Source organism: Macrotis lagotis, chromosome 4 (assembly GCF_037893015.1).
Source record: "Macrotis lagotis isolate mMagLag1 chromosome 4, bilby.v1.9.chrom.fasta, whole genome shotgun sequence".
Classification (NCBI taxonomy): Eukaryota; Metazoa; Chordata; class Mammalia; order Peramelemorphia; family Peramelidae; genus Macrotis; species Macrotis lagotis.
This window is the reverse complement of record NC_133661.1, coordinates 41,655,384-41,799,562: the sequence shown is the minus strand read 5'-3', so window position 1 is coordinate 41,799,562 and position 144,179 is coordinate 41,655,384. Positions and strand designations below refer to the sequence as shown.

The following is a 144,179-nucleotide window of genomic DNA, read 5'->3' as shown; positions in this document are numbered from 1 at the left end:
AATATGCATAGAATAAATGAATATGCACTCTGACACAATCATTTCTTTTTGACCCTCAAAATGCTATTTCCTTTTGAGGTCCCAGGATTATAATTTCCCTCTGACCCCAACTCTGCAAGTATGTATGTAATCATAATAACTGATATATATATAAAATGTTTGATGATTACAAACTCATTATAATCATTTCATTTGATTCTTTTGAAGTAGGTAGAACCTATACGATCTTTCTCATCTTTAAGATGAGGAATATGAAATTCAGAGAGATTAAGGAACTTTACCAAGGTCACAAAATTAGAGAGAACTGGAGTAAGGATTTGAAGCCATATCTTCCAAACCCAAGTCTGGTGCTCTTTCTAAGAAAGATTCACTGAATTTTAGAGCTGTAAGGAGTTCTGGAATTTTCTTTGTCTCCTTTTGAATTCTGAAGTTTTCTTCCTCTTCCTCCTCTCCCTTTGTGTCAGCTTTCTTCCTCCATATCTGGAATACTCTCTCTTCTCAATCTGTCAGATGAATCTGAATACCATTCAAAGCTTTGTTCCCTCAGTTGTACCTTAGCTCCCTTCCCATTCTAAATTATTTCATATTTATGATCTGTATATACTATATTTAAGCCAACATGAAGTAATGGTTAGAGAACTGACTTCAGAGTTAGAAAAATCTGGGTTGAAATTCCATCTTTTATACATATTGGCTGTGTGATCTTGGGCAAAATATTTAATCTTTCAATGCCCCCATCAACTCTCTAAGACTAAGTTGTAAAGAATGTATCTGTCTACATTGATTAAAGTCCATTACAGGAATTTTCTGAAACAAATGGTTTCCAAATTTTTCTGATTAAGGATCAGTAAAACAATTCTGAACATGTACCCTCAGTGTATGCAGATTCACTTATTTATAAATAATGCACATGTTGACAATTATGTACAATTGTAAAATATACATAAAATAGAAATTTAAAAAGATGAGATAAAGAGTAACATTTGACCTTAGTGTCAAAGGGAAACCATTAGAGTGTATTGAATAGGAGAATAATATAGTCAGATCTATACTTTAAGACAATCACTCTGGCACCTGAGTGGAGAATGGACAGGATAGTGGAGAGACTTGAGGTCAGGGAGCTAATTAGGAGGTGCTAGCAATAGTCCAAGCAAGAGGTAATGAAAACCTCAACTAGATTAGTGATAGTGAAATTAGTAAGAAGGGCAAGAATTTGAAAGATGTTATGGAGGCAGAAATGACAAGATTGGACAATTAATTAACATTTGCGGCATGACAAAGTGGAAAGTTAAAGATGCTGCTAAAATTGTGACTGAGTAACTAGAAGACAGGGGACAAGGAGGGAATAAGCATTTAGGTAATGCTAACCACTTTTTATGAATTTTATCTTAATTGATTCTCACAGCAATCTTGCCAAGTAGGTGTGATTATTATCCTCAGTGGACAGATAAGGGAAACTGAGGCAAATGGAGGCTAAGTGAGCTTAGATTGAGCTCAAATCTTTCTGATTCCAGGCCCAGGACTCGATCCACAAGAATGGTGGTACTTTCAGCAGAAAGGAACATTTAAAGGAAGATATTTTTTTCCCCTTGAGGGTGGGGAAGATAATGTAAGAGATTTGAGATCTAGGACACAACCTATCCATGCCTACATATCCTGTCCCATGCAAACTCAAAGAGGGTGCAGTAGGACTCTTAGTCACTGATCACTAAGCACAGAGTCATTCCTCCAAGTTGATATGATGGATGGGGGTTATGTGCTGGGCCACTATGGAAATTCTCAATGGTGTCTGCACAGTTGTTTCTGTGGGTACCAAATAGTAGTTGGGTTAAAATTATATTGATAGATTCACACTAGCTAAAAAAGGGAAAGAATGGGAGCTTCTATGGAAGGAGAGACAGAATAGAGAATGTTGGGAAATACTGGAAGTAGTGATTATATTGAAGAAAAGCCCTGTAGTTGGCAAATAAGTAACTGACCAAGGGGCAAGTAGGTGACAGAGTGGAAAGAGCATCAAGTCTGGAGTCAGGACGACTTATCTTCTTAAATTCAAATCTGATCTCAGACACTTGAGTGACCATAAGTCATTTATCCATTTTTGCCTCAATTTCTCATCTTTAAAGTAAACTGGAGGAAGAAATAGCAAACTATTTCATTATCTTTGCCCCCCCCAACCCAAAAGTGTTCATCAAGAATCAAACAAGACTGAAAAACAACTAAAAACAATAGCAAAATCTAACCAAAGAATCTCTATCTCCCATTTTGAAGCACACTGACACATGTTGGTGAAATCACAAATCTTATAAAAAATATCTCATATGTTAACTTAAATGTGTATTCTCCCAAGCAGATTATACTCTCTTTGATCAATGTCATAATTTTTATATTTCCAGAACCTACCAAAATCCCCGGCATGCTCTATGCATTTAAGAAACACCAGTTAGGGGCAGCTAGGTGGCACAGTAGATAGAGGTCCAGTCCTAGATCAGGAGGACCTGAGTTCAAATCCTGCCTCAGACACTTTTTAATTGCCTAGCTGTGTGACCTTGGGCAAATCACTCTTAATCCCATTGCCTTAAATAAATAAGATTTAAAAAAACAAACAAACACCAGTTATATTAAATTGATTTGATACCCAAAGCATGAATTACCTCCATGATATCCTCATATTAGTTAGTGGATCAATGTTATGATCCCACAAACATACCTGCAAAGCTTTCCCTAGAATATCTCCAGTAACAGAGAACTCACTATTCCTTGAAGTAACCTCTTCTGTTTTTGGACAACTGGGGAAGTTTTCCTTTTTAGAGCCCAAATCTGCCATTCAGACAGTCCACTGGTCCAAGTTCCTCTTGGGTCAGGCAGATTTTGTCTTGTTTTAGAACCCTGGCTCAGTCTCTAACCAGCTAAGTGACTTGAAGTTACTGGACCTGACTTCTTTTACCTATTAAAAGGAGCAGGGTGTATGAGTTGACCTCTGGGGTCTTTTCTAGGTCTATATCTATGAACCCAAGGTCTGCAAAATGTTTTTCATAAGGATACACTGTCCCAAATTATTATTTTCCTCTCGGTTTTATAAATGAAGGAACTATGGCTCAAAGAGTTTCAATAAATTGTCCAAGATCCCATAACAAGAAAATAAGCAAACCAGGATTTGAGCCCACGTCTCCTGAGTCTTCCCTTTACTGTTGCCTCTCTAATTTTTATTCACCAACAAATTCCCAGAGGTATTACTTTTTTTAGTCACTGATGAGTGTTTGAAGAAAATCAGATGTGTATTTCAAATAACCCAGGCAGGTTGGACAGCAGCAATTCCTCCCAGGAAAAGTGACTTTCATGGGAAGAGTGGTAGAGGAAGTCAGCCTGAGGCAAAGTTCAGGCAATTAGAAATCTCACTTCATTTATTTTCTATAGAGTTTCAAAATGGAGCTGCCTGCCTTCTTCCATGACATCCTCTGGCAACCAGCTTCTATTTTTGCATTTCATTCACAAAATAGATGAGATGTTCAACATAATTTGCAGTTAATGGGGGCCTCAGGAAGCTATGATCAATGGGCACTGTTTCCCCAGAGAGGGACTGGTGATTTGATCCTTCTTTGACTCAGCAACTTGCTTTTAATTCTCCCTTGCTGCCTGTTATAAACACCCTGTGTGCCAATCATTTCCAAACACTGCAATGTTCAACAATGGACCACAACATGGGTGACTCACATCCCTTAGGCATAGGGTGAGGGGGTGGATGTGCTGAAGTTGAAAGCAAATTGATTTCAAGAAAAAGAGGGAGGGTCAGGGGGTTCAGAGGAAAATACGGAGTTTGGGGCAGTTGTCAGTGTGTATGTGTGTTTGGAGGGGGCCTTTGTTTTACATCCAGAACCATCTCCCCTCATCCTGATCCATATCTGACCACTGGATCCAGATGACTGGGGAGAAAGTGAGGGTGATGACGTAGCACAGCACCCCCTCACTCAAATCCAATTCACGTGCTTGTCATGGCATCACCTCCCTGATGTTCTGGTCTTCTTCAAGAATGACAAACAGCAACAGCAACATAGAGAATTGCCAGAGGGCAAAATACATTTTCTTGTAACTGCAAAAGAGAAATCTTGCAAGAAATCTTGCAAGAAATCTACATAATTGGAGATTGTTATAATGCCCTTTCACACATACATTTAAAATATTCTAATCTATGAGACTGACTCTGTGATAAATAATGAGGACCTACTCTATGATAAATGTAATTCTGTGGTAGCAATGAATCTTTGCCTCATTTTAAAGTCTCAATTAGTCTTACAGACTTTGAGTGGTCAGAACCTTGGACAGGGACTAGTTGACAATCTATCTAGCAACATCCCCCCCCCCCCATGTTAAATTGCTTCCCTCCTCCTTGAGGTCAGGATCTTTGTTCCCTGGGGCTAATACATAAAGGAACTTAATAAATATTGCTGGACTTGACCATTTAAACCCTTTCTTCCTCTTATGCTCATTCCCAGGTTCTATGTCAATCAAGACTGAGCAAGAATCATTATCTTACTAAGTAGCTTAATTAAGTTAAATAAATGAGCAATAGAAACATGTCTTTGATGATCCTAATGATGATGATAGTTAGGATTTAATGTAGTGCATTAAGATTTACAAATCACTTCAAAGTATTTTCTCATTTTATTTTCACTAAAACTCTGAAAGTTAGGTGCATTTATTATTCCCCTTTTATAGATGAGGAAACTAAGGCAGATTGCATTTAAGTGATTCATCAAGGATCACAAAATTAGTAATTACCTGAATCCAGGTTGAATTTAGGTCTGCCTGTCCCTAGGTTTTGAACTCTAGGTACGACTTAGGAGGATTCCCCAATCAGTCTCTTAATAAATATTTCTTAAGAACCTACTGTGACCTTTTTCTTATGACATAGTCACAGTAATTGCCCTCCCCTTTCCCCCCCTCCCCATCATGATAAGAAGTTTCTTGGAAGGCAAAGTGATTTGTGATTTTCCAGTTTTCTCATATTTATGGTATTTATAATAGTAAATCTACCACCTGGAAAATTTTAAATTTAAAATGCCTATAGTTTTTTACCCTTTTAAACAATGAAATCTTAGCAATTTGGGCTGGCAATTCTCTCTCTGGTTATTGGATTAAAAAAGTACACTCAATGATTCTCTCCCAACAAAACTTTGACTAGAAATTTTCTCTCTCTGTGTGTGTGTGTGTGTGTGTGTGTGTGTGTGTGTGTGTGTGTGTTAAAAATATTAACTCCTATTTCATTTCCTGGTCAGGGGAAAGAGTTGATGGAGAAAGAGATGTGGATACAAGGACAGAACTTAAAGTTTCATAGTATTCTTAAAGTTTCTAATAGCATTTTCTCTGTTCCTCTATTTAGTCAGGCTTTTTTTTTAATTTTTCTTTTATTTTGTTTTAAAAGATAAATATTTTAATGATTCTTCTTTTAAAAAAATCACTATCATTTCCTAATGGCTCCACTGTACCATAGAATATGTTCCATGTAATAAAATACAATTGAATAAATAAAAAAAAGAACCTACTGTGAGCCAGGAACTGTGCTAAGCAGTGGAAAGGCAAAAAAGGGCCAGAGACCCTTGCTCTCAAGAAGCTCAGAATCTCTTGTTTCCTCATAAGGTGGAACATCACTCCTGTTGGCAGAAAGAAAGAAATTGAAAATTCTAGTGCTTGATATGAACCTCTTGGCTCCCAATGGATGAAGTGAGGAGTAGTTAGTCATTCACAAAAGTCAACTTTAGTTAAGAGATAAAAGTCTTCTCCCTGGCTCTTTGTTCATTCTCTGGGCTATAAACCATTGACTCAAATGGATAGAAATCTGTCCAATGTATAGGAACCATTGCTGCTCATATCAATTAGGATCTGCCTTCACCCTGCACTGTTGATTTAGGAAGGGCCATTTGTAGTTCATTCCAGGTTCCGGGGGAAAATTCATGACTTCTCTCTCCTCCATCATTCTCAGTCTCTGACTTTCATTTTCAAAGTCTCCTAGAGATCCCCTTACCCCATGTACATTCCGGGGAGATCACTTTCAAAATTCACAAGTTCTTTGCCTTAATGCCTTCTGGGAAAATAGGGTCCCTGGAGGAAATCATGCAAGTCCCCAGACATTATTACTTTGCATATGCAAACTGTGGTTGAAGGCTGACAGCTTCTTGAATCTTAATTTTTCGTAACCTGACACTCCCTTGCTAATCTGCACCAATAGTCTCTAACTTTTACATATAGCTAGTTCTGTACGCATTCATATGTCCCTGGTTTTATTTGTCTGCTCACTTTTGATTGGTAAACCCTTCAAGTCTGTTATCTCCTTCTTCCCTACAGTATTTAGACACATAGTCTGCACATAACAATAATATCAACAAATATTCATAAGACACAGGATTCTGTTTTATTTGCTCCTAGAAACTTGTATGCTTCATATTTCTGGCCAGTCACTTAGCTTCTCCATCTGCAAAATGCAGGTACTACCATCTATCTCCCAGCATGAGAAATGCTGGCTCAGTTGTATTTGACTCGAGGGTCCTTGTGTGCTTCAGAAAGATAAAACCAAGGTCGGATTTTGAGTCCTGGGATTTGGAATTCACTTACAATAATCCAGAAGTAGAATCCCATTGTTGGAAGAAGTTACAATTCTTGCTTAGGTTGAAGTTCTGAGTATAGAGAAGAAATCTTGTAATGATAGATTTAGAGTTGGAGGAAAATGAGAGTATCGGAGATTTAGAGCTGAAAGTGATAATAGAGGCCATCTGGTACAATGCCCCTATTTTACAGATAAGAAAATTGAGATCTAACAGGGTTAAAAGACTTCTCCCAAATCACCAATGTAGTAAATAACGGAACTGGGATTTGAACACAGGACTTCTGCCTTCAAATCCAATGTTCTTTCCATTAGCTGCCACTCACTTTTTCCTTTCACCTTCATAGATAAGGAAAAGAAAGTGCAAAGACAACAGCTCTTGACCCAAATGAATACAACTGGGTCATGGAAATGCAGTTGCTGCCAGAGAGGAGAAAAACTCAGAAAGCCATCTGTACAGTCCGAGGCAAGCTATCTGGACTAGACAAGTATTGTGTATAGGTCTCAGAGAGCTGAGGGAGCAAATCTTTGAGGGAAAGAAAAGAGGGAACAGGCTGCTGTCTGAGAAACTTCAAGAGGACAGTGGTCAAGTCCCAAGGAGCAGAATTCAGGAGGATTATAGCAAATGTTGAGATGTTGAATGACTGAGGAGTGGGGCTGAGAATGGGCTTTTTTCCCCTAAAGACAGATGAGGAGCTTTATCTAATATTATACTTCTAGAAGGTCTTGTGAGGAAGGAAGAAGCAATAGGACAAAAGACCCCATCGTTTGAACTCAAGGGTTGCAAGTCAGCCTGCTCTTATGTCAGTTCAATGAGATAAGTTTAGTCATATCCTTTATAAAATATTTATTGGTAGTTTTCCATCTGTAAAGGACTTTTTTTAAACATTGTAGGTGATATTAAGATGAATTAGGCATGGCTGCTGCCTTCAAGGAAGTTTTTGGTTCCAATTCATCTGCTTAGATATGCCTTAAAATTCATCACACTCTCCATCCTTTAGTGACCCTGAAAACTCACTGTCCATAGTGAAATGACCTATTTTATTCCCCATTCGAACCCTATCAGGTAACCTGATGTCTAAGAATTCTCTATGAAAAAGTCAGTCTGGACTTGGGGAGGGGAAGCTTATAGAATTCTAGACTTGCAACCATAGCAATCCTCATATTGAGCCAAAGAGACCAGAGGGAGTTGTGGTACTTTACCTTTCACTTGAGGTTTTCTTCTGCCAGCTGTCATTTGGGAACCAAATGGAAATCCGCAGGTTCTCTGTGGTAAGTGGCACTAAACCACAAGGACAATGAAGTCTCATAAAGCTGGATGCAAAGGTGGATTAGATCCAAGCCATTTGTCACCCCCCCAAAGACTTGGGGGTAGGGAGAAGCAAGAGTCAGTGACACATGGAAAGCCAGAAATATTAACAGACATAGATGGACTAAAAGACAGAAACCGAATGCCACAGAGATAGAAACAGAGTGCCAAAACAGCTTCAGTCAGGGAGCACCATTGAGGTTTGGCTCAGTTTGCCACTGGTGTTGAGATGATAGATAGACAGTAGAGAGCTTTCTCTCAAATTAACTTTCATTTTTTGCTATTTTGTTTTTCTGTGGGTGCAGACTTCTTTCCAACTTTCCCAGGGAATTCAGAATTCTTCCTCCTCTTGGAAGGAGGGCTGGAGAAAAGCATCATTAAAGGATGTTTTCAGCTACTTTGAAGTTAGGACCTGAGACCACACCACAGGCAGCATCAGCCTAGTAAGGGGGCACTTCCTTCACTGATGAACCAGGCGGGGAAATAACAAAAGGCCACTCTACGAAAAAGATGCTCGTGGATAAAGGCTTCAAATGCTCAAGCATTGCACTGGGGAGCTGGCCTGTAGCCAGAGGCTGAGAGCTGATATTTAAAGGGACAGGCCCTCCGTTTCTGTGAAGCTCTCTAATTCTTCACGCAGCGCTGGGAGCCATCACCTAGGTAACCAGTCTCAGCCTGCCCGCACTTCTTCACACAGACACAGCATCTCCAGCCAGCATCTTTTCGAGAGCTGCCTTGGCGAGAGTGTAAGTGATTTCCACATTTCTCCTTCACAGGAATGTGGGATAGGGAATGTGGAAGGTGTGGAGAGGGGGCTGGCGAGTTGGGGGAGGTATGAGGTTCTTCTCTCCATTATTCTATTTTGAAAAATGAAAAATGAATGAAAAGATGGGGTTGGTTGCAGCCTAGCGTTTGGAGATCTTGGGTTCTCATCTGGTTTCACTGCGAATTCAGTGTGCTATTTGCTCACCATTGAAATTTGGTGAGGGACATGGGGAAGGTTAGGGAGGGCTTGGGCTTTGGAATTTCTTTGGTGTGGACTTCCTTGCCAATTGGCTCAAACTGTACCCTTGCAAGTTGGGTCGCACCAGCCAGTCACAGCTCCAGCGCATTGTTAAGAAAAGGCAACGCTCTTTCAAATTCTCCAGGGTTCTCCTTAGTGAGCCAACAAAGAGGCAAAGGCTTAGGCAAAGAGTTTCAAGTAATCCTAGGAGAAGATAATGTGCTTGCTGTCCAACGGTTGTTCTTCATAGCAACTTTTAGATATATGGACTTAAGAAGACAAGTATCTAACTTCGCTTCAGCAAGTCTGTCTGTGTGTGTGTGTGTGTGTGTGTGTGTGTGTGTGTGTGTGTGTGTGTCTCAGCCTCCACCCATGCAGATCTCAGAGACAAAGAGTAGGGAAAATTCCAAGCTAGAAAAATGTTTCTGAATCATGTTTCTTCAAAGTAGTATTTGTTGAAATGTTAGATATATTACTATTCCGGTTGGTGAAAATTCATTTGGTTCCTTGATCCTATGTGAGATTTTATTTTTCTATTGTAACTGTCGACTGGAATACTCTCTTACCCCTTGACCTCTTCATTTAGGAATTCATAATCTATAAAGATCATGAGAAATGAAGTGAGGTGTTGATTGTTCTTTCAGCACATCTAGACGGATGGCTGATTTGATTATTCATGTCTTGTCATTTTAATGCATTTGTGAGCAAGAACTTTTTTTAAAAAATGATTGTTTGGCAGAAAATAAGACCCATGTTATGATTATAAAGATTGTAGGCATTTTTCAGGGATTAAATGTTCTTCCTCTCTTCTCAACACCTGCCCCACTAACCCCTATATAGTGTTATAGATGTGAGAAAGGGCTCTTCCAAACCAAAAAATCTCACTCCATGACTTGAGGAGGAGTAGCAGTGGGGAAGGTGGGGAAGAGAGAGGAAGGAAATGAGCTCCTCCATAGGCACCTACCTTGGGCACTGCTCATGTTGAAAGTTTGCTTAGGTCTCTGCTTCTTTGAATATACCGAAGAAAATACTCCCTTAAATCTTTAGTTGTTCTTTTTCCATCAAAGAAGAGAAAATAAGGGTAATGGCAAGCTCCATTAGAGTTCCTTCTGCAGGCACTCATCCAGTCAAATGCAGAGCAGTGATTTTGGAATATAATTTCTGTCCAGTAAATTTGTCAACTCCCAGTGGATTTATTTTAAAAAATGCAAGATGCTTTCTGTCAGCGATTCTCCCTATTTGATAATTTTGTCAATGTGTTCAGAGAAAGAAAGAGGTTTATTTTGTCCTGTTTGCTATAGAAGTCAGAACACACAGAGACACCAAAAGCATTTTTCTGAGGACAATTTTAATTAAACAGGATCTAAAATGCTTAGTGATGTACTCAATCTGTTCCCCCCCCCCATGACTCCATTATATCTTCTGTCCTTGGAATCGCAATGTGATCATCTCTTACTTGGACTCACTTCCCCCTAAATTTGATCACAGCTGACTTATGTTTTTATCTTTACTTTTCATTACTGATTCCTACATCCAAGCCCAAGGTGCTCTCATTTTAGAGAGTTTCCATTTCTATGTTATCTGCTGGGTCAGTTTTTAAAAAGGTACCAAAAAGAATCATTGAAAGAGACCTGCCCAAGTCATTTTTAATCCTATTTTTTTTCCTAGATTGAGGAAGCTAAGATTCTTTATTTTTGAGCAAAGAGAATGAAGTGAGCGAGCTACCACAGATTGAGACCAGTGAGTAGGCAGACACCTTACATCCCATATCTATTCTCAGTCATTCTCCATGCTTTGCAAACCATCCTAATTCAGTTCCCCCCATTTCACACAGCATTAGAAAAAGCCCCTAAGGGGGGGAGGAGTTCATGACAGAGCTCTGTTCAAGCACTGGAAGAAAATACTAGTCTTTGAATGGCTTCAGTTTTAAAGCAGCTGACCTCTCCAGACATTTTCTATGAGACAAGGGAAAACTGCAATCCCAGGTTGAGAGGCTATGAATAAAGATGTCTTTACAGAGCTGAAGTCATCAGACCACAACCTAATCCAGAACACACTATCAGTGCCCATAAAGTTGCCATCATTCTCTATGAGGGCTACTTGAGGTATGCTTTGAGTGAACAGAAAGTGGATTTTCCAATCCAGGGGCAGCTAGCTCATTTCTGACCCTATTGTAGCACAATAACTGATTTTTAAAAATGAATGATAACCCCCAGGTTGACTGGCATAGACTTTTAATGATCCTTGATCTCCAGTGAAAATTCATTACCTCTTGAATCCTTAGTCCCAATTCCTTCCTTAAAACCCAGCAAGGATGAGGCCTGTCCTCATCAGAGCTTCTACTAGATTTCAGAAAATGATCTTTCATGGATTGATGAAGGGGGAAGAAATTATGAAGATTTCCCTAACTCTCATCAAGAGACAAAAAGGGAGTTTCAGTATATGTGTCTTATTATGGAAACCTCACTTTACTAAAAGGTATTAAAATTGAATGAAAATATATCTATGAGCCTTTTCTGAAGCAAATACCTGTTTCTGAAGCCCAAGAGATGACCTTTTCTCCTCAAGAAGTCGGACCTTATGTTTGTCTTCAAGGATGTTGATTCAGCTTTCAGTTCTTTGTCTTTGCTTTTCTATCTTGTAAAAAAGAGAGATCATCTTAGTTATACAATGCAATTATAAGACTTGAGTAATGAGATATGTTCTGAGATCTTGGGATCAAATTTACAGAGATTTACAGAGAGCTGTACACTTTGTCAATCTTAAGGCTCTGTCAAATATTTTCCTTATAACAACCTTGTGAGATTTACAGATAGGTAAACTGGGGCATGAATTTAGGGTGATTATTGTACATATTGTTTATTGTAATTTTATAGTTGAGAATGTTGAGGCTCAGAAGGTTGGAATGGTTTGCACATGGATATGCAAACAGTCACAAAACAGGATTTGAACCAAGAAATACTAACTTAAATTCCATTGGCTTTTTTATTATTCTTAAAAAGTCCAAGTTTTTATTTTTTATTATTATAAATAGTCCAAGTTTGCAAAATGGTTGGGGAGGTATGCATAACAGAAAATATATGTTGATAAATGTATATATATATAAGAGTGTGTGTGTGTGTGTGTGTGTGTGTGTGTGTGTGTGTGTGTGTGTGTGTGTGTGAAGGACAGGATGACCTATGTTACACTTACCTTGCATAGAGCAAGTAATTTTACTGGGTTTTTAAGCTCTCATTAAATCTTTTGATATGATACTGAAAAGCATTCTCTGATGTAATACATTCAAATTGGAGTCTCTTTCAGATTAGGTCCCTGAATTCTAGGAGGCAAAGTGATTTTAAGAAACTTAAATAGAATCATAGGCTCACAGGTCAGAACTGGAAGGGACCTTAAGAGTTCATTTGGTTCAGTTAGAGATGAGGAAACTGAGACCCAGAGAAGTTAATTATGTATCATACAGATATAGTATGTGACAGAACCAGGATCTGAACCTAGCTCCAATCATGAATCCAAATTCATTGCCCTTTGTAATATAATATTGTATCTAATTCTTTCTATAGCGCTTTAAAATTACAAAGGGTTATTTTCTCACAACGTCGTGAAGTTGACAGAACAAGAATTATGATCCCCATTTTATAGATAATACTTGAATGGGCATGAGTGCTGCCCCAGTCAAATGGATCCCCCTTCTCTTTCCTTGGGATACCTAACAGAGCTGAGGTAGTGGCCCCTGGAGATGCTGATCCAATTTTCTTAGCATATTATTGTTTAAAAGAAGTCTTACCTTTGATCCTAGTTTCACATCAGGAAAAACTACTCCTGAAGCCTGCCTCTTGTTCTTGATAAAACAGTTTTTAAAAATCTCTGCCTGATCTTGCCCTTCACTGTAATGACAGAAGAGGGATGGGAATTGTTTTACTTGGGCTCCATTAGAACTAGAACCAGTGGGTAAAGGTAAGAGAGGGACAGACTTAGCTTTGTAATAACAAGAAAATTCTTAGACATTTCTGATGTCCAAGAGTGGAATGAATTTTCTTGGGAAGTCTAATACCCCCCTTGGAGAACATCTTCTGGCAGAAACAGGATAACCAATGAGATAGATATTTTAAAGGATATTATAGAGAGGCTATTGTTCAGGTTTACATTGAACTCAATGGTTTCTTCTACCCCTTCCAACACTAAGTGTCTATGATTCTGTGTTTTGCTCAGGATCCCACTGTCCAGTGAATGCTAGAGTCAGGATTATAGCTCAAGTCTTCTGACCCAGCGAACAGTGATCTTTCTACTCTACCTTACTGTCTGGCTTTCATTGAATGTTACAACTTGAAGGAACCTTGGAAAATGCTTAACCCAATTCTAGCACTTTATAAAAATGAGACCAAAATAAATTATGACTAACCTGAAGTCACACAGCTATTTAGTGGCAGAAGACAGACTTGGAACTTAGATCAAAGTTTGAAGTCTAGTATTCATTCTTAGTCATTGTGATGCCCATAGAGGACGTGTTAGATGAAACAGATATGTTTTAAAGGGACAGGAAATGAAAAGGGATCAAAGACTATAGATCAAGGATTTAATTTTCTAAAATAGGGTACCTTAGAAAAAACAGAGTAGTATCAGGGTACTGGACAATGGGTTATGGGAATATCAAAGACCAAGGAAGATAGAGAGCTTCCCTATGTAACATTATTGCCTGTGTAATGGGTTGGAATCATGGAATCAGTGGATAGGGAAATTGCTTTCGGTTTAAATTGAGTCTTTGATTTGTACTTCCTGAATGACTGCGGTCGAGACCTTTAACCTCTTCCTTGTCGCTAGGCAATTCTCTCTAAAATTACAAATAACAGAAAAGTGTTAACGAGTCCTAGTATGCATTTGACACTAACAAATATTTATAGAATGATATGTTGGTAGAGGAAATTTCCAAACTGGAAGCTCCCTAAGATGAAGAAATCCCAAGTCCATGTTTTTATAAGTACCCTGTTGTTTGCTGTTTTTAAAGAGGACCAATGACATCGGGGGTGATATTTTGACTCCTGCATGAATTGAACTTAAGTGAGTCAGAGTTCCATAAAGTCATCCCCTTCACTTTCTTCCACAGTTATCAAGGTCTAGTGATAAGACAAAAGGAAAATTGAAGAAAACATCAGGGGAGATTCCTGGGTGGTCTTTGTGGATCTTCCATCTTAGGGACTCTGGGCAAGTCATTTTTCTCTGGAGTCTCATTTTCCTATTCTATAAGATGAGAGGATTATACTAGATGGGCTTTAAAATCCCCTTCAATCCTAATATTCTTTAATTTTTAGTCTTATTACCATTCTCCATATTATCATTATCAATACCTGTTCTTTTCCTGAATACATATAGGAGATGCAATTTGATGTCATGGATAGAATATTAAAGCTGTGAGTGAGAAAACCTGGGCTCAAGCTCCTTCTGAGACATTAACTGTGTGAGTTGGACAAGTCATTTAATGTCCCTCAGACTCAGTTTCTTCAGCTTTAAAGTAAGGATTTCACTATCTTTAGAACTTGCTCACAAATTGGTTGTGATAAATGAAATAATCAATTGAAAACTCTGCCAAGTTTGAAGGGCTATGTAAATATTGGTTGCTGTTGTCACTACTACTACTATGATTGCCAAACCCTCAGTTGTTCTGTTCTGTTCTAGTCAGTGATCCCATTACCCTTCATGCTATTCTAAGTGGACTGACCTCCTCGGAGAAACTCTCAAATAAATGATATGCTTTATGACCTTGAACAGAATCAACTAATCATATGTCTCCATCTGGAAGTGTGAAATCAGTCTGACACCACTCATGGAGCCGACTCTAGCTTCCACAGTGTCCCCAATAGCTCCCCTTTCCCTAATGATATAAAGAAGCAGATGGAGAGTGGGAAAACAATCCTCACCGAATGAATGAAATATGTCAGTCAGTCAGTGAACATGTACCAAGTACTGGGGGATACAAAGTAAGGCAAAAGACAACTCCTGCTCTTAAGAAACTCACAGTTTAATGAAGGAGACACATACAAACTGTGGTGTACAAACAAGCTAAAGACATGATCGGTGAGTATTCAACCGAGGGAAGGCTAGATAGCCTGATCCTCAGAATTCCTGCAGAAGATGAGTGTTACATCATTAAATATATCATTTCCTATCCTTTAATGGTCACTGTAGGAAACAAATTCCTTTATATTTATAAAAACAGTTCTTACCCTCACAGGGCTTATATTCTACTAAGGAGATCTTCATATAAAAAAGATATTAGTAAATATAAGGAGGAGAAAGCAATGACAAGTAAGGGGTTCAGATAGAGGTATCCAGAGATAGCAAATGATTTGCCCAAGATGGAAAGATAAACAATGAATACGCAATCATATAAGAGACTGTTTTCTAGATACTAGATACTGGATACAACACAGTTCCATCTAAGACCCTAGGTTTGCCCCAGGAGCATCTCCTTACATTGGGAAGAAAAGGTTGATGCTCATTAAACCAGTGGAGATGAAGAGAAGCAAGCATAAAATTTAACCTTATTAGGGAGTATATTTTAAGATGGAGATAGTATAATTTAGAGAATGGAGAATTAATATTGAACCTTCAAAGAAACTACTCCCTTCAATCCAAAGCATATGTGTGTGTGTGTGCCCAAAGAACACTGACCCTAGATTTAGAGGTCCTGGGTTCAAATTCCCCTTCAGATGCCACCTATGGAGATTGGGCATCTCTTCCCTTCTCTGGGATTCACTTTCCTCATCTATGAAATAAAGAAGTTAAACTAAATGACTTCTGAGGTCTTTTCTAGCCCTAGACCCTGTGAAAATCATTAAACTTCTGTTTGCCTCAGTTTCCAAAATGAGAGTACCCACCTTCTAGGATTATTATGAGAACAAAATTATATATTTGTAAAGTGATTTGCAAATCTTAACATATTGTATAAGTATTTGCTGCTGCTGCTGCTGCTACTACTACTACTACTACTACTACTACTACTACTACTACTACTACTACTACTACTACTACTACTGCTCCTCTCTATCATTCAGTAAAAAAAAGGGCTCCCTGTGAGGAGGGGCAAGAATATAGTCTTCACTATAAGAATGGAATATGTCACTTAGTCAATAAACATTTATTAGGTACCTACCACTGCCAAGCTAACTTCTGGAGGTACAAAAACAAAGAAACAACAGCAACACCAAAAACAAAGACAGTCCTTGCCTCAAGGAACTCACAGTCTAATGAAGGAGACAATTTGGAAATAACTATGTATGAACAAGCCACATACAGGATAAATTGGAACTAATTTATAAAGAGAACTAGAATTAAAAGATTCTAGAAAAGACTTTCTGTAACTGCTGAGACTGCACTATACCATATGACTTGACTTATTACAAAAGAAATACTTCCGGTTCATGGATAGTGGAGTTTTCTGATCTGAAAAATAGATGTGCTTTTTAAAATCCTCTCAAAATGTTTCTTTCATATGTCTCACTCTGGGCTATACCCCAGGGATTACTTACCATGACTAGTCTTAGTGCCATTCTGCCTTAAATCTTTGCCAGTACTATAACTGTGGGACATCAGAACCATTTTAGTAAGATATTGCATCCTCACCATCATTTATATTGTGTTTAAAGTGGTTTGCAAAGCACTTTACATATGTTAACTCAATTATTCCTCATGATAATGAAGTAGATACTGTTTTATAGATGAGAAAACTGAGGCACAAAGAGAGGTTAAGTGGTTAGCCAGGTCACAGACCTAGTAAAGGAATAAGATTCAGAATCAGGGTTTCCTAACTCCATGTATGCACTCTTTCCACTGAGCTATCTGTGATGATCCTGGAGTGAGAAGGGTCTTCCTGGGACCATCAGCTTGATAAGGTATTTTAAGGTTTACAAAACATTATCTATCCCCACAACAATCCTGTAACATGAATAGTACATGTGTTATTGCTCCTGTTTTATAGCTCAAGAAACTGAGGTCTGGAGAGAGAAGTGACCTTACCTAACATCACACAATTAATAATTGTTGGAGCCCAGTTTCAGATCCACATTTTCTGGATTTTAAGTCCAATACCCTTTCTAATATACCAGATGGCACCTCCTGCTGACATTAATAGGTTGCCTTCTAATTTAGCATGATTCTGAATGAGTTTTGAGGTCTGGATGGGTAAAAAAGCTACCTTACCAAATTAAGGAACTTCATAGTGAGATGGAGATAGAGTTAGAGGCAGGTTTCTGGCTCAAATTATGCTCTTCCTGGGTCTGTCTCCCAAACTCCCATGAAACTGTCATAGTCCATAACTTTTTGGCGCCTGGACTTCTTAAACAAGTTAACCATAGAGTACCAGACTGAAGTTCAAGGTCTTTTTCTTCTATAATATAGACTCTATGAAGGTCATAGATGGGAAACTCTTAGGAGCTGTCTCAAGCTTTTCTGTATATACCCCATCCTAAAGACAAATGACAACGGCTGTTACTGCAGAGAAGAGAATTCTGGTCCAAAGTTCCAGGCCATTGACATTTATTGTTCCTGGAAGTCTGAGGACTCATCCTATATTTTCAATCTCTCGGAAGAGAAAAAGTTCTTTGCCCTAAGCCTTTTCCCTTTTCCCAAACCTCAAGAAGAAACAATTCCCAATTTTTTTCACTGTCTAGTAATAAAGTATTGAATCCTATCCTGACCAGCCGAGAAAGAGATCGTTTGCCTTTCAATTACAGAAAATTAAACATAAGACTAATTAGGTTGTCCACAGCCTTCAGTATCATGGGGATAGATAAAGTATGCCTTGTTATTCTGAGAAAGGTAGAAGTCTGTTTCAGAATCTGGACTGGCACAAAAACCCCATTCTATCAAACAACAGAAGATAAATCACTTTCTTGCTTTGATGATGGCCTTGACAACAAGTTCAGGACAGAGACACCCTGACAATAATGCTGTTGTTTTCGATTTTCTATCAGTTCTAGCATATTATTTCTGTCACTCTGGTGTGGCTGGTGGGTTATTTATGCTTCTCTTGTCTGAAACAACTAGGTCAGAGTCTTATCTATCAGAAATCTCGACTCTAAATGTTTTATTTCCTGATGTATCAGACTCTTCCAGGAGAACATTTACCTTGGAGCTAGGAGAAAGACAGAGCAGAATTCTTCTCCGTATAGACCCACCCAATTTCAAATCCTAGGTTTTGCCTTTGCAGCATGACTGCATATCTAGCTCCCCATGTTTAAGCTATAAGTTTATTTTTGTTTGTGATTCTGAGGTGGTTTAAGATTTCTGGATGCCTTTTTTCTCTATATCACTCTCACTTCCCATTAACTCACCCACTAGAGCCCTCGTTTACAACAAACCTGGCCGAGTAAAATAAATTAACTCATTGGTCATGTCTAAAAATGTAAGCTCCCTTCTTCACCTATTGTCCATCACCCTCTTTGCTAATAGGGAGGATTCATCTGTTACCAGCAAATCTTCAGAAGTCCCAATATGCTTTGATTATCCAGAAACCTTTAGGATTGTGCTTTAAAGAAATAGAAGGCTGAAAGATTAGTGGGTGAAAAATGCACTGACTAACTCACTAACTGCCATCTTTCTCAGATGACTGAGGAAAATGGCAGAGAAAGATTTCATTTTTCCACTCTCAGGTGCAGTAGCAAATCTGAGTAAAAAAAAAAAAACATAAACCTTCTAACCAATAAACCTTATTGGTCTGGCATTGCCAAGAAATCCAATAAATCTTAGGAATGTTTGAACAAATATAGTACACAAATGATGTTATAAATATACAAATGGTCCTTGACAGAAGAAAAGTTCCCTACCCTTGTTTTAGAGGGTCTCTGAAAGTGGGAGGCTGGGTGAGACAAACTTAGAGAGAACAAAAGTAGGACTTTCAGTGTAATTAAGTGATCATAAGATAATAGAGATAGAGCTGGAAACTCAGAAGTCATCTAGCCCAACACCCTTCATTTTATGGATGAGGAAACTAAAGTCAAGATAGGTGAAGTTACTTATACAAAATCACACAGGTAACAAAAAGAGGTGAGATCTGAACATAAGACCTCTGACTTCAGTTAGTGCTCTTTCTATAGACATTGTACAATTCTGACTGTTCTTTTTGTTTATGTCAAACTGAAGGCAGGGGATTTATGATGTGGTAGAAAGAACAATAGATCTTAGATTAGAAGACCTGGTTTCAATTTGTGTCTCTGCTTATATAACCTTTGAGCATTTCCTTGCCCTGTCTGGGACTTGGTTTCTTTAACCTTGAGAGAGCAGGTGAACTAGATCTCCCTTTGATATACTTTGGTTCTAAAGACTACAAATTGTAAACAGGATTTTTTATTTCCAACAGCACCTAGGACAGCACCTTTCACACAATAGATGCTCAATGAATAGTGAGTAAATGAAGACTGAAAATCTTTCCATTATGTGTGGTCTTCCTGATTATTCAGTGCACAAGATGTCAGCCCTGATATATTTCATGTACAGGGAAGTATTTGTGTTTGTTTCCTGGAGATAGGTGAGAAAAGGGATCTTTGGTTAATTTGTTCAACTGAACAAAGAGAAAAAAGGGCAAGTTTGAGGGTGAGATAGTGGTCATGCTGCTTTTTATGGAGATTGAGATAAGTGGAGAAATAGAATGGATCCTGGGGGGAATTCAAACTGAGAGCCATAAAGAAAAGATTTTTGGTTGAAAAAGGAGTTGGCCTTGGTTGAGGAGATCCAGGGCTCCAGAAAGTCTCTAAATACATTTTTCTCCTAACCTAAATGAGGTTGGTAATGCTCCAATAGGGCAATTCACACACCTGTAGGAAATTTGTGTGGGCAGCTAGATGACATAGTGGAAAGACTGGCAGGCTTGGAGTCCGAAGACTCTTCTTCCTGAGTCAAATCCAGTATCAGACACTAAGTAGCTGCACGATCTTGGGCAAGTTCCTTAATCCTGCTTACCTCAGTTTCCTCAGATGTAAAATGAGATGGAGAAGGAAGTAACAAACCACTTTCATATCTTTAATAAGAAAACCCCAAATTGGTGTGTCATTGGAATTTTTATGGAAAAATCTTCCGAAGAATCTTTTTTTAAAAAAAAAAATCTTTCTTAGTAATTGTAGTTTGATTTACCAAATTTAATTAGAATCTTGAACTAAGTTATCTTTCACAGGTATTTTTGTGGCTTCCCAGTCTATAACTCTCTTCCCATAAAAGTGTTGTTGTCTCCTTTAGAATGGAAGCTCCAGAGACTGTCACACTTTTGTATTTGTAACTCCATCATTTAGCAAAGCACTTAGGATATAGTGAGTGCTAACTAAAGACTTTTTTTATGTTCATTAGTTTATTCATTCATTCATTGAAAAGTCTTGCACTGTTAGCTTTTAGATGTAATAATTCATTGAAAAGCCTGGCTGTACTGCTGCTACTAGTCTCTGCTGAGGGAATTAGGGGAAAGGGCTGATTACTGTTCTGAGGTTGTGGATCTCAATGGTAGCAGGAGACATGATGGTGAAAGCCCTTCATAGGGCACTCTTACAAGGTAAAATCTTATGCCACTTGTAAAAGGTCATGGGTAAGCTCTAACCAATTCTGATTCTAGAATAGAATATGAGAGAAGTCAAGTTTGTATAGAGTTTGAAAGAAGTCCCAAAAGTCTTGGTACAGTTTTAAATTATTCTAGCTTAACACTCTGTTGTTTGACATTCATCTCCTAATGTCTTCTAACAAAATAATTATATTTTGCCCTAGAAGTAATTGGGACTCACATTCATTCATTATGTTCTGTATGTATATTTTATTTGCATATCTCTCTATCTTTCTGTCTCTTTCTCACCTATGTCAGCCTCAGTTTTCTCAGGTATAAAATGAGCTGGAGAAGAAAATGATATACCATTTCCATATATTTACTAAGAAATCCCCCAAAGGGGGCACAGAGTAGGACACACCTAAGAAATTCTAGGCTATAATCGTAGCATCTGTTTTGCTTGCTCACTACTAGCTCCATATTGTGTGGACTTAAATCAATGACCTCTCTGGGTTTCAACTCCCTGGGCTTCTGATGCCCCCATTCCTGAATCAGATTGGAGAGTGAGTTAGATAGATAGCCAACATTTGTTGTTGTAGTTGTTGCTGCTGCTGCTGCTGCTGGGGTAACTAGATGGTGCAGTAGTTTCATCACCATCTCTGAAATCAGGAGAATCTGAGTTCAAATCTGACCTCAGACACTTACTAGTTGAGTGACCTTGGACAATTCATTTAACCTTGGTTGCCTCACATTCAGTGTCACATCCATCTCCAATTGTCCTGATCCATATCTGACCGTTAGACCTAGATGGCTCCTGAAGGGAAAGAGAGGCTTGTGACTTAGCATAGCACCCTCTCACTCAAATCCAATTCATGTGCATATCATGGCATCATCTCCCTAAAGTGAAGGTCTTTATCAAGAAAAAAGGACAAACAGCATTCTTTTATTTAACTTACCCTCAGGAAAGCCTTTGATGAAAATGATCTATAGCCTAAATATTGACTAAACTTGAACCTGTCTGGTCTAGTCTGGTCTCCCCTGGGTCTAACAAGAACCCTCTGTTGTATTGCTGTTGATTAGCAATGAGGTTGTGTACTATCTGATGGGTTTAAGGGAAAATAGAAGTTGGGACTTATTTATAATGAAGAAGTAGGAATTAGGTTACTCCAAGGAATCCCAGAGGGCCAGATGTAAAATGAACAGAGCCAGAGAACATTCTATGCAGCTATAGCAATATTGTTTTAAGAGCAATTTTGAGTGCATAAGTCATTTTGACTATTATAAATATCCAAATTAGTTATAAAGGGCATCTGTATCCGGAGATAGAACTGATAAATAGAAATAAGTATGAGAGAGTCAGTCAGAGAGAGAGAGAGAGAGAGAGAGAGAGCCAGAGAAATGGAGATAGAGAATGGGAGACAGAGAAATACAGGGAGAGATATGCAAATAAAATATACACATGTAACATAATGAATAAATGTGATTCCCAATTACTTCTAAGGCAAAATATAATTATTTTGTTAGAAGAGTTTAGAAGATAGATATCAAAATATTATTGCTTTCTGCTTAGAATTAGGATTATTTTTTTTTTGCAAACCTTAAGAAAAATCCCAGCACAAAAAGGATGAATGGTTATTGGAAAAGGGAAAGATTATTTACTCAAAAAACATACCAACCAATGGGTGGGATTCAATTAACTCCCCTTTTAGCATTGCCTTGGACCTATTTAATCCTTGTTTATTTAGGCATTTTGTGTTGTAAATAATAGCCTGAACCTTTCACTGCCAAGGGCGATATGTTATTGAGTTATCTCTCTGGGTGCTTGCCAGCATCCCAGTTCATGGCATCTAACTTTGTTAGAAGTTTAACTTTTGTAAGAACTAGGGTGGCAACCTTAGACTGCAACCATGAACCTGAATCTCTCTGGGGGGTTTGTTTCTATTGACTTCCCAGTGTGTCCCAAGCTGCTTTATCTCAGAAAATAGAGAGAAAAAAAAGAAATAATGCCCAAATTCCAACCAGAAGATGGCTTCAGAACCAATTCATTGATGTGTATCTTGAGATAGTGGAAGTTTCTTTTTAAATTTCTCTAATCCAAGGGTTCTTAATATTTTTTTAAAAAATCATGAACCCTTTTAGCAATCTGGTGAAGCCTTTGGACTCTTCAGAAATAATGTTTTAAATGCATAAAATGAAATACACAAGATGACAAAGAAAAATCAATTATATTGAATTTGTTTAGCTATCTGTCATCTCACTACCTATCTGTCGAAATACGTTGATAGACTAAGATTTTATATCCCTGTTCTAATCTAATTCAATTTAACTCAGTCCAAAGAGCATTTAGTTTAAGGTTTAAGGCTTTATGCTAAAAAAAAAAATCCCTGCCTTCAATGAAGTTACATTATCTTGGAGGACACAATACATAAAGAGAAAAATATATACAGAATCACTTTGAGGAAAGAAAGAATCTAACAATGGAAGGGATCAGGAATGGTTTCCCACCAAGAGGCACAGAGGAACCTGGACTCCTAGATGCCCAATATTCTCCAGGCATCTTTTTTGTACTCTAAAGCAAGAGTTTTACAAAGTTATAGTACCATTTTTACACAACCAACGACTGAAGTAACTACTCAAAATCATTTAAAAGAATTAGGTAGCAGCTAGGTAGCACAGTGGATAGAGCTCTGGCCCTAGAGTAGGAGCACCTGAGTTTGAATTCTACCTCAGACACACCTAGCTGAGCAAGTACTTAACTCCATAGCCTTGCCAAAAAAAAAATAACCTCACATAAAAGAATTAGATAGATCAGGGATTAGTGTAGATGAGGCAGACAGATTTCATCAAAGATTTTGTTTCCTGCTATCCTTCCATAGGTCTTCAAGCAAACACTAGATGATCTCTTAGTAGACATCTTTGAGAGGGCATTCAGGTATGGGGGCTGCTGAGATACCTTCCATGGCTCAAGTTTTGTAATTCTGTGATTCTGCATAAATTAGAACAATGTGTCCTTGATTATGAGTTTGAAATTAATGAATGACATTCATTAATTGGTTGGTGATGTTTAGAGGGAGGGCTTTATTGGAATGTGCCAAAAATATCTTTGATTCCATAACTAATATTTCTATTACTTTTGTCACTGACTTGAATAAATGCATAAGTGGCATGTTGATGCCACAAAAACTGGAAGAGATGGACAATTCTTTGTGACTTTGTAATAGGTTTGGAAAACTCTACCACCTCATGGGGTCTCCTAGAACCCCCTCATGTCTTTTAATGATCAGCTCAATCATTATCTCCTAGGAAATTCTGCCTAATTTCTCCCACTAGAATTATTTTATATTTCCTTGGTATTTTTGTATTGATTAATTCTTGAGAATATTGTTCTTCCTCTCCCCACCAGTAGAGTGCAGAAATTATTTGATTTATTTATTTTTGTAATTGCATCCTCTGCACTGAGAACATTACATTACATGAAGCATATGTTTTTATACATACTTATTAAATGAATGAATGATAAAACCAAGTTCCAATAAAAAAAAGATCTTAAAAAGTCTAGAAAATGGTCCAAATAATTGATAGAATTGAAGATAAATTTACAGTTCTTGGATTTAAAGAAAGAACAACTTCAGAAGTACAAGATGGAGGAAGTATGACTAGACTACAGTTTCTCTGAAAATGATCTGGGGACCTTTGTCCTCTGTAAGTTCAATGTGAATGTAGTTGCTTGACCCGGTAAGCAGAAAGTTTAATTCAATCTTGGGTTTGAATTCATAGGTGCACAGAGGTTGCTGTTTTTCCTTCATTCTAATATCATGTTCCTCTTGGAAAATGGACAAACAACAGCAGCAGCAGCAGCACAGTATACAGAATGAGGAAAGTAATAATCCCTTTATTCCATGATCTAGTAATATCTGAGATGGGGTGCTATGTGGCACCATAGTGTACAGAGTGCCAGGCCAAAAGTTAGGAGAATTCATCTTCCTGAGTTCAAATCTAACCTCAGACATTTATTTTTTTTCACATTACAATAATAGTCTTATTGAAAAGGTAAACATAACCCCCCCCAGTCCCCACAAAGATAGAGAAACCTCAAGAAAAATAGTAAGAGAAGAAAAAAAGGTGTTTCAGTCTGTATTCAGCTATCATCTTATAGCTGTGGGATCTTGGGCAAGTCACTTAACCCTGTTTGATGCAGTTTCCTCATCTGCAAAATGAACTGAATAAGGAAATGGTAAACCCCTCCAGCTTCTTTGGCAACAAAACACCAAATGGGGTCACAGAGAATCAGACATGATCAAAATGATTAAACAGCAACATCATCAAGACCTCAGTGTCTTAGAAAGCTGCTTTATAAATCTGGGAGTATAAGGCAAATCACAGGATGACAAGGGAACTGTAAGAATCAGTTGTGGGGGAAATGGAGATGTTTTTGGAGAAGAGCAGACTTTGGGTGAATATGACATCTATTTCTGGAATTTTGAAAAACAATTTATATTTTTTAAAATTTTACTCTCAGAAAACAAACCTTGGAGTGGTGGGGAGAAGCTGTAAAGGATGATTGAATCTAACAAAAAAGACAAATTTTCTAACAATTAAATATCTCTCAGATTGGCAAGAAGTAGAGAATACTCAGTATTGGTATCTTCAAGTTGATGCTAGATAGGAATATTGTAGAAAGATTTCCTGATCAGGTATGGATTGGATTGATGGCCTCTGGAGGCTCATCCACCTTTGAGATTCTGGGGGGATTGTACACCCAAGGAAGGAGATTCCTGAGTCCTTGAGGCACCTATACTATCTCTGCTCTGGGAACGACAATTCCCAAGATGAAATGTTGATCCTCAGCCAAGGACACAGTGCACTTCCTGAGACTCCCCGTCCAGCCAAGTATTATTGATTTGGCCATTTTGGTGATGAATGGGGGAAAAGCAGGGGAAAAACTCATAAGGTCAAACACCATCACAGGCAGCATCATCAACACACTAAGTGCTTGTGCTGTGGTGCCTCTAATCTGGTCTGATGGAAGTTTTATAGGTCTAGACTCCAGAGAATGGAAAAAGACAGCCAGACTGGACAGAAGATTCCAGAGACAATGATACATTCACCTCAGAACTATCTGAATAAGGCTAGTCTATGTCTAAAGGCTCAGCTAGGGCCAGGAGGAGGAGTGGTTTACGTGTCTATGTGATATGCTTCCCTTTAGAGAAATTTGGGGATAATTAATAATAAAAAGTAATCTGGGGATAATGAGGATGGCTGAAGCTTCAATAGTGATTCATGGTGTGCAAAAGTGTTTTACTTACATTATCTCATCTGATGAGTATATCAACCCTATGAGATGGATATTATTTTACAGATGAAGAAACTGAGGCTTAAAGAGTTAAGTGACTCCTCTGGGGTCACACAACTAATAGTTGTCATAGGTGGGCTTCGGAGCCCTGCATTTCTGACTCCAAGTCTATCATTCTATCTGTTCTGACAGATACCCTGACTCTCATAAGGAAGATAATCAGTGCAAATGAGAGAACTTGTGCTACTCCTCTATTCAAATATCTTTAGTGACTTTTTTGTTTTGTTTTGTTTTTTGGGAGGGTTTGCCCTCAACAGTTTGGTCGCATTCTATCTTTATTCCCTTCCTCACACTCCATGTTCTTGCCAAAGTCTTCCTCTGTGACCCTTGATTCACAACACTCTCCTGTGTTCTTGCCTTTATCCATGAAGCTTTTTTCTCTTTCTTCACCTACTGAATTTTAATCTGCTCTTTAAAACTCAACTGAAATAGCTCTCTTCCAGGAACTCTTCCCTGATACCTCTCAAGGATAATAATCTTTCCCCCTCAAGTACCATCTAGTCTTTTGTTTTTGTACTTTGTAGGTATGGGCTATTGAGGTCCCTCTTATTCTGAAATTCTGAGATCTGGATAAAGATGGGGGAATCTGAGTTTGTCACAAGTTACTGAGATGAATGTGAATTTTTGAATGATTGGACCCAAAACATAGTCATTTATTACTTATATTGTAAAAACCTGTGTGATAGCTTTTTGTGTCCAGGTCTCATTCCTCTACAATGCTGCAAACCCCTTTAAGGAAGGAATAATATGGGATATGGACTTTGTTCTTCTCCAAGAATTCATACAGTTCTCTGTACATAGTAGGCACCTATTAAGAGTTAGCTGATTGATGATTCAAAGAGTCACAGAGGAGGAAAGAAATCATTATCTTGTGATATATGGGTGGGAGGATGGAGATAGAATTCTATGTAGAAAAAAAATGATAGGCACAAAGTTAGAAAAGCAGTAATGAAGGATCATAGCTGGAAAGAACCTTAAAGGTCATTGGATCCATCCATCTCACATTATAGATGGGGAAACTGAGACTCAGGTTGATTTATTCACTTTGGATAAGTGACAGAGACAAGATTTGAACCAAAATCCTTTGACAATAATGACAGAACTCCTTCCAATTTCTTGGGAAACAGAGAGGCTGCCATTTTGTCAGAAAGAGAGAGTGGTAAACTAAATGAAGGAGGGTGCAGGTGTGTACATGGTAAGGAAGCAATGGGAAACAGGGCTGGAAAGGAAGATAGGGGTTGTTGCTGAGACCCCACTTCTTCCTAACCTGAGGAAGACAGTTAAAAAAAAGTACCATTTTCCCTGATCAATGACCTCCCTAGCTGGAGGAATTGGGGATGTTATTTCTCCCTTTTTAAGTTGCTGGTCTGCTTTGGCAAGCAAATAGAAATTGGTCGGCTAGGATCACTGTCTAGGTAAGAACTATGAATCACCCCATGTCTACTGTCGGAAAAGAGACCTCCTCAAAAATGAATTACTTTACATAGAAGATAGCAATCTTGCTCTGCCCCACCCCCCTCCTCCTATCACCCTTCTGGGAAGGTAGGGCCAACCTCCCTAGCTTTAGCCTGCTCCTGTCTTTTCTCTTGGATTATTGGAATAAGAGATCATTGGACTGATGACATGACTTTCTTCCTAAGAGAAGCCAGGGACAGGGGCGGGGGTGGGCTAGGGGAGGTAGGATTTTTGGCTGAGAGCCTCCAGTTAGTGATCTTGAGAGAAAGCTTTGTATTATCTTGATAGCAATAGAGTCTCAAGTTCAAATCCTGGGAGTCTCCTGTTTTTCCAAGATAAATAGGTGATCTGGCTCAACTGACACTCCAGATAAAAGGTCTCATTTGTTATTTCTGAAATTCAGTCTGTTTGTTCTTTTTCTTGATGGTTTATTCATTCCCTTTGCCTGAAATGCTTCCTCCAACCTTTAGATCCATCAAATTCCACTCATCCTTCAAGCTGCAGATTTTTTTTCTCCTCTATAATAAAATAATAATAGTAAAAACCTTCCTTTACAGAGTTGTTGTAAGCAAATGAAGTAATATTTGTCAAAGTACTTAGCCCTTTGTAGCGCCCTATATAAATGTTCGCTACTATTAACAGTGGAATCGTGCTCCAAATCCTCTATGAAACTCGTCCTTATGATCTCAGCCAGAAGTAGGAAGAGCCTTTGATTTGGAGTCAGAGCACCTGCATTTAAATTCTCATTTTATGACATGCCAACTTGGACTAGCCACTTTTCCTCTCTAGAGCTTAGTTTCCTGGTGTTTACTTGGGGTTTTTTTTTTTTTGAAGCAATAGGAATTAAGTGACTTGCCCAGAGTAACATAGTTAGTAAATGTTTGAGGATTTGAACTCAGGTCCTCTTGATTCCTAGATCAATGGGACACTTGATTCCCAGTGTCTAGACACTGTACCTAGTTGCCCTTAATTAAAAAAAAAATTAAAGCAGTTGGATTATAACTCCAAGGTCACTTCTAGTTTAGAATTCTTTTTTGTTTTTGGTTTTTGCAAGGCTATGGGGTTGTGACTTGCCCTAGGTCACACAACTAGGTAATTATTTAGCATCCAAGGCCAGATTTGGACTCAGGTCTTCCTGACTCCAGGTGCTCTATCCACCATGCCACCTAGTTGCCCCCTAGTTTAAAATTCTAAGAACCTATGATCCTTTGATGAATGTCCTGTTATGGGGTATAATGCATAGATTGCATTAGATTCTGTCAGGTTCAAATCTCCCTTTGGACACTAGTTATATGACTTGCTCATATGTAAAATGGGCCAATCGGATTCAATGTCCTCTAGGGTTCATTCCAGTTCTGAATCAATGAACTTGTCGGTAGCACAGGTATTCTTAGTAATTCATTTTTTTTTTAAATTAGATCTATGATTTTGTTAGTTTAAGAGGCAGGGACTTTATCTACCAATCAAGAAGGATTCCTCCTCTGTCATATATGGTCTTAGAGAGACCGGGGTCTTCTGACCCCCGAATGACTAATGACTTACTTGGGATTACATAGCCAGTATGTACCAGAGTTAGGATTTAAACCCAAACCTTCCTAATTCTGTGACCAGTTTTCTTTTCTTTTGGCAGGTTAGTGGAAAGAGCACTAGTCTTGGAGTTGGAGGATCTGAGTTCAAATCTGTCCTCAGACATTTGACTCTTACTAGCTGTGTAATCTTGGGCAAGTCATTTAAAACTGACTGCCTCACATCCAGGGCCATCTCTAGTCAGCCTGATTCATTCATATCTGGCCACTGGGATTGCTTCTGAGAGTAAAGACTGGTGACTTAGCATAGCACCACCTCACTCAAATCAAATTCACATGCACATCATGGCATCACCCTCCGATGTCATGGTCTTTAAGAACAAAGGACAAGTAGCAGCTAGGTGGTGCAGTGGATAGAGCACTGGCCCTGGAATCAAGAGGACCTGAGTTCAAATCCCGCCTCAGACACTAAATAATTACCTAGCTGTGTGACCTCGGGCAAGTCACTTAACCCCATTGCCTTGCAAAAACCAACACCCCCCCCCCAAAAAAAAGCAAGGACAAAAGATATCATCACCTTTGGTACTATGCCTATCTTTACATATACATCTCTTTAAGACAATTTTTAAAATATGTGTGAACAAAAGAAAGAAAATAAATATTAAACTCTGAATATTTTCCAAACACCACTAAATACTAGAGATACAAATTAAAAAAAAAAACTAGCTCTTGCCCTCAAGGGGCTTACAATCTGATGGGTGAGACAGCAGCATAGCTATAGGCAATTAGTGGCCACAGAAAGAACTTTGATTTGGAAAACAACTTTCTGATTACAATGGCAATACTGACTTGATTATAGTGAAAATGGCGGGGGGAGGGAAGAAGAGGATGAAATATAATTGGAACTGGCCAGACATAACTATTTAATCTAATCATCTACTATGTTCTAACACTGTCTTAAGCACTGAACAGTCCCTTTACACAAGGAGCTTACAATATTATGGGGGAGAGACAATGCACAAAAAGGTTGGGGGTAAACTTGAGGGTACCAGTCAGAGGGACATCTTGTGCTATAGAGTTGAAAAACCAGGTAGGGCAGCAGATACTTAGTGGAGAGAATCAAGTCAGTTGTGTTTACTCACCAATCAAGATAGTGTAGAACCCATTGGAGTTTCAAAGTTTATTGGGTTATTTCCCAGAGACATCTCTAGTGGTTCTGTGGCCTGGAACATTCTAGGGAAGAGTAAATATTCAGAAAAAATACTGGGATCAACTTTATTTTGTTCATCTGTGGAGTTTTTTCTGATTTCATTGGAGCAGGATATGTGGAAGGAGTCAATAGCTCCACTCTCAATCATCAGAGGAGTCTATGATATAAAGATAAGCACCCAATCCAGAACAAACATGGTGGACGTCGTTCGGTTCTTGCTCCTTAGATGATACATCGGAATAAGAGAAAATAGAACATGATACCAATAAAAGTCTGATCCATGAGTTAGGGATTCTGTCATTGTTCTAGCTATAAATATATGTTCCATATAAGTCAACCCTATGTTATGGGAAGAAGGAACCAAGGAGTCAGTTAATATTAGATGTTTTTCTCCTTGGGCAAAACCAATTGGGAAAGGTAGAGTGAAGAAGACAGTCTGACCACAGATCAATAGTGATAGGAGAATGGAAGGCATGGACCTCATTCAATTCCATTTATAGGAAAATGCTCTGTGAACTCATCATACTCATCACAGAGGATAAAACTAATTCTAAGAGAGATTAAGTGACTCAGCCCCCAAGGTGGAAGTCAGTGGTAGTGCTGGGACAAGACCTGAGTCTCCCAGAGTGGTGTCCTAACCTCCAGGGCATGCTTAGGGGTCTTTGCTGCCTGGGTTGGCAAGACACCTTCCCTACCACAGAAGAACATCCAGAAAGGAAGGTCACAAGGACAAGATTGCAAGTAGTTTTGAAACAAATAATTGAGCTGGGCTACATTCAATTTAATCATTTGGTTATTTTGTTCAATCATATCTGATGCTTCCTGAACATCTTTGGGGTTTTCTGGAGTAGTTTGTCATTTCCTTCTCCATTTTAAAGATAAGGAAACTGAGGCAGGATCAAATGATCAGCTAGTAAAGTGGCTAAGGCTGAATTTGAACACAGAAGATGATTCTTCCTGACTCCAGGTCCACCCCTTTCAACACCTAACTGCCTCATCTGGTTATTTAAGTCATCTTAATGATAGCTCTTTCCAGAATGGATGACTCCCACAAATTAATTCCACTGATCACTTGCTGTATGTTAAGTTATATGTATATACATATATATATATATGTATATATAAAGTTAATTTATATTTCTGGGCCCTCATTTCCTTCTTTCAAAAGGATATATTAATTTTTCCCCCTACCTATTTCACAGGACTGATGTGAGGAAAGTGCTTTAAAGAACCCAAATCAGTATCCTTTTTCTTTCTCAGTTAATTCTTTCCAAATCTCTTTGTGTTAAAGGCAGTCAGTCATCAACCCCTGAATTTTATAGACCCGCATACCTTTGGCCCACTCATCCAACCTTTCTGGGCCTCAGAGTCATCACCTGTGAAATGAGGTTGGCCCAGAGAGCCTCCTGGGTGACTTCCAGCCTCTAAATCAGCGACCCTGTGATCCCCAAGTAATTTCCCAATCTGTATCTTTATGTCCAGGCTCCTATTTGAAGGATTTTTCCTCTAGGAGAACTCTGGTTAACACAGGCACTCAAATAGCCCCTAGAAGCCAGCTTATGGGTGGGAAAGCTTGGGACCACTGCCCCCGAGGCCGCTTTAAGAAGCATCTTGGCATGGTTAGCTCCAGTTAATTGAAAGTCATTTTCACCGAGGGCTTTCTACCTCCTTCAGCTGTTTCCCACTAGTCAATTTTCTAACTAGTTGGTGTATTTAGAACAGACCTGGCTCCTTCTGCCTTTTGATGGGAAGGAGCCCCCAGGAGGTCAGGGGAGAGAGCCAATGTGCAGACTATTACTCTAGCCAAGATCTTGATTAGGCTCCAGGCTGTTCCTACCTGGGGAAGTGCATGGAAGAAAAACCTGCCAGCCCTCGTTCCCCTTTATTGCTTTACTTCTTGTAATTCGATTTCACCCTTAAACCAATTCCCTTCCCTTATCAGCTACCTCCTCCTGAGGCTAGGAATAAGCAAACCCTCCATCCATGGCTGCTGCCTGGCCACCCCTCTGTGTGACCCTCTCCGACAGAGCTAAGTTTAACTTACAGTGATTCAGCTGAATTCAATTTATAACAGGACCCAGAGGGAGGCATAACAGGCAAGATGGGAGCAGCTAAATAGCAGGCTTGGTTAGGCTAGACCTGTGTGAAAGGCTGCAGAAGGCAGATCCCTAGCCATGGGGGGTTTGAAAAGGTGGACTCATTCAAATAAACAGATATTTATTAAGAGCCTTCAAAGTCTTCTACCAAAGCTTCTGGAAAAAGAAACCCCAGAAAGCTATCAGGGCTTTGAGAATGGTCTCTATGTTTGGTGCCTGTGGACCAGCTAACCTCAAGTCAATTCAATTTAACATGCATTTAATGAGTATTTACTGTGTGAAATGTGAAAGGTATTGTGCTGAACTCTGGACTTCCAAACCAGAAAGGAAATAATTCAGGTTCCTTAACAATCCTGCTCTCTACATGGGCAGGGGTCTTAACTCAGGATCTGGAAATTATATATGTATATATATTATATATATATATATATAGTGTATTTTTATATACATGTATGTGTATTTATAAACACATATTTACACATAGGTGTATTTCAGAATCATTGGTTTCCTTTGTGATCATATATATTTTATTTTACGCATTTAAAAATGATTCCAAGAAAGGATCCCATAGGCTCTGCCTTCTGCCCAGGAGATTCAAGAAACCAAAAAGGGAAAGAACTACTGACCTAGGGGAAACTGTGTATACTCAGATAAGTCAATGCAAATCATACCTGAATATGTGGCGCAGGGGAGAGAGAAAGAAGACCCCAGTTCAAATGTGACCCCTGAATCTTATTAGCTCTGTGATTCTGGGCAAGTCACTTCACTCTGTTTGCCTCAGTTTCCTCATTGGTAAAATGGACTGGAGAAGGAAATGACAAACCACTCACTCTGGTATTTTTGTCAAGAAAACCTTGCATGGTGTTACAGGGAGTTGGACAAGACTGAATTATAGTCTCCTACTTATTAAAATGAGGGTTGAATTAAATAGTCCCTAAGGTATTTAATGGCTCTGAATCTACAGTCTTATGACCCTCAGGCCAGCCATTCTACCCACTATACTAACCTATCTCCATAAATAAAATACAAATTAATACAATCAGGATAGTAAAATGTTGGGTCACAGTTAATTCTCAGAGAATTCTGTGGTGATGTAGTCATACCTATCGCAATGAGATTCTTGAAGCTTTGAAAAAACTATTAGATGTTTGGTAACAAAGCAAAAATGAAATTCAGCACCCATCAACAAACATCACTTTTTAAAATTTTAATTAATTTAGTTATATATTTCTGACTACATGTAAAGATAGTTTTCAATATTTCTTTTTTTTTTTTTTAGGTTTTTGCAAGGCAAATGGGGTTAAGTAGCTTGCCCAAGGCCACACAGCTAGGTAATTATTAAGTGTCTGAGACTGGATTTGAACCCAGGTACTCCTGACTCCAGGGCTGGTGCTTTATCCACTGCGCCACCTAGCTGCCCCTCAATATTTCTTTGTAAAGTTTTGAGTTCCACATTTTTCTCTCTTTTACAGGAAGTAACGTTATAATATATAACTTTGTTAAACATATATCCATATTAATCATGTTGGGAAAGAAGAATCAGATAAAAGGAGGGAGGAAAGCATGAGAGGGGATAACAATAGAAAATATAAAACAAATTTTTAAAAAATTGAAAATAGTATGCTTTGATCTTTACTCAGACTCCATAATTTCTTTTCTGGATGTGAACAGTATTTTCTTTTTCCTTTTCTTTTTTCATGTATTTTTCTCACAATTTTTATCAACATTACTTATGCCAACAGCTTTCACAACGGTAATATACATTTTAACCATAAATTGCTGAAATTCTAAAGTGATTGTTATTTAAGACATTTTATTTTTTGAAAGATTTTATTTATTTTGTTTTACAATTTTTCCCCCATTCTTGCTTCCCTCCCCCCACAGAAAGCATTCTGTTAGTCTTTACATTGGTTGCATGTTATACATTGATCTCAATTGAATGTGATGAGAGAGAAATCATATCCTTAAGGAAGAAAAATAAAGTATGAGACAGCAAAATTACATAATAAGATAACAGGTTTTTTTTTCTAATTTGAAGGTAATAGTCTTGGGTCTTTGTTCAGAGTCCACAATTCTTTCTCTGGATACAGATGGTATTCTCCATTGCAGATAGCCCAAAATTGTCCCTGATTGTTGCACTGAAGGGATGACCAAGTCCATCAAGGTTGATCATTACCACCATGTTGCTGTTAGGGCATACAGTGTTTTTCTGGTTCTGCTCATCCCTCTCAGCATCATGAACCGTATTTTCTATCACAAGTCCTTTAGAATTGTCTTGGGTCATTGCAGTGAGGAGAAGAGCAAGTTCTTCCTAGTTAATCATCACACAAGGTTGCTATTAATGTGTACAATATTCTCCTGGTTCTGCTCACTTCACTCCGCATCAGTTCATGCAAGTTTTTTCAAGCTTTTCTGAAATCTGGCCACTCGTTATTTCTTATAGAACAATAGTATTCCATGCCATTCATATACTCCAACTTGTTAAGCCATTCCCCAATGGATGGGCATCCCCTCAATGTCCATCCCACTAGAAAAACAGCTACTTCAAATTCAATGAACATTTTTTTTTAGGTTTTTTGCAAGGCAATGGGGTTAAGTGGTTTGCCCAGGGCCACACAGCTAGGTAATTATTAAGTGTCTGAGACTGGATTTGAACCCAGGTACTCCTGACTCCCAGGCCTGTGCTCTATCCGCTGCGTCACCTAGCTGCCCCCAATGAGCATCTCTTAAAGGGCACACTGAAAGTCAGAGACTTCATATTAGATTCTGTAAGAGACAACAAGACTAGCAGTTAGGCAACAAGCATTTATTAAATATAGGTCACCTTCTAAGCTTTAAGGATGCTTAGTTGTCTACCTCTCAAAATGCACATAAGAAACATATAAATGTATAAATTTAACTATAAACTACTTTTTATACAAAGAGATAGTGAGTAGGAAATTGAGAGGAAAAGTACATAAAATAAAAATAAAACTATCTTAATTAATTTACTTATTCAAGGCCACAGTAATCAAAGTATCAAAGAATTAGTTTATAGAATGAGAAAAACTAATTCTAAAAATTCATCTGAAGGAAAAAAAGGCAAAGAACCTCAAGAGAAATAATGAAAAGAAAAGGGAACAAAGGAAGCATTATACTGGCAGATCTAAACTAGGAAATATGAATTCTCAAAACATTAGGTTTTAATGCTTTGTCATATTGCAATTAGATTGTAATTTACTTGAGGACAGGGATTATTTTTTCTTATTTGTATTTGTAGCACCTTCCACAATGCCAGGGGCAAATAGGCATTCAATAAATATTTATTATTTAAACATTTTGATATTATTAAAAATAAAGATTGTTCAGTAGCTGTACAATATATAGAAGCAAATATATCTAACAGAATCCTAGTATTCAGTAAGACGAAAGACCCCCAACTATTGGGGAAAGAATTTGCTATCTGACCAAAACTACTAAGAAAACTGAACACTGCTATAGAAAAAATTAAATTAAGATAACGCCTCATACAGAGATAAGCTACCAAAGTATACATGACCTAAATGCAAATAAATATTTAATATATATATATGCATAAATAAATTAGACAAACAGAAAAAAATTCATAACACATCTATGGATAGAAGAAAAGTTTATAACAAAAGGATAATGAAGAGAACCACAAAACTGATCACTTTGATTACATAAAATTAAAAATGTTTTGCATCAACAAATTCAATAAAGCTAAGATCAAAAGGGAAACTAACTAGGAAAAAGTCTTCATGGCAGGTTTTTTTTTCTGATAAAGATTTCATTGATCAGATATATAAGGAAATGGTTTAAATTTGTATGAATAAGAGTCACCCTTAACTGATAAATGACCTAAAGGAATGAACAGACAGTTCTCAAAGGAAGAAACTCAGGCTATCTATAGTCATGTGAAGAAATGCTCCAGATCACTACTAATTAGAGAAATGCAAATTTAAGCAATTCTGAGATTCTGCTTCTCACCCATCAGGGTGACAAAGAAGACAAAAAAAGAAAATGATCAATGTCGGAAGGGCTATGGGAAAATGGCTCATTGACTCACTGGTGGTGGACCTATGAATGGATTCAACTCTACTGAAAAGCAATTTGGTAATTAAAAAGAAACACAAGCATTTATTGTTTACTATGTTTCTGAACTTGTGAAAATTATATCCAAATTTTAAACAAAAATTTACCAAAGAATGCAAACCTTTTGATCCAAAGACACCGCTCACTGTGAGACCTTTACACAAAAGTGATCAAAAAGAAAAAGATCCTTTTTGTACAAAAATATTTATAGCAGTTGTTTCTTTGTGGTGAAAAAAAAATGGAAACTAAAGAAAGAGCTGTCCATCATGTGAGGATGGTTGAATAAGTTGTGATGTAGGAATATGATGGAGTACTCCAGCCGTTGAACAGAGGAAAAGGAGTCTTTCGAAGGAGCAGGAAAAGACTCATGAACATATGCAGAGTAAATTCAGTCACTAATCATTTGATAACTAAGCAGAAAGAACATCTCGACATCTAGTTAGATATACCAGATTTACTAGACATCAATATCATAAAAATGAATATCTTTGAGGACTTTTACAAACTGATAATGAATGAAATTAAAGAATCCAGAGAACAATTCATACTAAAAAAAAAAAGATAACTCTAAAAACTATAGGAACTAAGGTCAAGAAACATTCCTGGGGCGGCTAGGTGGCATAGTGGATAGAGCACCGGCCTTGGAGTCAGGAGTCCCTGAGTTCAAATCCAGCCTCAGACATTTAATAATTACCTAGCTGTGTGGCCTTGGGCAAGCCACTTAACCCCATTGCCTTGCAAAAAACCTTAAAAAAAAAAAATATCAAGACCATTCCTGATTGCAAGACTGAGGATGTCTAGAAGACCAATGATGAAATATGTCCTATATGACAGAGAGGTGATCACTATTATGCTGTTGTTCAGTTGTTTCAGACTCTGCAGGGACTTCATTTGGGCTTTTCTTGGAAAAGATGCTGGAGTGGTTTGTCATTTCTTTCTCCAGCTCATTTTACAGATGAGGAAACTGAGGGAAATAGGGTTAGGTGATTTTCCTAGGATCACACAGCTAGTATCCAGGTCCTCACTCTAAAACTGACCATGAACCACCTAGCTGCCCCTAGTTAAGCTGCAACAGTGGCATCATTTAATGGGGTGCACTGAACTTGGGGTCCAAGAAATTGGGAGCATATCCTAACTCTGCTACTTACTCTTATGTTTCCTTGAACAAATCCCTTAATCTCTTCGGGCTTCCCTATCCTCATCTGTTAAAATGCAGGTGTTGAGGGCAGCTAGATGGTGCAGTGGATAGAGCACCGGCCCTGGAGTCAAGGGGAATCTGAGCTCCAATCGGACAGACCTCAGACACTTAATAACTACCTAGCTGTGTGACCTTGGGCAAGTCACTTAACCCCGTTGCCTTGAATAAACTAAAATGCAGGTGTTGAACTGGATGATGCTATTCTGAATCAATATGAACTACGATCGTGTGTGTGTGTGTGTGTGTGTGTGTGTGTGTGTGTGTGTGTGTGTGTGTTTTCGAGAGCGAGTGATGGAAGGGGGTCGTTGGGGAAAATGGGAAGCGACTGGAGAGAGTTGAGCCATCAGAGCTGGAAGTGGGAGACTTAGTGAAAGTCAAAGTGACTCAGGTCAGATCCTACAAGGTCAGTCGATAACCACAAAGAGTTTGTTTGCTCCGGGCTTCAAGGGACAAGTTTTGAAACCCTGTATCGTGTGTGGTGTTGGAGAGAAACTGAGGCACAGGCAAGCCAACCCTATAGGACAGAGGAAGAGGCAGGGACACAACTGTGAATGGAATCCTCAGCCTCAGTTTTAGAGTCGCAGAATTTCAGAGCCGGAGGAAATCTCAGAGCCTGTCTTTTACCACCCATGTTCTCTCCATCCCTTGCCTCCCTCCTCCCCTCCTCCCCCCAAAGAAGCCTCACTACAGAATGCTAGATAAATGGTCATCCTAGACCTTCCCTCGTGGCCAGGAGAACTGCCCATCTCCAAAGGCTGTTTGTTCTGCTTTGGCACTGCTCTAACCTTTAGGCTACTCGGCCTCACACAAAGGTCCAACTTGAGTCTCTTTGGAACTTGCACCTCTCCCCCTCCTGGTCTGCCCTCAGGGGCAATACTAACCCCTCTCCAATACTTCCTCTCAGCATTCTGGAGCTTAGGGAAAGTTCCACCCCCACCGGCTTTGTTTCTGGTGCAGATGGGAGATCTTTGGGGTTCCCAGGCTGGAGAAATTGGATTGTTCCACCGGGAGGGTCCCCAGCTGTGCCTAAGCCTTTTTGTATTGCAATTCTCCAGTTAGATCAATGTTCTGCCACATGGACAGACCCATCCTTCCTAGCAAAGAAAACGGCATCGGAGCACGGGGCTAGATGGCCTGCCAGATGCCTAGAAAGGGACCAAAGGCCTGCACAGGACGCCAAGTTCCAGTGCGCTACGTGGGCCGTGGAGAACTGGCATGGAAAGGGACTGAAGGAGTTCCTTTCTCTCTCTAGCCCAAGGGTCTCAGACCTGCAAGGTCAAGGCAATATGTTTGCTGGGACTCGCCTGCGTTCTCGTGTGCTGTGTTTGATGAGGCTCTGGTCTTCATTTCCACAAAATACAAAGGGCTCAAATCGTATTGAAGTAGTGGACTAATGAAATCAATATCTCTCCCCCTCCTCACAATCCAGTGCTGCTGTTTAGGAGAAGGTTTCACTTAGGGAACATCTGGAATCTGCGTTGGATTGGAGGAGACAGGAACAGGGTGTGCCAGTGGGCACCCAGAATTTCTCCAGTGAGACATTTTTATCCATTGAATTTATAGGAATGTTCTGATTTATTTTAAACTTGTCTTTCCCCATAGACTGACATACTGTAAATAGGGGAGGGGTGTGTGCATTTGCTTGTAAATAAACTTGGTCTCCACTATATCAAATATCTTGTAGGGAATTACTAATGCTGGGAGCCATTAAAGTACAGCCCTTGTTTCTGCAATCTATGCTTAATTATTTAAAATTCAGCTCCTTTCACTGAATGCCAGAGTGTTATATTTTCAAATGGTTCCCATTTTATAATGCCTCTCAGTTATTCTTCTGTAGATTGGCCCATTTATCCTCATTTCCTAGTGGCTTGTCAAATCCTTCTGAAGGAGGAAGTGAGCAGCTAATAGACCAGCTGCGGTGGCCCAGGGGCTCTGGAGAGCCATGGGGAGGGGTCAGGATCACAGGATTGTCCCTAGGGGGTCTAGCGTCTGGGGTGGAAGAAGCCAGGAGATGCTCAAGTTTCACTGAAGCAGAAAGCAAAGCACAAATCCATGGACTTCCGGACAAAGCCACCAAACTCCAAGCACACCTTGTTTTATTCGCACTTCCCTTTATCGTACTTTGCAGATGGGGATTTTTACAAATTGAAGGTTTGTGGCAACACTGAATGGATCAAGTCTTATCAGCACCATTTTCCCAACAGCATGAGCTCACAGAGTTTCTCTTCTCACATTTTCATAATTCTGACAATACTTCAAACATCACCATTGTATTCATAGTCATTATTATTATTATCATTATTATATCTGTTATGGTGATCTAACAGCTCAGATAATGTTGTAGATAAAATGCTGGGCCTCAATTCAAAGCAGGCTTCAGGGATTTACCAGCTGTGAGACCCTGGGAAAGTCACATACCTTGTTTGACTCAGTTTCCTCAGCTATAAAATGAGCTGAAGAAAGAAATGACAAACTACTTCAGTATCTTTACCGAGAAAAACCTCAAGTGACAGAGAATCAGACATGACTGAATGATCAGTGAGCTTTGATATTACTATTGTAATGGCTTTGGTACACCACTAAGTGCACCAGCACCCATATAAGATAGCAAATTTAATCAATGAATGTTATGTTCTGACTATTCCACCAACCAGTATTTCCTGTTCCTCTCCCTGTCCTTGGGCCCCCTATTCTATGAGATAAAAACAATATTGAAATTAGGCCAATTAAAAAAAATCCTAAGTGTTCAAAGTGAAAGGAAGACTCAATCAATGTGGCAAATTTCAATGTGGCCTTATTTTAAGAACTTGCCAAAGCCACCTCAACCTTTAACTAACAACTATCACCTGATCAGTCAGCAACCATGAACTTCAAGGCAAGACCCAATATCCACAAAAAGATAAGGACTTGCAGAAGGTTCAGAAAATTTGGAACTCTTTTCTCTTCCCTCTCCTGTACCTAAAATAGTGAGCAATTTAATATATGTTATATATGTGCTATCATGTAAAACAAGTCCATATAAACCATGTTATGAAAAAGCAACAGAACAAAAGGAAGGAAAAAACACATACAAAAATAAGATGAAATAATATGATTCTATCTGTGATCAGACTCCATCAATTCTTTCTCTGGTTGTAGATAACATTTTTCATTGTGAGTCTTTTGGATTATCTTGGATCATTGTATTGCTGAGAAGACCTAAGTCCATTATAGTTGATCATCCTACAATGTTGCTGTTACTGTATACAATATTTTCCCAGTTCTGCCCACTTCACTTTGCATCAGTTCATGCAAGTCTTTCTAGGTTTTTTTTTCTGAAATTATCCTGTTCATTATTTCTTGTTTGGGTTTTTTTTTTTTTTAGTTTTTTTGAAAGGCAATTGGGTTAAGTGGCTTGCCCAAGGCCACACAGCTAGGTAATGATTATGTGTCTGAAGCTGGATTTGAACTCAGTTCCTCCTGACTCCAGGGCCGGTCGGTGCTCTAGCCACTGCATCACCTAACCACCCCCTTGTTCATTATTTCTTATAGCACAAAAAGTATTCCAAATCAATCCATATACAATTATACAATCCCATACAACCAAATACAATCACAAACTTGTTTGACTAGTCCCCAACTGATTGGCATTTCTTCAGTTTCCAATTCTTTTTGACCACAAGAAGAGCTGTTACAAGGATTTTTATACATGTAGGTCCTTTTCCCTTTTTATGCTCTTTTTGGGGATTCAGACCTAGTAGTGGTTTTTGTTGAATCAATGTAAATTCATAGTTTGATTGCTCTTGGAGCACAGTTCTAAATTGCTCTCCAGAATGGTTGGATCAATTCACAACTCCACAATAGCGCATTAGTGCCCCATTTTTCTCCATATCTCCAAAAACTATCATTTTTCTTTTCTGTCATATTAGCCAATCTGATAAATATGAGGTGTTACCTCAAAGCTGTTTTAATTTACATTTCTCAAATCATTAGTGAGTTTGACATGACTATAGATAGTTTTGATTTCTTTATCTGAAAACTGTTCACATCCTTTGACTATCAATCGGAGAATGACTTATAAAATTTGATTCTCCTCTCTATATATTTGAGAAATGAGACTTTTATTAGACAATTGCTGTCAAATTTTCTGTTTTCCTTCTCATCTTTTTTGCATTTGTTTAGTTTGGGCAAAACCTTTTAAATTTAAAATAATTAAAACTATCTATTTCACATCTTGTAATGCTCTCTGTTCTCGTTTGGTCATAAATTCTTCCTTTTCCCATACACCTGACAGATAATCTATCCCCGACTCTCTTCATTTGCTCATGGTATCACCTTTATGTCTTAGTATATGATGTAAGATGTTGGTCTATACCTAGTTTATGCTATCCTGTTTTCCAGTTTTCCCAGAAGTTTTTGTCAGATAGTGACTTCTTATTCTAGAAAAAGAACTTTGCATTTATCTTTGCCTTTATGAAACACTAGGCTACTATGGTCATTTACTACTGTTTCTTGTGTATCTATTCTATTCCACTGATCTACCACACTATTCCTTAACCATTATCAGATAGTTTTGATGAATGACACTTAATAATCCAATATTTTAATTAAGATACTTTAGAAATAATCGCACACTAAATAGTATATAATATAGTGCAAACATAACTGCTGTGACTTACTTTATGGAGATAGCCATTTTATTGTGGTGGTCTAAAACTATCTATAATAAAGAACAAACAATAGGACATCAGCAATTTTGAGTCCCCTAACTCCTATATGTCTGGGGAATAGCTGTACTACAGTGCAACGACAATAAGTCTTTAAAAGTACTGGCGAGGTGATGATTTATATCTCTCATGGACAGCTACCATTCTGAAGGTCTCTTACCCAATAAGTTGACTATACCTATCCATTCCTCAGAATGGGAAAAATAGGGGCTTATTAGTTACTTAAAAGAAAAAGAAATATAGCAGGAAGTCTTGTATAGAGTGGCTGATGCTCATCAAGGGAAAGGAATCCTCAACCCACCCAAGGTATTATCTGGGTTTATCAGCAGCAAAAATACTCTGATTTAATCTGCCTTTATTTGCTGCTGATTTGAGTCCTTTTCGGAGACTTTTTCCTTGTCCATTCACATCTTTTTTGGATACTCTCTCTAAAATATCTTCTCCAAGTATTTCATTCACTCCCTCCATCACATCTCCCCAGTCCTGAAGGAGTTCTGGGGGAGGGGAGTAGTCCCTGTAGTTTTCCATCTGACTTCCCCTGCTCAGAGAGGTAAGAAAAGTTTCTTGCAATGAAACCCTGAGATGAAAATAGGTGCCTCTTCTTGGGTATTTTGTGTCCTGTTGAGGAAACCTTCCTTGACACAAGAAGGGACCAGATCCTGCTTTTGATTACTCAGGAGTCTCATTGAAGTCAACTGTTCTAACAACTTCACGTTCCCAAACTACAAGTGTGAAGCTCTGCCTGTCTGAGTAGAGATGCCATTACATTTGTTGAAAGTGATGTATGAGTTGGATAAAGTGTGCCCCTCTTTATACAAGTCTCTTTATCTCCCCCTATAGCCACACCATGAGATCACAAATTTAGAGCTGTATAAGACTTTTAAGAGCTGCACAAATTTGCCCTCACACTATAACTGTATCCTTACATTGCCCCAGTTAAGGTCTTGTGATCAAAGAACCCTCAATTTAGGGATGGATAGCACCTAAGGGATCCTTAGCTCAATCAATTCCTATACTCTATAAATGGGAAAACTGAGGCCTGGGGAAAATTAAGTGACCTGCTTAGTATTATTCTACAGGAAGCATTAGAGCCAAAATCAGAGCTCAGTTCTCCTAGATTTATAGCCAGGACTCTTTCCATTATAGATCTAGTATCCCCCCCCCGCCCCACTTTAGACCAAGAGAAGAATTTGTACCCAACTACCTGCCCTTTTCTGTCCTCCACTAGCATTCTACCATCCTTCCAGGCAAACATTTACTTTCTGCCCCTCTTCCCCTTTTTCAGCTCTTCCTCAATCTCAAGGCCTAAAGAAGTTTTGCCACTGCTCAGGTATGAAATAGCTTCTTTTCCAAACTAATCCTGTCTATGCTCCTTCAGGACCCACCTACAAAAATCGCTCTTTTAAGAGTCTACTGGAATTGTGCATAATGTCTCACCACCACCTCCACCTCCACCTCCCCATATCCATGTACATAGATTCTTTGGGGATTTTGCTTATTTTGTCATTTTCATTATCAGTTGTCTAAGTAGGAGGTCTGAATTTCTTCCTGTTATATTTCTACCTAATGTCAAATTCAAGATTTAGCACTTATTGGAGATCAGTGCATAATAATTCCAAATAGTAAAGGTACTTTCTTCTCTTTACAAATTGTATCTTCTCCATTTTTCCTTCTTCTGGACTCCTTCCCTCTCTCTTCAGTCCATAAGTGGTCTCAGCACCTACTAGGCAAATGGATTATGGGGAATACTCACTTCAATGGATTGGCAATCTCAACCCATCCATGTCTGCCCATCCTATGTCTCTTGTCCTCTCATAACTTTGCCATGGGGAAATTCCATTCAAGATGCTAGGGGTCTTCCTCAATTTCTCCTAATTTCTTTTAACATGAATATACCACTGGAGCACTTGAAATGCCCACTGATTATTCCCCATCTTCACTATGTGACCAGTTCACCTTCTTTTTTCCATCATATTTTTTCCCATTTTTTTAAATGGCATTTTCTGCTGGGGTTCCATTTTGTAGTTCCTTATTTTTTTTTAAGTGTTGCATCTCCTTCATTCACCACACATTTTTTATTGATAAATGTCAATGAAAATATAAATATAAATGAGAGCAAGTCTCATTTTTACCTCTTCAGATTCTATATTAAGCACCTACTGTGTGTGTGTGTGTGTATGTGTGTGTGTGTGTGTGTCATTCTATTGACCAGTAAAAACCAAAAAACCAATTAAATAATCTCTGCTAAACCACCTCTGGAGGGAGTGAGCTCCTTATCTCTGGAAGATTAGGTGTTTGCCAAGTTAATGATACAGGGGAATTCCTGGCTCTATCATGGGATGTATTCTGGGTATGTCCTGAGGTCATCCAAGATGATCTTTTAGAATCTCAAGAGTTTTAAGGGACCTATGATTTCTTAGATCTTGTCGGCCTCTGTTTAGTAATGGCTATTGCCAAGGGCAGCAGTAGAGGTGGTGGCAGTTGAAGTTGACCATATGGGGATAGTCTAGAAGGAACTGAAGGGCAGACCACTGTATCCCTGGGCAATGAGCCCATCATGTAACATATCACCACAGAAAAGATGAGTGCAGTTAATTGAGGAAAGTTTTGGTTGAACTTAATAATTCTGATTGCCTAGATATTACATCCCTAGACCCCTCTGACTTCTAGTCTTCATTCTAGGCCTGACCCCATTTTTTCCAGGGTCATTGCTTCTGACTTCTTAACTCAACACTCAAAATCTCAGTTATTGATTATGATCCTACCTTCTTTACAGAGTGATAATCTTGGCTCTCTGTGGAGAGATTTCCCTATGACCATGGGATCTCTTCAGGCTGCCCCCATGAAAGGTCCTGTTTCCTCCCAAGTGAATCCTGCTTTTCTGGAAAAAAAATTGAGAAAATAGGACAAGAAAGAAACTCTGAATGTATTTAGGGGCTGAGAATACTCAAAGTTGGGTGATAGGAAGACTTGCCACAAAGAGGGAGCCCCTCTCTCATTTGATTCCCTCCCTCATCTGGGGGACCATCCTAGACTTCATCTAACATGGCTGGGTGCCAGATAGACTCAGTCCCCCTAGTGATTTCTCACCTTCCCTTCCTTTTCCCCCTTCACCTGGGTCACTACTGCTCACATGATTTGGATAAGATGGGAATCAAGCCCTCTATTTCTTCATCTCACATGGAGATCATCTGCCCTCCTTACTATTTGTCCTCTCTTATTTATGTAATCTAACAAGGTCAGGATCTTGTCATCCACCCTCCTACTGAACCTTGAATAATTCTAGATCTTTCCATCTGACCTATAGTCAAACCTTTACAAATGTATTTTCTTTCCCAGGTAGTATGAGCTCCCTGAAAGTGAGGACCATCTCCCTTTTTCTATGTGGATTGCCAGTGCTTAGTGCATTGTTTTACACACAATAAGGGCCTAAAAAATTAGTTCATGCTTACTTTCTGAACATTTTCTTATATCTCTAAGTGGGAAGGAAGCATGAAGTTGTGGTGAAGCTAGGATTTGAACCCAGTGCACTTAACCCCAAACCCTAGGCTCTTCCCCCTAAGGACCTGAGATGATATTGCAACTGTTGAGGTCTCATTTTCCTTCAGGACACTGGCCTAGATGGTTTCTAATTTTTCTTCCAGCTCTAAATCTGGAAATTTCTGAATTCCAGTTGATTCCCAGGAAAGCCCTCAGCATTCTGCACTGTCTTCTTCCTGTCAGTAAATGGGACTAGGGATGCCTCCTCTCAAAAAAGCACCTGAGTGACGGCTAATCACCAGTGGGGATGGTGATTTATGCAGTCCTGCTGATGCTACAGTGTTCTAGCTGGGAAGGAACAGGCGGGAGAAGTCCCTTCCCCCAGAGAGCTTCACTGCACAGAGCTCATCACTGTCAGCTCTCGGCTCTTAAAATAAGACAATGCCAACAGGCGGGGAAGATTAAAATAAAGGGAGGGTGACTGAGAGGTGTGATTAAGTTGGCATGCAAATGATTTCATTTTAAGGTGGAAAATCTTTCATTTCTCTCTCTCTCTCTCTCTCTCTCTCTCTCTCTCTCACTCTCTCTCTCTCTCTCTTCCCCCCCCCCCCCATCTTTAGTACAGTGAAGAAGAAGAAAAAGAATATTGTTTTAAAAATCTCTCAGCTAGCCCCAGCATTATTGTGGCTCTGGCTGTTGCCAAGACCAGATCCTCCCCCCCCCCATCCCTGGGCACACACACACACACACACACACACACACACATATTCACACACACACAAACACACACATATACATATTCACACATACACACATGCACACACACACACACTTTTGCCGGGCTGTTTTCTTAATCTCCCCTCTCACTTGATGAGGTTCACTGTTGATTGCTTTGTCCAGACTTGGCATGCCATCCTATTTCTGCCAACAGCATAAAGGAGGCTGTTTGATCTCAATACACAAAACGTTATAAGCTAGAAGACGTGGATTTAATATCAAATGGTCGACAATTGGAGACGTCATTAAATTTGGCATGGGCAGCTAGGTGGCACAGTAAATAGAGCGCCAGTCCTGAAGTCAGAATGACTCATCCTCCTGAATTCAAATCTGGCCTCAGACACAAACTATGTGAGCCTAGGAAAGTCATTTCACCCTTTTTGCCTCAGTTTCTTTACCTGTAAAGTGAACTGGAGAAGGAATAGGTAAACCACTTCAATATCTTTGCTAAAAAAAACCTGAAATGGGGTCATGAAGTCAGACACAACTGAAACAACTCAACAACAAAATCTGCCATCTCAGATTGACCATTGACTAATTGTAGGATGTTTGAATGAGCCGTTTTCTCCCTGTGCCTCAGTCTCCCTGCCTGGAATGATGGTAGCCCATATCTCCTGATCTCATGTCTTTGTTCTAATGGTTGATTTAGTGATGTGTTGGATATTTCGGTGAGGAAGCTCTAGTCATAAGTGGGTTTACTATGACCCCTGGTATGGACAGAAATGTCCTAAGCATTGAAGGCAAAGCAGAGGAAGCCTAAGCCATCCCGAAGTCCTCCTGATGATCCTCAGTGAGGCTACTTTTTTATTTGGAGAAATGCCCTCGTCATTTTTTAATTATTATGCCAGATCCTATGCTAGATGCTAGGGATACAGTGACAGAAATAAGATAGTGCTTCCTTTCAAGGAATTAAAAAAAAAACAGAGCTATTAGAGGGCTAGTCCCAGAGTCAAGAGGACCACACTCCTCCCTTAGGCACCCTGACCCTTTGGTTTGGGGGCCAGCTAGGTGACACAATAGATAAAGTGCTTGATCTGAAATAAGGGAGACCCGACTGTCCTCAGGCACTTATGTGACCCTGAGTAAGTCATTTTACCTCTGTGTGCCTCAATTTCCTCCATTATAAAATGGGAACAATAATAGCAACCACCTCACAGATTGTTGTAAGGAGTGAATGAGATAATACTTATAATGTTAGCACAGTTTCTGTGACACAATAGATGCTCTATAAATGCTTATTCCCTTTCCTTGGGAGGGGATGTAAAATTTTGGTATGGAGAAATGAGGGATGGGATGTAAAGAAGTGAATAGAGTACTAGACTTAGAATTAGGAAGACCTGAGTTCAAATCCTAGCTCAGAAACTTATTACTTGTATGACCCTGGGTAAGTCACTTAACTTCTCTCTGTCTCAGTTTCCTCATTTGTAAAATAAAGATAAAAATAGAAACTCCAATATAAGGTTGTTGTGGGAATCAAATGAGGCAGCTTCTAAAGTACTTTGCAAAAAATGCTAGAGAAATGTTCACTATTAGTGTAAAATATCTTTATGTTTTGGCTATTTTTAATTCATCAAACCTTTGTTTGATGTCTCCATTGTTGGAACCTGGATATGCTACAAGGAATGGGGATCCTAAAGCATATTATTAACCCCAAAGAATGTTTTGAATGAAGCAAATTCAGATTTCACAAGCATTCATTAATCATCTGCTGTGTACAGGGCTCTGTGGTAGGTGCTGGTCATATAAATACATAAATGAAACAATCCCTGTCCTCAAGGGAGGAAGCCAGGTATGCAGTGGTGGTGGGGAGAGGGGGATATGAGAGTGAAGGGAGGAAGCCAGGTATGTGGATTGTTATATTTTTAAAAAGGAGTGATAGGGCCAAAAAGAAATCCAAACAACATTCTCTGAGAATATATGCATACTGAGATGATCAGAGTAGGATTCACAGAGGAGCTGGCACCTAAACCAAGCTTTGAAAAGAGTAAAGGATTAAAAGTCAGCATATCCACTCATAACTAACAGCCAAATAGATGGAAGCAGGAAATGATCAGGAAAAGCTAGAAGTACAGATAGACTGAACAGTAGGGAGCGTGAAAAGTAGTAATGGGGAACAAAGCTGTGAAAGTAATTGGGCCAGGAGGACTGTTGAGAAGGACTTTAAATACAGAGGAGTGTACATTTGATTCCAAAGGAAAAAGGGAGCCACTGAAGTTTATTGAGCAGGAGAGTGATAGGATAAAATCATTGCTTTTGAAATATTACTCTGAGGGGGGGCTAGGTGGCGCAGTGGATAACGCACCAGCCCTGGAGTCAGGAGTACCTGAGTTCAAATCCAATCTCAGACACTTAATAATTACCTAGCTGTGTGGCCTTGGGCAAGCCACTTAACCCCATTTGCCTTACAAAAAAAAAAACCCTTAGAAATATTACTCTGGCAGCTGTGTGGAGGATGGATTGGGGAGGGGAGATGGATGAGGCAGGAGAATGATTGGGAGGCTATTGAAATAGCAGAGGGAAGAGATAGTAAAAGTATGAATGAAGATGGTGGTTGTGTGAGGGGGGAAGGGAAGAAAAGGAGAGAGAGAGAGAGAGAGAGAGAGAGAGAGAGAGAGAGAGAGAGAGAGAGAGAGAGAAACATAGACAGACAGACACAAAGACAGACAGAAACTGAGAGATAGTGACAGAGACAGAGACCGACATTATTTTGGAGGAGCCACATATTTTAGAGATCTTTTGGTTTAAACATTCGAGTGACTGGAGACTATGCTAGCACCTCGGATGACAGATAGTTTTAGGATGAAAGATGATTTCTGCTTTAGACATTTTGAGTTTGATGGGGTGGTGTGATCATTACCCCATCATTACATGGAAATGTCCATCAAACAGTTGGCCATGTGGGACTAGTGTTCAGAAAAGAGAATAGGTCTAGACATAGTGTCATCTGTCGAAGGAGCTAAATAGTAATCGAACTCATGGGAGCCCATGAGATCATCAGGGGAAAGAGCATGGAGAAATAAGATAAGGAGGACCAAGACACAGACTTAGAGGCTTCTTACAGACTGTAAAATGATGATAATTCATCAATGGCAATAGAGAACACTGTTCAGATGAGCAGGAAGGAAAAAACCTCAGAGGTGGAGAACATTAGGGAGCTACCACCCTCCTCTGAAAACCCTTTTCTGATCTTCCCAATTGAATGAATATATTCTCAGATTTCTCTTTCACTCTATCGCTTTTTTTGAATGATAACAGTCTGTGCACCTGGCTTACTCACTCCCCTTATACACACCCACTAGAAGCTAAGGGTAGAGGGGCTATCTATATGAGTGGAGGAGGCAGTGAAGGAAGAGGAGAACTAAGAAAAGACCATGAGAGTTAGTAATTTAGGAAACTTGCAGGTTGTTCATGAAAAACCTAGGGTGCAGCATTTTTTTTTTGTGGTATGAAAATAATGTTAAATTTGGAATCCATGGAGCTAGGTTCAAATCCTGCTTCTGATATCCTTCTACTCTTGTAACCTTGGGATATCATTGAACATTTCTGAATTCTAATTTTCCTCAAAGATAAAATCAAGGGGTTCATTTAGATAACCTCTAATATTATTTTCATTCTAAATCCTTGATCCTTGGGGGGGGGGGGCAGTTGGTGACTTCCAAGATACTTTCCAATCTAAAACAAACAGACCCAGACTGGCTTAAAAAAAAAAAAGACCCAGACTGAGTTTCCAACCTACAATCCACTTGGTCTCTTTAGGGCTAGGTTCTAGTATCTGAGTCCTATCAGGATGACACCGACCTGGAGGAGTGAACAATTTACAAAGGCTTCCATGGGGCTGTTTCAAGTATGCCAATTGGATATCTTGGCAGCACCCCACTTCAGGCAGAAGCTGCCCCATACCCCAATGACTTAACATTTTTGTTTTGCTTGTCATTATTTTCTGGGCCTCTTTATTACAAAATTCCAGCAGAAGGTCTTTTTCTAAATACACAATTATTCATTTATAACTGAAACTCAATCCCCCTTCCTCCCCCACCCCCCAGGATAAATGGAGTGAGGGAATCTTTCTCTATCTTTAATTACATGCTGCAAATTATTCTTTGAATAAGGCTTCAATAAAAGATTTAACAATGGAGAAGTTGGCCAGATTGATTATTAATTCAGATCCTTAAAAATTCTATTCACTGCAGTAATTAAGGTCTTCGTTTTCTCCCCAGCCCCCACTTCTTTTCAGGATTCCAATTCTTAATGACAGGCCAAGCCCCTTGAGGATACTTGACTTTCCCACTATTTCCTCCCTCCCACCCTATGGCTGACCAAGGCATGCATGCAACTAAGATGAAATGATTTAAATTCTTAAAATGTCAGCAATGGAAAGTTGAAGTTTGATCAAATTCAATGTTCTCATTGTATAGAGAAGAAAATCGAGTCTCAAAGTGATTTTAATTTAATCAAGGTCACCAAACTGGCTAAAGGCAAAACTAGGACTAAACCCCAAGTCTCTGGACTTAGAAATGATTATCACAGCATGTAACTGGAAGGGACAGAGAAACTCTACAAGGGCATTCATGAAACCTTTTTTTTTTAACATTTTCCTTTTTCAACATAACTGATTCCTTTTGTACCCCTGTATTTGCTTTTATGTCTTTAAAAACATTATTCTGAATTCTAAGATTTCATCAGATTGCCCAAGGGGTCCATAACACAGAAAAGGTTAAGAATCCTAGATTAGGGTGGCCCCTCATATTTATAGAGGAATTAGTTACAATTGGGTTTCAGAAGGGGTGAGGAGGGCAGCTAGGTGGATAGAGCACTGACCCTGGAGTCAGGAGGACCTGAGTTCAAATGTAACCTCAGACACTTAATAATGACCTAGCTGTGTGACCTTGGGCAAATCACTTAACACTATTGCCTTGCAAAACAAAAACAAAAAAATGAATGAACAGCAATACAAATTTCATCAGCTTATGGCAATATTGGTCCCTCCAGTTCCATGTCCAGATGTGGCCATAATTGCTGAATGATTCTTTATCTCAGTTACTGCTGGGCTGGGGTCCTGAAGGTCACTCCCAAAGGTCACTCCTTTCTCCTTAGGACATGGATGTTGGGCAGACTACAAAAACCCACATGTGGATCTACCATTCTCCTGGGCTTTGGAAATCACAGAGTTGAAATCTCTAACCCTTCCACTGAAACCAGAAAGGAATAAATGCTAAGGCAAGCAAAGAACACAGACATCTGTTCTCAGTCCAACCATTGGCCTTGATAGAGAGAAACCAAAACCTCTCCCCTCACAGCATCATCTGTCACTGGATGCCTTTACAGAGAATCATACTAAGAGAGAAAGTAGCAAAAGAAAGTGATTGAGGCTATACTTGGTCATCCTTTTGGAAAACCTCCATAGCAAAACACTCTCTTATTTGCCATATGATTTGCTGACTAGAGACAATTGCAGAATGTCTGTCTTATTTTCTCATATCTTCTCCAAGGTACTTCCATTATAGACCATCACAACTATACCAGACAGAAGTGACTCCAGATGACCCTACGTGGGTAGACATCATCAGAGATGTCAGAGATGTTAATGTGCATATGCTAGAGGTGTGTGTGTGTGTGTGTGTGTGTGTGTGTGTGTGTGTGTGTGTGTGATTAGATTGTGAGCTTCTTGAGGGTAAGATTGTCATTTAGCTTTCTTTTTATCCTCAGTGGTTGGCAAAGTGCCCAGGTATGTGAGAGATGCTTTTAAAATGCTTATTGACATGTGATGTATATGTGTATACGTGTGCATGTATGAGATAAAAAAGAATCTGTGTTGACAGAGAATTAGGCTTGGAATGAGGATGCCCTCCATAACTCATCAGTGGCAGATTTGTAATTAGAACCCAAGTCTCCTGACTCTCAGCCACACCAAACTTTTTACACACTTACCTCTCTTACTTCAGCATTTCCAGAGTCTTTCTATCATCAGACATCCATAAACCTTTAAGACTTGACAGATGATCTTAAAGAACTGTTATTTTTTGAAAAGAAAAATCATTATCTTGCTACCTATCTGGCTTAACTTATTTAACTAGGCTTGTTCTAGAATGCATTTCATCACTGGATTTGAACAGAAGCCTCTTTATTTCTTGATAGGATTTCCAAAAAATGTTCCAAAGATCTGAGAGCCTGGGTTCAACTTCAGGCCATGATGAGGGAATGAATGAGGACAATGACCAAAGGCCTTGGTCTTAGCTCTGGGAATTTACAAAGCAACACCAAGCTTTTCACAGTTTGTTTACAGAGAACCTGCCATAGAACCACTGAAAACCACTTGTATCTCAGTCAAACTGAGATATAACAGCATAATGTCTGGCACAAATTCAGAACTTAATAAATGTGTGTTGACTGACTGACCCTATCTCATGAGCCCATCCTAGAAGACTGTTTACCATATTAAGTGGCAGCATTAATCCATCAGAAATATTATTCTCTTGTCTTCAGTCTTGAGCTCAATTTACCTCCTATAAGCCAAATGAAATTGGTTATTGATCATAATACTGTGAAGTGTCATATCTCATAGCAATAAAGCTTTACCAAACTTAGGTGGCAACAGCTGAGGAGTCTGACACCTACAGCCTTAATTTCAGCCTTTTACTAGATCTTATAATCAATACTCTGAAGTTAGCTCCTGAAAAAGACCTTTCTATATTCATAGAATATGAGAGGTGGCAGAGATCCTTCATTTCTTTGATTTCTTTTTAAATTGTTGACTTGTTTTTATCATGTCTATTTCCAAATATTCCCCATCTCACCCACCATCCAATGAGTTTTCCCTTGGCCCAGTTCAGCAAAACCACCCCACATATTAACTACAACTGAAAACATAGGGAACCTTCAATGTTGATTGTCTCCCATCTCTCCAGGGAACCTTCAGTGTTTTGATTGTCTCCCATCTCTCCAGTGAAAGTTTATTTGCTCATCTCTTCTTTGGTCCTTTCAAATTTCAAATAAAACAACTTGAAACACAGAGAAAGAAAATGATGAGTCCAAAAGCACATGCATCAAAAATGATTATAGATTTTTGTTGTGTTCAATTGTATCTAGTTTTGATTCCACATGGAGTTTTCTTGGGGCTGATATCAGACTGGTTTTCCATTTCCTTCTCTAGGAGATTAAGGCAAACAGAAATTAAGTTCAGGGTCACATAGCTAGCGTCTGAGGTCCAGGTCCAGGGTTCTATCCAATGAGCTATCTAGTTGCTTCCAGTAAACTCATATTACAAAAACAGGAAGTGATTGATTACTTGGCATACTTGGTATTAGTGTTTCCCTAATTACAAATCTGTGTCCCTTGTGTCCCTTCTTTTTTCTGTGTGGGTTTTTGTTTTGTAAACATATTCTATAACAATTGGACAATTTTAATATGTATATATGCACACACACATATATATTTTTTAAAATGTGTTTAACAAATTGATCGATAATTTAGATCAAGGCAAGGAGGTCATGCTGTAGATTATAGAAAGAAAGGAGAAATAGCTAGCATGTTGAATGACAGTAACAAAAGGAAGAAAGTACCAGACTAGATCATCCCTAGGGTACTTTCTAAATCTCAAATTCTATAAGAAGACCTTGAGGGCATAAGAAAGTAGGCCAGACCCTTATGGGGAAGCTCTTATTGGGAATCAAACAAAGACTACAGTTTCATCAGGGTGGGGAACTCCCCCTACTAACACAAATGACTTTAGAAGGTAAGTTCCACATATATATATATATATATATATATATATATATATATATATATATATATATATATATATATATATATATTATCTTGAGACTAAGTGACATGATTCCCATCACACAGTAAATAAAGGACTTTCTGGTTGTAAGTCCAGTATGCCATCCTGCTTCCCAGGAGGAGGCTCTGTGATCCTGAGTAAGCCACTTAACCTCTTTATATCTCTGTTTCCATATCTGTTAAATGAAGCATTGACCTTGGTAATCTTCCAGCTCCAAACTTTCGATCCTCTGAAGTATCAGAATAACTAGGTGGCATAGGGGAGAGAATACCAGGCTGGACTGAAGAAGATCTGAGTTCAAATCTGGATTCAGATGTGTGACCCTGGGCAAGTCACTTCACTCTGTTTGCTTCTGTTTCCTCTTCTGTAAAATGACCTGGAAAAGGTAAAGGCAAACAGTTCCAATATCTCTGCAAAGAAAACCACAAATGGGGTTATGGAGAGCCAAACAGAACTAAACAACGACATTAGCTGCCACAATCTCGGGAGGAGGAGGAAGATGATATGTGGCTTTAAAGGTTACAAAGACATCTTTGATGGCTCACAACAACTCTGTGAAGTAGGTATTACAGATATTATCCTCATTTTATCAACTGTTTGTGGGATGGTTTCCCTGATTAAAATGACCTGGGTAGCACCTGTTAACATTCACATGTGTATGTATGCATGTGAGACTTAAGGGGAGCACCAGACATGGTGGGGTGGTTGAGAGTTTGAATTCCCTCCCATAAGAGTTGTCTTCTTTTCCTTGAATCAAATGAATAGAAGAGACGTGACTGTCAAAAATCATTATAACGCAATCCCAAATCTCCTCCTTACCCATTTGACTAACATCATTTCTGAAATGTGTAATTGAAATGAAATCTGGGAGCAGATCGGTACCAAAATTACTGTTTTAGTTCATGCAAGTGTATTTCCATATTCCTTTTTCTGTTGTCATGGAGACACAGGGGATGTGTTAGAGGCAAAGTCAACAGCGGCATTCAGGGATTGGCAACTGATTTGAAAGTTTAAACCTTGGAAAAGCATTAAACTGAAATTAGGGAATCCAAGTTGGTTCTTTAAGGAGAGAGATGTCCATCAAGAATAAAGATATCAATCATGGAATGGCAAAGGAAGAATTGGTTCACAGCCAAATTAGTTGGTGGATGAAGCTGGGGTTTAGCTTTTCTGATTTTGGCCATTTCCTTATAGGTAATGATGATGATGGTGAATCTCTAGGCTGGAGGCTTTGTAGCCCACAGGAAAGTGAGGGCAGAAAGTGAGGAGGAAAAACACATCCTTTCATCAGGAGCTCTCTCTGTAAAATGAGGGAATTGGGTTAGATGTTCTCTAAGGTCCCTTTTGAACCCCCTGCTGTGATCTTTGTAATTAATAGTAACAATAACAGTAATAACGATGCTGATGCCGCTGCCGCCACCAATGATAATGCAGCCAATGATAATGATGATGAGTCTAAGTGATTCTGACATTCTATGCACTCTACCACTTTACCGTCCCTGAACCAAGGAGATCTGAATTCAAATCCTGCCTCTGATAAATTTGACTCTCAACAAGTCATTTAACCCCTTAGTGCTCTAGGGGACTCTCTAAGAAACAACTTGCAGTGAAAATCCTGACCTGTCTCAGGAAATGGGATTTGCTTCTGTGGGAGTTCCCTATTCTAGGGGAATCACGGGTCTAGTCCTAACCCCTATCCCTACTATGTCCAAAATTCAGTGTTGGGTTACAAGGATGAAAGATAACTATAGGCACTGCCCTAAACAGTATAGACCATGGGAACACTGGATTAAGTCCTGGATCCAAAAAAGGAGGATCCAAGGGATTATAGAATGGAAGCACATGTGGAACCCTAGACAGAGATTTAAGAGAAATGTGAGAAAGGAGAGATCCCCTTATGCTATAGGAATTCAAGAAATCATCTTGAAGAAGCTCGGTCTTGAAGGGAGGGAGAAAGGGATTTCAACAATATCTTAAGGTTAGAATGCAGTGGCACTGCATGGAGGTAGGATTATCTCTGAACCAGATTTTAGGAGTGCATGGTGCTAGATCTGGGCCAAATTGGAAAGGGGGACACTTTAAATGGGAATAGAGGGTATTTTTAAAGAACTGAATAAGTTATAAAGCATTTAATAGTTAATACTGTACTAATCTCTGGAGACAGAAATATAAGAAAGCATGATAGTCCTTGACCTCAAGGGTCTTACATTCGAATCAGGAATACAATACCAAAAAATGAGCCAAGAAGGCAACAGATATTCATTAGAGGAAGCACAGTTTGGAAATGGTGGTCTTGTCACCTAGAGGCCTGGTTCTGGGCAAGATGTATGACCTAGTAAAAAGAGAGTTGGACCTGGAGTCAGGAGGCCTGAATTCAGTCCTTTTTATGATGCTAACCAGCTGAGTGACTAAGGACATGCCAAAGCTTCTTTGAGGATTAGTTCCTTATTTGTAAAATAGAGCGATAATTGTACTTCCTTTTTCATAGAATAATTGTGCAGGACTAACAGTGTGATTGTCACAGCATGTTTCTTATCTTCAAGGTAATCTGTAAAATGAAAGGTGGAGGACACTATAGATAGTCTCTAAATTCTATGATCTCATCCAATTTTTCCAGCTTCATCTCTCACTAACTGTTTCACATACTATATACCCCAGAAAAACTGTAGTACTATTGTTCTCTGAATCCATCTTGCCCTCACTGGGTTTTTAATTTACTTTTTTGCCATTACCTAAAATAACTTACTCTCTCTGCCTATCAAAATCCTTTTCATCCTTCAGAAGGCCAGATCAGGGACCACCTTCTCCATCAGGTCTTATCATTTCTCTCAACAATTCCTACCCAATCCCCCCACCATAGAAGTAATCTAACTTCAGATATCTCAGGGATGACCATCCAGACCCTTTCCCTAAACTTATTATATTCTAAATAGTTCTAGAGTTATTTGCATACATGCTTTATCTTTCCCACTAGATTTGTTTTGCTCCATGATGGCAGATACCGTTTTCTCATTCATCCTTTTAATTGCCACAGGACTAGTACAGAAGTTTGCACAAAGAAAATTCACTTAAAATATGTTGAGTTTGTTGGACCAGTAAATTTCCCTAAATTTCATCCTTCTAGGATGGGATTTTATTTACCATGAGGGAGTAAGGGGCAGGATGTTGGGAAAGTAAAAAAATGCATACTATGTGTCATGCACTAGTCAAGTGCTCGATTTTCTCAGACAGGGAGGTAGGGAGGTAGGAAAACAGGAGCTCAATCCAGAAGACATATGCTGGATCCGTCTCCAAGGCATTGATTTCTGCTCCATGTCACACTTGATGTAGGCATCAGCCTAAGCGAATAAGAGGTTTATTTGACATTATAATGAAATAATTTCTTTGGACATTTGACTTAATTATACCCTCAACCAAAGGTCACAGGATTGAAATGATGGAGGTTCAGGGACACTCTGTCTTAGCAGTTTAATTGTACTCAGGACTGGAGTAATTAATATCTATTTTAAGACATGACTTGGTAGCAACCATGAAAGGACCAGGTTACTTAGACCAGAGGCTGCTGAGCTGTAAGAAGCCAGAGGCAGCTTAATTTTTACGTGCTTCTTGCCTTCTCTTTTTATGATGTAGAGTCAGAGAACTAGAAGGAACTTTATGGATCATCAAGTCCAATCCTTCATTTTACAGATAGGGAAACTGAGTGTCTGAGAAGACGAATAGTTTTCCCCAAGTTACATGCATAGTAAGTAGCAAGGAGTTGAACCAGGTCCCCAGACACCAAACCGAGAACTTTTCTCTTTCAAGGACTTAACTCTGGATGAAAAGCTTTGCTATGGGAAGTTCCCATATATTAGATGCTTTTCTCAGTTTCCCCTTCTCTGATATTTACTCTCAGGGTATTTACTTCTCCTTTACTGGCTTTCACTTGATCCAATCAAATAGACACTTCAGAGCTTCACTTTCTGACATGAACTTAATCAGACCAGTCCCAGACTCCAGCTACCCTCACTGGCCTGGACAGTTTTAACCAGTTCCCTGGACAAGGAAAGAAACACTTTATAGAAGGTCCCACCAATGGTCCCTGCTCTTCTGGTAATATGGATTAATGCCTGAGACTCTGACCCAAGGGCAGATACCCAACCTCTGCCAGGAGAAACAAATGGCAGAGCAACTGAGTTTACAGAGCGGAGGTCAACAAGATGCCAGCAGAGCATCATGGCGCCTTTCTCACTCATTTCCTCAGTGTATTTCGACTTCACTGAAGGTTGTGAAAGGGAGGGTTAAATCACCAGTGTCATCAGATTTCCCTCATGCTGGTGGTCAGGACCTCCAGTTGACTGTTTCCGAATATGACCAGGGACTAAGCAATTTCCTGGGATGCCTCAGTTGTGAAAGTCTGATCTGAGGGTAGTTATTTGTTTGGTGGGTCTGGCTAAAGCCAAATTCTGCTCTGACTGGTCCCTTCCCTCCCAGAGCATCCCTACGTTGATCCAGTAGGACTGATCTTTCAGTTCCTAAAGTATGATTTCATTATTTCCTGGACAAACTCCCAGGTGCTGATGGCCCTTGAGGTCCATTCTCAGTGTTCCAGAGATCAGAATTTCCTCCATCAAAGTAACATCACTTATCTTCTGCTATATTTTCTCTACTTTTTTTGCTCCAGATTTATGATAGCAGTAAATGATTTACGATCAACTCCAGTTTACCCCTGCCTATAAAGGCTTTCTCTTTCATTGGAGTATAGAAAAATTGCAAGAGCACAGTAAATACAGAATTGTAAAGTAATTTCGAGTTCCCTTTCCTACTTCCCTCCTACTTCTGTCATCTAGAGTCTAGACCTGAGATCCCTTGGATCTGGATCTCAGACTCCTTGGTGTGGTCACTGGACTAAGAGATGCCATTTAAGTCTGGGTCCTAAGTCTGCCCTTAGTCCCAAACTAAAACTGCTTCTCTTGAGGATGCACAGCCCCTCCCTCTATGGTTGACTTCTACTTACAAAATTTTCTTGAATGGAATTTTCCCTTTGTGAGTAACAGAGCTTCCAAGTCAGCTCAGCTACAATGCCCCAGCCCTAAAACTTTGTCAGCTATTATCTCTCTGGCTAGTAGAAATCATTTTTTAGACTACTTGCACTCCATTTTTGAAAAATTCCATGATTCTCATGTTTCTCTGGGTGCATTTAGTACAGAGTTCAAATCACCATTTCTACTTTTCATTGTCATCTCAGTCAAACAGTAACACATCTAGATTCCAATGATAACATTCTGTTACTCTGGTCCCAACTGCTTAGAGGCTTTTCAATCAATGTAATGATTTTTGATGGGAACAGGGGTCATTTCTCCTGAGATATGCTGGTAAAACTTTAAAATCTGCTCTCCAAAAGTAGCATATGTTTAAGTTTAATCTGAATTTTTAGCATTTTTCTTCATTTTCCTAGACAATCAGCAAAACAATACATCAAACTGGTTTGTAGAATTTTCCTGTGTCTGCAGTTCAGAATTCTAAGTTTTAAACTTAGACTGTTAAAAACCTGCTCTGCTGAGCAGGATCAAGTTGACTCCAGAACACCATGATGTGTCACCGTTTTTCCTTTCTTACTACCTTGACTTCTACTGTTCACTTTCCATCCTTTTCCTTTTTCTTTTTCAATTTCTCTTTTCCTCATTGCTGCTTCTATTTTCTTCTATTTTCTCCTCTCCATATTTCTATGAGTTGAGTTCCCATCATCCTTCCTCCTTGACTCCATCCCATCTGACCAGACATAGACATATTAATCATAAGTTATAGTAGATAACATTGTAAGGTTTGCAAAATACTTTTATGCATGCTCTTCACAGCAAATCTATGGGGTAGATGCTATTATTTCCATTTTACAAATGAGGAAATTGAGTTTCAGAGAGGTTAGGCAACTTGCCCAGTCACCTACTAAGGCAGGATTTGAACTCAGATTTTCCTGATCCCTTATAAATTATCACATTCCATGCACTCAATGATCCAGTAATATTAGTCTTACTTTTCCTCTCCCATGATCCTGCCTTCTCCCTTCTCTGTACCCATGTAAAATGTCTCTCTCTCTCTCTCTCTCTCTCTCTCTCTCTCTCTCTCTCTCTCTGATTCAGCTCAAACATACTTTCTGCATGGATCTGCTTTAGATTTTTCCAACTACTGGGGTACATGTTGTTTTCTTCAATAGAATTGTAAACTCCTTGAGGGCACAGACTGTTTTGTCTTGAATCTTCAGCACCTAGTATGTGCTTTTCACTTAGTAGGTACTTAATGTTTGTTGATTGATTAATTATGGAATACTGGAGTTATAAAAGCCCTTAGGGGTCATCTAGGCTAATTCACTAATTCTAAAAATAAACTGAATCTTGGATAGGAGTCAGAGGCAGAGAAGGGTCTAGAATTCCTCTAACTCAACTCCCAGTCTTGCTTTTTTCCAACACCTTACCTTTCTAGAATATAGAAAGACACTCCTATTCCTTGGCTCACCTTTAGTTTGTTCTCCATCATCACCATTATTACCACCCCTTCCCAACATCCCTTTTAACCAAGAAGAGACATAAGGTTGTGGAATTAAGCTTATCATGGTGAAATCTACTGAACACCACATGTTGTTTCAGCAAAAATAGAGAATGACAATCCAGGGATTCCTGCAAAAGGCAGTAACATATGGTAGATACTTAAAGCTTAATGTTTAAAGCTCACAGGCAGAAATAGTGCCAGGTGATCTGGGTGGTATAACTTCACAAATGAGATTGATCAGTTGAAATATCATTACTGCTCTTGAAGGACACACACACACACACACACACACACACACACACACACACACACACACACACACACTCTTAACCTGGTCAACATCCAGGAAAATGGGGAGAAGACCTGCTTCAGGAATTACCCTAAATAGTACATTCATCTGTCAAATGAGAAGGCCAGATTGGCTGGTCTCTCAGGGTCCCACCCACTCTGATAACTTGATAACAACATGATCATTAGAATATGCCATATCCATATGCTACAATTTAGTTTAAATGCAGAAAGATTCCTCCATGCTAAATGAAATGGTACTTGTCGACAAAAAGCTAAAGTCATTTGCTCACTTAGGATAAGATAAAATGTCACTCCTCTGGGATGATTTTAACTTCTGAAGGAAAAGAGTTGGGCTGTCTGATCTCCAAAAGTCTATTGCAATTTTAATAATCTATCATTCAAAGAAAATATGATGAGGTCATTGGATAGTACAGGGAAATTCAGACCAACCAACAAATACCTACTAGGTGTCAGACACTGTGTTAGGTGTTGGTCAGTCAGCATGAGAACCAAAATATTACTCTCTCCCTAGTGGGGGGCTTCTATTCTGAGGTTACTCAAGGAAGGTTTTCTTTAGAAGTCCTTTTTGTTCCCATTCTTGGCAGGATTGGCTCTTCCAAAAAATTTTCCCTCAAAGTCATTTCCTCCACTTCCCATTAGTCTTCCCTCCCCATCAACCTCCATATTTATCTCTTCCATGATCCTTGGTCATCACATTCCATGCTCTCACATTGCCAATCCTTTGGGGCAACTATTTAACTCTTATATACCCTCCTAGGGATAGTTAGAGTAATTGTTATTAAGTCATTTCAGTCATTCCAACTCTAAGTGACCCCATTTGGGGTATTCTTGTCAAAGATATTGGAATTGTTTACCATTTTCTCCTCCATCTCATTTATAGATTTTTGAAAAAAAAACTGAGACAAAAAGGGCTAAAGTAACTTAGCCAGGGTCACCCAGCTAGTAAGTCTCTGAGATCAGATTTGCATTCAGGAAGATGAGGCCAACACTCTAATCACTGTGCCACCTAGCTGACTATCAACAGTTATAAACATGAGCAGCATATTCTGTTTGAGGAGTATGCATAGGTATTCTATGACTATTTCCTATATACTCTTTTCAAAAATATCAACGTTTGGAGCAGCTAGGTGGCACAGTGGATAGAGCACCAGAGCCAGGAGGACCTGAGTTCAAATCTGATCTCAGACTCTTAATAATCACCTAGCTGTGGGACCTTGGGCAAGTCACTTAACCCCATTGCCTTGTAAAAAACTAAAAAAAAATCAACACTATGTAGACTTTTAATTACTCTGGATGAATGTTACATTTCAGGAGTTGCAAGCCCTGAGGATATCAATAGGGAATCTGTAACTGATAGTGAGAGTAACTTCCCTTATGCATGTAGTCCTCCTCATTTTATTTAGTAGCATCCCTCTGGGTTCTAAAATAGCCTCCATTGGTTTTATGCTTATGGTCAAAGATATGCTCATTATTTTCTGGAAGTCACTCAGCTTTGCTACCAGTTGCAGAGTCAGGTTCTTCTGGGATGTGGGTCCTGTGCTGTGTATTGCCACTATCTGTGTTGGCTGGTTCAGAGAGGCCACTAGATCTTTATTGGTGATCATTTTGCTGGTTAGATAGTGAACAGTGAACAGACCCAACTGGAACATTTTAGATAATGCCTCCAGATTCATACAAATAGACCTTGCTGTAGGACGAAAAATTAATTAGCAATGACTCTTCCTTATTCTTTCTAACTAACCTGATAACAACTTTGTTGGCATCATGGAACAAATATCAGTCTTTTTCCATTCATCTTCTCATTAATAGTAAAACTGTGCGGGGCAGCTAGATGGCTCATAGGATAGAGTGTTGACCCTGGAGTCAGGAGGACCTGAGTTCAATTCCAGCCTCAGACCCTTAATAATTACCTAGCTGTGTGACCTCGGGCAAATCACTTAACCCTATTGCCTTGCAAAAACCAAAAAAAGAAACTAATAAACCTTGACAAGTCTTCCAATTACTTATCTTCCTGGCTCCAAAAGCAGCTACTACCTGCTCATTCATTGATTTGTGTAGACAGAGCAAGGGCTATCATTTACAAACCTGCAGTTGGTGGTGGAACTGTTTGCTGATTATGTAGTTCTGGGCATCACTTTAATGAGCTGTCATATATGGGGACTCCAGAAGCACAACAGATGTCAAATAAATGCATTCAAGTAGCTTCAGGTTGATCTGAAAGTGGAAGGGAACCTGGCAACAGTGCTCCTGATTCCACTTCATCAGTCTCCTTGAACTGGAGACTCTGCCCCAGAGGGGCAGACTGGATATCTAGGAGGCCATTGAGTGAATCTTTGGTTAGGTCCTGGTGGAAGTTAAAGATGTCCAACTGGACCATGATATGGTTATAAAGAGCAAGAGAGTCTATATGCTAAATGCTATCCTGCAAGTGGCTCCTGAGCATGAGGTCCTGAGCCTAGTACCAGCAATAATGTAAGAACATGGTGGTAGATACGGCAGAGGATAATGTCTGTCTGAATTCCGTCTAATCCTTGGCATATATATATATATATATATATATATATATATATATATATATATATATATATACACATTTGTAATAGGCTCTCCATCAGCACCTCCTCATCTTCATCCTGATCTTTCTCTGACACTGAGGACCCTTCCTGAAGGGTACAATACGGCACATATTCTCATTTGTGCCTTTTTCCTACAGGTAGCACTGAACACAGTCAATCGATCTCATTCTTGAGAAACTCCACATACTCTTAGGAATGAGGATCTGTGTTTGGTGATCTTAGTAAACTCTTCATCCATCCTTTCCATCAGAGTTAGGATACAGCCATGAACATGAAGAGGTTCCTCAAAGATAGACCAGTTCTCATTGACTTATGTGGACAAAGATGTTGGGATTTGCAAACAAGATGTTTATCAATTCATTAGTGCAGTTTAAGCATACCTGCCACGTTTCCACTTGAATTATAAATTTCTTGAGGGCAGGGATCTTTTTTTTTCCTCTTTGCATCCTCACTGGGATTATAGTCTGGACTGTAAGAAACCTTTGAAGTAAATTGAGCCCAGTTCTTTGAGTCTTTGAGGTCTCTCATCATTCTTTGCCATACAACTGCCATTCCCTCCACCTCCATCCCAGCACACATAGAACCTCAACCTCAATGTCATTAATTCGGCTCTCCAGTCATCTTTTTGTCAAAAGCCTGTCTGTTGTTTACCCATTTGACCTCTGGTGGAAATTAATTAACTGGATGTCATTGTGATGGGAACCAGAGAGCAAAATGGTTTTATTTCTAGCTAAGGAAATGGCTCTGAGTGTTTAACTATTCACTGTATTGACTAAAGCAAGATATTTTGATCTTCTGGAGTTTCAGAGGTTATCTTTCTTCTTTGTAAAAGCTCCATTGTTCTTTGTGTTTGATTTGTTCTGAGTTGGGAGAGCCACATTATGCTTGTCTTTTAGTTTGAATTCAATGACTATTGGCATTTTCTTATCAAGGGGCAGGGCAAATTGGGGAAAGTACTGAGTATTCATTTGGTCAGCAGTATATTATAGGAACTGGGTACATGGATTTCCAATGCCAAGGCTCGCCCTAAACTTCAACAGGACATGTATTACTGTATTGCCCAGAATAATAGCACTGGGTCTTGGGAGAGGGAGGAAAGTGCATAGAGGACACATACCCCTTAGTCACAGACCAGATAGGATGATCAATACAGGGCAAGTAAATCTCTTCCATGGAAAGGCTGAACTTGTTCCAGTACTTCCACTGGGCCCTGAAAGGCAGGGAGACTTGGAATCAGGAAGACCTGAGTTCAAATTCATTTCTATTTAGTCCCCTGCTTTGTGCTCTGACTATACTCCTGATCCCTCCCTTCATCTGAGCTCTCCTTTTGTGATCCATTCTGAAGTAACATATTTTTTGACATAGCCTATGTAGGAATTTGTCTTGCTTGACTATGCATATTTGCTGCAAATGATTCAATTTTCTTTTTTCACAAAGGAGAGAAAATAGATTTTTGTTCATTGAAAACAATTAGAAGATAATAAATTATGATGACTCTTGAAACAGAATACATTGAGCTAATTCCTAATCCCAACGAGACCTCTGGGCATCTTCAACTAACCAGAGACCATTTGGGGAGTTCAAAATCCTTTGAGACTAAAGAACAGATTACTAATCATGAGATTCCTAGCACTATGTGAAAGGTGGTTGCATACTTATCTACTTATTAGGTCAGAATTACTTTTAATCTCTGGACCAGGATTGAATTTACTCATTACTTTGAGAATAACCAAGAAAAGAAGGCATTAAATCATTTTAGAATGTGGTCCCATTGCTTCTTTCCATTTTGATCTGACCAGAAAATAGCTTAGTTCTTTGTCCAACACTATTCTCAATTACAGATAGGGCTCTAGAAGTCTGCAAGAATGATTTGCATTGGATGATTTTTTCCCCCCTCTTTTAATCAGATCATCTGTCTGCCTCTGGACTATAGAATAAGGAAGAAGTATTGCCTTCTTTTTACAGATCAAAAACAGAATTGGGCTGTCAACATGTTCAAATTCACCTTTTGCATGAGCCCATCCAAAGACCATTTATGCAAAGTGCTGGAGGATTAGCACTCCATAAAGAGTGCAAATTGACAATCTTTTGGAAATAATCATCTCCCATTCTTTCCTGATTCCTAGAGGAGCCAGGTTGATACCACCTTTCTCTCCTGTTCCATCAATAGAGTCACATCACTCCTTAAAAGCTCCCCTTTTTCTTTTAAATTTGTGGATGCTCACAATATCATGAAATTGCCAAGTTGAATGGGATCTCTGAAGTCATTGGGACCCATCCCTATCAAGAATTCTGTCTATAACATCTTTATAAGTGGTTATGAAGAGATCATCCAACCTCTGCTCAGAGATATCTACTTTTCAGAGCTTGTGTGTGATACATGGATAGAGATATAGTTATATATTTTTCATTTGCACACACATATAATACATATGCTCACATACATGCATGCAAATATACATACAAATATATGTGTAATAGTTCAATAGATAGAGTGCTGGACCTGGAGTCAGAAGTTTTTGCCTCAGATACCATCTAGCCCTGGGTACTTCTGGGCAAATCAATGAATTACTCTAAGCCTCAGTTTCTAAGGCTGAAAAATGAAAATCACACCTATTCACATGTTGTAGTGCAAATCAAATGAGAAAACATTTATGAAGTGTTTTTTACCAACCTTAAAATCCTATACAAATGCTAGTTATTCTATATGTGTGGATCATATCCACACACATATGTATCTATTTGGACTGAAGTGATTGTAAGAATGGTTTTTCCCCCTTATTCCAAGTCAAAATCCGAGTCCTGTAATTTCTACTCACTAATCCTAGATCTGCTCACCTAAGAGTTATAGAAAAAAGGCAAATTCTTTAGGCTGTACATTGACTTTAGAGTCAGAAAAGGATGTAAATCCTAGCTTCGCTATTTATAGTACTTGGTTAAATTTAAGTAAGTCACTTCATTTCCCTGGATCTCGGTATCCTTGACTATACAATTAAGAGGTTGGGAAAACTATATCTCTGCCCTTTGAAATCCTCCTCACCTTCAGATCTTGTTTCCATTCTCTATTCCCTCTACCTTGAGGGAATCTTGGGTCTCTGATTATTTCATTTGCAATTTCATCCCTGAAGAAAGAAATGAATTACTTCTGAGGCTGTCTTCTCTTCATTTATTTACAGGATGTTTTACCTATTAGAATGCAAGCTTCTAGAAGACAGTGGTTGTTCTTACTTCTTTGTAAGCCCAATGTTTATTCAGTACACATACTAAGTACTAATAAATAATAATAAATGATCATTGGTTGATTGAACAGGACCCTCAAACTAAACCTGCCTGTCTCCTGGCAGACCTGCAAAAATTTTAACTTTTTAGCGTCAAGGTTCATAGATATTAACACCAGTATGAAACTCCAAAGGCCAACCAACTCCTTCATTTTGCAGTAGAGGAAACTGAGGACCAGGAAAGTTGACTGACTTGCCCGAGGTACTGTAAGTATTATATGGTTGAGGCACCATTTTAACCAGGTCTCTTTCAGAGTCAGTGCTCTTTCCAATGGCAATAACCTAAACTGCAGATCCCAGTAAACAGGCTGCCCTGAGAAGCCAAACTTCCAGAGAGTAATTTCATTCTAGAGCAGCCTTGGACTTTCTCTTTCTAACAGTTTTTGTACTGTTTGGTTTTGAGTATGTAAGCTCCCAGGAGTACCAACATCTGCACTTAGCCTCTTTGTATGAGGAGAGCCTGCCTAATTCTGTCTGCCACTGATGCTAAGAATCTTAACAAAAGTTATCCTTCAGTAGGGTCCTTATCTTGGCTTGCTGCCAGCTAATCCCAGCTAAGGTGTTAACTGATAAGGGTTTAATACCTCCCCAAGGTTTTTGCATTTTAATAGCCTACTAACAGGCCAACTTGGTCCCCACTTCAATCCATTCTCCATCCCTAGTGCCAGATTAATCTTCCTAATGCAATTTGTCTGATCACATCCTCCCACTACTTAAATCTTTTCAATTGTTCCCTATTGCCTACTAAAAAAGAGACCAAGCATCTTATCCTTTCAGGCACAAGGTCTGCCATCCCTTGCCCTCCCACCTCCCATAACCCCATCAGATACCATCCTATCTATCATCTATCTATCTATCTATCTATCTATCTATCTATCTATCTATCTATCTATCTATCTAAACATCCGTCTATCCATCCATCATCTATCTCTCTATCTCTCCATATAGCTATCCATCCATTCATCTGATCATCCATCATCTATTGATGTATGTATCAATTTGTCTGTCTCTCTATTCTTCCATCTGTCAGTTATCTCATTCCCCTATCCATTCATATATTTATTTATGTATTTATTCAGCACCTCTCTTATTCTATAAATTATAGACCAGTTACCAATTGATCCAAGATTATTTTTTTAATTGATGCTGCTTTTGTTTTTAAATCACTGCGACTTTATGCCAATATGACCTTTCCTTATAATAAAATACAGGTGAACAAAACAAACATGTTGGGTAGTTAGACAATGCTCTCATTCTGTTCCCATAGACCACCATATCACTCTCAGGAGGCTTTGATGTCAGTGTATAGAATCAATAGGGGTCAATTTGTTAAATTGACTTCTGATATCTCTTAGTGGTACCTTCCTTACAATTATCATGTCCGTTGGATATATTGTCCTCTCTGTTCTTCTTACTTCACTGAATCAGTTCAAATAAGTCCTACTAGGTCCACCTTTGTTATATTGTACACCTCCAAAGCAGATAGAAGAGAACCTTAGGTGAGAAGGAATTAGCAGCTGAGAAGACCAGGAAAACCCTCTTGAAAACAGTAGGATTTCATCTGAGCCTTGAAGGAAAGCAGAGACTCTAGAGGATGGAGGTGAGGAGAGGGCAAAAGTAGAGTGATAGGAAATGAGATACTCTGTATGGCGATCAACAGATAGATCAGTATGGCTGGGTCATAGAATACGTGGAGTTGAGTAATGTGTAAAAAAAAATGAAGACACAGGAAGAAGGCAGGTTGCAAAGCAATTGAAATGCCCCAAAGGAGTTGGTCTGATCCTAGAGGTAATAAAGAGGGATCGCTGGAATCTTTTGAGTTGGGAGTGACGAGGACAGGTCTGCCCTGTGAAAAAATCCTTTTGTGACTGCAGATGGATTAGAATAGGGAGAAAAGAGGGAGAACAATGAAGAGGGTATTACAACAATCCATATGAGTAGAAAGAAGGACATATCTAGCTGAGATATGGAGGTTAAAACAACAAGACCTGACAACTGAGTGGGTGGGGTATGTTGGGGGATAATGAAGTATTAATGATATTATGAAAGTTAATAGTGATTACTAATGGAAAGTTTAGCCACAGGATTGGAGCATCCCAGATTTAGAGCTTAAAGAGTCTATCTAGTGCAAGTTAAAAAAAAGGAGAGATAAAGTAAGTTTCCCAGGGTTACACAATTAATAAGAGAAAAGATAGTTTTGAACCCAGGTTCAAATCAATTGACTCCAATTCACTAGGATTCCCCCCCACACACACTATACCATGTTGTCTCTTTATATAAAAGAGAGGTTTGAAATTGGTGTATATAGAGAGGAAAAGATTATAAGTTTTGTTTGAGATTTGTTGAGTTTGAGATACCTCAGTATATCCAGTCTGAAATATTCAATAGGTAGTTAGTGGGCTTTGGGGGACAGGAGCTCGGATTCAACTATAGTTGAATATATAAATCTGGGAAGCAGCTGCATAGAGTTGTTTCTGAAACTCCTGGGAGCAGATGAATTCATCATCCATGAGCTCACATCACCATCTTCCACAGTTTGTTCAGCTGTTCCCCAAATAATGTTTAACCACATTCTCCTCCATTTGTTACTATTGCAAAAAGTATTGCATTGACTCTTGAGGCATATGTAGGATCATCATTTCTGCCTTGGCTTCCCTGGGTAGATGCTCATCAGAAGGATGACTGAATGACAGGTAACAGCTTTAGTGACTTATTTCCCATAATTTCAGATTGTTTTCCAGATCAGTTGGGACAAATTCATAGCACTGTATGTCAATATGCATGTCTTCCCACAGGCTTATTAACATCAACTGCTTCCATCTTTTATTATCTTTGTCAATTTGGAACCCCACCATACCTTTTCTTTTATGTCATATTCATTGATTTGTTTTTTACATCCTCTTCATTTCCAAATATATCCCTCCTTGCTCCCTACTGAGCTACCTAACCTTATAATAAAGATTGAAAACAAAGGAGGGGGAAGTTTAGTGAAGTCAATCAGTGCCATCAAACTGTATTTTAAAATATATCTAATATTCCACACCCATAGTCCTTGCCCTCTGAAAAAAGAGGAGGAAACAAATCTACATTTTCAACCTTAACTCCACATGATTTCCTCTCATAACCTTTCTGCTAAGGTGGAATTGATCACTACTCCTTCCCTACCTCAAAAGTGGAAGTGATTTCTCTTCCATTTGATCTCCCTCCCTTTATTTTGTTTTCTGTTCTTCTTTCCTAATTCACATTGTATTGCATTTTATTTGTATTACATTGTGACTTGTATATTCTAATTTGTGCTATTATTTTAGTATATATCTTTTCTTATAACCCTTCACACACTAGGGATGGAAGACATTGACACTCAGATACCAGGGGTTCTTAATATGGGATCCATGGAGATCTTTGAGTTACTCTTTGAATTTTAATGGGGAAAATCATCTTAATTTTCTTTATACTTGGTTTCCTTCTCATAATCCCAAGTAGTTTGTTTTATTTCTTTTAAAATGTCATTCTGAGAAGGGTCCATAGACTTCTTCAGAGTGTGAGAGGGGTTCATCTCACACATGTTAAGAACCATTCCCTGTACTAGTTTAGCTTCTTGATGATAAGCTCTTTGAAAGCAAGAATGGTGTAATATTTTAGTGGTCTCTCATGTTTAGCAAAGTGCATTGCACATGATAGAGAACCGATAAATTCTTGCTGTACAAAGGAATGGCTTTTGTGAGTTGGATGTAGTCTATTAACCATCTCTCCATATTTTCTTTTTGAGCCCATGTAGCACAACGCCCCCAGAACCAAAACAAATGAGATCAGTATTCTCTATCACTTATTTGGCATCCATTATTACCCATGCTGGGCAAGCTGATGAGTGGTTGATAGAATTTGGATTCCCAGGGAGCCTCTCCCAGGCTGGAGGCTTACTGAGTTGCTATTCTAAACAGATATATCTGCCCCCTTTCCACCCTTCTCCCTTTTAATAGATGTGTGGGTACAGTTTTCAAATGAGAAAGAGAAAATGAAGTTGGAACAACATGACCGTCCTTTCCCTCTTCTTTACTCAGCTCCCTACATCCTCCCCCCTTCTCCCAATACTTAGATTGTACTATTTTTCCCATTTTAGAGCATTACACTGATGGAAAGTCACTACTCAGAAGGTCAGACTGGCACAAGCAAATGCCTACTGGTGGTAGGACTGCCTGAAAGTCCTGTGCCCCATTTCCATGGATTTATATGCAGATTCCAGGGTCACCTCCCCATCTTTCCTTTGGCAGACCACAGAGAACCTGACTTGTGTAGTGTCAAGCTCTCAGAGGATCATAGAAGCTCATCTGGCTACCTAAGTTAGCTAGTCTAGCCCACATCCTTGTCATATGACATAATGGAAAGAGCAGAACGTTTAGACCACCTGACTTCACAGGATCATGATGAGAAGTTCAAGGGTCTCTGATTAAGCAGATAAGGAAGGTGAGGTCAGAGAAGTTTACCCCAAATCACAAAAGTAGGTAAGCATCAGAGCTGGGACTCACACACATAATCTCGAACTCTAAATCCCATGTCCTTTCCTCTACACCATATGTTGACCTATTATCAGCTCAGGCTAACTGGTCAAGATGTTGGACCTCTCTTGTCTCCAGTTTCCTTCTCAGTTGAAATGAAGGGGTTAGATTAGATGCTCCTGAAAGATCCTTCTAGCTCTAATATTCTCTTTGTGTGTGTGTGTGTGTGTGTGTTTTGTAAGGTAAACGGGGTTAAGTGGCTTGCCCAAGGCCACACAGCTAGGTCATTATTAAGTGTCTAAGACCGGATTTGAACCCAGGTCCTCCTGACTCCAGAGCCAGTGCTTTATCCACTACGCCACCTAGCCGCCCCAGGTCTAACATTCTCTAGTTCTACATCACTTTGCTTCTGACCAAGACAACTTGAAAGGCCTTCAGAGTTGAGGATTTTATTTTCCATCAAAAGTCACTTATCTTTCTGTACAGAGCTCTATTTCCTCATTTGCGAAATGAAGAGATTGGATAAGATGGTGACTGTGGTGTCTTCAAACTAGAGATTTGGGGTTCTGCAGGCACAGAGACACAGAGCCACAGCCACACAGATGCAGGATTCTGAAACCTTTCATCAGAATGGCAAACATCTAATGAAAAGCCTGGTGAAATACCTCCATGTTGTAGGGACTATTTTCCCCTCTTCTTCTGGGCTCAGCAGAGGAATGCAACATCTTGCCCCCAACACTCTCATAGCAGGGCCATCTTGTTGAAAAGCAGATTATAACAGTGATCTTCAGAGTTCCTGAACTCCAATCACTTATCTCTCTCATTCCTTAGGTTACAATCCTGAAATATGAAAAGCTTCTATTTTCCTCCCCTCTGCCTTAAACTGCCAAGGACCATGATGGTGAAAATTAGGACCAGTGAAACTCCCAACTATCTAAAAATAATCACCACAAAGACCAATTGTTCAAAAGATCATGAATTACCTAATCAGGAGATCTGTTAAACATTGGACCATTATGAAAGCAGGTAGAATGGATGCTGGGCCATTGTGGCTCAGGTGCCCCCAAAATCTCCTGTGAATCCTTACCATCAGAAGCTTCATTTTGAAATTCTTTGGTCTGGTATTTAAAGCCTTCTGCAATCGATCAACAAGAATTTTTAATTTTTTATTAAAAATATCAAATAAAATGGTCATTTTATATATACATAGTAGAACACAATAAGATGTCTTTACATGAAACTGCAGATCTCTATTGTAAAATCTTTTCTTTTTGAGTATATAATAAGTCCAACTTCTCAAATTAACTCTAACAAACATAACAATGAGTTAGGCACTGGGGAGGTAAGAGCCCAAAATGAAACAGCCCCTGCCCTCAATCACAGACATTCACAATTAGAAGTCATCTATTCTATACATGCCAAAGATGGTGAGCTTCCCTGTGATGTGTGTGAAGAGGAAAATTTTCGTTAACATCGCCAAGAGACAAGGAGTTTGAACACTGAAAGGAATGGAAAACTCAATTACCTGTTTAACAGTCCATTTCAATTCTTGGCAACAACTTCCACCCATGGATTCTAGTTCTGCCCATTTGGGCCAAGCAGAATAAAACTAATCCCCCTTTGATATGACAACCCTTCAGCTAGAGGAAGACAGTAACTATGTACCTCCTAAGGATATAATACTTTGCTCAAGTAAGTCAGCATTTTGTTTTGTTCAAAGAAATCCTTCTTGGGGAAAGATATATCTTTGTTCTCTTAATAGCTAGGAGGTTCCCCCTTTGAGAGCATATTTAGCCAGGACCAACCCTGAAAATAGTTATGTGTTATAGAACCGCAGGTAAGTATCACAGAGGTCATAGAATTAAATTCTTCCCCCATCTATGTGTCAGACAAGTGTCTATTCTTTCTCCTTTCAAGTCTTCCAGTGATGGGAAGGTTATTCACAGAGTTGGAGGATATATAAACAGCCATCTGGTCTGACCTGTACCTGAACAGGAATCTCGTCTTGGATTCTATGCTATGACTGACAAGTGGCCACCTGTACCTGCCTTAAGACCTAGAGAGATGGAAAACTCACTACCTCTGGAGACAGCCCATTCTGTTTTTAGACTTATCTATCTGTCAAAAGCAGACTAAATCCTTCTTCCAATCTGGTTAAAGTTTTTCTCATGCCATACCCCAAATGGACTCTATTCCATCCAGGCTAATCTTACCACTCCAATGGGACTATAAGTTCATCAAGGCCATGACTGTGAGAGGCAGCTATAGACAAATAGAAAGAGTTTTGGATGCCTGAGTTTGAGTCTCAGCTCTGTGACCTACCTGCTCTGTGGACTTGAATAATTCATCTGTTAAGTCTGAGTTGCTTGTCTATCAAATGAGAATAATAAGCCTTCCATCTCCTAGCTCAAAGGATTGTGGCAAGGAGCAAATATGATAATGTAGGTAAGGCTGTAGACCAATGTTCACTATTGTTATGTCATCTAGAATAGTACTTTGTACAGAATGTGGTCAATAAGTGATTAATTAAATACAAAACATTTACTGTCTCACCCTCAGCCATCATGTTCTCTTCTCCCACAGTACCTCATATTCTGTACAAATGTTCTCTTCATTTTGGCGTGATTTAGGATTGGAATAGTGATCTTATGGGTATAGGGAACCCCTGTTGCCTCTACCTCTGAAATTTCATCATAGAGAATTACCTTGTCCACTAGGAAGTGAAATAACTAGCCTAAGGTCTAAGATTGTCAAGCCCAAATGTGCCTGAGGCAGGACCCCAATTAAGGTCTTCCTGCCTAAGAGGACAGAACAGTCCTCTCTCCATTATACCTCATTACCAATGGGGTCCAGACCTGAAAGGAAGAATTAGCCTCAAGTTTTCTTAGGACCGAAGAATGTTACAGTAAAGCAAAATCAGTCCTGTTTTCTCTCCAGGTTAAAAAAAAAGGTAACAATGACCAGAAACTGAAAGGAAAGGAAAAGGAAAGCGGAAAGGACAAATATGACTTAATTTCTGCAGATCATACATTTTGAGATGGAAGGAGCCTTAGATATCTGCCAAGCCCCTTCTCCACTGTGAACTTTCTGTATACCTTAGGCTGGTCATTCAGTTGCTCTATCTATTAAATGAGGGAGGTCAGGCTGGGTGATCTCAAGGAACTTAAAAATTATCTTCTAGGATTCTAAGACTACAACTTAAATGATTCTCTAATTGTGTGAGACCTGAAGATCTCCTTCTCACTGGGTCTCAGTGAATGGGGTGATTAGACTTGATAATTATTTCAGATTCTTTGAGGAGATTTCAGGAAGCCTGGCTAGCAAGACCCTTGAGAAACATTCTACTAAACATCTCTCCCAGTACCTTAATGATATTTACAATTCTTCCTCTTTAGACTCTTTCATTTTGGCTTAAGGCTCTCTCTCTTTTTTCAAATACATTGGGAAATTTTTTAGGATAAAATTCAGCTTCTTTCTCGCTCAAGTGCCTTTTTCTGTTTCTAAAATTGTGTGCCTTCCCAAAGAGCAGGTTTTGAAAAATAAAGAGTTTTTAGGTATTTAAAATATGCCACCAAGTAGCAGAAAAATGATATTGAAATGGGTAGAGGAGAACTTCAAGATAGTCTTCTTCATCATTTTGAGATACAACTGCCTTAGACAAAAACCAAGATGATTTAGCAAGGGGTAACTGTATTGTGTACAGACTTCTCTTCCTCCCTCCATCTCCTACGGCACTCAGCACCTCTCCCATAGTCTTATGTTCTAATTTATATCACAATCATTTGTTTTGTGCCTTATCTATTTAATCTTTGTATTTCTACCCCTTAGCTGAAGGCTAAAAACATGGTAGATTATTCATATCAGCTCTCATAGTTGGCCACTCATATCCATTCACTGAACTGATGGGAAAGGAAACAAAGAACATCACATAGACTCGTCAAAGGTCACACAGAGACTTCATGGATAAACTCAAAGGAGAGCCTTAGATCTCTTGGTTAATTAGTCTAGTGTTCCAAGAAAGGTCCATAAGAACAAACCTTTTGCAAGATGCTAAGTGCTTGGCTCAATATGCAGAAACCTGGAGAAAGCAGAGAGATTAGTTAAACGTGTTTGTAGACTTGGTGCCACTCTGAACTGGGGCTCCTATGGTTCAGTCCCTGACCCGTCTTGTCCATGGCAAACTAGAGAAACTAAGCTGATTCAGAGACATATACCTTCTAATGTCCATTCATTCGTGTGTCAGAGGCAACATGGCACAATAGATAGAGGTGGCTTTGGAGTCCTAGGAATTGAATCTTGATTCTGTTGTTCATTATGACTCATTACTCACAGAGGGTCACCATCTTGAGGAAACCCTTCCCCTCTGTGAGTCTTCCTTTTCCCCTTTTGTAAAACAAATGCATTTGGATCCAATGATTTTCAAGGCTCTTCCACCTCAGAGGCTTATAGGCCTAACATGAACCTTGTGTTCAACATTTCTGATCTCGACAGAACAAGACTAAAGGAGAACAGAGTGAATGAAAGAGGAAGACATCAATTTGCAAAAGTCTCAACAGGTTAGCTGGTCTGGATGCTCAGGTCTATTTGTCATCCCTCCCCTTACAGAGGAAAGACCAAGATTTTCAGCTCAAGCCCTATTTTTATTGGGTAGCTCTTTCTTTAAGCTTCTAGCCTCTGGAATGTTAATCTCTGAAGCATGGAATATTTATTTGAAACATGTTTATGCTACATGTTTTATTTTAAAAAGTATTTTCACCATAAAAGCCTTGTGAGTTACAGAGCTCAAATGCCTCTATTTTACAGGTGAGAAAATTGAGGTGTCGATTTGTCAGTGTATTTAACCAGGGTGACTACAACTGGCAAATGTTGCTCAGAATTCAAACCCAGATCTCCTGACTCTGTCCTGTGCTGTTTTTATGATATTCTACTACTCCTCTATATAGCTCCTACTATTTTGTTTTGCTTCTAATAAAAACTATCACTCATATGGTCCTTTAAAGTTTTCCAAGTGCTTTCCTGACATTCTTTCATTGGATCCTCATGAAAGTACTATGAAGAATTATAGACATGATTCTCATCTTATAGACAAGGAAAAAAAAGGCTGGAAAAACTTAATTGATTTGTAATACACACAGAGAGATCACAGGTTTAATTTTGGAAGGGACCTTTGAAATACTCAGAATTCATTGAATCTAATTCCCCCCCTTTTTTACAAATGAAAAAAACCAAAACACTTGCCATCGATGCATAGTTAGTAAGTGTTTGAACTAGGGTTTGAACCTGGGTCTTTCTGTCTCCAAGTCCAGAACCCTATTTACTATACCACAATGTCTTTCTCAATCAATGGACCAGTAGGGACCAGTCACTAAGAATAAAAACAGAAAAAGAATCAGTCCCTATTTTCAATTGCAATTGAATGAGAGAAAGGTATGTGCATGTGTGTGCATGTATATGTCTGTGTGTAAATATATATATATATATATATATATATATATATTTATAAAAATAATGAATTTGAGAGAGTATAATAAATGGTTGAGATGGGATTTGAACCCAGAATTTTGACACCAAGTGCTGAATATTATCCTTTAGACTATGTTGCCTCTTTCATGTTTCCTGAACTGTTCTTTGGCTTGGGTAAGGGTCAAAAGTCCATCCTTAAAGGATCGCAATCCCGATAGCTGATGACAGGGGCAAGAATCTTCCTGAGATCTGCTCCTGTATTCAAGTTGTGAGACCGAGACTATCAGTTATCCTTTTCTTCCTGACCCCACTCCTATCTCTTACCTTGTCTTCAGTGTCCTGTGCCTCTCTGGTGTTGGGCCTCGGGATATTATTTTTCACATTCTCTGACTCCTCTGCCACATTGGATTGATTTCAGGGTCAACTGCTTTCTGTCTTTGTGAGTAAAGATCTGCTAGCTTGCATTCTTCCTGTTTCAGCTCCTCTGTCTAATTTGATTTCCACTCTTTCAGTTGCTGTTGGCAAAATATGCCCAGTTCTCTCTTGTCATGTGATCATGGGTGCAATGAGGTAAAGCAAAAAACCTATTAAACAAGAAACCCTATTCCTTCCTGTTTTATTTAAATCAAGATTTGGAGCTATTTAGTCAGAAGAGGAAACTAAGGTCCATAGAGGTTATATTCTTAGCCCCAGGTCTCATAACTAGTCTGGAAGAATGAAAGGCCAGGACATAAGTCTCTTAGCATCCAGGTCTTGGGTTGCCATAGAGGTGGTTAGTGGCAGATGGATGGCTCAGTGGATAAAACACTGGGCCTGGAGTCCGGAATACTTGAGGTCAAACCAGCCTCAGATAGTCACTAGCTGTGTGACCCTAGAAAAGTCACTTAACCTCTATTTGTCTTAATCCATTGGAGAAAGAAATGGCAAACAACTCTAGTATCTTTGCCAAAAAACAAACCATTGACAGTATTGGTGTGCTATGGGCCATGGGGTCAGGATGAGTTGGACATGACTAGACAATGACAATAACAGTAGAGGTGATGCCATTGATGGTTGAACCTGTAGATTATATATTCTGTCAAACTGAAAGGGCCCTTTATGAAAAATATCCATATCTAGATGAGAAGAAATAGCAAAAGCATAGATAGTCCTTTTTTCTCAAAGAGCTCCCATTCTAATGGAGAATACAATATACACAGGAAGTTTCATCTGGAGGTCTGATGAAAAGTTCCGATAGAAAGATAGGGCACAACAGTAAAGCACCTGGCAATACCCTATCTTAAGTGTCATTTCCACTGATAAAATCATAACTGTTTCTTCTCAAATGAGATCATATAGATAAAGTGCTTTGCAAACCATAAGATGCTCTGTCACCATAAGGTAATGATGATGATGACAATACTGGTCTTCAACCTCAAGGACAGAGAACAGAATTCATCTGGATTCTTCAATTTGGTTTTGTGTCTGCCTGAATGCATTGTGAATTCAATTATTTACTCTGTGGCAGTAAATTGCTTATGTAATATGCCTTTGGGAGCTGGCTGAATCCCTTTCATTAACACTAATAGCAAGATTGTCCACCTCACCAAATGTGTTTATGCTTTTGATGAGCTTGCTCAAGTTCTTTGGAGAATAAGAATTTGGTTCCTTTGATTTAGTCGTGTTGTTGGGAGAATTGAGGTTGCTTTTGTGTTTGTTTATTTTGTAATGGTACTCATTACACTGCAATATGAAAAGAGCTGTGCAGCGTAGTTAGTTGTGATTACAGTCAGAGCCATGGTGGTGTGGCAGAGTGGAGAAGTCCAACAGAGGCATGCCACCCCCCCAACCTGCCTAATGCTGTTAGAACCAGATGAAAATGGGTTTCCTAGATGATTTTAGTGAGTTGATGTATCAGTCAAAAATAAATATAGAAACACATGATTTTCTAAGTCAATATGTGGTCCATGGGGAAGCTCATGTATGGTTTGAAGTCTTCTGTCTATTTCGATATGACATCATTGTAATGTCACCTTTGAGCCAGGAAACCTGGGTTCAAATTCTGACTTTGAAACTGGCAAAACAAAACAAAACAAAGCAAGTAATTTTATATTGTCTTTCTTAAATAGTTCATCATAGAAGTCTTTTACATTGCAAGCTTCCCTTGTGCTATCTGTATCTTTATATCTATCTATCTATCTATCTATCTATCTATCTATCTATCTATCATCTACCTTTCTATCTTTCTAGCTATTTATCTATCTATACATTCATCTAGCCATATCTACCTACCTGTGTATTATTCTATTCATATCTAGCCATATCCATCCATCATCTATGTATGTATCTATCTATCTATCATCTATCTATGTATCTATGTATCTATCTATCATCTATGTATCTATGTATCTATCTGCCTGTATATACATCTATCCATATCTACCTATGTATTCTTCTATTCATATCTATCCATATCTCTCTCTGTACATGCATCTAGCCCTATCTACCCACCTATGTATTCTTCTATGCATATCTATATATCTATAACAACCCATATATATATATATATCTTTATCTACCTATCCATCTTTCCATATCTATCCATATCTATCTACCTATTTATATCTGTCTAATCTATCATCTTTCTATTTCTCTATATCTATTTATCTTTCTCTCTCTCTCTCTCTCTCTATATATATATATATATATCCATATCTTGCTAAAATTCAAAGTATAACCATTTTAGGAATAGGAAGTCTAGTCTTTCTAGTCTTTTTGAGGTCAGGTACTTATACAAAAGAGTTGTAGGGATGCTAGGTTTGCTAATAAGAGAGAAGATACTTACATTGCCTTGAATGAATAGGGAGCATTTGGCATTGATGAGGTGATGGGAAGGCGTTGGAATTGTGGAGATAAAACAAAATAAAAGTTTGAATATCAATTGAATTTTGAAAAAAAAAACTAAAAGATACCAAACTATACCTTTCAGAAGTCTTTATATAACTCTCATTGTCTAACATGTATGATTCTCTATGACATAATTGAAGCAGGGTTTTAAACTGTAAAACTTTCCTTCTGCAAAAGCCTCCTCCATTCTTTCTACTATCAAATTATCATACATTTAACCAACCTGAAGTAGGTGATAAAAACAGATGCCCAGCCTATGACAGTGCCCTGGATCAAAAATAGTTTTTTGGGGAGACCAGATTGGCTTGCAAAGGAACTGACCAGCTATCTTTCTACTTTAGGGCAATTTTGAGCCACCATGGTGAAATTGGGGAGTAACCTGACAGAGAAGCCCGAAAAGGAACAGGGCAATGGAAGTGGTGGAGGGGAAGATGGCTTTGATAACATCCCTCTCATAACTCCACTGGATGTCAATCAGCTACAGCAGCCATTTCCAGACAAGGTAATGTGACCAGTACCCACAAGGATCACATCATATGCGAGTTTGTATTCTTAGGGTCTCTGAGACATAATCCTTAAAAGACCTTCTCATTGCCTTTTTGTTTTTACACCATTTTCAGATATAGCTCCTTCTCCCCTATTCCAGTGAGTCCTGTGTATGTGTGTGTTTGTGTGTGTGTGTATATATATATTATATAAAAATAGGTAAATATATATCATAGAAGAAATAAATATTTAAGCAAAACCAACAAATACATTGACCAAATTTGATGATGTATGCCATATTACATTCATATTTTATTACCCACTCAACATCCCCCCCACCAAAAAAAAAGGTAAGGAAAATTGATTTCTTCAACTCTTAGAGTTGTTGCAAAAGCTGTCTTGCCTTCTTGGCTAAAACAGTGTGCAGCAAATAGAATTTTAGAAATAGAAGATAAGATCAAAGGTCACAGTGAACTAGCAGCAGCAATGGTACTAAAATCAGGTCTCTTGACTCCCAGCCATCATCCTAGAGTAGGCTCTTTTCTCCATTTCAGGATGGCTGACCAATTCCACTGGAGAGTTCTTGGGATGTGTAAGGGGAGGCAGAATTGGAGGAATATATTCCTGGTGAGGCATTTAAGGGATATCCATTGCTAAACCATTTCTTCTCCCACAGGTGATAGTCAAGACTCGAACGGAATACCAGCTTCAGTCAAAGAAGAAGAGAAAGTTACATGTACCTGGAATCAAAAGGCTAAATGTCAATCTTTATGATGAAGTATCAGAAAAGGTTAAGGTAAAAACAACCCCCATTCAAAGGATCCCTTGGATAATTTCTCCTAATAATTCAGGGAAGAGAAATAGGAAAGTCTTCAAAAAACCTTTGTTGAGGAAAGGAAGTTGGTTGGAATATTTTGGTTAAGGTTGGGGTTGTCCCCAATGAGGAAGAAAGAAGACCTTCAAGAGTCAAGGCAAGGGGCGGCTAGGTGGTATAGTGGATAAAGCACAGGCCCTGGAGTCAGGAGTACCTGGGTTCAAATCCAGTCTCAGACACTTAATAATTACCTAGCTGTGTGGCCTTGGGCAAGCCACTTAACCCCATTTACCTTGGGAATTAAAAAAAAAAAAGAGTCAAGACAAGAAAGCTCTGGATATATTAGTAACCTGTATAAATAAGGGCCCTCCAGAGGATAATAAGTGTTATCTTGGATAGTATCTAGGATCTTATATTAGGGGCCAACTGGAAATATTGTCAGAAGTTGGGTGCTTGGGGAATGCATAAATTCTAGGCCAGGAGCTAGTTCTTCTGGGTAAAGGAGTTTTAATAAAAAAAAAAAAAAACTTTTCAATGTAGATAGTTTCTTAAGGCTGTTTATTGACTATGAAGGAGCTCAGATGGAACAGAACTAGCATTGCTTCATCTTATAAGAAAGATAAATACTTTAAAGAGGGAAAGGACTTTTGCTGACAGAGGATAAAGGGAATGTAGGAACTTGCTTTTGTTTTCTCTTTTAGATCAGTTCCATTGGAGGGACCTTTGAGTTGGCTGGTAGTAATACTTGAGATTTTTGGAAATGGATTGTAAAGAATAGAATGAAACAACAATATGGCAGTACCCAATGATTTTCACTTTCAACTATGTCATTGGTTGAGGAAAAAAGGAAAGCATTGTTACATGGAAGACCCTTAAAGAAACCATTTAAGACCAGCTTGGCAAAGTGGAAAGAATGAGGGGCACAGTGGATACAGCACCAGCCCTGGAGTCAGGAGGACCTGAGTTCAAATCCAGCCTCAGATACTTAATAATGACCTAGCTGTGTGACCTTGGGCAAGTCACTGAACCCCATTGCCTTGCAAAAGCCTAAACAAAAAAGTGGAAAGTATGAGAAAACAGTAGATTCTTGGAGTCAGAATGGAGAGGACTTGGAGTCAGGAAGATCTAAGTTTAAATTCACTTCAGACACTTACTGGCTGTGTGAATTGAGGCAAATGACAAAAATTTCCTTCTGGGTTCCTCATCTGAAAAATGAGCAAAGCAATGTCATCTACCTCTCAGAGTGATTATGATTATCAAAAGTGAGAATGTATGTATTTATATACATATTATAATATCAAAATAAATGTATATATGGGAATTATGTAAAGACTAGTAAACTGCCTTCTCTGGGGGTGGGGGGAGGAAAGTGAGATTAGCAGAACATTGTAAAACTCAAAGTAAATAAAACCTTTCTAAAATTAAAAAAAGAATAAAGCTAGGTAAAGAGGAAATAAAAAATAAATGTATATTTGTAAGTCTACATATATATGTAAAGCCCTTTGCAAATTCCAAAGTGCTATAAAATGTTAATTATGATTAAAACCAAAATTCATTAGTGAAAGCTCTGATTAGAGGGAATGACCTATGAATGAATTAAGTCCCTATTTAATCTGCCCCAGTGTCTCCCACTTAGTTCAAGGATCAAACACAAAGCCCTCTGTTGGATATTTATACCCTTTCTCAACTTTCCAGTCTTGTAACTCTTTCCTTCCCTCCTCACACTCTACAATCCATCACAATATTCTTCTACTTGTCCTATATAATACTCCAAATGTGCCTTTCTCTAAGACTTTTCCCTGGCTATTCCTTATGGCTTCTGCCTAAGCTTCCCTGCTTCCTTCAAAATGGAAATCAACCTCATTTCTCCCAAATTCTAGTGTTTCCTCTAGAGATTGCCTTCCATCTTCTCCATATACATGTATCTTGTTTTTTTTAGTTTTTTTGTAAGGTAGTGGGGTTAAGTGGCTTCCCCAAGGCCACACAGCTAGGTCATTATTAAGTGTCTGAGGCTGGATTTGAATTTAGGTATTCCTGACTCCAGGGCCGGTGCTCTGTCCACTGCGCCACCTAGCCGCCTCATGACTGGTGTATTGCAGTAAATAGATATATCCTATAGTACCAGAACTGGTCATACTGAGGTAGAGTCCAGGATGAGTGGTTTGATAAGGGAGAAGACTTGATCCAAATATTCAATTATTCCATTATCAGAATAACCATAAGGCCAATGATGTCTAAGGGGTAGAGAGAAGCACATCACTGACTCATAGATTTAGAGCTGGAAGAGACCTTAGTGCACTGAGTCCAATCCTCTTACTTTATGGAGAAGAAAGTAAGGTGCACTTGCCTAGGGCTATCCAGGTGGAGAGCATTGTAGTTAGGATTCAAACCCAGTGCTCTTTGGATTATAAGCATGCTGCCTCCAGTAGGAGCTGATTTAGCCAATTGGAGTTAAAAAGTGAAGAAATATGCCCCAGTTAGGGGGTTCAGGTCTAGAATCAAGGTGGGACTTCAGTTCATTTTTAGTTTATTTAGAACTGACAGGGATACTTCATGTCCTCCTGGTGGACCCTCCGGTCTCTAGTTGACTCCACTACCCTGGATGCACAACAAATTTAAGCATTATTCCTCCCTCTGGAGCGTATCCCTGGGATTTGGGACATTGGCTTTGTGGTGTGGTCTAGGTAGAAGGCCTCTGCCCATTCTGAGGCTTATTTGTTGTGCCCTTCCCTTAGGTATATTGCTCTATCAGTCTATTTAGGGCTGGCGCTGAAACCTCTGAAGTGAACCCATCTATTTATTCCACCAAAAATTTGTTAAGCATCTGATCTGATGGTGCTATATAAAAATAAAACATACCCTTCCTTCAGGGAGTTTCTACTTCACTGGGGGTGGGAGCTGGGGGGGGGGGGGAAGGATTTAATATGTACACAGACAAATAATCAGAAGGTAATTAGGGGAAGGGGAAATCACAAGCAAATGGGATGGGGAAACAGGGTGGAGATCAGAGAATTTAGAGGAATTCACACCTGAATTGAGTCTTACAGAAAGCTAAAGAGTTCTGACAGGCAAGATAAGGGATGGTATTCAAGGTGTGGCATGCAGCTTTCATGAATACATAAGTGATGAGAGATGGCATGTCAAATCTGGGGAACAGCTGGTAGTCCAGTTTTATTGGAGCTTAGAGTGAGTAAGGGAATAAATGTGAAATAAGGCTAGAAAGGTAGATCACAGCCAGATTGTGGAGCTCTTTAAATGACAGACTGAGGAATCTTTTTTCTTTTGTGTGTTTTATCCTAGAGGTAATAGGATAAGGATTTCTGATCAGGGGAGTGACATTGTCAGACTTTCTTCTCTCCAGGAGCTTTATATTCTATGCCATGACAAGCTCTTTCTCCATTCTCCTTTCAATTGTTTTTCATTTGAATTAGCCTCCCCTCTCTTATTCCTAAGTCTAATTACAGGACTATGTCTTCTTAATATGAAACATTATTAAATTGTTTTTATATATCTTTTTAAATGTAATGTCCATTTATATCTGTTTAAATGTAATATCCACTTTCTAGCAGGGGCTATGTTTTCCCTTTTTGCTTTTTAGCAACAATTCCTTGACTATCAGTGTTTAATAAATACATGAACAGTAGAATTAGTGATTAGATTATATTTGTCTAGATGCTGGAGGACAGAGGAGAATAATTCATTTTTCTAGGAAAGGTCCCATGAGTAGATGAGGATATGATCAGGTTCAACTACTACTCTCTGAAATATCAGGTCTTAAAACACTAAATTCAGGAATCTCTGAGAGGTGTGTCTCAGTATTCATGTACACTGGAGGTAAGGAAAAAACTTAGCCAAGTAATAAATAAAGAGTCCTTTCTACAGCAGGGGATATCCCTCCATGTTAAGAGAATGCAGATTTTAAAGATATATACAGAAAATGGAAGCAAGGACATGACAGAGGAAAAATGTGAGTGTTTGTGTGAATACATACACATACATGTAAATATTATATATATATATATATATATATGTATATATATACAGAGAGAGAGAGAGAGAGAGAGCGCACCTGTCCTATATGGATATAATGCGAATAGTAAAATTCAGAATAAAATGAAACCAACAAGGGAAAATGTGTGGGATTATATCTAGAGAAGAGCAAAGAGATTAAACAGGACTGCCATCTGGCTGGATGGGACAAGGATTGCTAACAAGAGAAAGAAGACAAAACTGCTCTACATAATTTTATTTTCCTTTTTTTTCCCCCTTCATCAACCAACAATTCGGACAATGGACCAGGCACTGTACTAGTTTTGGGGAATCTGCTTACAAAAAAGCTTACACTCTAATAGAGGAGACAATAAACACATAGAAAAAATATATGTCAAAGAGAATGAGCCTTGTTCTAGAGAGGGAAGAACAAAAATGGCAAAAGGGGTCACAGCATTTAAATGACTTGCCTCAGCATTTGGAATCAGGAAAACTTATCTTTTTGAGTTCAAATCTGACCTCAGATACTCACTAGCTGTGTGGCAAATCAAGTAACTCTGCCTCAGTTTCCTCATCAGTAAAATGAGAATGTTAATAATAACTACCTCAAAGGGTTGTTGTGATCAAATGAGGTCATCATTTAAAGTGCTTAGAACATAGTAAGCACTTCATGAATGTTAGTTATTAGAAGTAATAATATATTTGAGAACCTTGATCATATTCCCTCCTCTTCCACCCCAGTTTTCTTCTTCCTGTCTTTTCCTAGGCTAAGCACTCAATTTTCTTAAATTGATACTCATAGGCAGGACCTAAAGGCCGTCCCCAGTGGTTCTGACGCTCCTCCAGATGCTCTCTCCTTTCCTTCTTGTAGGAAGCTAGCTCTGTGACAGCCCCAGCCTTCCCAGAGTCTCTTCCCCTCTGGCTGTGTTAGACCATGGGTGGTGGAAATCAGCCTGCCAAATAAAGGATTGATCATTGCTATTTGCATGCTCTTGCCAACAGTTGTTTCTAAATTATTATTATTCCTTGTGCCATTTCAGTAAACACCACTATTTAGTCCTAAGAAAGACTTTTTTTAAAAAGCATATTCCTCATAGTGTAATAGATTTGCTTTGCAAACATTAAGGTGGTAGATAAATGCTAGCTATGATGATGAATTTAATTATTTTTATGTAAGAGAAACCTGGGACTTTTCCTGGGGAGTCGCACTATTATAGAAGTGGTCAGGAAAACCTGAACTCAAAAATTACCAGTTGTGTGAACCTAGGCAAGTTCTCTTATCTGTAAAATGGGCATAATAATAGCATCTACCTTACAAGCCAGATGGAAGCCTCAAATTGGAAATGTATACAAACAGCAGAGAAAATGTCATAGCTTTCTTTTACAATCCTGTCTAAAGGTCAGTTATTTAATAGCAGTGAAGAATTGGAGTTGTGAGGCTTCTAAGAGTAAGTAAATTGGGTTGTGTAGACCCCTTGGAAACCATAAAGGTCATATTTTCCTAAGGATGTATTTGGAGTCACCCAGGAGCCTGATGCAGAAATGTAAACTCAGAAATCAAATTTCACCAATATCTTTGAAAAAGGGACCATCTATTCTTCCTTTTCCTATTTTTTTTCCTTCTTTGTTTTTCTAAGAATCTCCTTGAGCCCACACTGAATAAAGCCAGTTTTGGTTTGACACTGATATGATTCTGGGGAGAGTGTGTCTGTTTATATGGGGTTCAAAAGCTCAGCCCCTCCAGCTGCAATCTGATGATAACCTTGAACTTTTGTCATGCACTCCTTATCAAGGAAATAGGTGGATATTCTAGGCTGGGAAGGATATCTTTTCTTCTGCTAGTTTTGTGCTATTTGCCTTTTTCACAGCTCTCAGAAAGAAAGCCAGATGGTTCTTCTGAGTTTTTAGCTTAATTTTCCTTGTGAGTCTTACCCTTAGATTCATGGAATCCAATCAGAATTGGGAAGGTCCTTCAAGGTCATCTACTCAAATCTGCTCATTTTATAGACAAAAAAAAAAAACTGAGGTCAGGAAAAGGGAAGTGATTCAAGTTGGAAATTTCTGATGTCCTTAAAAAAAAGTTTATTACCTGGTTTAGTCAATGCCCCCCCCCCCCCCCCCCCTTGAATCCAGAAACTGCCCAGAAGATATTTATTATTGGTGGAGAGAGTTTCCTTATCTGGGAGCTCTGTATATCAGTGAAACCATGGGCTAACTCCCTATCCCATATATTGGAGCCTTTTATTTTAAATTTTGACCTCTCAGTAATTAATGATGTCATTCACCCCACCACTAGCACCACAGAACTCTCTCTCTCTCCCTTGTAATGAAGAAAAATGGAAAAAAAACCCCAACCAAACAAGTTTATCAGACAGTATATACTCAAGATAGCTCTATGCCCTAAGGTCTAGGTTGGGCATTGTCCCTTAATCTGAGTTAAACTGACTGTTTACATTATGTTATTCATCCTGTTTATTCTCTCTAGGGCTGCCGAGTGGTGCAGTGCATAGAGCACCAATCCTGCAGGCAGGAGGACTTGAGTTCAAATTTGATACCAGCACTTACTAGCTGTGTGACCTTGGGTGAGCCACTTAACCCTGATTGCCTCATATCCAGGCCTGGAGACCTAAATGGATCTGGAGAAGAAAGTGAGGCTGGTGACTTTGTATAGCACCCCCTCACTCAAATCCAATTCGTGTACCTGTCATGGCGACACCTCCCTGATGTCATGGTCTTCTTTGAGAATGAAGGACAAAACATCATCTCTCTAGTGACATTTCTTTCCACTACAGAATTGTGCTTAGCTTTGATCTTTGATACCTCTGATGCCCTCTCTGACCCACTGGTTTTCTCTGGTTTGCTGCTTAGAAAACATCAGGGACACCCCATTTTCTAGATCCATTAGATTCTAGAGTGGAGAAGACTGGCTTTTTTGCTTCTTTTTGCATCCCTAGTGCTTTATGGATCTGGCAAATGATAGTGATTTAACCAGTGTTGATTCAATAAAACCCCCTCTCCCGGCATTCAAGAATCTTCATGAAATCTACCTCTAATCTACCTTTTTAACCTTGTTCAAATGGTCCAAGGGAACTCAGGAGATCGTTCTTGTAGGTATTCTTCCCATTGGTGTCATTTGTAACCGATTCACATCTTCCCACTTCCTTCTTGTAGATCACAACAGGGCCTCTACCCAACCTTCAAGGGATTTTCTTCCCACATGTCAATGGGGCATGTGTTGTTCTCTGTTTCTATTTTTTCCTGTTGCCTGGTGACAACCCAGTTTTTCTCCTTCATATTTTTCTTTGACATCTTTTACATAAATTCTCTATAATTCCTTGCTTATAATTTGTTGTAGTCTATTCATGCCCACCACCTCTGTTTCTTTTGCATAATCCAGTCCTTCGAGATCTCAAATTCAATTCCTTGGATATTGTAGCTTTTAAGAGCCATACAATGATACTAGAAGAACACTAGATAAATAAAACATACTTATTGGAAGTTAGTACAGGATACAAATTGGAAATACAAAGACAAGCCAACAAGTCAAAACTTTATCCTCAAGGAGTTTGCATTCTAAAAGGGAGTGGGGAGAGTGGAAAGGCAACACATATAAAGAGGGAAGAGAATAAACACCAGTATGATGCTTACCATGCCCCAGGAACTGTGTCCATTTATTATCATCATCATTTTATTAGGAACTGAGCCTAGGGCCATTGGCCTAACTGCAAAGCTATACAAATGAACCTTTACATTACATTTTATTATATTATATTAGTTATATTATATTATAGTATCCTCAAGTGAACTCTGTGAGGCCAGTGATGTTATTATCCCCTTTAGACAATTGAGAAAACTGAGGTTAATTGATTAGCCCAGGGCCACACATCTAAGTATCTGAGGCTAAATTTGAACTCATGTCTTCCTAACTCCAGTTACCAACTCTCTCCACTTACTTTTTTTCCAAAATTCTATTGGAAATGGGTGAATCTACAAGGAGGGATGACGAGACTCTCTAGGGTTGTTACCCACCCAGGTTTCCCTTCTTCAGGCTTACTCAGGATTGTTGTACTCACAAGTATGCCATTTTTTCCCTCAGATTATTGCATTTAGGTAACTAGCCTGCATATAAGAACATAAGTATCTGACTAGTCTGCACATAAGATCATATTGGGGGAAGGGATGGCAATAAAGAGTAGGGTCATTCACATGAGGCTACAGTCATGGACAGGTTGTAGCAGCCTAATAGACCAGTTTCCCAGGTTTAAATTCCACATCTGAAACTTCTGTGGGGAAGCAAAAAAAGGAGGGGGGACGAGAAAAATTCAACTCCTAAATGACCTTTAAAACAGACTTGAATACCATCTACTTCCTGACTCTCATTTGTGCCTATGGCAAAGTCCAGGATCATCAGCCAAGACTAGAAACTGGGTTGGTTGTGTTACACATGATCAAGCTTAGCCTCCTTATTTCCTTGAGATCAACATAAATGGTTAGCATGATTAAAGTCTTTCTCTTGAATGACTAGATATCCTGGAACACACATTTTACATTCTAGCCAAATTAGATTACTCAATTGTTCCTTCTCCCTCACCATATAACATCTACCAATTCCATGAAATTCTAAATATGTAGCATTAGAATATGTCACAAAGTGAGAAGGGGACTGACAGTAGACTCACCACCTACTGAGGCAGTCCATTTTACACTCTCTGTGTTAGAAAATTTTATGTCCCTTGTCCAATTCTTTCTCTGCCCCTAACTTTTTGTTTAATCCCAGAGTAGTAGTTGTTCTGCCTCTCTGTTGGTTCCAAGGGAAACTCCAAGTCCTTGTTAGAACCCTTCCTTGATTTAGGGATTAGGGATTTACTGATCCACTTTTTTTTAGCTAGATTGATAATTTTGTATTGGAAAAAATGAAAACTCAGGAAGCATTTCATAGTTTGCCTCTGCCTACAAGAGACTTTTGCTTTCCCCACTGGAAGGCAAAGACAACTTCTCTGTCTTTGCTTATCTATTTCTTTTGTCTGAAATTTATTTTCTTCTATCACCTCCCATGAACCTAATCTCTGTCAATTAATATCCTGTAGTCTCTTCAAGGCCTAGTTCAAAAGCTACCTCCTCTATGAAACTTTCATTGATTTTTCCTCCCATACACAAGGAAGATTAGTTTCATAGAATCATTAACTTAAAGCTGTAAGAGACCTTTGAGTTCAACCTCTTTTGACAGATTAGGAAATAGGAACAGAAAGAATAAGTGATTTGTTTAGAGTCGCACAGTTTATACGTGTCTATCAAATCCAAGTTTTGATCATTCCAAATTCAGTACACTATCTAAAAGACAATTTTTCATTCTTATATCTTCACCATATTCTATTTTCATTTGTGCATATGCCTCATCAACCCATTCTCCTCCAATATGGCTCTTAGTGTTTGCAAACCATGACTCACGACTTGTTGAACCTGGTTATCTCACCCAACCTCTCTAGTTTAGCCTGTTCCTCAAGTGGACCCTTAATAAGCAAATAATGCTTGTCCTTCATTCTCAAAGAAGGCCATAACCTCAGGGAGGTGATGCCATGAGAAGCAAGTGAATCAGATTTCCGTGAAGTAGGGCTGGGCTATGTCCCCAGCCTCACTTTCTCCTGCAGAGTCATCTGGGTTCAGTGGCCAGACAGGAATCAGGACAACTGGAGATGGCCCTGGATGTGAGGCAGTCAGGTTAAGTGACTTGTCCAAGGTCACACAGTTAGCGTCAAGTGTCTGAGGTCAGATTCAATCTCCTGTCCTCTTGACTCCAAGGCCAGTACATTATCCACTGCATAAGTGAAAAAACAATGAACTTTCTTCTGTTGGTGAAAAGCTGGGCCAGTGAAGTCCTTCAGACTTCTCAGCAGCTCTTTTTCCTTAATGTCTACCCATGGGAAGCCTTATGCGTGGGTTTCTGTGTCCCCATTCAGCTTCTTGCTCTCGCCAGATTCCTCTCAGGGAGATTTAGGGCTATGGGATTCAGTTTGGCAAGAAAGAGAGCTTCTCAGGAAGTGAAAACTGTGTCGAGTCCTTTGAGGGGCAAACTTGGAAAGGCCAAAGCAATATTTCATCGAGCCTCTTACCATCCATCCTCTTCCCTGCAATCCCCAGTGTGTCTCCTTTCTCTCCTCTTATATTGGATCTCTCACTCACTTTGGAGAGGGTGCTTGGTCTCCCACCTTTGGGAAATACCATGAATATTTGCAATGGTAGAGTTTCTTATTCAGATCCAGTCCAAAAGTTCCTAGAGTAACATAAAATTCACCATAATTTGTATGTCCCTTCTTATTTTCCCCTTTGAGAAGAAAGCTATAACTGCCTACCAATTCCATGAAATTCTAAATTTTTAGTGTTAGACTATGTCACAGAATCATAAAACATCTGAGTCAGAAGGGACCCGATAGGAGATATCTACTGAGACATTCATTTTACACTTGCTATGTTGGAAAAATTTGCATTCTTTGTCCAACACCATTTCTTCTCTATTCCTAACTTTTTTTTTTAATCCCAGAAAAGTACTTGCTCTACTTCTCTACTGGTTCTAGGGGGGGAAAAATTCCCAGTTCTCAAGAGAATCCCTCCTTGACTTGGGAGGCAGTCATTTACTAGTTCACTTTCTTCATTTAGATTGATGTTTTTGCATAGGAAACATTCCTTATTTTACCACTGCCTACAGGAGGCCTTTGCCCTTCCCATTATAAGGACTTTCCCCCTCCCAAATTATAATGGTATTCATTTTGTATACATTATTTATTTAGTTAGTTATATTCATATTTTTCCTTCAGTAGAAGGAAGTTTTCTTGAGGGTTTTGATTTTTGTCTTTCCAAGGACCAGCACCTGGTCATTAAATATGTCAGTTAGGACCTGTCTTTGGCTCTCTCCAATACTACATCTCTCCACAGAGAAGTAGGTAGCAATTATATAGTGCCTTAAAGTTTACAAAGTGCTTCAAAAATATTATCTCATTTGGTCCCCACACGATGCTATTTTTACTACTATTATTGTCCAGATTTTCCAGATAACTGAGAGCCAGAGGTTAAACGACTTGTCTAAGATTATACAGTTAATAAGTGTCTGAGAAAGCACTTGAACTCTTTTCATCTTGCCATGTCCCTACCTGAAGTACCGCCCTTAATTTTAAAGTCTATCCATCAGAGATGCATATTTATTTCTTTATTTGATTTCTCAACTGCTGCCTCCTTAGGAAAGGACAGACTTCGATCAACAACACCAACCATGAAAAACCATGGACCCGAATGGATCTAGTATGGCCACATTCCGGAAGACTAAAGTGTCTGACTACCTCCCTGTCATTTATTCCTCATCTTTCCCTGCTTCATTCTCCTGACACCCTTTACTCAGGTTCATGATTCTCTTGTTCTTTCATCCCAAACCTTGGGGATTGCTTATCCTGCAAATCCAAGATATCTGAAACCTAACTGTAGAGGATCACGTATCTACAGCTCTAAGAAACTTCATAAGCCATGGCATCCAACCTTCTCATTTTACAGATGAAGTAACTAAGGCCAGGAGAGTCAAGATCACAGAGGTTTAAAGCACAATAGGAGGGACTTGATCCCAGATCCTTTGACTCCATAGTCAATTTTTTTCATTAGGCCATAATCATAGAACAGATAAGCCCTCTGATGCATCATTGGATATGAATGGAGAAATGACGGGATATTTTTTCATCGTTAAACTCAAAATCCTGCTAGAGTTTTATTCCTCAGACTTACGCAAAACAACTGAAGGCAAATGTGCCTGAAATAACCTCAATGGTACTTCATTTCCCTGAGGATGAAGTAGAGGTCCAAGTCTCCCAACAGGAATTTTTTAATTAAGTCCATAGATTGACTTTGGAATTTCATCTGGGGGTAGATGATATAATTTCTTAAAAATCATTATCACTTTATTAGAATACCATTAACTCTTAGAACTGAGTCTAAGGTCATTGGCCTAACTACAAAGCAATGCAAATGAACATTTTCATTACCTTTCTAATGGCTGAACATGAAATAGGATCAGCCCTTTGGAAAAGACTGAGAGGAGCAGGGTTGAAACCTTGCAGTCATGGCATAGGCTTTGTCCTCTGAGATGAGAATTAGTCTGTATCAAGTCTGGAATCAGAAATCAGAGATTCAAGTCTTGGTTTTGTAACTAGCCACATGTATGAACATAAGACAATCATTTCCCCTTTCTGGACCTCAGTTTCTTAATCTATAAAATGAAGGGACCAGATGCACACTTTGCATACTATAGTTCCTTCCAGCTTGAAGGTTCAATGGTGTCCTCTGATCCCTGAGTCCAATGTGGTTCCCAAAATGCCCTACCCATCCCAGGCTAGTGTCCATGGCCATATTTAATGCATCTCTTCACTTAAGCTTCACATACTGGCTGATTTTTATAGGCTCAAAAAAATAAATTTAGAGCTGGAGAGTGCCTTTGATACCATGGAGTCTAGCTTCTTCATTTTATAGATAAGTAAACTGAGGCACAAAAAGTTTAAATGACTTGCTTGGAGTCATTCAAATTTTTGAACCCTCATTTTTTTTTTAGATTTTTCAAGGCAATGGGGTTAAGCGGCTTGCCCAAGGCCACACAGCTAGGTAATTATTAAGTGTCTGAGACCTGATTTGAACTCAGGTACTCCTGACTCCAAGGCCAGTGCTCTTATCCACTGCGCCACCTAGCCACCCCCTGAACCCCCATTTTTTGAAAGGATAAGAATTATGAGAAAGACTAGTATGTTTTCTTCAGACTCCTATTTTGGTCTGAACTATGATCAGGAACATAAGTCTACAGATTGGCTTCATGGTAATCAATTAGTTCTCCCTTTTCTCAGCATAGATCATGGGAGCTTAGATTTAGAAACAGAAGAAACTTTAAAGGTCTTTGAGTCTAACCTCCCTCTTTTACAGGTAAGGAAAGTAAGAGGTGAATGTACTGGTCCAAGATCATACAGATAGTGACAAAAGGTAGAATTTGAACCCAAGTCCTTTGAGTCAAAACTTCGGAAACTTTACATTGTCAAATCTGAACACATCACCATAAACATATCACCATATCTTGCTCAATGAGCAAGGATCCAGCATGGCAAAGCCTTTTCCTGGTCTAGGTCCTCTCCTTATTCCATCTAAAATTAATATGCAGATAAAAGTCCCACCCTTGGAAGAGGTTGCTAAAATTTTTCTCTTTAAGAACTGAAAAACTTTTTTTTCCACTTTATTTTTCTTGCTTTTTTAAATAACATGGCTAATGTGAAAACCTATTTTGCATGACTTCACATGTCTAAATGATATTCCATTTCTTGCCTTCTCAATGGGTGAAACAGTGGCTGGAGGGAGGGGAGAGAGTTTAGAAAACTTTTTAAATTGATGTTAAAAATAAATAATGGAAAAAATTATAATAAAAATTTATTTTTCAAATAAGTTCTGAAATTCATAGAAAATCCATTTACAATTGAGAGGACAAAGTTGTTTTAACATGCAAATTCCATTCTCAAATAAATTCAATTGTTTATATAGAGAACTGAGTATTGACATATGCACCTAAATTTTAGCCAGAGAATGTTAACTGGAAGGAAATTTAGAAGGGAGAAGGACTTGAGTGTTTAATAGATGACTACTCTGTCCCAGGCATTTCATTTCATTTTATCTTTACAATAACCAGAGAAAACTGAGGAAGAGAGAGGTTAAGTGATTTGCTCAGGGTCACACAGCTAGTCTCTGAGGCTGGGCCTATAAGCAAGTCTTCTTGACCTATAGTGTCAAGTTTAAATAGAATTGGTTCTGTGCCACCATTTATCAACTTAGAAAAATTCAAAGTGATATTACATGTCACAATTTTGTTTATTTTTTTGAAAAATTTCTCAATATATTTTTAGTCCTGACCACACTCAAAAGCATTGAGGGTTACATTCAAGAGCAGATAGTGAGCTTGACAACTCTGCTTTTGTTGTTGTGGTTGAGTTGGTTCAGATTCAGGGGTTTCTTGGAAGAGCTACTGGAATTGTTTACCATTTCCTTCTCCAACTCATTTTACAGGTGAGGAAACTGAGGCAAACCAAGTTAAGTGACTTGCCCAGGGTCATCCTTAGTTAAGTGTCTGAAACCAGATTTGAACACAGGAAGAGGTGTCTTCCTGCCTCCAGATCTGACAGTCTATCCAAGGTACCACCTAATAGCCCAACCTCTGTTTTAGATGACTCTTTTAGAAGACTTTAGTCTCTTCAACTCCAGCCTCAGACACTTAATAATTACCTGTGTGACCTTGGGCAAGTCATTTAACCCCATTGCCTTAAATAAATAATTTTTTTTAGGTTTTTGCAAGGCAATGGGGTTAAGTGACTTGGCCAAGGCCACACAGCTAGGTAATTATTAGTGTCTGAGGCCAGATTTGAACTCAGGTACTCCTGACTCCAGGACTGGTGCTCTATCCATTGTGCTACCTAGGTGCCCCAATAAATAAAATTTTTTTAAAAGATTCTAGCCTCTCTATGTCCCTCATTGTATAGCCCATGCTCAGCCACATGGCTAACTAATGGGGCTAGACTTCAAATTCTCCAGAAGTCCCAATTCAGTGATTATTTTTGGTTCCCCATCATATCCTGACAATCTAAACTGGAAACAAAAACAAGACAAAATGGCCCCTCAAAAGTTAGGACTCTCTAATTACTGAGCTTTATAAATGGTTGTTTGCCTTACAAATCTTGTTTACACATCAAAGTTTGCCTTTGTAGGATACATCACCAGAATTGTTGGCAAGATTCTACAGCGAGCAATGTGGTGAGGTAGTGACAGTCCTGTTTGAAGGATAGTCTAGACTTGAAGTAATTAATTGGGAAACAGAGAGGAACTTGGCTGGTCATTTAATCCAATCTGTGTCTATATAGGAATGCCCACTGTACCCACTTTCAGTGATCACCATGTAGCCTCTCCCTGATGACCTCTTGTGATGGGGAACTCACTATCTTATGAAATAATTTATTCTATCTTAAGGTTTTGAATTGAGAAGGATTTAAAAAACACTTGAATGGCTTTTTAAGATGGTTGTATCTCAATGACATGTCTTATGGTAAATCTCTTTTTTTCTTTTTCTTGTTAAAATAATAGACTGAGAGGCACTGAGGCACAATAGAGTTCTTTCTTTAGTGTCAGAAAGAACTAGGTTCAAGTCCAGTCTTTAATACATCCTGGCTTTTGAGTAACTTACTCACTTAAATGTCCCTGATAACTTTTTCGAAAGGTGCCCATCTGCATTGGCAAAAGATTTCTCACTGTATTCCTGATGCCAAAGAAATCCGAGTTCTGGTTTAAAGGAGAAAAAGCATTAGATTAGACCCTTTGGCAGTCAAACTGAAAGGTCTTTTAAGAACATTTAATTCAACTTCCTTATAGTATAGATGAGAAAAACTGGCATTTGGAAAGAATAAATGACCTGTATCTGATTTTACAATGAGATATCTTAACTGAAATCTAGCCTCCCCATTATGCCAACCAATAAACTCTTGGATGGAAAACCAACACCCCCACCCCCACCCCCACCCCCACCCCCACCCCAGAAGGTTGAGCTAAATGAAATTTCTGGAATCTTTATCACCTCTAGGACCTACTATGAAGTTCTCTGGCATTTAAAGTTTTTTCCAAACTTGGTTCCTTCTTACCTTTCCAGTCTTCTCTCGTGCTTTACAATTCAGCTAACTGTCTTTCTTACTGTCCCTCCATCATCTAGTCAAATCCTTTGTACTCTCAACCCATTGTACAGGCAAGGAAACTGAAAAGCAGGGACAATAAATGATTTGTCCAAGGTCACAAAGCTAATAAGTGATAGCTTGTTTCTAGCTTAGATCTTTGGATTCCAAACCCAGTCTGTCTGTCTGTCTGTCTGTCTGTCTCTCTTTCTCTCTCTATCTCTCTCTCTCTCTCTCTGCATTTTATAATGCCAACCCCCTTACAATAGTGATACTTTCTTATTTAGGGAATATGTTCTGAGGTAATTATTCCTTCTTTCATCCTGATCACATCGGTCCCAAGAATTCAGTTTAAGGAATACTCCCGAGGAGTCAGGAAGAGTATTATTTTTTCTCCTTCTATAGACTACAAACTCCCACTAGTATGCTTCCCGACACAATTATTAGTTGAGCAACCTAACCAGACAAAGTGCTTTTAGAAAGGAGCATTCACTAAGGATCAGGGTCATACTCCTGAGGAAGACAGGATCTGAACCAAGTCTTGGAGAAAGCAAGGAAAACTGAGAGACAGAGGTAAGGGCATGGGGAATAGCCAATGTGAAATAAGAGAGTTGGGAGAGAGATCAGCACTGAGGGAGAGCAAGGGAGTCAATAGTTGATACAAAACATCTCCTCTTCCCCAAATTTGTACAGATTTTCCAACCAGTATGGAGTCCAGAATATTACAGAGAATACATTGAAAAGGGATAACGTCTTTATTGCTGGAAGTTCTTTTCTTCCTTCATGGGCTCCTTAAGGAGTCTTCCCTTAAAAATTATTTCACCTCAATTTTTGTAGGACTTGATGGTTACCTATTCTAGGGACTCTGCTAGAATAACAGTGGGAAGATAAGAAGTTCTGAAAATTCTTAAAAAAAAATCACAAGGTTCTTCTCCAGCTCCTTCAGCCCTATTGGTACCTATTACTCAGGTAGGCCAAGACCAAAGTCAGAGTGCTCTTCATTCTTCATCGGCCCACCATCACTCCATTTTAGCTGGCGTTTACTAGAACACTAGCTTCATTAGCCACTTGCTGGAATTTGGCAAGATGTTCATTTAAACTGGGTCCTGAATTTATCTTCTATTTCAAAATGGATAATTTTCCTCAGTCAATCTGAAGACTTTTCCTGTCAACCTCAGTCTAGTTTGTCTGAAGGTATTCTCCATGAAATCTAGTGTTTGATTGTTTGAGACTAATTCTCTACCTTGTAAGGTCATCTCATCACTCACTTTAAATGAGTGAGATGTTAATAGATTTACTCATTCAACTTTATCAGTCTTTCTTTTTATTGTGTTATTTTGATTTATTAAATTGGACTCACCCATGGTTTTTTTTTTCTCTCCTCTCTTTCCCCCTTTTTCTCTTTCTAGTTGACAGGACTCATTCTCATCACGATGGCGTTTCTGGCCTGTCTCCTCATGCTGGTCATGTACAAGGCTCTCTGGTATGACCAGTTAAGCTGCCCAGAGGGCTTTGTCTTTAAGGTATGGTGATAACACTTCATTGTCTCACTTTGAAAGAGGGGTTAACCCCACTTCCTGTGTCCTGGAGAACATTTTACTTCAAAAAATTATTTGTACATATTGAAAGGGCATGAGGATTCTTTGCTACTGATGACCAACCATTGAATGGAATCAATAGCAAGAGATTCTGAAAACAGAAGGGTTAACAATCTTAATCAACTCTGCCATTTCCATGGACCCATATCCATATATTTAATAATAGCCAAAATGTATATGGCACTTCAGACACTTGCTAGTTGTATGACTCTGGGCAAGTCACGTAATCCTATTTGCTTGTTTCTGAATCTGCAAAATGAGCTGGAGAAGGACATGACAAGCAAATTCAGTGTCCTTGCCAAGAAAGCCCCCCACAGGGTCATGATGTATCAGGCTGGACTGAAAGGATTAAGTAACAACAAACTGGAACTCAGATTGAGTGGTTTGGACATGTTCACATAGCTAATGAGTAGCAGAAGCAGGCAATGAACTCAGGTCTTCTTTACTTAGCTCCAAATAAAGTCCTGAAGGCTATCATGTCACTTTTCAATAACTACAACAAAACATTTCATAACCTCGTTCAACTTTGCGAAGTTCTTCATGAAAACCGCTCATGTGACCCTCATAACAGCTCTGTGATAGGTGCCAGTAATACCTTCCTCATTTTACAGATGAAGAAACTAAGGTCAAGATTGAATGACTTGCCCAGAACCACACAACTAGTCTGAAAAATATTTGAGAACCTACTATGTGCAATGGGCTGGGGAGGCATATAAAGACAAAAAAGATAAAAAAAATCAACAAGAAATTATTAAGCTCCTACTATGTGTCAGTCATATTGCAAAGTCCAAAAGTGAACTGGCAATATCCTTAAGGACCATACATTCTGTCACTATTCTTGTCTTTCTCCCCTTCCAAGATTAAGTTAAGGATGTAATAAATATAATACCAATTAGAATATACGTGCATTAGAGGAATACAAAGTATTTTGAGACCAGATGCTCTTGTTGGTTCTTCCAACAAAGGCAGTCAGGGAAACCTCCTGGACTTAATCATAATATTTATCTTACAGGGTTGTAATGAAAGTCAAATGAGCTAATGCATACAAAGTGCCATAAAAATGTTGGTTATTTTTAAATATATGGATAGAGGTCCATCAAACTTTTAGTGTTAGTGGTTGGCATCTGTATTAAGCATTGTCAATGTCATTTCCCTCTTCTTCCTCACATTCCTAACCTAAGGCTGATCTTTCATTGTGTATGAGAGCAAAAAAAACCTCAGGCCAACTTAGCAAGGCTCTTCCTATATCCTTATCGACTTAAAAAACAAAAAAAATACTAGAGAGCAGATCTTGAAAGTATTTTTCCCTTTCAGCTCTTTCTACCCACCTCCAACCTAAACCCTTAAGATCTTCTGGGAACACTTGTCAGTAGTGGTAAAGAAAAAGGCTAAAAAATGCAGTTAGTAGGCCTGAGGTTGAATTCTGGCTGTGATCCTATTTGTATGACTCTCTGAACCTCATTCCTCATTTGCAAATGAGGACTTATACTCCTCACTTTCCAGATATTTTTGTCACAAATGTGTTTTGTAAACCTTAATCTCTTTATATATGTGAGCTATTCTAATTGAAAGGCTAACTGAAAGAGGTTCAAATTGTTGTTCAGACATTCACAGGTGTGTCCCATTCTCTATGACCCATGGATCTTACCAACCCAGACCCTTCTATCCTTCATTATCTCCCAAAGTCTACCCGGGCTCATGTTCGTTGCTTCCAAGACACTATTCACCTCATCCACTGCTTCTCCTTTTCCTTTTGCCTTCAGTCTTTCCCAATATCAGAATCTTTTTCCAATTTGTCCCATCTTTTCATTATGTCACCAAAGTATTTAAGCATCACCTCCCAGTGAACAACCTGAATTAATTTTCTTAAATATTAATTTAAGTATCTCCCTGTTGTCCAAGGGACTCTCAAAAGTCAAGTGTAGATTCTAAGGAGTTCACTTTTCTTTGTAGTCCAACTTTCACAGCCATAGTTTGCTATTGGAAAACCCAGCATTTTAATTATATGGATCTTTGTCAGCAAGGTGATGTCTCTGCTTGTTAGTATGCTGTCCCAATTTGTCATGGTTTTTTTCCCAAGGAACAAATGTCTTAATTTCATGGCCATATTTGCTATTTGCAAGAGCAAAGACTATAAAATCTTACACCACTTCCATATCTTCTCCCTCAATTTGCCAAAAAATGATGGAACTGGTTGCCAAGCTCTTTGTTATTTTGATGTTAAATTTCAAACTAATTTTTACATTCTCTTCTTTAATCCCAATAAAACACTTCTTGACCCTTCTTGTATAGGTTCCTCAGGAGACAAGTAAGATAATCTGGTATTCCCATTTTTTTGAGGATTTAACATATTTTGTTGTGATTCACAACAAATCTTAGGAAAGTTTAAGCACTAATCTCTACCTCAGCCTCCTTTTCTTTTTTATATTGATATTTTACTTTATTTTATTTTTCCAGTTACATGATATGAAAGTTTTTCAGTATTCATCCACTTGCATACTTATAAATTACACATTTTTCTTCCATCCTCTCTTCTCCCCTCCCTTCAGTGGAAAATAGTCTAGTGAATTAGTACTGGTACATTTTTGTTTAACATGTTTACATATTAGTTATTTTAAAATTAGGACTAAGGAAAAGGAACAAAACCATGGAATATGAAGGAAAAAATGTAAGATAAATTTTTAAAATGTGAACATAGTGTTCATTTAGATTCTTTTTGTTTTTGTTTGTTTTGTTTTTTTTGTCTGGATGAGGATGGCATTGTCCATAATAGGTCTCTCAGGTTAGTCCTAGCTCTCCGAACTGATGAGAGGAGCTGCAGCCATCATAGTTGATGAATCACAATATTGTTTTATTGTGTACAATAGTCTCTTGGTTCTGCTTCATTCACTCAGCATTAGTTCATGTAATTCTTTCCAAGCTTTTCTAGAATATGGCCATTCATGGTTTCTTATAGAACAATACTAGTCCATAACATTCATATGCCCTAATTTATTCAGCCATTCCCAAATTGATGGGCGTCCCCTCAATTCCCAATTCTTTGCCACCTCAAAAAAGAGCTGCTACAAATATTTTGGAACATGTGGGACTTTCCCCATTTTTTATGATTTCTTGTGGATATAAACCTAGTATTTGTATTATTAAGTCAAAGGGTATAATCAGTTTTATTGTTCTTTGGGCTCAGTTCCATATTGCTCTCCAGAATGATTGTCAGCCTCCTTTTCTACAGGATTTTACATATTCTTTGTAAATAAAAGGTGCTTAATAAATTTGTCTGGATATTAGAACACTGAGCAATTTGATGAGGAAGGACAAGAAGACATGGCACAGGGGATGACTTGATTCCCTTCATTCCTGTGTATTTTAACTTTTTGGAAAACTCAAGAGGCTTAGTAATAGATGGTCAAATACGAATGCATTTTACCAAGGGAATTTAATTTTAGGATTTCATTTCTTCCTTTTCCCTCCATTAACTCCATGTCTTGAATAAAATCCTTGAGTTAAGTGAATTTCAAAAGGACCAGTCTCTAATGTTTGGCCAAAATCCCATCCCTCTAGCTTAGTACAATGGCCTCAACTCCTCTCCTTGTTCAGAGAATCTCCTTTTGGAATAGCAACACCACATCTTACTCTTAATTCTCAAGTAGTTCCCTGTGCTTTGAAATACTCTCACTACTTCTGCCACAAAAGGATGGCCTCCTCAGTGTTCCTCTTTGCCAATTTCCAAAGGAATGATGGGATATATTGAAAGGAGACATGGAAAGGCATCAGAGATCATAGGATCATAGGATCAAAAGTTTAGAGCAGGAAGTCTCAAGAGATCACCAAGTTCCGTTTCTGAGAATGCTGAAGCCAAGAGAGGATAAACGGCATGTCCCAAATCACAGAGGTTGGTTGTAGAGCCTGGTTTTGACCCCAGACCCTTTTCTTACCAAAACCAATCTTTCCATTGTACAATGTTGTTCAGTCAATCAATCATGTTTAACTTTTCATGATCCATTATGGGGTTTCTTGAAAAAGATACTAGAGTGGTTTGTCATTTCCTTCTCCACTTAGTTTACAGATGAGGAAACTGAGGTAGACAGGATGACGGTCACACATCTAGTAAGTTTCTGAGGCCAGATTTGAACTCAGATCTTCCTGATTCCAGGTCCAGCTTTCTAACCACTGAATCATCTAGCTGCCTATGCAGCTAGTTACTAGTTACTCATGTGATTATAGACAAGTCACTTAGCTATTCTATGCCAAAATTTCCTAATCTGTAAAATGGGTACAATAGCTATAGTACTCAATTTATGATTAAGGGGTACTGATAATATTGAAAGTGGTTGAGAAGGTTCATTCAACCTCAACTGGAATTGATGAGGAGCCAGGAACATCTTGGGCAAATCTCCCTGCCACTCAAAGGTGGAAAGAATAAAAACCTGAAGCATATACAGGGGAAACTGAAGGGAAGGAAATTTATATTATAACCAATGGATTGTGGGAGTGGCAGAGTAATAGGATTAAAGGGAGTCGTTTGAAAATTTGTTTTAGAGTGCAATTATGTCTCTTCTTCCATAATTAATGTCCCTTCCCTTTGATGCCTACTCTAGGGCCATCCAATCCCCCCCTTACCCCTATGTTGAATCCATACCTTATTATCTGGAAAACATTCAGAGGAAGAAAAGAAATTCTTCAGTTTGATAGTATACTTGGGAGGACTAGGACACACCACCTGGGAATTTTACTGGAGCCGTAAGGTCCCAAGCAAAATGTTGGAAGTTGTCTCTCTTGGCTTGTTTGAAAAATAAACTAGGCGAAATCAGAGGAGGTGTAGAGGTCACCCTGGGCTTCCCTTTGGGGATTCTGGACTGTACTGGATGTGAGGGAAGGCATCCCCCCTTTCAAATTCCTCATCTTTAGATTTCAGGCATCTCCCTCTTCTCTTGATGCACCGAGACCACAGGGACCTTCCTGCCTTTTTTTTGAAGGCTGAAGATTTTATATGGTGATATGTCAAACTGATTGTCCCGAGGCAGAGTTTGGTTTTCCCGTGTTTAAACTCTTCCCTACTAACCCTTCTCTGTACCCACTTCTGATAGGTTTCTACATCCTCCATTAACTTTTGTTAATCAGCTTTCTGCAATAAATGGAGATAAAGAAAGAATGGAGTTGCAAATTGAACTTCAACAGCTCTAATGGTCCAAAGCAGAGAATTTAGAGATTTCCGAGGACCTTGAGAGTGCCTCTCATGTTTAATATGGTACATTAAACCAAGTTTCAATAAATGTTTCCTTAAGGTCAGGAGATCACAAAATACTGAAACCAGAATCTTAGAGATAAGACCAACTACTTCAAAATTGAGAATCACAAAGGAGAAATGACTTGTCCAAGCTTAGATAGAGATTCAGTGACAGAGCTAGGGCTAGAGACCCACCCCGACCCCAGGCCAGTCACTCTTCCCACTTTCTCCTACTTCTCTATCAATATGTAAAACAACAGGCAGGAATAGATCAATGACTGTTTATCATTTTTGGTTTGTAATTTTCTCATACCTCCACTGTAGAAATGGATCATTTTGGTGGAGGGAGTGTTTTATTCCTGCAGAACTCACAAAGAAGTTTGCCTTAACCTTTTTTTTAAAAAAAGTAAAGGAACTATGGAGTAGCCGGGTGGGAGGAGACAACTTAGATCTGGACCAGGTCTTATTCTGACATTAACTTTGTGATTCTTTGGACCTTAGCTTCTTCATTTGTACAATGAGGGAATGAGATTAGGTGATCTCCAGATTTAACTTTCTGTGATCCAGTTCAGGTGGGTGGAGTGCCAAGAAGGGAAAGTAAGAATAAGAAAGCCTATCCTTAAAAAATACTTGGAATTTAGGGCATCTACCATTCTCCAAGATCTTTCAAAGTCACATTCACCAGATCCATTGGTAACCTAGGATGTTTCCTGAAGCTGGAGCAAGTCACTCAGCTCAATGAAGATTTCTAGGTAGCATCTTACTATCTCCCTATTTATTTGGGGGCTTCAGTTTCCTGTTTTTCATCTTGGTTCTGTCCTTTCCAATTCAAAGACTATTTTCCTTGGCAGAGAAGAAAAATAAACTAATTGTAGAGAAGCTCTTCTTTCTGCTATATGTACTCTCTAGGTGATGGGTCTACCCCTGCACTGATTCTCTCCTTTTTTCTTGGTATAGCTTATTCTGAGTTTCAATATTCTTGGCTTGATTCTTGCCACACTTCTTCATTCCTTACTCAGGTTCTCCTGATTCCAGGGCAGGTGCTCCATCCACTGCACCACCTAGCTGCCCCTTCCCCTGCCTTCTTGCTGATAGGTCAATGGGTCTGGTTTTTTAAAGTGCTTGTGAAGCTTACCTACTTTTCTTCACATGAATTTCTTCTCTGATAATACCTAGACATGAGATGTGTCCATTTCATTCATTTAATCTTATTTCTTTTCATCATCAGATTTCATCAAAAGACTTGAAATATTTTAAATCTTAAACTTTGTCTTCTAGAGTTGATGGTGTTAAATAAACCTTTAATAGATATTATCTCATTTGATTATCACAACAACCCTGCCAGCTAGGTACTATTATTATCCTTATTTTACAGAATAGGAAACTGAGACAGACAAGTGACTTCCCTTTGGTCACACAGATCTGAACCTAGGATTTCTTGAATCCAAGCCCAGCTCTATCCAATGAGCTACCCAGCTGCCATTGGAAGTGGAGTTACATACATCAATCAGAAAGTTTCCTAAGCCAGTGAAATTATAAGCCTGGTCTCCAACCCTAAGTTCATGATGTTTCAAAAGATTTGTGATTTCTCCAGTGTGGGCAGTCTTTCCACTGAAAAAGCATTCTTCCATGTCTTCAGAGAGTTTACCTGGGTTTTTACAGCTAAAACTATTTACATTAGGGTCCACTCCTCTGAGATATGCTTCTCTGGACTTAGTTAGATGTTCCCAGATGCCAATCTATGAGTAGACCCGTGATTAAAGACTTATCACCATGGAGGAGGGAATAATGGAGCTTGAAGCCTTTCATCAGAGTTTTCAAGAATTCAGGATTACATATCTGCATAACCATTGAGTTATCTGAATAAGGTTTTAGTTTTAGGTTCCCATTATTAGGCTATTTTGTTATAATTTTCTTTTTCCTACAGCAATGTGTGGAAAAGGCAGAGATTGGAAATTCTGACTAAATTATGAATATTTCAATTAAGTGGGACCCAGTCCCCCGAGGTTTTCTTTGCATAAGCTAAGAAGACTACTTGCTTAAAAAAGAATCTTTCAAATTAGGCAGTAAGGTGGTGCAATTAATAAAACTTGTTAGATCTTGGGTCAGATAGACCTGAGTTCAAATTTGACCTCATTCATTTACTAGCCATGTACTTGGGCAAGTCATTTAATTGCTGTTTTCCTCAGTTTCTTCAACTCTAAAATAGGTATAGTAATGGCGCCTACCCACATGGTTATGATGGGGAAATGAAATGTTAACTGTAAAGGGTTTAACATAATTCCCAGCACCCTTTAGCTGTTTAGTAAATAATCATTCTCTTCCCCTTCCTATGCATACTATCTTTTCTATATTTCTATTTTTCTATTTCTATATTTCTATTCTGCCTAGCAAACTCAGTCTTAGAATCATAGAATGAGAAGTTTGGAATGTCAGAGCTAGAAGGGACCTTGAAAGATGAGCCAATCTGCTTTCCATACTTACAGATGAGGAAACTGAGACCCAGAGAAAATTAACTTGCCTGGGATAATTCTTTGCCTTAGAATCAAAGGAATAGGGAATGGACCCTTTAACAGACTACGGTAGGAAACTTTTGGTGAGGTGATTCCTTCCACTAATGGTAATTCCTTCCACTTGTACGAATACAAGTTGCCATCTTCTTTGTAGAAGAAGTTAACATCTTAGACAATTTCTTAGAATACAAAGAAATTAAGTGACTTGTCCAAGCTTACACAGCTGATTCATGCCATAGGTAAGATTTGAACCCAATTCTGTCTTTTAAGGACAGGTTTCTGTCAATTATACAACCCTTCCTTGTCACTTTAAGTTAAATATAAGCACATATAGTCTTTAATTTATGTGTATTTGCATACATACCAAGATGTTTCAAGTTAGTTGAAAAGTTATTTTAAATGGTACAAAATGAACATAAAGGTAAAACAGGTGACCTCAAAGTTGTTAGGAGATAGGAAGGAGGAGGGAAAGCTATGAAGGTAGTCTGGTGAGCTGTTAGGAAGCATGTAAGCAATGGAAATAAATAGGAAACTGGGATTCCATTGATAAAAATGCAACTTGCAAGCATCCATTTCAGAAATACTCATCATTGCAGCTGCCAAGACAGATGTCCTCTCTTGTGAAAGGAGCTTAAGATTCTAAACAGCTCATTTGTTCCCTTTATAAAAAGGGAGACATCCCCCCACACTGTGTATTAACTATTTCATTTGAGATCACTGCCGTGAAAATTGTTGTCAGGTTATATGTTTTTGGTCTTTAATAAGCTGTAATATGCAGGTTCTCATGATAAATGGATCATAAATCATAGAATGTCAGAAATGAAAAGGATCAGTTTAATCAGAGGATGTGAGATCAATGACCTAGGAAATGATGGTCAACCCAAGTTCTCTCACTCTATCATCAAAATCATCACTTCATTTTACAAATGACAAATGATGAAGTCCAGAAAGTAGCAAGGGTACAGGATAGTTTGTGGTCAAGCTGAGACACATGAGATCCTGACTCCAGATCCATCACTGTTGCCTCCATAGCAGTGACTGATCGCTGATTGGCCATAAATAAATCCCCCAAACCTAGAAGCATAACTGAATTAAACATTTCCTAATTAGGATTGTCACAGTCTAAGTGAAGCTAATAAATCAGCCCAGGATCCTTCTTCCCTTGGACAACTGGGTGATTCAGTAGAGACAGTGGTTAGCCTGGAATCAGGAAGACCCAAGTTCAAATCTTACTAGCTTTATAACCCTGGGTTTGCTTATTTCCTTAGTACCTATCTTGTCACAATCAAATGAGATATTTGTAAAGTTCTAAGTACAGTGTCAGAAACCCATTATAGGCACTTTAAAACGTTAATGCTCTTCCTTTTGCTTCTGAACCAACCTTCAGTTCTCTCTGTGCATCTGTGCTCTTGCACTCAAATAAGAGAATAGTCATTAGCTTTAGGTCACTCTAACTTGGGGAGAACTTTGAGAAGGTGATATCTGAAATTTGTCTCATGTCAGCTCTGATCTCCCTTCTCTTTGCTGACCTTTTTTAGTTTCCTTCCTCTCTTCAAGGTTGGGTGGAATCAAAACTTTTTTTTTTAGGTTTTTGCAAGGCAAATGGGGTTTAGCAGCTTGCCCAAGGCCACACAGCTAGGTAATTATTAAGTGTTTGAGACCGGATTTGAACTCAGGTACTCCTGACTCCAGGGCCAGTGCTTTATCCACTACGCCACCTAGCCAGCCCGGAATCAAAACTTTAATGAAGTAAAGGTCATTTTTTTGAGAGGCAATCAGGGACTTGCCCAGGGTCATACAACTAGTAAGTGTCTGAGACTGGATTTGAACTCAAGTCCTCTTGACTCCAGAATGGATATTCTATCCACTGCCCTCCTAGTTGCCCTTCAAAGGACATTTCTGAAGTTTGATTTAGAGCCAGCAATTGATTTGTTAAAGGGTACTCTTAGCATGAGTTTGAGACCTCTTATTCTCATAAGCCAATGTTTGCAGAATTCCAAACCTCTGCAAAAGATGAGCCACAGCCTCTAGTTCCTAAGATAGCTGACTAGTGCATGGAAATAGCTCCCCCATTCTGAACTAAGCACTGGTTTTCTATTGATATTCCTTGTCTCCAGATTTATTCTAGACAGTGTCCTAGGACCAGACATTAATAAATATTTTCTTAATTTTATATAGTATATATTGACTCCACCAGAACCTTAGTTTTATTAATGTTATTAGTTTTATAAAAAGGTTAAATATGAAATATATAGAGAAGGGTTTTTTCATTGTCAACAATCCAGTTCATCTTAATCTCTAAAAATGCTCTTAGATTTATACTAGTAGATAATCTAGGTATTAATCTACAGCTAAAGATTAACTTCTGAGATATAACCCTCATAGGCTGATTATGCTTCTTGGTATAAACCACAACGGGCCCCTCATTGTTATGGGTAATGGATTTAAAGTTGGAGCTGAAAGAGACTCTAGAAATCATCCTAGCCAAACCCCCAGCTTTGATTTTTTATTTTTCCCTTTAAACAAAGAGGTCTTAACCTGGGTCTATGAACATTTTAAAGATAGGCTAACATATAATTTGTTTTTCTACATATATTTTATTTTGTACATCTAAAATATTATTCTAAGAAAGAGATTTTAGACTCCACCAAACTGCCGCAACAATCAATGACACCAAAGAAAATGGCTTAAGAATCCTTGATCTAAACTGCATTGAATGTTTGAATCATACAATTTATTTTTTTAGAATTTTTATTTAAGGGATAATGGGGTTAAGTGACTTGCCCAAGGTCACACAGCTAGGCAATTATTAAGTGTCTGAGACCAGATTTGAATTCAGGTCCTCCTGACACCAGTGCTGGTTCTCTATCCAGTGTGCCAGCTAGCTGCCCCATACAATTTATTCTGGAGTCTCCCCTCTCCATCACTGTCCATATCTAGTCAGTCACCGAGGCTTGTCCATTCACCTCTAGGACATTTTTCACATCCATTCTTCCATTTCTGTGTCATCACCCTATACAGGGCCTTATGACTACCTGCCCCTATTCCCTTCTTTCTTAATCTTTACACTGCTATAGTATTACCCCACCCCCAAATCATCCTTCAACCTGCCAGAATCTTCCTTATACATATAGACCTAAGCACATCCTGTTTGCCCTCAAAATAACTTCAGTGACTCCTAACTCAAGTTCAACCTTCTTTGTCTGGTTTGCTAAATGCCACCTCATTGAGAAGTGCCCCATGCCTTTCCAGGGTAAACCCATGTTGTCCCATTTTATAAACACCAGACTCCTTGGCCCTAAGCAATCCCTCAGCCTTCCTATCATCACACTTCTCATCATTATAAGTATTCCCTCACATCAATCAGTCAACAAAAATTTATAAAATATTTATTAAATGTCAAATACTGGGAAGACAAATCCAATATGAAATGTCCAATAGATATCTAGTGATCTGTGGCTACAGTCAAAGGAGAGACAAGAGATGAGAGTTAAAAATATGGGAACTGATGGGGCAAGAGAGACAGAGCCAGTCATTATTAATCAGTCCAGATGAGGCAACCTCCCACCCCCATTCCCACTCCCCTACCTATTTCAGTTGCTCTGACATGTAGACTTTGCCAAATTCTCCCTTTTCTCCCCCTGCAAACTTTGCTTATGGCTTAAAAGATGATGGCTCAGCTTTTCCACTGAAGTAAATAACGATGTCAGTTTTCCTACAAAATTCCAGTCAGCAGAGACCTTTTTGTATCATACTAGAATGATGTGACAGCTTCAGAATTAGTCATTTTTATGTAGACTTTAGGAAATAAAGTAAAGAAAAGTACCATACTGGGGAATTCAGTGAGCTCTATCTTGAATCAAAGGCTGATAAGTGTGCCTGAATTTGCAACTAATCCATGCTGGGGTTTTTTTAAATATCTTAAGAGAGATGGATGGAATCCACATGAAATTGGGTTTTTTTGACTTTTTTTCCCCTTCCAAATTCAGACTTGAAGGTGTGACTCAGAGGCCCCAGATAATTTTCAATTAAGTTAAGTGCAATCACACTTAACCCTAAAGTGGCCATAAATCTATCATTACAAAGTGGGATGTGTGTCTAAGTCGACTCACTCAGGAAAAAAGGGTCAATTCCTCTCTGAAACAAAGGAATGGTTTATAGGTTATGGTACTTTTGTTGCACAGACAGAGTTATTAGGAAGGATGCCTGACAAGAAGTTAGAGAAAAGGGGGTGGCCAGGTGGTGCAGTGGATAGAGCACTGCCCTGGAATCAGGAGGACCTGAGTTCAAATTTGACCTCAGACACTTAATAATTACCTAGCTGTGTGGCCTTGGGCAAGCCACATAACCCCATTGCTTTGCAAAAACCTAAAAAAAAAAAGTTAGAGAGAAAAATTGAAACAAAACCACACAAATTAACCAGCTTACAAAGATGTCTTATTAGCCTACCCTACATAGGAAGCAAAAATAAACAAAACTAGGAAATTGTTTTTAAAATTATCTGGACTCAAATCAGCATGAACAAGGGCTAAATTTCTATTAGTAAGAGTCCCCCAAAGGACCAGAGAAGTGAGCAAATACATTTTTCCAGGGATTAGGTTTTGGGTAAATTGAATACTAATACCCTTGATATGGGCATCAGAAAGTAAACAGATTGGATCACGTTTCCAAAGAAACCAGAGCTATTCATACTACTCTTTTCCCTTTACTAAGGTGAATTTCAGGTCTTTATTTTCTAGTGATTCCAGGTTGATGTCAACTGAACCTATTATTGGTCAGATTGTAGTTTTCCCTTTTTCTTTACTGACTAGGATTTTTAAAAAATGGGTCTGTCACCTTGGAAGATGAAATGTAATACAGATAAAAATGTAAAATCCTAACTGGATTCCAAAAAAACAACTATGGAAGTATTGGACAAGAGAATTATGACTAGATGGGGTTCATAAGAAAAAGATCTTGAGGATTTCAATGAATCGCCAATTCACTATGAATCAATAGTGTGTCATGGCAGCCAGAGGAGTCAATGTGGTTTGGGCTATTTAATATAGATGCAATTTTCAGTGCAAAGAACGTACTTTTATGTTCTACTGAGCCACAGCTAGGATGCTGTATTCCATGTCAGATAACAAATTTGGGGGAAGACACTGTCATACTGAAGTATTAGGAGAAAAAGCTAACTATAACGGCAATGAGCTAGCCTTCACCCAGAGAAGACTTAGAGGTGACAATACTGCTATTTTTAAACATTTAAAGGGCTGAAATTAAAGTCGGTGGTCTTGCTGCTTGGCCCCTAGCAATGAAAGCTGTCCACAAATGGAATAGTCTTCCTCAACAGGTAATGAGTTCACCATCCCTGGAAGTTTTAGATTAGAATTTGAATGATTATTGTGCAGGGCTGTTGCAATAAATCCTGTGGTTCATGTCTGGCTTGGGCTAATGACCTCTGAAGTCCCAACTAGCTCTAAGCATTCATTATACCGAATTGCTGTGAATTTGACAACCATCATTCTCTCTCTCTCTCTCTCTCTCTCTCTCTCTCTCTCTCTCTCTCTCTCTCTCTCTCTCAGCACAAGCACTGTACTCCTGCAGCCCTAGAGATGTATTATTCTGAGCAGGAAGCAGGACCCCGAGGAAGTCTCTACACGGCTATTAACCACTTAACTCAAGCCAAGAAAACCATCCCCGAACTGCCTTCACCGTGGTTACCAGTAATTAATGCTTTGAAGGAAGCAGAGAAAGCTAAAGATGAGCCGCCCATTTCTCAGCAGTAAGAGACCCAGGGCAGAAACCAGATGCAACAGGATTGGAATTTTTAGGGTAGATGTAATCATTTAAGTATTAAAAGCATTGTATATGCCCTTCTTTCCCCCCCCCCCCCCACCCTTTTTAGTCAATTCCAATGAATTTTGAGTGAAATCTGGAGGAAATGTCTTGTTCCCTCCCTACCCCCAATCACAAAGAGAGGGGAAGATGTTGAGGGGACATCTCATAAACCCCGTCCATGAACCCTCCTTCTCCATCCCTCCTGTTTGAACCAACATGAAAGTGGGTCTCCCTTCCTTATTTGGAGAGAACCTACTAGATTCTCTACATCTGGAGAGCCCATTCCAAATTACCAGGGAGGAAAGGGCTATTCTGAGGCCAGAAATAATTAGCCCATTGCTATCTTCCTTCCCAGGCTAGTCAAAAGTGGGGTCCCCTGGTCCCTTTAAATACTATACACATTTTGGGGATGCTTCTCTGAGAAAGATTAACTGGTTAGGCTTAAGAGCCTCCTTTCCTTACCATTACTCACCCAACAACTCACCGGTCAGTGTTATCTTGTTTTTCCCTGGGATGGGGTTTCTGCAGGTCAGGGGCTACTGGATTGCCCACAAGCTTGTTTTCAGAGTTAAAGGCAAAGTAGAAGACATTATCCAGGCAGGTCCCCAAACCAGCAGCCCCAGTGTGCTGAGGCTTTTTGTGTTGCCATTTGGAAACAAACATTAAGGAGATCTTCCACTTTAATTTGAGCAATGCTTTTCTGTGTAATTTATGCTCTGGCTTTTCTTGGTTTGCAATTTGATTGCTAATTACAAGGCTAAATTTGAAACCCATTTAATTACCGCACTTCTGGTTTAGGAATGCTGGGAGATTTTTCCTCCCTTTTTTCCCTCCATTTTTTCCTGCCCTCCTCCTCTGTATTCTGGACCTACTGTGGAATCCTTGTACCATTCTTCCTGTTCCCACTTGGTGTTTGTGCTTCTCTGTGGATTTTTCATTTGTTCAAAAGTTATTATTATTATTATTATTAATTATTATTATTATTATCGATGTTTTTGCTGTAAAGATTTTCCCCAACCACCCAAACTCTGTATGTTTTTCTAGAAATTGTGAACTGTCACATTTGCAGTGTAAACACTACTGGTTTGTCTACTAGCAAGTGCCAAAATGAATATGGTGATCGGCAGCATCTTTTCCCCAAGTAAAAATAAATGTATACCCTCAGCTCCTCCTCCTAGTCTTTCATTTCTTTCCCCAACCTACCTGCATTTGTTTTCATTGCTGAAGTCCTTTCTGATGTCTCTATTTGGGTGGTAGAAAGAGCATTTGGAGTTATGAGCTAAGGGGGCTTTGTAAACTGCATCAAGGCATACTTCTCCCCCAAAGAAAGAGCCTACCTTCTTCTCACTGATCCTCAGGAAGGTGGTTCATGCCACAACCAATCTAGCAGGGCCTTCTATGTAATGGGATGTTCTCTCTGCTGTTTATTTTATTTTTTTAGAATTTTTTTTTGCAAGGCAAATGTGGCTTGCCCAAGGCCACACAGCTAGGTAATTATTAAGTGTCTGAGGTTGGATTTGAACTCGGGTCCTCCTGACTCCAGGGCCAGTACTCTAGCCACTGCACCACCTAGCCATCCCATCTCTCTGCTGTTTATGAGAAGATGGGGAAGTACAGAAAAATCAGATCTTCTGAAGTCTGAGAATTTGTTTGCTTCCTGTGGGATCTTGGGTGAGTTGGGTAAGACAAATGAGGAGGTTGGAGTAAATGACCTCTGAGTAAATAAACCATAATTGATCCATGATCCTTTGCCCCTCCTCCCTCCTTCTCCATCAGACCATACTCTATACTGCTTTCCTACCCCCAGACAAATTTGTCCCAGGTACAGTTTCAGGTATTGATAGTGCTGAGGGTAGTAGCCTTGAAGTTGGAGTTTTGATGGGAAATTTACCACCCAAGGGACCATCAGCAAGAGTTGTCCCTCTCAGAGCTTCACTTCACCCATCTGTAAAATGGAGGTGATAAAATGATTTCCTCTAGTAAGTTCACAAGATTATAATGATAAAAGATCTTTGCAAACCTTAGAGCTCTGTGTAGATAGGTGTGTTATTACCTGTTCCTATAGCATGCTTGATCTCAGCTTCTCACAATTTATGATGTCATGTTTCCATGATCCCTAAAATTAGGTCATCTGATCCAGTCTCCTCCTGGTACTGATGAAACTCAAGTCCAGACTCACCAAGTTTCAAATGATCATCCCTCAGAAAACTTAATATACCCAGGAAAAAAATCATAGGGTCTCATCGTTAAAATTACATGGATCAAGACAAGTTCAATATGACCTATTTTGACTGGTGATAGATTTTCTATTTGTCTCCACTCCAAAGGCCATCTTTCTTCTCATCTGCTCTTGATATGGTCATGTTAACCTGAAAACTGACAGCCAATGAGCTGGAATAGTTTCAAATTATTATCTCAGACCTCTTGCTATGCCATTACCTATTTTGAAGCAAGGGACAGATTGTCATTTAAACAATTTTGCTACCATCTAAGGCCCATGTCTCAAATATGAGGTAGGGACCCCTGTCATGCTTAAAGACATAAGACAGGGTTGGTAACTGATTATAGAACCATGTCCTTTCAGGATAAGAAAGGATTTTTATGAAGTTTTTTTAGACTTTTGCAAGGCAATGGGGTTAAGTGGCTTGCCCAAGGCCACATAGCCAGGTAATTATTAGGTGTCTGAGGCCGGATTTGAACTCAGGTACTCCTGACTTCAGGGCCAGTGCTCTATCCACTGCATCACCTAGCTGCCCCAAGAAGGGATTTTTAAATCCCCAAATATAACTTCCTCATTTTACAAATGAAGAAACAGAAGCTCACCTAAGAGAAATAACTTGTCTATGTCACATATGTGGTAGACAATAATAGATGATAATAATTTACCTTTGGAGTCTATATTTAAGTTGGGCAGAGTACTTTAGGAATAGTATATCATTTTAACCTCACAATGACCCTGGAGGGCAGAGTTATAATTATCCCCATTTTATAGGTGAAGGAATTGAGGCAAATAGCAATAAAGCTAGTTAGTGTCAGAGACAGAATTTGAGCTGCCTCCAGGTCCAGAACTCTAACCACTATATCACACTGCCTCCTCCTCAGTAGTTGTCAAAACAGGTTAGTTAAAAATTCATTGGTGTGTTCAGGTGTGTATGTGTGAATACTTGCATATATATATATATATATATATATATATATATATATATATATGGAAGTATTTGGAAGGGAAGGAACACTCATCATTTGGGAATACCTGTGTCCCTTCACATACTTCACAGGTTCTTGGATAAGGTGGCAAGAGAAATATGGGCAACTGAGGATGAAACATCTACCAGCTCTCTGGTGTTCCAAAGGCAGCAGTGGACACACCACCTCCAAACTGCTGCTGGGGACCTTCTTCTGGTGTTGAATCCATAGAAAAAAGGGGGTGATGTTTAAAAAATGATGCAGATTAATTCCCAATTATTGATTGCTGGTTTGCTACTAATGGATGCATCAGTAATTCAAGAACCCCAGTGAAAAGAGGCAAAATGATTGATAGTGTGTGCTGGAACGATTTCTCAGGCATTCCCTGAATATATTATCCAAGGTTAATTAAATAATCTCTATGCTACTGCTCCACAGAGGCCTATCCGCTAGTCTGCAATTCTTTCAAGTCTGTGGTTTATAGTTGTTCAACTGAGAATTGTCTTTTTAGTTCTCATGGGGTTGAGAGGGAAAAAGATACAACCTTAAAGGAAAAAAAAAACACCTCAAGTTTCCAGGGACAGAAGTTGCAATTCCTCAGATGAAAAGGTGAAGGATGAAGAAACATGGGCATAGACCACAAGTGTAAGGGACCATTATGTGTGGGAATACTAAGTAAACCTTTATCACCTGGTGTCCTCTAGCACCAGAGTATTATTTTACTGGTTGATTGGAGAGTGCCACTGGAGTGGGAATGGACCAAGGACTGGGGAGGATATTTAAGCACTAGTATTTGGTTTAATAAATGGAGAACTAAGAGAACTTTAAGGAGAACTTGTCATCCTTGTCTCCCTTGTCTCCTGCCCTTCAATGCTCACCTGGGTGAGGATAAGCTAGCTGGCAGGAACCTACACTTCCTGAAAAGCTGGTCTAACAGGAACCTAACACATAAGAATAAATCTCCTCTTCTGTCACCCTTCTCCTTCCAGTGAATTCTAGAATAAACTTAAGAATGTTGGATTTAGAAATCTGTAATTAAGAGATCTGGTTCTATTCTTAACAATTAAAGGTTTTCCCACAGCCTATTAAGCCTCAGAAAGTAAAAATCTTATTTAAACCTTTCAGCCTCTAGAAGGGTGATAGTACAAGTCATAACATAATAGATTTGTATATGAAAGGGACATGAAAAGACAATCTCGTCAAACTTGATTTTACAGATTGAGATTAGTTAATCAATAAGGATTTATACGTGCTTGGAGATCCAAAGAAAGGCAAAAGATAGCCCAGTCCCTGCTCTCAAAGAATACCCAGTCAACATGCAAACAACTATGTACCAATGCGTTAAGAAGAGCTAAACTGGAGATAATCTCAAAGGGAAGTACTGGCCTGCCAGAAATTAGGAAAGTTTTCTTAAAGGAGAGATTTTAGCTGTTGAAGGAAGTCAGAGTGAGAGGTGAGAAGGAAGAGTTCAAACATGGGGAGCCAGTAAAGAGATTCAAAATTGGGAGATGGAGCGAGTGAGGAACATCAAGGAAGTCACTATCCCTGAATTGTAAAGTGTAGAAGGGAACAAGGTTTAAGAAGGTTGAAAAGATAGGAAATGGACCAGCTGAAAAGAGTTTAGAAGCCAAATGGGATTTTGTACTTGGTCTTGGCAATGGTGGGCACCAATTTAAGTTTATTGAACAGGAGAGTGATATGGTCAGACCTGTGCTACAAGAAGATCAGATGGTTAGATGTGTGGAGGATGGCCTGGATCAGGAGAGACTGGAGGCAGGGAGACCAACTCACAGGATATTACAATACTCCAGGCTGGAGGTGTCAAGGCCCTGCACCAGGGTGGGAGTGGTGTCAGAGGAGAGGAAGAAACACATAAGAGATTGTGAAGGTAAAAGCAGAACTTTTTAATGAGAGAGAGAGAGAGAGAGAGAGAGAGAGAGAGAGAGAGAGAGAGAGAAGAGACAGTAAGAGAGAAGAGAAAAGAGAAAGGGAGACAGAAAAAGAGACGCAGACAGAGAGAGACAGAAGAGAAAGAGACAGGAGAATGAGAGGAATAGAGAAAAGAGAAACAGGAAACAGAAGAGACAGAGGCAGAGACAAAGAGAGAGATGGTCAAAGAGAAGTTGAAGATGATATCCAGATTGTGGTGAGCTTAGGTAGTATCTTAATAGTAACAGGAAAGATAGAAAGGAGAGTTTTGTACTCCAAAAGGCCCCCTTAGCCCTATTCTTGTGCTGGCTCACATTGATATTTCCATTCAACATTTGTAACCTTGTCCAATTAACAAAATACCCTGGTAAGTGTTGATATTCTACTGTCTTGGAGGGTTTTTTTTTTTGTCCAGGGAAAGACCACTAAGAGAATCTTGTCTTTGTCTTTAGCCTGTATTCACTCTTCAAAAAAAGAAACATGTTCTTTTGTGGACCCTCCTCAAAGTTCTCTAGCCTCAAAAACTTCTGAAAGCCAAGAGAGATGACTTCATACAAATTGACACGAGCATGGACGTTCTTGAGTTCAGAATTGGTTCTGTCCCTAAGAGAGGGGGTAGCCTGGACCATTTCAGAAAAATTTAAAAACAGCAGCAATTAACTTCACTCTTTAGTAACCCCTTCCCTTGGGACCTAGGTCTTGGATACCGGCAATGCAATTAAGATGGAAATACAGAGAAGTACCCTAGCCACTGAAGCTAGACCTCAGCAGGATGTGTCCATATCTTAAAAGAAACACTACTATCTAAACGTTTATCTTCAGTTTTGTGACTTCTGGAAGGATTTTTCATTTCAGGGAGGGAGGCAATGAAGCTCCAAAGATGATAGGGGCTGATGACCAACTAAAAAATATATACAGAAAAGCCTGAGGGATAAATTTAAATACTGATTTAATGATTTACATCAAGAAATAAAAGTTTAAATAACCAGAGACTTATTGTCAATGGATCACAACTTTTTCTTTTCCAGTGGGAGGATCTACTTAGGAAACAAAATTAAGGTCAGAAGTTTCAATAGATCTTAAAGTTAGAGGCAAAATGGAACTTTAGAAGTCAATGTGTCGGGTGGCTAGGTGGTGCAGTGGATAGAGCACTGGCCTCTAAATTCAAATCCAGCCTCAGACATTTAATAATTACCTAGCTTTGTGGCCTTGGGCAAGCCACTTAAACCCCATTGCCTTGCAAAAACTTAAAAAAAAAAAAAAAAAGAAAGAAAATGTGTCCAACTTTATTTGTCGTTGAGGAAATGAAGACATGGTTAACACTATGAGCCAATTATTACTTATTTAGGGTCTACTGTGTCTTAGGCACTGTGTTAAGCCCCAGGATACAAAGAAAGGGGAGAAAACTCTCTAATCTCAGGAAACTTACAGTCTAATATGTCTGAGGGGGAGATTTGAATCTATCTAATCCAATAATTTTGACTCCAATTCTAAGAAGACAATCACTAAATCACAAGAATTTCAAGAGTATATAATGAGAGGAAAGGACTTCTTCAGGGAGTACTTCTTTTTAAGTCACTATATCCTGGTGCCTCTTCCACCTGTCAAGTGCTGGGGAAGACTTGTCTCAGTCAGTCCAGGTGTTCTCTTTGTCTGACAATGTGACATCCATGCTGACAAGGACGGGGGGGGGGGTCTGGGATAAGGAAAGTCCCCAAGACTGTGCGGAATGCCAGCCTTCTATTATGACAAAGTGAGCATCTGTGATGCAATTTTAGAAGCTACTCTAGTCTTAGCAACAGTTTACAAACCGTCTCTAAATGGGCTATATCTTGTTCAATAAGATCAAAAGATTCTGCCCATGGAAACAGGAGTCTTGGACCTCAGAAAGTATAGCTAGAACCCAAACTTATGAGTGATGTAGGGATGCAGGTTTTAATAAAAACCGAATAAAAATTCTTATTCCTGAGAACAGCTCAACAATGGAATGGAATGCCTAGATGGGGGAAAGAAACAAAGGAAGGAGGGTTACTGGAGCTAGCTTCCCATCACCGGTGGCATTCAGGTGACAGCTGATTGACAGCTTGCCCAAAATACTGGAGAAGGGCACTTTAGTTCAGGACCAGGTTGGACCAGATAGCTATGGCTCTCTTCCAATTCTTGCATCCTATTATTTTGTGAGGTGAGTTTGACATCAATGGAAGAAAAGATTTGTCTTATGGGAAACAGATTGGTAGCAGTCTTGCCCTTAACCGAAACAACACCTCCAACCCTGGCAGCTCTCACAGAGCTGGAATGGGATGCTTAGCACTTCTAAAGGATTGTAGGAGTATCCTGAAATAGATTTCAAATCCTGCATGATTTAAAAGGTGGGATCACCCTCCCTCCCGGAGGGAAAATGCTTTGAAAATATTATCTTTCTATTTCAGCTGGGTGTTGGTAGCACAGTGCGAATATTTGAGCAGTTCATCATTGGAACTGAAAGACCTTGGAGTATCTTTGGAAGAAAGGGTGATTGGGGTTTTCTGTCCCAAAATTAGGGTGATATTTAGGTTCTGAGTCTATTCAAGTTTGAGCCCCTCGTTTTCCAGATGAAGATAGCAAGTCCCAGAAAGGAGCAGTATCTTATTCAAGGTCATCAATATTTAATCCCCTCCCTCTACCCTTTCCTTGATCTTCCCATGGAGGATAATGCCTTTGTTCTGGGTTTGGCAGCTTGCTCATAGGAACTGTAGTGAATAGAGAAATGGTAAACTGGATCTCCCAGGTTTCTAGCTGCAATTCTAGCACTAATTCAGACTGATCTGTATCTAATCCAATAAGCATTTATTAAGTAACTGTCATTTGCAAGACAGTCAGAGACTAGGGAAACACAGACAAAAGACTGGTTGGCCTTGAGTATTATCTATTCTACTGGGGTACTACCATGATACAGGGTTAGCCTGCCCCCTGGTGCCAGATTCTCTACCAATCATTTCTTTTCCCATGAACCTCCAGTTGAAACAGAAATTACTTATTCCTCATTAAAAAGAAGAATAGGCTCTAACATCTTTTTCTTAGTTTAGAATGCGGAGGGTGAAGCTTCATGTCTTCACATACTGGCATAACACAAAAGGAAAAGCCTCAACTGCTTTTCTTTCATAATGGGAGAAATTGGGGAGGCTAGGTGGTGCAATGAATAGAGCACCGGTCCTGGAGTCAGGAGTACCTGAGTTCAAATAGGACCTCAGACACTTAATAATAATTACCTAGCTGTGTGGCCTTGGGCAAGCCACTTAACCCCATATGCCTTGCAAAAAACCTAAAAAAAAAATACATAATGGGAGAAATTTATAAGATAGTGGCTCTGAAGGTAAAAGGTACCTTAAAGTCTTATCTACAACCCCATCATACAGATGAGGAAATAGTCTCAGAGAAGCAAAAATATTTGCTCAAAATCAGGAAGGTAGCAAGAGGCAGAACCAAGATTTAAACTCATCTAGCTACTCCAGATTTGGAGCTTTTAAATTTAACACTTTCCCCCATTACACTAAATCAATTAGCTCTCAGTCTAAGCTTAGCTGTGTGAGACTTTTTTTCCCTCCAGAAGTATTCTTTCCTCTAGAAGTCAACATCCTTTGGAACACAGAATAGGCAGCCATCTAATTAGAACTCATTTAAAAGTATTCTGTTTTTGACTCTCTGAGTCTTGTGTTGAATTGCAGTTTATTGTCCCAGACAACCATCTGACTTAAGGTAAGAAGTAATCATCTTTCCCAATAAATACCTTATGGTGTGCTATGATCTCAAATAGCATGTGGGAGTGGGCACTGTCAAAGAAACAATCACAAGAGCTGTATCTCAAAACCCTTGTATATTTTCCCCCTCCAAGCTCTAAGATGCTTTGATTTCCCATGCAAATGAAAGAGTAAAGGTAAGAACAAAAATTTTATTTCAAATTCCTTCCTTTATGCATCTTAACAAGCCAGTTTCTGGACTTATGACAAATAACCTGTGATCCGTGCTACTAAGAGGCTGAGGCTAATGGATCAGAAATTCTGAGTTGTGATTGAATCAACAACCAATGTGGGGAATCCCCAGAAGTATTTATTAAATTCAAAATACATGCTAGGAGCCAGGAATATGATGACAAAAATGAAATTATCTCTGCCCTGCAGGAGTTTACATCCTATCATTGAGATGGAAACCATGAGAATGGAAAAGGAGCAAGACAAAGAGGATTTTATCTTGAATGAAGAGATTTGGGTGAATTTGACATGGGGGAAGAAAGAAATGTGAACTTTATACTGGTGTCAGCTCTAGGAGAGAAACTGAAAACAAAGTATTAGTAAGGAGAATCAAGGAAGAACCAAGAGGTTGGGAGGAGGCTTGGGATGGATAGCAAAGGTATGAGTGGAAAAAGAAAAGGAAAAGGAAAGGGAGCTGGGGTGGGGGTGTAGACTGGGGGATGTGTACATATGGTTAGATTCATGTTTACATGAGAATGATGAGAGCCACAATATCATCTTTTGCAATCTGTCCCCCATTGCTGCCAGAATTTAAAAATATATTGATCCCTTGTTCTGAAAACTGCTTTTCTTGCTTCTTTGTATTCAAAAGTCATTGTTTGATGGATATGGGAATTTCTTTTTAATTCAATATGATACAACTTAACTGCTGTACTATAAAATCAAATATAGGTTCAATGCTTTCACTTAAGCCACAAGACTCTAATTTCTCCTGTCACTCTTCTCATAGCTGCTGTCACAAAGTAAACCAGGGTCCAGTGCATAAATTGGTCATTTTTCTAATCCATTCCGTAACCCAGCCCAAGTGAATTTTGTGTTGTTTTTCTAAACAAACTAGGGGAACAAGAAGCCATCTCTCTATTCTCTTTTAGGCCCATATTTAATAGAGCATTAGGGAAAGACAGAGATCCAGGATCTTTATAAACTTAATCTGGAAAGAAGAATTAGATGAGGACACGAAGGAAACATCTAGCCTCCATTTCTAGTAGCAGGGAGGGTACTTCCACCTTAATTAACATACCAAGGGATAAATGCCAGCAAACCTGAATAGATCATAGAATCACAGATCTAGAAAAGGACCCATTGTGTCCAACCTCCTCCCATCACAGATGAGGCCCAGCAGTATTAAAGGACTTGTCCAAGGTCACGTAGGTAGCAAGCATCCAAAGTGAGGGCTGTGGTTGAGAAGGACCTAAAAAGAAGACCCTCTTTTCACCTTTAAAACTCATCTTAGGGGGTGGCTAGGTGGTACAATGGATAGAACACCGGCCCTGGAGTCTGGAGTACCTGAGTTCAAATCTGGCCTCAGACACTTAATAATTGCCTAGCTGTGTGGCCTTGGGCAAGCCACTTGACCCCATTGCCATGCAAAAGCTAAACAAACAAACAAACAAACAAATAAATAAATAAAACTCATCTTAGTCTGAAATTTACAAAAAGAAGGAGGATCTTACCAGAAACATTTGCTTTGGGCTACAAAGAATTATGGAATGAGAGACTTGAAAAGATCCTTAGGAAGTCATTTGTTCAATGTTTTTGTTTTGGAGTTTGGTTTTTTTTTTTGGAAAGAGAAGAGAGAGATCAGGCTCATTAAAATAAAGGAAACTAGAAAGATGCTTTACTCAAGGAAATCTTTAAAACAAAAGCTTATACTCACACTTATTCTCTGTATATTTTAATTGGATAAAATAGTTTTCTCTATTCACAATGAGGTCTTTAGTGATTCCAAAGTAAAGTTGCCTTCAGATTTCTGCATTTTAATTTATTAATTCATTAGATACCCTGCAGGCTTTTTTATTTCCTTGGTTCTACCTTAAGGTGTAGAAAAGAAACAAAAATTATTAACCAAAAGGTAGAGAAGAAATTACCAGAAAAACTAAGTGTAAAGGGTTTGAATTACCATAATAAGTTACAAAATGAAATTTTAAAATGCATCAATACATTTTATTTGGGAATTCCACTTTCAGGTCAAAATATATAAATAAACCTTTATAGTGACTTCTTAATTTTAGTTTATCATATAACTTCAAAATAAATGAAAGTCAATATCTAATAAAGTTGAATTAAAACCTAAAACATTAAAAATAGACAAGGGTTTTTATGATGATGAATGGAACAACTCTTCAATGGACATGCAAATAATAATAATTAATAACTAACTAATAATCCATAACTAATAGTATCAACTAGATTATCCAGTGGTTAGAGCACTGGTCTTGCAGTCAGGAGGACGGGAGTTCAAATATGACCTCATGACCTCAGACACTTGCCACTTATTAACTGTGTGATCTTGGACAAGTCACTCAGCCCCGATTGCCTCACATCCAGGGCCATCTCCAGGTGTCCTGATTCCTATCTGGCCACTGAATCCAGATGGCTCTGGAGGAGAAAGTGAGACTGGTGACTTTGCACAGCATCGCATCACTCAAATTCAATTCATGTGCTTGTCATGGCTTCATCTCCCTGATATCATGGTCTTCTTTAAGAACAAAGGACAAAAAAATCACCATCAATATCATGATGAAAATCTCAACTCAATCATGTCTCACCAAATGTATACTGATGCTTAAAAAGATGAACTTTGTGTCTGTAATTTATCTTGGAATAATTTGTGTTGTACAATACTCATACATTTCATATAGCCCTTCTTTCTCTATTCAGTCCTGTATCCAAGTCCTCGCATGGTGACCACAGGAGTAGAGACATCAATGGAAAAAAAGAGTACCTTGGGACTAGTCTGTTTTTGGTCAGGGGGACATTTCACAGATTAATTGCATCATGGAACCTTAGAATCTTAAAATTGAAGAGAACCTTAGAGATCATTTAACCTCAAAGCTCGATGCAATATCGCCAAAAGTGATTATCTAGTCTCCACATAGTGAGCATTTTGGTGATATGGAATAAAATGTGCTAAGAAATGGGGAAGAAGTTTCTTCCACTTTTCCCTCCTTCCTCTTCCTCTTGATGTGAGTTTCAAAATGATGGATCTTCCAGAGTTAGTATAGTCCTCAGGAAAAGGAATGGAAACAGAGGAACAAATTTATGTGTGCCTCCTTTCTCTCTCTAGGCTGTGCTATCGAGGCAGAAAAATATGAATATTTGGGTCACTGTCTTGGCTATTCCTAGCAAATATAAAGTGACTGGGATGTTCTTTGACAAACCTAGACTCTTTATGTGCTATCAGTATTTAACTACAGGGACTTGACTCCAATACGATATTATTTACTGAGAATAATCTGATATTACTATCTGATAAGATTTCTTTTTAATTTTGCAGTTATATAATAAATAAAAGTTAAGAAGTTGGTCTAAAAGTTATTTATCCCTTTTGGCATGAATTGGATCTCTCCTAATGTGAATGAATTTTAAAATTTCATTTCATAATTCTTTTTTTTTGCAAGGCAATGGGGTTAAGTGGCTTTTTCAAGGCCACACAGCTAGGTAATTATGCTCAATTTGAACTCAGGTCCTCCTGACTCCAGGTCCAGTGCTCTATCCACTGTGCCACCTAGCCGCCCCTATAATTCTTTTAATAGGAAATTCAGGTGCATTGCCTTATTTAGGTATTCCCTTCACTGTCAGGACTTGGCCTAAAAAGGCTGTAGCTATATAGACATCACAGTCTTTGAAAAGAGACTAACCATGTCGACATCTGGATTCTGCTCTTAGATTTTGTTTAGTATTTTTGTAGCCCATATAATCTCATAGGATCCTAATCTTAATTCCCACTATCACAGACAAGTCTTGGATCCTAGAGCAAGGCTCTGTCTCTGTCTGTCTTTCTGTGTTTCTGTCTCTATCTCTCTGTCTGTATTTGAGCTTCTGTGTCTGTGTCTGTGTCTGTGTCTGTGTCTGTCTGTGTCTCTATCTCTGTCTCTGACTCTCTCTCTGTCCCTCTGTCTTTCTCTCTCTCTCTATGTGTCTCTCTGTTTCTATCTGTCTCACTCTGTCTCTCTGTTCTAAGATATATATCAGGAGTTGAGGGTGTTTCTCTTAGCACTATCAGCTTGAGCCCCCACCAGCTCTCCTGCATCCTAAAGATCTTCAACTAAAAATATTTTAGTCATCAGCCTGAAGCAGTTTTAAGGAAGAACTGTTTATGTAGATGACAAAGTAAAAACAATTGGAATAAAAACATTCCTCCAAAGTCCATGACAACCTTTTCTCACAAGGATATACAGGGTCAGGGGTGGCTAGAGCACCAGCCCTGGAGTCAGGAGGACCTGAGTTCAAATGGGACCTCAGACAATAATGACCTAGCTGTGTGGCCTTGGGCAAACCACTTAATCCCATTTGCCTTACAAAAAAAAAAAAAAAAAAAAAAAACCTAAACTAACCCCATCCAGCCTCCTTGAGATTCCACAGATCTTCATCCAACTAAGATGTGTGGTTCAGCAATGGGAAGAAGCTGTAAACCAAAGCCAAAGTACACGTCCCTACTTCCCATCCCACTTCCAGTCCCTGGCAATTCCTTCTAAAGGATTTTCCAGAAATATGCCTCTCTCTTGACTTGTTATTCCCTACGACTTTGATACCAGCTAATTAGATGATTTTCTAGGAGGCTCAGTAAATGTGTCCCCCTTTAGGGACCTGAAAAGAATCTTCTCTTACAAAGCAGAAGGCTGAAGACTAGAATTTTTCTTCTCTCAAGCTCATACCAATTCCACTTTTCACAAAGATCCAGAGCAATGATTTATCAATCTCTACAATGAAGGGAGTTTTATGATACTGTGATATTAGTGCTTGCCATAGTAAATCTTTTTTTTTAAATTGAATTGAATATGATAGATTTTCTCAATAGACAAGCCTTCAGTAAATGTTTAAAAAGAAGAATATATACATGCTATTTATTCTAGACTACAGCAGTGAAACAAGAAATAAACTAGAGCTTGAGTAAATCATACAAGATACATGGAAATCAGCAATAATCTCTTAAATAGTAATGAAGTTAAATGAGAGATAGTAAAATTATGAAGATAAAAGTAAATCATACTGTATCTCAGGCAACTCATATAGATGCTCAATGTTACAAATTTGCAACTTTTAAGAGAGAAAAGGGGGACAAAATTTTTAGCACCTAAAGATTTCTGGATCAGAAATGCAACCAGAGGAATCAACTTCTTTTTCTGATTCTCTACAAATTCTCAGGCTTCTCCAAAATAATATAGATATATATGTATATAAGCCAAAAATAAAGAAATTTCTGATGACTCTATGGTTTAGAATACAAAAAGGGTTTTAAAAACTTTCCAAACTTATTAATTGATGTTTATTGAGCCTAAGCTCACATTGCACCCCTTCCCTACCCGCCATGCCACCAACAGTAAGGCTGCAATAGTAGACTCAAAGATGAGGCTTATAATAAAACCCAATTCTAGACCTTGGTCATCCCACCCCCCTCCTCCTCCTTTCCAGTGGAGCATTTTAGCTCCAGGTTGTGGAAATTTGTCTTAGCTAGGACAGCCAATGGGACATCTCTGTAGGAACAAAAGCCTGTCAGGTTAAACCTGTTTAACTGCCATTGCCTAAAGAGGACAGCATCTACCTCATGCCAGTTCTGATTACTCAAAAGCCATCACATTCAAGTGGTTTAATACAAATGAAATTATCAGTGTGATTGTTATCATACAATTGTTAAGTTGGGTCCAACGCTATATGACCCCTTGTACTTTGTAGATGGGATTTCCTTGACAAAGATACTGGAGTGATTTTACTATTCCTCTCTCCAATATGTCCCCCTTTTACAGGTAAGGAATTGAGGCACATAGGAGTTAAATGACTTGCCCAAGGTTATACAGCTAGAAAGTTTCTGAGGCCAAATTTGAACTCGGGTCTTCCTGATTTCAAGCCCAGTGCTCCCTCCACTTCACCACCAAGCTACCCTTATCAATACGATATATCATCCTTATTTTAAGGATCTGTGATTTTGTAGATATGAGAGCTAATAGCTACTATTTATATAGTTCTTTCATGACCACCAAACATTTTTCCACAATAACTCATGTGATTCTCACAACTGCCCTATAAGGTAAGCACCCTTGATATCATATGTGTATGTGAGGAAGAAAAGTTGTGACTTTCACATTGCCACCCAGTTCATGTGTCAGAGACAGGATGTAGAACCCTGGTGTCTCAAGCATCTGAGGAGCAGCATCCTTTCTACTACCAAATTGGGAATTCTCTTCATTCATACACATCAAAGCTCTTTTTTTAACTTGGTGTCCTATCTTGAGAATTGTTTGGGGCCCCAAAATTCATCACCCCAAAGCTAACCTGCTGTTGAACTTCTAAATACAATATGTTGTTCTTGTCAACAATAATCCTAAGTGATCTTATTGAAAGATATAGAGAAAGCCTCAGATAGACCCGAAGAATTATTTATGATAAAACAAAATTTAAAAGACAAAGAAGACCAAAACAAACAAACAACAAACAACAAAAAAAAAACAAAAATAAAAAAGGGGGCAGCTAGGTGGTGTAGTGAATAGAGCACCAGTTCTGAATTCAGGAAGACCCAAGTTCAAATCCAACCTCAACTCAATAATTACCTGTGTGATCCTGGGCAAGTCACTTAATCCTATTGCCTTGCAAAAAACAAAAAAGACAAGGAAGAGAGGGAATTTACTTTAACATAAAAAATAACACTCTTGAAGCCAGCAGTCCAAATTATATTCTATGAAAAAAAGATTTGAAACACTTTACCACAAGCATTATAGCCTCATTGCCAATATTATTTAACTTAAAAGTAAGTTTCTCTACTGTATTATGGTTGTTTTCATGGCACAATAACTAAAACATTTAAATGTATCAATGAATTGACAGAGAACAACCTCTTCAAGGTTGTGGAAAGCAAAATAAAGTTACAAAGATTTATGCATTCCCTATCCAAATGTTGTTCAGTAATTTTCAATGGGGTTTGACTCTTCATGACCCCATTTGGGGTATTCTTAGCAAAGATACTAAAAATGGTTTGACATGCCTTTTCCAGATGAGGAACCTGAGACAAATGGGGTTAAGCAACTTACACAGGATCACACAGCCAGACTTGAATTCAGGTCTTCCTGACTCCAGGCCCCACATTTATCTACTATGTCACACAACCACAAAACACTAAAAAGTTCCCCATTTACAAGTACATGATCAATAATTTCCCTTGTTTCATATATATAATAGCTCCTCTGTGGCTATTTCACCTTCCAACTTAAAGCTATGGTTTGGGTCTTAAGCAGTAGAAGAGATCATTTTTCTTCAAAGCACTCTATTGATCCACATCCCTAAAACTGCAGGTCATAAGCTCTCAGCAGTAGATTTACCATTAATATTCAATCAATAAACACAGCTCAAAAAAAAGACATTTAATAAGATGATAAAAAGGTACATCCTCAGGTCACTATATGACCAAGTGGCATTTTCCCCATAAATCAAGTCATTTTAGGGGTCTCTGTTTTGTATCAAGCACTATGCTAGATACAAATGGAATACCAAAGAAATATAACCCCAAATTCTTGCCCTCAGGGACATTATAATCTTTTATGAACATGCAGACTAACAAAGGAAATGATTGAAGAACTATCACCCTTCTAGGAGAATATCATTGATTTTTTTTTAACTCTCTTATTTTCATAATGATGACTAACATTTGGATAGTGAAGTGAGAACCCACTTCTTGCAATTACAAAAAAGATCTGAATGCCTCATTGAAGCCCATGTGATCTATGCAACACCAAGGACTTCTGCTGGTATTCATTAACTATTCCTCTAAGTCAGAATCTCAGGGCACTAGTTACCAGTTGTACCTTACCTCCACTCTTGGGTCCCTAGTTATCATGTTTGTCATCAGGCTAATGGTATAATTTTATGTTTTCACCAATCTGATATCTTACATCTCACTGTCCCTACCCACCAGCAATTTCGATCCACCAGTGGCCATGGCATCTCATTAAGTCAACCTTCTTCAAAGTCATGCATAAATTATTGGATTGAATTACAGAAAAAAATAATAAAATCAGAAGCATTATTTGCATGTAACATAAACCACACATTCTGATCTATATATCTGAACTCAACCCTCCCAGAGGAAGGAACTTATTCTAAAAAATCAGGAAGTTAAATTCTTATTTGCTCCCTTCAGGAACCAAAAAAAGTCAATATATTGCCTTAGGTGGTGGTGGTGGTGGTGGTGGTGGTGGTGGTGGGGAGGGACTTATCAATCCCTCTTACTTAACACCAGCGATTGGGATGCCAGAAGTCCCTGACATTGCTATAGGACTTTCAATCTTGCCCTACAATCCCACCCTATCCAAACATAGAAGGGATCCTTAGTAGAGCCCCAACTATTTATTCTACAGACTTTCTTTTTCTATAGACTCGCTCAAGGTCATGGAGGTAGTGACTAGCCAAACATGGATTCATGCCACAGTTCTTTGACTATGAAACATTCTTTTCACTACACTGGCTATAGCTTTCTTTTTAATAGCAAACCAATCACTGTAGAAATCATATAAAAACAATTCAAAAACTATATACTGTCTGCCTCATCATCATCTCTAGGAACCCACTTTGGCCTGGTTTGGGAAAATGAGTCTATAGGCATATGTAACTCAATCCCAAGCAACTTCTAAATGACCTGTGGATGTTGATAGTTCTGGAGCTTTGTGGTGAAGGAGATGAAGGAATCAGATATGCTCTGTTCTAGAATGAACGAAACTTCCTTTATTGGATACCACAATTACAAATGGATGAGATAAAACTAAAAATGGAGTTGATAGAATTCTTGTAGAGTTAAGGTTTATACTCATGATTATTCATCAATCACTTCAGATCCCACCCATTAGGCCTAGTGGAAACCAATCCCATGAGAAGTTCCCCCTTCCTCTTTCCCCATCTCATAGATAGAGCCACTCTTTCTACTTATTTAAGCTGAGACTGAGCAACAACAATCCAAATGATGAAAGGTCTACCAGACTTAATCAACTGTCCCAACCTTGTTCCTTCAGTTCTATAGGGTTTTTCCAATTGTAAATTGTAAATCCTCCTTCAATTCATCTCTTCCAATTCAAATCTGAATTTCTTGAGAGCAAGGACTGACCTTTCATTTTTTCCCCAGTGCATGTCATAAGTGTTTAATAAATATTTTTTCATTCATTCAAACTTTGTTTTTCCATGCCACTGAATCATATAGACAGGTCTTCAGAAGTCATCTAGTCCAGTCTCCTGATTTTATAAATTAGGGGCTACTAAGGCCCAGAGAAGTTACATGACTTGTCCAAGATTACATAGTCTGATGTTAACTATCAGAAGTAGAATTTGAATTCATATCTTCTGAATATAAAGCAGAAATTTCCCTGTTTCATGTTGCCTCTCCTGGGTTAAAGGGCTAATCTATAGCCAATAGCAACCAAGAATCTCTTCTGGATCCCAATTCTAGGGGATGGTGCATGAGGTTAAATGCAATAGAAAGATTTTGCAGAAAACATTTTTTCACTTTATTCCCTTAGAAATTATGCTTTTACAATCTGCCTCTGATACAGAGGCTAGGTGGGTACTCAACCAAAGATCAGTGGTCTTTGAATAGAGGTAAAGTGGTCCCCTATGAGATTGTAAATTCCCTGAAGACAAGAACCATGTTTGCCTTGGATCCCTTCCAGCTAAGGGGTCATCTGTTATTATGGAGACAGAGATAGCCAGAGTGAATGAATAAATGAAAAAGTGTTCATCTATGATTCTTTGCATGTTTTGTAGAGACTGGCATAATGCTCTGAAGGTATTTAATGCTTAACTGCAAATAAATGGTTTCTGCCAATCAATTTTTCTCTTTTTCCCCAGGGAAAATACTTGTAAGGTGGAAAAAGCATTGACTTGGCAATCAGTTATCTAAGGTGCCAATAAAATACTGCATGACCTTAGACAAGAAATTTACTTTCCTAGGTTCAATCTTCTAATAAATAAAATTAGGTTTAAAATATCTACATTCCTTATCTCTCAAGAATGTGATGAAGCAAGCATTTTGTAACCCATAAAGCACATCAGAAATATTTGATTTTTTAATTGACAAGTGTTTTATTTCATCTCAATCTCATTCCCAACCCACACTAAAAAAATAAGCAAAACCTTGTAACAAATATGTATAATCAAGGAGTGGCTAGGTGGTGCGGTGGATAGTGCACTGGCCCTGGAGTCAGGAGTACCTGAGTTCAAATCCAGCCTCAGACACTTAATAATTACCTAGCTGTGTGGCCTTGGGCAAGTCACTTAACCCCATCATCTTGCAAAAAAAAACTAAAAAAAAATATGTGTAGTCAAGCCAAACAAATTCCTTCATAGACCAGGTCCAAAAGATGTTTGTTTTGGTCTGCACCTTTTATCTATCACCTCTCTGTCAGGAATACTTCCTGGAGCAGGTAGGTAGCACAGTGGATAAAGCACAATCTTGGAGTCTGGAGGACCTAAGTTCGAATGTAACTCAGACATTTAATACTTACTAGCTGTGTGACCTTGCACAAGTCATTGTCTTACAAAAAAAATAGTCCCCCAAAGAATTCTTTCTCATTGGTCCTCTAGAATCCTGGTTCCTCTTTGGGTTGATAGTCCTTAAGTCCTTCAAAGATGTTTGTCTTTACCATATTGTTGTTATTGCATAAATTGTTTCCTAGGATCTGCTTACTTCACTCTGAATCAGTTCATACAATTCTCTCCAGATTTCTCTGAAACTATCTCTCATTAAAGTTTTCTACTACAAGCATATGCCATAATTTGTTCAGCTATTCCCAACCTAACTGGCAACCCCTAGTTTCCAGATCATTGTTACTATCAGAAGAACTACTGGCTGCATATATTTTTGTTGCATATGAGGGACAGCTAGTGGAAAATTCAGGATATACAGTGGCTTTTATGAAGAAGAGGAAGGAGGCTAGTGTCACCAGATGACAGAATATGTAGAAGGGACTAACATAAAATTAAAAGAGACTGGACCATGAGGGACTTTAAAAGTCAAAAAAAAAGATTTAATCTCTGATTCTGGGCATAAGCAGGGAGCTACTGAAACTTATAAAATAAGGGGTGGTGAAAGAGTCAAAACTAAAACCCCCTTGACGGGTGAAAAGAGGATGGACTGGGGTTGGGATGCCTTAAGCAGAATATTGCAATAATTCAGAAATGAGGCATAATGAGTCTGTCCTGGGATGGTGGTAGCATCAGAGGTTATGACTAATGAGGACTGAGAGATGTCACAAAGTCCCAGAAGGTCCATAATTATAGCCACCAAGAAAAACTAAACTGGCAACCAGAGATCCTGAGTGTTTCATCTAATATCACATTCTACTATATTCCATGAGTGTGTTTACCTTGGGTGGCAGAGTTTAGAAGTTGTAAGCATATCTGTGTAGAAGGTCCACTATATTTTATTGATTACTTTGATTATTTCTAAAGCATATAGCGCTGGATATGATATTTAAGCATTCCCATTTTTCATATAAAAGGTGGCCATTATGGGGTCACAAAAATCAGGCAAGAGAAATACAATCCAGGAGAGTCCAGTTTTTGATTTTGGTTTTTTCTTTTCCCCAGGGGTAGAGAGGAGACTCAAGGCTTATTCTTCTGATTGGATAAATTCACACTAACCATATCCTTTAGGCTAACTACAATGGCACCTATAAAGAGAGGCAGGCGATAGATGGTTGCCTTCTCGTGCAGGATGAAGTATATCACCAACAGAATGAATGTGGGACTTCAGTCTGATCTTCTGTTGACTGGGATTAGGTTAGGGTCTAGCAATGCCACCTACTGGTTAAATGTTTAAAATGCCCTTCAATATTGGAACAAAAGTGGATATTCTCTTTTCCATTTAATTGGAAGGGATTCTAGAACTCATACATTCCAACTCTTTATTTACTGTTAAGTAAAATAAGACACAGAAAGCTGAAATTATATATTTGAGGTCATATAATAAGTCCATTGGAGATTGGATTAGAACCAATGTTCCTTGAGTTCTAGGTCAGTGTTTTTGTCTGCTTATTTATTTGTTTGGGGTTGTTTTTGTTGTGTTTTTTGGGGGGAGGGGGGACTGTGTTTGCTTTTGCTGTTTATTTTTTTCCATTACACTACACTACAACCTGGACCAGAAATCTGATCAGTCTTGTACAAAACCCTTATCTCCTGAGTGGATGGCTATATGAGTCATTTGATGCCAGGGCCATTTTGTAAGGCCACCCAGAAGCAAAAAGCAGGTCTAGGTTGGGGCTGGCCATATGGAATGCATTACCCCATGCCTTACAGTAAGCACTAGCTGCCAGCTCTCTTCCTAATGCAATTCTGAATATTGGATTGATTCCTTAAAAGCCTTATATGATTCAGGTCCTTGGCGACTTGGGAAATGGCCCTCTCGCTCTCTGACCTCCCAACAATTGAAGTCACCTGGGGCTTTGCTATTTTTTGGGTCCAAGATCTGATTTTCAGAATTCCATAGCCTAATGTTCTCAGAGAGTTCTTATATTCATAACCAAGGAATTAAAAGCATGGGGGTCTTCTATAAAAAGAAAACAGGTTTCAAAGTGTGATGGCAAGGCAGCTATTGAGAAGATGGCAGGGCAATCCAATAAAGCTTAAGAGTAGTAGCCATAGTAATATAGCAAGCCAAGAAGGGGAAATTACATTTTGTATAGACCTAGTTATATGTTATCTACCTGATTAGAGGGTAAGTTCTTTTTGAATTTCTTTGTATTCCTACCTCTTAGGTAGGGGGTAGGTGGGGGGGGGGGTAGCTGGGTGGTGCAGGCAATAGCACACCAAACTTGGAGTCAGGAGGACCTGGGTTCAAATCTGACCTCAGACACTTAATAATTACCTAGCTGTGTGACCTTGGATAAGTCACTTAATCCTATTGTCCAGCAAAAAAAAAAATCCCATCATAAAGTAGGTACTTAATGAGGACTGATTGATTTCCACAGATCTGAAAAACTGCTCCTTTAAGAAGTCAGTTGGGCGGCTAGGTAGCATAGCGGATAAAGCACCGGCCTTGGAGTCAGGAGTACCTGGGTTCAAATCTGGTCTCAGACACTTAATAGTTACCTAGCTGTGTGGCCTTGGGCAAGCCACTTAACCCCATTTGCCTTGCAAAAACCTAAAAAAAAAAAAAAGAAGTCAGTTGATTTTTCCCCAAATCTAGGTTTAAAAAAATTGGAAAAAATAGAATAAGAAATTTTTCTCTTTTGCTCCATTTCCTTCAGCTTCAAATATAACATAGAATAGATATGAATACTGATTACTAAAGGTAAGAATGACATATTAGAATGTAAGCTCCTTGAGGACAGTGACTATTTTATTTTTGTCTTTGTAGCTGTAGAGCCTAAACCTAATCATTCAATTAATAATTCAATTAACAAGCATTTATTAAATATCATCTAGGTGCCAGTCAGGGTCTAAATGATGAGGCTGTAAAGCAAAAGTGAATCATTTCCTATCCTCAAAGAGTTTATATTCCAGTCAGGTGAGACAAATACATACATACACAAATGTGTTTATAAATACACACACACACACACACACACACACACACATATATATATATATATATACATGCATGTATATATAATAGATTCAAGATAATTTAGGGGAAGATCCTAGAAATGAGGGGGATAAGGAAAGAAAGGGCACATTTAAGCTGAGCTCTAAAGGAAACAAGATACTCTAAGAGGTGGAGGAAAAATGAGAACATCTCCTAGACCATGGGAAATTGCAGACTGGCAAATCAAGTGCCATGAATGGGGAACATGTAGGAAGCTGGTTTGGGTGGCCACAAGAGTGTGGGAATTAAATTAAATTAAATTATCTAGAATTGTAGATGCTCTTCTGTCACAGAGATAAATGAAAACTTGAGCAACTTGGGGAATGAGTCATCAGATCTGACATCAGATTATTGACGCCATAATAAATGAGGCACATGTTCTTCATTCCTTCTCCATTTCCATTAGAAGAAAGCCAGTCCTATTATATTTTTTCTGGAAAAAAATAACATCTTGTACTTCTTAGTCACTTAGATAAAGGTCATGGAATAGGAAATCCAACTGGTAGATTGGCCATTATGAAAGGTTTCGCTTTCTAACTTCCCTAGATTTAAAAAACTGCTGGGTGAATAATAAAATCACTCACCTAATATGATCTAATAAAATATCACTTTGTGTACCTTCATTTCAGAATGTTCACAACTTGTGTGCATATCAAAAGCACCCAGACATACACCCATGTTCTTTCTCGAAGCTCTTCCTCTCTACAGTCATTTTTGTGACAACAACCCAGCATCCCACATGCTCGAAGGAGGTAATGCCTTTTTGTCCCTCGTGTTCATCTTGATTACATTAAGTCCAACACACTGGAACTAACTTTTTCCAGTTTCCTCTCTGGGCGTCAATTTCCCATTGATCGGATGGAGCGCTCATGGGTTGGACTGGATTGTTTGATTTTGTAATTTTGGGAATGGCAATAGTAGGCAGAGAGACAGACTGGAAAGCAAAGCATTGGGGTTCATCTCCGAGGATCAATCAGGTTTTCCTGGGGTTCTTTTGTGCCTTTTGGTCAACAAACCACAGGGGAGCCGACCAGGAAGAAGTTAATAAAAAGAGTAATGACATTCAGAGATGGCTCTCTCCTTCCACTCCAGTGAGCCTTGTCCCTGGAAAAAAAATGGCATCTTCTATTCCCCAAACAACTGACACTTTTTCTTGATTTGCTGATCGCCTGTAACGAATGTGACGAATGATGTTGAATGGCTGAAGGGAGCATAGACTATTAGGGTGAAATTCTCCTCTCAGATTGATTCAGATATTCGGCGCTCCCAGCCAGCTTTCCCATCTATCACTGGATGGGAGAACAGAGATTGCATTCTGTGTCTCAGAGAGACCCAGTGCCTAATGGCGCTAATGGCCATGGTACAGCCATTACAAAAATTCAAATCCATCCTAAAAACAAAAACACACCTTGGTGAAAGAGCAGCTCATCATTGATGACTGGGCTCAGCTCAGCTCCATGACCCAGGAGGGCATCATTTTCCTACTTGTATGAGGCTGGTGAATGAGAAATGAATTCTGAAATGAAACCTCCTGTTTCCAGATGAAACCTCACACTCCAGTTGCTTCTACTACCTCTGAAACATCATCTTAAAGAGTTGCCCCTCCCCCCAATCACAGCAACAACAAAAATGATTCATTTGCTTCACTTGCAGGAAAGTCTATATAATTTGTATTAGAATTTTTTTTACCGATTTGGAGGCACAATATCGCTTTAAAATGTTCCATCCCTAGCTGTATTTGCTGAGGGTAGGGTTACATGATGCTGATTCAGAATGAAAAGTGGAAAATTCAGTCAATGGTCCAAAACGTTAGCTGTTCAACTCTTAGATGCTAGAATACTTGGAAGAAGATAGATGACTGATTCACTAACATACTGAATCGTTTGCTTTTCATCAGTGAGCTCAGCCTTATGGAAGCACAGCCCAAGATAAATGGTTGGAGTGTCTCTAGTGGAGAGGGTTAAGTCAGAAACAATCATTTCTTGGTATAATAAACTGTTGGGGCTGTAGGAACTAGGGATTCTCAGAAGGGTTTCTGAACATTGCAGTCTAGTTTTGAAAAGGGGCTAGTGGTGGGACAGAGGTCTGAAGTAGTCCCAGAAAGCAGTATCCTTTATAGTCCAAAGCAAGCCTCTGACTCTTGGATTCCACTTTCCTTTTTTAAAAAATATTTTGTTTTAATGTTTACAGAGACCATTTATTTTTGCATCAGCCGTTTTTAGATAAACGGTCCCCTCCCAGCTACTTGTAACTGTTCATATTTTTGAAGCCTAGTTCCTTAGAGCTTTCAGGAACTGCTTGATCTCATTTTCACTGATTTCATTGTTGCTAGCTATAACAATTCTCACCCCATTATTGACAGTTCTTATGTCTCAAAGAAAAACAGTTAAACAAAAGGACCGTATAAAGTGTAGGTAACATTTTGCAGCCATAGTTTCCCACCTCTGTGGAAAAAAATGGGACTATGATTGATCATTGCAGTTGCACAGTTTGTGCTTGTCGTTTTTTTTTAACATTGTTTCCATCATTGTGTAAATTGTTCTCTTATTTTAGCTCTTCTCAATATCAGTTCTTACAAGTGTTCCTAAGTTTCTCTAAATTACACATATTCTTCTCATCTAATAACATCATTATTTCCATATATTTCTGTGCCCCAATTTGTTCAGTCATTCTTCACCTGATGGGCACCCACTTTCCAGTTTTGTTTTGTTTTGTTTTTTGCTACCACAAAAAAAGAGGTAATGTCTAGTTTGGGATTTGATCTCTTTTTTTATATACAAGATTTTGAATAGTGTTTCTACCAGATTGACGGGGATGGAATTCCTCCAGCTGCAAGAGCATAGGGATCTCCATGTCTCCTGCTCTGTCCGCCCTTTATCTTGGATTCTCTGTATCCAGGCTGGCCAGTCCACAAACTGGGGTTGGGCTTTTGTCATCCTTTCGACTTGCCTGCCATTCAGGGGCTGGCTTTGTTCTCCTTTTCATTGCCTTGTTCTGCCTTTGATCTTTTCAATTCTGTCTGTTCCTTCCCACTACTCCCTCTCTTTCTTTAGCCTCCCTCTCCCGCCTTCCCATGTTTCTTAGCATGATCACACATTCAGTCTACCTCTCTGCTGACCTTCATGTTTCAGCAAGCTTGCCCAGGGCCTCCCTCCCTTCTCTGGAATCAGCCTTCCCTTACTGAAGTAAGGGCCAGAAACCAAATGAAAGCTTTTGGGGAGGGATAATGAAGGCACACTTATACTGGGCTCTGTTTTCCTCTGTCTGTCTGCAGAGTATTTGGTGAGCTATTCAAATATTCAGTTTTCTGTTTGCCTGGCACTGATGGGAGTGGAAGGCCTTGAATGCTAATCCCATGGGGACATAGCCTGGCTGGGTAGACTTGGATAAATTAGCTAAACTTAATCATGGGGCCTTCTCTGCCTGTAATGGGGCATGGAGAGAATGGAGGTTTGAAAAGTCTCACATTATCGTGAAATATCTTTCATTTTCTTAGCCTAGTCAGGGCTTCAGTTTTCAGATTTCTGGTTTTTATTTGGAATTTTGTCCTTAAGTTAGAAATGAAAGCTTATAAAGAGAAATCCCTTTAAGGCTAAGGTTCCTGGGATGTGTGTGTGTGTGTGTGTGTGTGTGTGTGTGTGTGTGTGTGTGTGTGTGTGTGTTTGTGGAGAAAGAGACACACATAGAGACAGAGACACACAGAGAGAGAAAAAGAGAGAGAGAGAGAGAGAGAGAGAGAGAGAGAGAGAGAGAGAGAGAGAGAGAAAGAGAGAGAGATATCCATCTTCTGGGAAGCTTTTGAACCTCCTCTTGAAATAATGTTTGAAAACTATTGAAGAAAATAATAAAACTCAAAGGTTAAAGAAAGTAAAGATACATATGTTTTCCCATCTGAGTTCACAGACCTTTTGACATCTATCCATCAACACCCAGGTTAAGAACCCCTGTCTGTTTTGTTCTCATTTTTGGATAGTTTCCTTTTTTTTTTCCTTTTTGATTTCAATGAGTAAAAAGTACCCCCTGCTGACTTGAAGAACAGTGCTTAGCACATGGTGGGTGATGAATAAATGCTAAATGTTGCAAAAGCTTCCATCTCTTTAAAACTACTGTTTTCTAGTGTGGAAGCCCTGGATCTCAGAAGATGAAGTAGTGTAACACCAGCTGTCACATGCTAGGCAAAGTTACACAGACCACCAGCAGCATATTTTCCCAACAGCATCACTACTTCACCAGACAGATAGGATCTGAAGCCTGCCATCTTAGCCAACTCTTACCTAAGCAAGAATCTTCTCCATAGCATCTCCACCTAATGGTCATGAAACCTTTTCTTGAAGGTTTCTAGTAAAGGAGATGCCACTATCTCCTGGGGCAGTCCATTCCACATTTAAAAAAGGAATTCAGTTAGAAATAAGTAATTAAGTAATAAATACTCTGCTTCTGCACCATATGAAACATTAAATTAGGCACTCTGAAACTTCAAATTGATTTTTGGTTCTGCCTTTTTAGGTTAAGCAGAGCAAGACTTGTTCCTTTTCTATGGGATGGTCCTGGAAATGCTTGCAGACAGTTAGTTTTACTTCTCCAGCCTAAACATCTCCATTTCCTTTAGGTGATTCTCATATACCATGAACTTGAGACCCTTGATTATCCTGGTTGACTTCCTTACTAATGTCTTGTCTGGATAACTCCATTCTAATCCCCAACCAAATGAAGTAACATCTAGGGTTCAGTTTGCGTCTTGTGATTATAATCCCAAAGGTAGCATTTGGGGTGTTGTTCTATTGATTCTCATGTAGGGAGTTCATCAGAGGGGTTTCCTGATCAGAGAGCTTAGCAAGCCATGAGATGGCTTCATCAAGGACATGGTCCCCTCTCCCTTTTTACCTTTTTAACATTTTTTTCCTGGATAAATACTGCTCATACAATAGGTGGGTAGAGTGAGGAACTAGGTGATGAGAATTCATTAATGACAACCTCGCAGAAGAAACATATGGCAAACTGTATGTGATCATACAAACAGACCTAGAAGTCAGTTTCCAGACTATGCTACTCTGAAATTCTGGCCTTTTATTTAGAGGAAGGGAAGTTTCATAGAAAAATATACTCTTGGGGGTTGTCTTCTTTACCGTTCAGTCATTTTCCAATGTTGTCTGACTCTTCATACACCTATTTAGGTTTTTCCTTGGCAAAGATACTAGAGTGGTCTGCCATTTCCTTCTCCAATTCATTTTACAGTTGAGAGAACTGAGATAAACAGGGTTAAGTGACTTACCCAAGGTCACACAACTAGTAACTGAATGAAGTCAGATTTCAACTTATATAAATGAGTCTTCCTTACTCCCCACCCAGCCCTCTATCCCCTAAGTCACTTAGTTAAAGGTAAATCCAAATTTGAAAGTCCATCAATCTGTCCTTTCATAAAGAATAAAGGATTTTCCTAAGCATCTAACTCTCAGAAAGGGAAAATAATTTTGTACATTGGCTATAGATAAGAGTCATTTAAAGCAGCATATGTGGAGGTGAGTTAGATTTTAGAAGCTTGAAAAGGCAGGAAGGGGACCAAGTTTAAAGTCACTTTTAAAATCACAAGATTTTATATAGGCCTTGAACATAATATGGAAGCACTGCATTCTGGGAAGATGATGGAGTAATTCAGAAAACTTCCAGCTCTCCAAATTTCCTACACATTAAAAAAAAAAAAGACAAAACATCACCTCAAAGCAGCAAAAATTTAAAAAAAGCAGTTGTCCTCCTAAAACAATTTGAGATGACCCCAGGAAATACATGACCTCCAGGAGAAGAGATTCAATCTGAGTGAAATGCAAACACTTTCAGGCCAACTGAAGAATCAATAAACAACCAGTCCTGAGGGTACCTGAGTACCTGAGGGTACTTTCATTTTTCAGACAGTGTGGGAGTCTGATTCCTGAGTAGAAGATTGAAGGACTTTCTATTGTAGAGAGATACCTAGCACAGCTATGCTGATCAGATACATCCAGGCTTTGGCTGCAGTGTCCCAGCTAGCACGCTGCCTCCTAGCTAGAAGCTAGCTCAAACCTGGTGAGTGTATTAGCAAAGGGTGGCGAGCTTGTTGGACTGTGGAGACTTACAGGAGAGCAGAGTCAGTTCAGCTCTAGGCTGGAGAGGACAGCTATGATTCACAGCCACCAGAGGGAACACAGGTAGCAAGAGCATGTGCCAGACAGTGGCAAATGAAGGTCCTACTGGTGATTTAGGAATGAAAAGAAGAGTCCAAGGTTAACTTCTAAGGCAGACCTCAGAAAAAAACAGTAAGAAGGACCTGAGACTTGGGGCATTATTCCCCCTACCTCAGGACTACAACTTGATTACAACCTAAAAGCTAATAAAAAAAAATTAAATAATTTTTTTGTTTTAGGTTTTTGCAAGGCAAATGGGGTTAAGTGGCTTGCCCAAGGCCACACAGCTAGGTAATTATTAAATGTCTGAGACCAGATTTGAACTCAGGTACTCCTGACTCCAGGGCCGGTGCCTTATCCACTACGCCACCTAGCCCCCACAAATAAATTTTTAAAAGTAAGCAAAGGAGAAAGAATCCAGCCATCGATAGTAAATATGGGGACAGAGAAGATAATGTAGCTAAAAAAGTTCCAAATACAAAAAAAGTTATTGGAAGAACTTAAAAAGGACTTTTAAAATCAAATAAGAGAGATTAAGGAAAAATTAGAAAAAAATAAGAGCAATCCAAGAAAATTTAGAAAAGTATGAAAAGAATGTCAACCAACTTGAAATAGAAAATCAAAAACCTAAGAAAGAAAATAATTCCTTGAAAACTAGAATTGGGCAAGGGGAAAGCTAATGATGGTCAAATATACCAAGTAATCATAAAACAAAATCAAAAGGATGAAAAATAGAAGAGAATATGAAGCATCTCATCAGAAAAACAACTGCTATAGAGACAGTTACTTTTACTTCTAAAGGAAGTAAAGTATTTTTCCAGGAAAAATAATGTAAGAGTTGTTGGACTATCTGAAAATTATGATAAAAAATTACAAGAAATTATCAAGGAAAAATGCCCTAAAGTTCTAGAACAGAAAAACAAAGTAAAAAATAGACAAAAACCCACTGATCACCACTTGAAAGAGATCTCAGGAGGAAAATTTACAGGAATGTCATAGTCAAATTTCAGAGTTCCCAGGGTTAAGGGAAAAATTATTGGGAGCAACAATTTAAAAAAAATAATATCATGGAGCTAAAATAAAGATCATACAAGACTTAACAGCTACTATACTGAAGGACCAGAGATCTTGAGATACTACTTTCCACAGAGAAAAAATGTTGGGATTATAACTCGGCAATGTTAAATATATTCCTGAATGGTATAAAAGGAATATTTAATGAACTGAAAGACTTTCAGGTTTTGTGATCAAAAAACCCCAGAACTTGAGGAAAATTTGACATATAACACCCATGAGAAATATAAACATTAAAGCCCAATTATAAGGAACTGAGTAAACTCAAACTGTTTAATTTTTAAATGTGAAAAACATAGCAATACTCTTATGATTGCCACTATTATTTGTGTAGTTTGAAAGAAAGGCTGAGTTGAGTATGCTGGGGTGATTCCAAAAAAATAAAACTGCGTAGAGAAAGATAAAAAAGAGTAATTGTCTCATACAAATGAGACAGAAACAGAAAAATTGATATAGAAGAAACTAGGAGAGGGGAGGCAGGTAGTTCTGTAATAATACTCTCATCAGGAATGCGTGTAAATATATAGGTACATATGTGTTTTATGTATGTGCATGTATATGCATTTATATGCAATCTACAAAGGGGCAAGAGTCTTCTAAATTTTGAAAGAAATAAGAGGGCAAGGGGATAGGGTGGGGAATAGGAGAGGAAGGTGGTGGAAGGTAGAAGTAAAATAAAGGAGGGAGAAAGGATAAAGTGAGAAGGAGAGTGAGGAAAAGTAGGAAGAAGGAAAATACACAACACATTATTGTATCTTAGAAGATGAATGCAATGAATTTAGCCCTAAAATGGAAATGGCTAGAAGATTAATAGTTTACATTCAACAATATGTTGCTTTCAGAAAACATTATGAAAATGTGAGATACACACAATGACAAAATAAAAAGTAGAATTTTATATACAAAAAACAGGGATAGATATAATCTCAGACAAAGTTAAAGTTAAAATAGATTTAGTCAAAAGTGAAAAATAGAGAAACTACACTATGTCAGCAGTATTATTCAATAGTGTTTTAGATGATTTAAAATACTTAGTATAAAATACTTGAGTGTACACCTGCCAAAAACGGACATAAATATAAAACACCTTCTATAGAAATAAACTCAAATCTAAATAATTGAAATAAGATAATTTGTTCACAGATAGATAAAGTCAATATAATTTTTAACATGAAATTTTACCTTATTTATTCAATATCATCCCAACTAAATTATTAAGTAGAAAAAATAACAGCAAAGCTCATTTGGAAGAGCAAAAGACCAGGAACTTCAAAGAAACCAGGAAAAAAATGTGAAGGAAATTGATTCAGCAGTATCAGGCCTTAAACCATATTATAAAGGAAAACATTGTGAAAGTGTAAAAAGGATAGGAATGAAAACATTGGAGAAAATCTTTCATAGACAATCTCTCAGATAGGATGTGATTGGGTTGGAGTATTGCTGCAGTGAAGGAAATGATGAACTGGTTAATTTAGAAAAACATGAAATGACTTGGGCCTCTGAAGGGAGATAAGTGTATATGAGTATATATGGGTATGTTCAAAGAAATAGATGTCTATGTTTTTATATGTATACATATAAATATACATATATGTATATTATATGTGTATCTATAAACATATATATATATATATATATATAAACACTTTCCATGCTCAATTTTTAGTTTTGAATCGGAGTGGGAGGGAGGGAAAGGAAAAAAATAAAAGGTGCACAGCAGAGAACAACAAAACAAGAAGCAAAGAAAAGCTGAGTGACTTTGAAAACTATATGTAGTATTTGTTTCATAGGTTTTCTTGAAATGAACATTTATTGCTTTATATTGAATCCTCTCATGGTCTGCTATGAACATGGCAATTTTTTCTTTTGTCATTGTGTTTTCAAGTTTAAAATTTTAAAGAATACAAAAAAAAGAATGGATAAAAATGGGGAGGGGGGAAACTTGAGGCAGAGAGGCCAACCAGAAGGCAACTGAACACAATTAAGTCAGCTTCTATTTTAAGACTTCCAACTATGCTTCCCTATACTCTAGATATTTCCATCAGGAAATTTTTCTCACACAATGTTAACATCTATCTCTCTGAAACCTCTATTGCTTTTAGCTCTGACTTCAGGAGTCAAGCAGAATAAGTCTAAAATCTCTCTGACAAACCCTTCAAGAATTTTTTTATGAGAGAGAGAGGGGGAGAGGGGGAGATGGGGAGAGCGGGGAGAGAGAAAATGTGTGTCTGAATAGTTGAAAGACCACTCCCGGACTATTCCATCATTCCTTCATGCTAGGTTTATGAAGCTTCCCTAAGTCATCATCCATTTCTTCCTTCTAAGTGTTTTGTATTTCTGTCTATAATTTCCTTCCCACTGAACCTCACCCCAATATGTTCTATTAAATTTCCATGTTTGATTTATTGATTTCTTCAAACGAGTATATGATCTTAATGTATAATGCTGTTCTATTTTCTCTT

General features: G+C 38.8%; 1 protein-coding gene, 1 long non-coding RNA gene and 1 pseudogene across 7 annotated transcripts; 1 reads left to right on the top strand and 2 right to left on the bottom strand.

Moving 5' to 3' along the window:
• Window positions 1-33,875: 33,875 nt before the first annotated feature.
• Window positions 33,876-73,734, bottom strand: LOC141520786 (uncharacterized). 6 transcript variants are annotated; one of them, XR_012477729.1, is made up of 6 exons: window positions 73,611-73,734; window positions 54,297-54,477; window positions 52,750-53,316; window positions 52,247-52,328; window positions 44,827-44,942; window positions 33,876-34,828 (listed from the first exon to the last, which is right to left on the bottom strand). It is a non-coding gene; the product is annotated as an uncharacterized LOC141520786 (long non-coding RNA). The 6 variants fall into 6 exon arrangements; XR_012477730.1 differs by having other exon boundaries at window positions 52,247-52,821; window positions 53,193-53,316; XR_012477725.1 differs by having other exon boundaries at window positions 52,247-53,316.
• Window positions 62,162-64,622, bottom strand: LOC141520785 (eukaryotic translation initiation factor 3 subunit C pseudogene; annotated as a pseudogene).
• A 6,261-nt stretch (window positions 73,735-79,995) lies between the features above and the next one.
• Window positions 79,996-111,750, top strand: CALY (calcyon neuron specific vesicular protein). Its single transcript, XM_074236326.1, has 4 exons — window positions 79,996-80,139; window positions 80,800-80,919; window positions 98,054-98,167; window positions 111,547-111,750. Exons 1-4 carry the CDS (start codon window positions 79,996-79,998, stop codon window positions 111,748-111,750), a joined length of 582 nt encoding a protein of 193 aa, XP_074092427.1.
• The last annotated feature ends 32,429 nt before the right edge of the window (window positions 111,751-144,179 follow it).

Bases quoted from the DNA above. Each gene is read 5' to 3' on its own strand.
- CALY (XM_074236326.1), top strand. From the start codon at position 79,996: ATGGTGAAATTGGGGAGTAACCTGACAGAGAAGCCCGAAAAGGAACAG. The intron at 80,920-98,053 runs GTAAAAACAACC...TTCTCTTTCTAG, and splicing joins AAGTATCAGAAAAGGTTAAG to TTGACAGGACTCATTCTCAT. The intron at 98,168-111,546 runs GTATGGTGATAA...TCTCTCTCTCAG, and splicing joins CAGAGGGCTTTGTCTTTAAG to CACAAGCACTGTACTCCTGC.